We start from the raw sequence: 144,179 nt of genomic DNA on the forward strand, positions 1-144,179 counted from the left end.
CAGCTTCTGTGCTACTCAGTGTCTTTCTCTCACTCTTATCATCCAAGAAGTATCTGTTAATAGATGGTATATTGTAAGTTAAAGAAGTCTTATTACTTTACTTCACTTATCTCCCTTTCACAGCTGGTCTTCATCTTCAAGACCTTGCCCCAGGTGTCCTGGAGGTTTGTGTTTCCCTTCTGCAGCAGTTACACAGCAGCCTGCCAATAGCAGTTCTTAGCAATGGGAGTATTTTGGGACAGCTAGCTCCTATTATGATCATCATGAACTTTTATTGGATTCCTTTATTATCTTGCTGAAAATGCTGGCCTCTATCCTGCTAATTAAACAGCAACTTTTTATTATCATTGACACAATTATCCAATAACACATACCCTAAAGCTCTCCTACTTGGTCAAGGTTAAGAGGAAGCTCTATGATATTAAGGACTGAAAAAAAATGATGTTCTTTTAGAGATGTTTGTTCACATTGGATGAGCTGTTCCAACAGGACAAGTGGAAAACAATGCAGATACAGCTGTTCATTTATTCACACCCACTCTTTCCTTTTCATTCATCTTTTATGGATTTCAGTGGGAGCTGTGCAAGGGGACATGAAGCCAGAACTGTCAGGTGAGGACTCCACTGAGCCTGGCAAAGGCACACATATGTAAGGTACAATTTTCAGCTAACTTGTGGGTATGTGCTGGTGTTTAAGCTACCTGACAAAAATTTTCTCATTATTTTAAAAATAACGTCTAAATACCCCATGAAGGCATACTAAGTCTTCCATGACCTGGCCCCTCCCCACCTCCCATTCTAGCTCACGCTGCTCTAATCAGAGAAGCCTCTTTCTGCCCTAATATTCTCAGTCTTTCTGCTTCATTGCCTTTGCACATGTTCTAATGTTCCATTGGCCCAAAAGCCTCTTCCTCTGGACCCTAAATGGCTCATTGCCTTAAATTTTTTATGTATCTGTTAAAAAGTTACTTTTTCAAAGGGATCTTCTTTTACTACCAGATCTAAAATTGGAACACTCTGTTATTCTCTCTTTCACAAAGGCCTCTCTTCACCAGTCGCTTTGTAGCATAACCCTGTTCATTTTAGTTATAGCACTTAGAATTATCTGAAACTATTTATTGCTTATATTCTTGTTTCTAGAAGACAAACTCTTTAATGGCAGGGGTATTGTTTGCTTGTTTGCTACTCCATCCTCAACAATTGGACTCAATTCTTAATGATGAACAAATATTTGTTAAATGAGTGAGTTAAGTGTTCTGAAAACAGATTGTGAACAATTCATTTCATCATCTTACACAGGAAAATGTGGAAAAATATATCCTAGGATAAACAAACTACAGGCAGCCTTCTTATTTGAGGATTCAAAATACATATTTTCAACTGTGAAAGCAGAAGCAGCTAGAGTAGACTGGAGTGATATGTGGGTGAGGAGAGTCCAATGGAATAAAGTCAAAAGCATTAGAGAAGAGCAAATGTACTTCTGCCGACATTCAGTAGTCAAGTGGCAGTACATCCCAACTCCAAAGAAATTATTTTCCATGGAAAGACTCTTTGCCACACATCATGGACTCAAAGAATCCCAATTTGTTTTACTATGTGATTCCCATAGAGGTTGTCAAGAAATAGTGAAGAAGGGACAAGAGAGTGTTTAGGAAGCCAATTATTAAAAAAAGTTCATGTATTTTTGTAAGAGTTTGAATTTGGTGAATCCAAAAAGGAGATTATGTTTGTGAACTAAACCATTGCTGGGTGTGAGACCCTTTGATTGCATTAGATTCTGTTAAGGGATCTTGATTGGATCATCTGATTAGAAGGCTTTTGATTAGACTACATCAGTGAAGCGTGACTCAGGTTGGGTGTCTGCCCTCTTGCCTGGCCTAATAGTAACAGAGACACAGAGAAAGAAGACATCATTTTGAGCCTGCCATGTGAGAGAGAGAGGACTGCAGGGAAACAGAGAAGCCTTCAGAGAGTGAGAGAGGTCCTAGAGTCTGGGATCAGCAGAAACAGAGGCACAGAAAGATGCCCCTGAGGGCTGGACCCACAGAGTAGCTCAAGGCTGAGGAGAAAAGCCTGCCATAGGTGTGATTGTCCATAGCTGAACTCCAGGAGATGGTGAGTCTTGAGGAAAAGGCAGGGACCTCAGCAGTTATCACCTGCCATCTTGTTTCACCATGTGGCAGGATGCCAGGATCACAAGTAGCTGACTTTGGTGAGAAAGTCATGATTTGGACATTTCATGGCCTCAGAACTGTCAACCTTTATCCTAATAAATTTCCCATTATAAAAGCCAACAGATTTCTGGTACTGTGCATCAGCAGCCCTTTGGTAAATGAAGTCAATTTTCCATTCCAGTCTCTCCAGAGAAATGGCAGAATTGTCTAATGAGCACTTGATCTGTAAAGATGGAAATTGAATAGGAATCTGGGCATCTTAAATTAAGTTTCAAAAGAATCTGATGCATTGAAAAAAGGCAAAAGTATTAAGACTTGTGTCTCCTGGGACAGTGTGTTTAGCTTATAAAATGAGAAACCAAGCCAATTAGCATTTTGTCCATTTACAGGCTTACATGTCATTTCAGTAATAGATGCTCTGAACAATGTCCTTTTGCTTGGAGTACTCAGCCTTTGGATACATATCAAATCAGCTAAATGTGAGTCATGGACTTGATGTCCAGGTATTACTCTGAAGTGCAGTCTCTGGATCTAAAATATATTTAACCTTGGCAGGATGCAAAGCCACTCCACATGCAGAGGCAGGAGGGAGCAGTGAAGGAGCACTCTTCTTAGCCAGGCTGCACCTCCAGCTAGATGCTGGAACAGGCATCCTGTGGGCTCTGGGAACAAAAAGCCAGGTTTTCTAAAAGACTAACTACCATGTTATAAGATTTGGGAACAATATGCTAAAATCTGGGGTGATTTTAGTAAGGAAGTGGGTATCCAGGAGCACAAGCAAATAACAGGAGGCCCCTACAGTACATCTACTAGAGACAACCTCAGGTTTATTTTATCCCCACTGGTTTGCTACTTATTTTGCTCTTGATTTATCACTTTATTTTGTAATATGGCACCCACTGCCCTCCCCACCCTCCTTGCAGTGCTTGTCACAAGGTAAATAACAGTCACACTGGTTCTCTCTCTTTATTTTCACTTTCCTTGGCAAAAAGAGGTACTCTTGCTTTCTTATATTCTGTATTCTGCTTTCCTTCCAACTCAAAAGAACATTTTATGACACCCCACCTTAAAGTGTTAATGACTGACAAAAAATAATTATTCTCAAAGAGTGAAGTAAGAATGGAGAGTGGAGGATATTTTTGAAATTATGCTATTGAGTACAGTAACTGTTGTATTTACTTGTAAAACACTTTGGCCACTATACTCTATGATGGTGGATTCATCAGGTAGAAAAAGAAGAAAGTAGCATTTAGTTGACAGCCTTATGTGTCCCATCTAGCACACTATGCCTCCCAAAGATAACCCACTGCCTTCCTCCCAATATTTTCTTCTAGGATGTACTGTACTTGTTATGAGTGATGTTGAAAGAGCTGACAAGCTAGCAGAGAGGGTGTGACCTAACTAAGAAATTCTGGCTCACTACTCTTTGAACCAATAAAATCTCCCCAGTTCTGCTGAAAACAGTAGGCTTGCTACAGGCTGCTGGGTACTGTGTCAAAGGTTGGGACACATGCAGAAAAATAAATCTAATCTTCAGCCACAGTTGTTCTTTCCTCAATCCTCCCACATCTACCAGGGAAATCAGATCTGGCAGCTCAAGTGCCGGGACCAGTACAACTTGTACTTCCTGCCTTTTCACAAATTAGACTCTCAGAGATGCTGAGAGAGGAATAAAAGAAGGAACAGGGAAAAATGCAAGAGGACAGAATCAAGGAGGACTGGTCTGGAATAAGGGATCAGATAGAATTTGAGTCTCCTTTCCCCCCCTCTTTGTATGTCTGCATAAGCAATTGACTGGTTTTGATACGTTAACACTACTGTATCAATAGCTGAACAGGGCTTGGAGTTGCCTTTAGAGAAACCAGAATTGCTGCAGCCTGCCTCCTGGCTTTTGAAGTGAGGGAATTAACACAGTAAGAGACATGACTGTGCATGTATTATCATATCCTCTCTTCCTAGCAGGGGTTTCAGGAGATTAGAGTTTGTTAACATGTGCCTTTTTTGAACTAAGGTGTATCTTTCAAGTGATACTTTTAATTCTCAGTTTGCTACCCCACTGTTGTGTGAAGAAGGACCAGCAATATGGTATGTTAATTCCTGTTGCAAAACCAGCCCAAGAATTGCGCTGCCTGCACTCGCAGCATGGTGGGGACAAGTAAGCAGCAGGAGCAAGAGTGAAGGTAACTGCCTGATAGACCGACAGAGGTCGGGAGCCAATTCCAGAGGAGGCGAGTGCAGCCCACGTGCCTCGGGGCGCAGTTCACACTGAACCAACTTCAACTGTGGAGAAGCTGCCCTGTCAGTCCCAGAATCAGGCATGGCATTGGCTGAGAACTCGAGGCTTCTCACTTGTCACTCCCCCTCCCCAATAAATGGCAGCATTCTTATTGGAGACCTCACGTCCCAGTCTGACTTGGTCCTTGGAAGAGGTGCTCCTGGAACCCCTGAATTTGGAAGTTGCAGTGGCAGATACTTGGCCCTGCATTTCATCATGTTTTCTCCTCGGAGGACAGGGACCCTGAGTCAGGGCTGTAGCCAGAGTGAGACAAGTGAGGGATTCACCTTGGGTGCAAAATTTAAGGGGCCACCAAAGATTTAGCAATCCAGATACATTATTGCAATATTTACAAGGTATCAAAATTAATGCCCAAACCCCCTACAGTGAGCCAAATATCAACATTTTCCTTAAACACAGGCTCAGTGATACTCTTTTTTCTTTTGCTTCAGACTTCATTGTTGCTGGGCTCAGCGGTGACCTTGATAATGCCATTCTGAGGGCAACACCTTTCTCCCCTCAGGCCCTTCCTCAGCAGGGAAGAAGAGGACATCCACAGGAAGCCAGGGATCAAGTGTTCTCACCAAGCTTGCTGCTGAGAACAGCCTTTTGATTACTTGCGGATTCCCTGCTCCACCTCATCCCTGTGCAATCCTGGCTGGGTTTACCAGGGACCTGCCAATCAGGAGCATCCTCGTCCTACGAGGGCAAAGATTGTCGGGGATTGTTTGAGGAGGTCTCAGCTGTCTCAGGTGACAGACAGTGCCACCTCCTTTGGAGGCCTTTGGGGAGTAACCATGAAAAAGATCCCCATGTCCTCAGGTTGCCACTATTCATGTCATTCTCTGGGACCACCATTTGGATCCCGAGAAAGACTGGTGGGAGCCCAGTGGATAATTTCTTCTCATTGCTCATGAGTTGGGGTTTTGACCCTTAATACCCAGTTTTGCTTCTGCCAGCAATTCTTCTTTCCTGATACAGGATCTGAGACCCTCTCAAGTTAAAGTGTAAATGATTAATAATCTACAGGTCTGCAGCTACCCCTTAAGGTTTTGATGTTCATTAACTGTGATAGTGAAACTTTCGGGCATCTGCCAAGGAGTAAGGATAAAGAGAGTTATCCTTTCCACAGTGTGGAAATGATCAGGTTAACTGATTTGGGGAGATGGGGGGGGCAGTGTCATTTGGGAATCTGGGGCCTCTCCTCAGTGCTCTGAATCAATAAGGAATTATATGGTGGTTGTTGATGATGATGATAACATTATGGGAGTGAAAGTGCTTTTTCAATTATGAATAGCTTTACAATTTCACCTCAGTGGAAACTCAGATTCAGAAATGTTCCTTGCTCGATGTCATGCAGCTACTATCCAAGTGGTAGAATTGATGCTCAAATCCAGGTCAGCTAACTCTTATATTCAGGGCTCTTTTGAAAACACAGGCCTCTTCAAGCTCACTCTACTATGTTCTGAGTTCATGTATCCCTGCATTGGAGCCCCTCAATCCAGAATGCTATTAGCTATGTCTTTAAATGGTAGCCCTTTGAGACCGAAGTGGTTAAACAAATGCACTGCATCACATGAGAAAGCCTTCAGCTTTCTTCAGTATATTGGAAATATGTGCATAGGCACTTTTCCTCTGGCAGTACTGGAGAGTGGGATTTCTGTCAGGAAGATGGCATGTCAGACTCAGGAGAATGGCTCTGATGAAGCTCTGCCCTTGAGGTTCTTTTCTGTGTTCAACTTCTGGGTCAGGTGAGGCTGGCCCATTGGGATAGAAATTCCCACAAAGCTGAAACCATGCTGCATTGTGGCCTGGATAATAGCAAATGCAGTGTGTGGATTCAGCAAGAGAGCCAGCAAAATAGAAAAGTCATATAGACTCTGTGTAGCATACAAAGTGGCTAGCATATTTTGGGAGACATAGCTTGCTCTCCAGCGTCTATCAAACTCTATGCATTTAACGAGCTGGATCATTTTGGTTATACTACAATAATTCGTGAACCCAACTCAGCATGACAAAATATACTTCCTTGGAGAGATTTTTTGCTAGGTTTAGTTTTCTTGTGGTCTAAAGGAAATGCTTCTCTTCCACTATGTCCCATCTGAACAAATTATGTGCTAAACCTAGAATCAGGCACCAAGCCAAGAATTCTTTGTCCTTAGGGTCTTCTTATATTTGTCACAGAATTAAAAATGGGACCAAATATAAGTTTCTGGAAAGTCAAAACAGGATACTTTGAAAGGCAAAAATTGTGGAAAGAACAGAGAGGAAGATTGGCTTAGAAATTACCTAAGGAGGGGTAGAGGAAACAATGACTTGAATCTTGCCTGCTTCATAGTGTCCTTTCATGAATGAGAGAAAGAATGTGGCCTCTTCCACAACAACATAAACAGTTACATCTTCCTCTGAAGGGCAAGCACTGGCAGAGGAGAAAGATTAATATCAAAATACAAAAATGATGGGGTGGGGGGGTGGGGAGTGGGGTATATGGGAACCTCATGTTTTGTATGTTTTTTTTATGTTTCTTAATGTAATGTTCTTTGTGATCTATTAACTTCAATTTAAAAAATATTTAAAAAAAAAAGAATAAAAGGAGCAAACATTAAGATACTGAAGGTTTGAATCCTCCTGCTCTGCAGTAGGTGGAGACACTGTGCTTTTAAGATTTCATGTGTAATTTTTTTCATTTGTTTTTGTGTTGTATCATGCATGTCTCCCTCATGACATAGTTCTTTCTGTAGTTATAGATCTTGCCATCATTCTCTGCATTTAGGTGGTGTTCGTTATTGAATGATATTTTTAATATTTCAAAAGAAAAAATATTTCTAAAGAGCAGAAGGACAGTCTTAGAGCAACATCTTAGAATAATAAATGATAACAGCAAACTATGCTTCTACCAACCTTTTCTTTTTCATATTTATTAGTTGTACTGAGTTCGTCTACTTAAATCCTAATGACAGGGGCAAAAAGGAATGTCTCCTCTTTTCGTTATTTAGAGAAACTAAGTCTTGTCTTTTTTATTATCTAAAGAAAAATGTATCAGGTGTCCAAATCTGACTGATGACTTCAGCTACTGCATTTGGAGTGTGTATGTATCCTATGGACACACACGCACACACACACGAACCGTCACCTTGGCCCATTTTTAGAACTTGGTTTCACCCCATTTCTAATCGCTTGCTGGTGGGCTTCCTGCTTTTTGTTTGTATATTTATTTATCTTTTCAATGCCTGCCTGCCTTTGGAGACAATTCTCAACATTGTCTACTAGGAATAATAGTCACTTCTCTGACTGGGCTTTAACATCTCCTCCAACTGCTCTCCAGCTGCCTGGCTAAAGCAACTTTGCCAGGTTAAAAATTTTTTTATGTATTTATGTATTCATTTCCCCCCCCCCCCCCCCCCCGCCCCACGGCTTGTTTTGCTGTCTGTTCTCTGTGTCCATTTGTTGTGCATTTTTTCTGTGTCTGCTTGTCTCCCTTTGTTGCATCATCTTGCTGCATCAGCTCTCCATGGCATGGGTGCGGGTGGTCAGATCTCCGCCGTGCGGGTGTGGGCGAGCCTGCCTTCACAAGGAGGTCCTGGGACCTGAACTCAGGACCTCCTATATGGTAGACGGGAGCCCAACTGATGGAGCTACAGCTGCTTCCCTGCCAGATTAATTTTGAGACATTTCTTTTCCATTGCTAACTCCCTTTATCCCCACTCTTTATGAACCATGCTTCTTCAAGACTTGGGAGAGTGTGATGGGAAGAGAAAGATGTTGGGTGACATTAACCCTCAGTATAGACTCTGTAAAGCACTTGCTTACATTTGTTTTAGCTTTTGCCTTCTGTATTAAAAATGCTTAGTTCATTGCTTTAAAAAGTTGTAATTTACCCTTGAGCCTATGCCTGCCCCATGAAAGACCTTCTCTGTGAGTATTAAGAGAAAAGAGTAGAAGAATCTCTTAAATTCACTGAAGATCTTTCACTGTTTCCCACCTTTGGATCTTTGTTATAACATTTTACCATTTGGGCAGAAAGGCTTTGCTTGTGTGAAATACAATGATTTTACTCAGAAGGGTTTTCTTGGAAACCTGATTCCTATACTAGCTCTTTCCATTTAATAAACTTAATCAGATTGTAGCCTCAGGATAGGAGCCAAATGAAACTTCTTTCCTCTTTCCTCGCTCGCTCTTCATATTTCTCTCTCCAACTTTGCCCCTTCTTTCTCCCCTTCCTTCTTATATTTCTGCTTAGCAAAGTGTTCATCTGATCCATTTCTTACCTCTTCTTTTTGATGTGATAACAGGTGTCTTCGACTTGCCGACCTGGAGAGGGATTACCAACCTAGACAAAATAGAAAATATTCAGTCACAAACAATAATTTCATGGTTATCTTTCACCAGCCAGGTCACTAGAACTTCCAGCTCATTTTCCTCTCTTTCTAGTTTCCCATGAGGCCATAGAGCATATAATATGTTAGCAAAAGGAGCTTAGATGTGGACCCCCATGAATTACTCCTCCTGAAGACTATTGTGCGCCTGTTAATGTCATTATTGTCATGCTTTCCAGTTATCTCAGCAAAGTTCCTGTCATTAACTCTGATAAGATGGTAGGCATCTAAACTCAACTATATATACTAGCAGCGCAATTAACAGCTGAGAGGCTTCAATTTATTTAAAATTGAGAGTTACTTATAAGGCTATTTGAGATTGCTAAGTGTGAAAGACATAACATAATAGCTTTAAATAAGGTTTCTTTTAAGGTTTAAATAAAAATATAGTGTGATAATTCTCAAAAGAGCCTTTTAAGCAGATATAATCACTGGTGTGCTAGAGTTGGCACATACCAGCTAGCAAGAGTTGATTGTTACACTTTCAGGAATTCTGGAAGGTGGTAGTTAAGCACAGACATTATTAAAATTTGAATTACAGAAACTTACAATGAATTAAATTATATTAAAATCAAAGGTAATATACTCAAAACTCATTACTTCCCAATTACTTTATTACATTTTACTATTATCTATGCTCTTGAGGTTATTTACATTTATTTTTTTCATGCATGGTGGAAATACCGTATGATGGTGTGCTGCGGCACATCCTTTCCTAACTCTGATTTCAGTGAAGTTACGTTGCTAGCTTGAAACTGACCACTGTGGGAGTATTTACAATATAGAATCTGCAAATGTTACAAATCAGGGCTTTCTCCTCAAAGAAAATATTTACCAGAAATTATTCCTATTTTATAGACAAAGAATCAGAGGCTCAGAGAGTGAGGAAACTTGCAAGGTAGGGTGAGCATTTGACTTGCTTAGTCAACTGCCAAGTATTAGTGGAGAACTCCCTTCAGCTATTCTCCAATCTCTCCTTTTTCCATCTTTACCTCTTAAAATGTTATCTCTATTTTTTACCACCTGCCCTCCCGTTCATTCCCCAGCCTATGCTGGGTATTTTGGGATTTTCTGCTCATGAATTTGGCACTCAACCCAGGTGCCACAATGTTTCAAATTATACCACTCCTAGAAATGTACAAATTAACTTCCAATCAAGTGTGACCCTGGCTTTCAGATAAAAAGACCTCAGAACATGCTGAGAAATTTGTGCACATTGAAACTTGTGTGAGTGTAGAATGGGAACGCTGAGAAGACAAACAGAACAAAATGGAATGTGTGCTGGTAAATTTGGGTATGTGCAAGTGTACGTGTGTTGAGGGGATGCTTATAATGACAAACTTCACATCTTCAATCTTGTTCAGAGTGGATCCTGGCTTTGATCTTTTTATTTGGTAACAATAACATTTATGGTCATCTTTCAATGGGGGGCATTTAAATTCTTTGTTGAGAATCCTGTGGAAGATTCCCCAATAACTCTCAAATAAATATCATCATTAGAATCAGTTTTCACAATTACATTCATAATCACCATTACCTTCCTTTTCCTTTGTAGGGTGCCTTATAACTTTCAAAATGCTTGCACATAATTTTACACTTGATATAGATAATGTATGAGAATGTTTGTAAAAAGGTCTTTTACATCCTTATCTTTTAGGTGGATTTGCTAAGGCATCGGGCATGATTTACCCTGCATCACACAGTTAATTTTATTGATGTGAAACTTGGAACTGGTTTTAAATATTAGGTCTTATCCTACCATTTCCTGAGCAATTAGTCAAATACGTGCTAGATGCTTTAATGTAGCTTTCTTATTTAGGTTTCCCAAGATAAGCTTTATTGCTCATATTGTTTAGACAAAGGAGAGGCATACAATAGTTAAATTATTTGCCCCAAATCCTTTGGAGAGTTAATTTTGGAAGCAGTGATAGAGTCCTGCTCTGCCTGACTTTAGGATGGATGCCCTGTACTAATTACTTCAAACTAATAGATCCAAACCTGGAGGACATATCCTTTTTTGAAGTTAACTTCCATTAGGATAAAAATGCACAAAAAGCAATGTCTGCCAGGAAGAACATATAGCATGAGTCTAACACTCTAGTGATATTCTTGGAAATTTACTCACTAGGGAGGGATTTAGGAACTTAGCACCATAAGGAAAATTGGCAGGGGGAAATATCAAATGACCCCAGTTATTTGTCCTCAAGTTCTGCTGTTGTAGACGTTGGAGAGGTTCAATTATTTGCGTATAGAAAGGCCAGGACTCAGGAATTATTTTGAGAAGGAAAAATGATTTATTGACGGCTGGTTGGACTCAGGAGCTTTCTGTTTCAAACCCGAGGCCCCAACAAGATTTTTGAGTTCCTTTTATACAGAGAGGAAAGGTCAAATTGTTCTTTGTTTCAGTGCTCAATAGGCTTGAATTAGCATATATCATCCACATTCTAGGTAAGCTTTTAGCATGGACCTTATACATTCTAGATAAGCTTTTAGCACATTTGGTTTGCATTTTCCCTGAATATTTAAAGTTTATAGAGTTTGCATTGATAAACTGTTTCCTGGGACTGGAGTCATTGCCATGGTCACCAAGGGCAGGATTACAGCCTCTTACCGTCCCACACCCACAAGTCACAGACAGCTTAGGTTATCTACAAAGAGATGAAGAGCCTCCCACCCATAGCCCACATCATTTCCCCCCCTTATGCCAAAGCTTAACTTGCTAAGCTTTGGCATAATTATTGTTGGAGCTATGAGGTGGGTGGCTGTTTGTTTTGAATGATTACTTTACTTATCAATTTTCAGTGTAGCATTCAGGATCCTGTTTTTAGAAGTTTAGAAATTTTCATTCTGGACAGCAGAATCCTGGGGTAGGGCCTGCAGTCATCCTGGGGTCACCAGTGCTCATGCAGATTTCCAGTCAGGCTCCAGATCCATCTATTAATTTTGTTTTACCCTTAAAGAGTTTACACCTTTAATCTTAAAGGGGTACTGAAGGGAGACGATCTCTTTTCTGTAACTGCTTCCTGCTGAGCATGGGCTGTAGTCATTGCCTAGCAAGGTGTAAAACTATTTTATTTTAACTGGAGGAAGATGGATCTGGCTTTCTGTGCAAAGTTGTATGAGTTTTCATATGGTTAATAAGACGTTCATTCTGAAGGAAACAAACTTAATTAAAATTTTGGAATATCCAGTTTTAAAAGAGGACATTGGATTACAGAGGTAGACAAGGTTAGGTGCCTATAAAGATGGCACCCCTTTTTAAAATTGGTGGGAACAGTATATATATATTTCTAAGTTATTTATTTTCAGAGAGAAATTGTGATAGATACTTAGCTTTGTTTTTTTGTTTTTTTTTTTTTTAAGATTTATTTATTTAATTTCCCCCCCTCCCCTGGTTGTCTGTTCTTGGTGTCTATTTGCTGCGTCTTGTTTCTTTGTCCGCTTCTGTTGTCGTCAGTGGCACGGGAAGTGTGGGCGGCGCCATTCCTGGGCAGGCTGCACTTTCTTTTCACGCTGGGCGGCTCTCCTCACGGGCGCACTCCTTGCGCGTGGGGCTCCCCCACGTGGGGAACACCCCTGCGTGGCACGGCACTCCTTGCGCGCATCAGCACTGCGCATGGCCAGCTTCACACGGGTCAAGGAGGCCCGGGGTTTGAACCGCGGACCTCCCATATGGTAGACGGACGCCCTAACCACTGGGCCAAGTCCGTTTCCCACTTAGCTTTGTTTTGAAGACACATTTCAGGCTGTTTAATGATTGGCACTCATGTGCTCTGTTAGATGCTTCTAGTGAACTGGCATCCTTCGAGCAGTTGGTTTCATTCAAGATTAGTGCACCAAGTTGGAAATTTTCTTAGTTTTTAGCTGTGGGAGTGATCAGAACTACAGAATAAAGGTTTCTTACATTTTGGTTTTAATTGTACAATTTCTGATAATTTTGACTGTTCAATAAGGTGGCTCATTATTAGCAAGCAAGCCTCATTTTTGCTACACGGTAGAGTACAGTAGAATAGTATGTTGACTGAGCCTGGCTGAGGCTGCCACCTTATTCTATAGACATGTTTATTAACTGTTTAGAAAATGAATTTACCAGGAATTTAACATGTCTAATATACTTTTGCACTTAATCCAAAATAGAAAAGATAACATTATAATTATTAGGCATATATTTAGTACAGGATAAAAGTACAGCACTTTAATATTAATTAATGTAGTACTTAATGCATAAGGATTCTGAGTTGCAATTAATAGTTTTAAATTTCAGGATCATAATACTTTACATGTTATCTCTCCATGGGAGCAGACCATAATGCCAATTGTGTTTAAGTTTTACTTACAGTATGCTGGTATCATGGCTCCACTTAGCATGTTCTTCACACAGTGAGCAAGTCGCAGCATCGTTGATCATAAAGAGAGTTTCCAGTATTCTACCAGCCTGGTGCATAGTGCTCTCTGGCACTATGGAACAGTGCCAGTCTGGAGGCAATATTCATTGTACATTTGGCTTTACCGAGTCATTATTGGCTGCTGCAGGAGCTTGAAACTGCAACATAGTTTCTATCGACTTTCAGGAGCAGAACCAGAGGCTGATATAGCATTTATTTCTAAATGAGGGGTCCGTGACCAGCCTAGCCAATAACTCATATGGAAAGGCAACCTGTAATGTATTCAAGGCCTGGTTTGAATGCACAAAAGAGTTTGACAATGTTAAAGTTTATTCCTTGTTTTTATATATTTTAAACAATTTAATGCAACACATCATATTAAATAACTGTTTACTTATACAATTTTACCATTAAGATAATAGTAGGTATTTTACTTTAGTAATAGAGGGAAAAAACTATTTTCATTGTTAAAATGAAAACAAAAGATTCCCAATAGACTCAAGATAACTTTTTATTACTGTTTACTTAAATATGCACTTTGCAGTGGCCTTCAGACAGGTTTTATTATCACAAAGTTATTTTTTTTGCCACCAATACCAATCTAAGTTTTTAGTTAACAATGACTTCTAGAACTAGAACTATTTAAACATTTTCAGTTTGGAAGATGTTTTACAAACTCTTTATAATTGACTAGAACCACATTGACTAGTTACTTTACATTTAAATAAACATTAAATTACAATTACTAACCAAAGAAATTTACTTTATTTATTTAAGAGAGCATATCTACATTTTTTCTTTAGCTTAATTTCATTAACATGAACTTACAATTTTCATTACTCTAAAGATTTTGTACATGTTAATTTATTCAATGGGTATTTTATAAACTAAGGGAGATTACACCCAAGCTAAATAAAATTGAAACCATTATAGTTTATGCAAGGAATGTTCTCTTTTTTTTTTCTTTATAGGAAGCTAAAAACTTCTTTTCTTTGTTTAAGTTATGAAAATGAATAATTTTTTTAAAAGCATACTGACTACCAGGTTTTAAAACACATTACACAATTACCTAATTTGTTTTATCATAATCCAGGAAAGATCTCTCCATAGTTTTTATGGACTTTTCTTTACTTACTGAAATTTGTCAACAGAGCCACTAATTAAATTTATTTTATGGCTGACAAAAGGTTTAAACTGGGAAATTACAGGGCAAATTGATTCTTAATTCCCAGTCTAGTAGATCGGTTTAATCTGCCACACCTAGTCCTGCCCTCAAAACTCTTTCAAAGAGGAGGCCCTTTCCCAATAGTTCCTATAGTTAGATTTCTATATGACCTCTCCATCCTGCTTAGTCTAATTTGGGCTCCAGGAATATTATTCACATATATAACTGCATATTTAATTTTTAACAATTAGAATAGAGTTCTTTTAAGAATTTTCATTTGTTAATTTGATATTATCATCCTGATGTATGAAGACATACACTGAGCAAATGGGCAGACACAAACAGAGTTAGACACAGAAACACAACTCATTGATTTACTTATAATTTGCATTATTTTATATACTGTTTAGTTTAATTTGGGTTCCAGAAATATATATACTTATATAACTACGTATTTAACCTCAACAATTTGAGCAAATAGGCAGACATGAATAGTTTGACACAAAAACATAACTTTAGTTACTTAAAACTTCCATTTTTTTTTACAAAATAAGTGTGACTGCAAAACATTTCAAAGACTCCTGAAACTTTTCTTAATTTGCACTATGACTGTGCAGTTTTGCACAAGAATTTTGTTTTTTTACTAATGGCTTGTAACCAAAATGCTCCCAATGCTTTAGCACCATTTTCTTTTGTTTCAGAACTTTTTATTTTACCTTGAATTTGGCAGAATTTTGGATAAGCAACAAGATTAATTTTATGTATATTTACTGAGGCTATTTGAAGCCTCAGGGAGACACTCTGGTTTCTCTCATAAATTGCCACTCTTAGGAACACTGACAGTTAAGGCAGTAGACTTCCCTTTCTTTTCCCCCCAGTCCTTGGAGATAATAAAACTCCAGTAGTCATTTAAACCCAAGGGCTAAGAATTCCACCAGGCAGTAATTTAGTTTACACTTGGATCCATGAGAGAAAGCAGGGTTACTAATACCAGTAGGACAGGAGACAGATGTCCCCAAGTCCGCCTTTCCCTGGACTATAGGGGCAGAAGCTGTTATGAAATAACCATAGGCAAAGGCAAGGGTGAGGCTAGGCTTGAAGTAACCATAAACGAAGGTAAGGTTAGTTTACAATTTACACTTACAATAATAGTTTCAGTCTAAATTCACCCAGTTATTTCAGTTATCTTTCCACTGTTTTATAATATAAATGCATCTATAAATGATCTTAACTCTTAGTTACAGTTTTTATTAATTTTTTAACCTTAAGGTGAATTGGATACCTTTATTAATTAAGCTATAAGAATTTTATTAGTAACAATTCTGTGAAGTCCTGCCTTTTCTTAGTAATGGAACAAATTCTCATCTGCAAGTTATGCATTTAATTTAACAGCAAGAGAGTATTGGCATTTAAAGATTCATTTTAAACTACGTTTTTACCTTTTCACTGTGAATTCTTAGGCACCAGCAACTGACAAAAGCCAAACATAGATTTTAAAGTGGCATTTCATTCCTTTTTTTTCTTTTTCCTCTGTAGTCTCACAACCTGAGGTTCCCAGCCAGACCATTGAAAGGCTATCAAGTGATTAGAGGGCTATTGTTTCAAATGATGGCCTCCTTTCTTCAGACCAGTTTACAGTTTTAAAACATTTCAAAGTATTTCTACAGTCTTACAGAGAGAGAGAGAGATTCAGAAAAGTAAAGAACCTGGGCAGAATGCAAATGTATTCTGGCCTTTGACACCCTAGGGAGGGAACTTTACTGCATTTATTCTGATTCTGCTTTTCATCCCCATTTACCTTCCCCCTTCCAGGCAATCAGTTGCACAACAATCAAATAGGATGTGGTTTATGAATAGAAGGTGTAGACTCACTGGAAAGGGGCAAGCCGCTCCCTGCTTTCCAGCTTTCTGCCAAAATGGGCAGACAGAACCTACTCAAATTCAGCACCCCTCTTGGGGACCCAGCCACCCTAAAAGGGCAGCCCCAACAAGCCCGGGTGTCTGGCGTGTACACAAATAGCTGCTAAGCCCCAGCAAAGGGGTGGACCAGAGACGAGACAGCAGAGCATGCTCAAACATCCAGATCTGCAAACATCCAGACTCTGCAATTTTGCCCCATAATCAATTCACCCCCTTGTCAATGGCAAGGGAGGGTTCCAGCTCAACTATATTCCACCACTTTACATAACCACACAACTCCAACACCAGCATTGAGTTGACACAGACAGAAGCACAAAGGCCACTAATCTGACCCACAAGTTCTTTATATATATATATATATATATTTTTTTTTTTTCCAGCATGGCTGCCCCCACAGCCTTCACAAACCTTAGAGAGAACACTAAACATTAACATCTGATATAAAGACAATTCATTCACAATTCAGCACCATAACAAAAGATTCCAGCTAGACCTTTTTCACTGTTTAACTTTATACCGAGAACAAGCTTCATTAGAAAAGCCAATCCATTTTCCTGTAACCAAGGTTTTTTTTTTTTAATCCAGACCAATTTTCAGGATGTTAGGACTTGAACCTATGAACAGCCCTTCCTATTATAATCAAGCCTCCACTCCTTTGGTGGATATAAGACCAGTAACAGATTCTAACATGCAGTTAGACAAACCCAAAACATCAGGCTTTTTCCTGGTTTTTCTCCTTTTTCCAGACCTAGAGAGAACGGCTTCCCCCCAGTTTTCTGGGGCTACTAGGGTTTTCTCAGGAGGTGATCAGCCTCCCTCCCTAGCAATTAAAGCTAGGGTTCTTCAGACCATGCTTCCCCAGGGAGTCTTACCTTCTTCCATGTTTGGAGTTCTTTTTCATTCCCAGAATCTTTCTCTTCAGAACTTCCATTGCCCTCGATTTTGATCCACATCTTTTCTGGATTAAATTCAATCCAGGGGCACCCAGATTTGGGGTTCACCCGAGTCCTCCCAGCTTCCTTGGGGATTTGGAAGGGGCAGCAAAATGCTACCAACTCTGGCCTTTGTTTGCAATCCCAGGAGAGCCCCCAAAAATGTTGTAGAAGTTGAGAGAGGTTCAATTATTTGCATATAGAAAGGCCAGGACTCAGGAATGATTTTGAGAAGGAAAAATGGTTTATTGATGGCCGGCTGGACTCAGGAGCTTTCTGTTTCAAACCTGAGCCTCCAACAAGATTTTCAAGTTCCTTTTATACAGGGTGGGGAGTCAAATGGTGCTTTTATCAAAGAAAACTACTTTCTTTGTTAATTAAGTCTTTGCCTGTGTACCAGATAGATTTTGAATTAACATATCACCCACATTTCAGGTGAGCTTGAATTAGCATCTTTCCCACATCCAGTCTGGATGCAACTTTGAATACACATTCAGTCTTACATCCTTTCTGAACATTCAAAGCCCATATCACTTAACTGGATTTCTAGAGACTAGTAGGCACATTTGGATACAGAATTAGATGATTTTGAATTTGTGCACAGGCTATATTATATTTCCCATTCAAGGCCAAGTCCATGTTCCCTTAAGTTTCAGCATCACTACCATCAGAGTTTCCCTGGACTGACTGGTATGTATATAGAATTTGCCCTGCTAAATTGCCTCCTGGGACTGGAGTCATTGCCATGGTTACCAAGGGCAGGACTGCAGCCTCTTACTGTCCCACACCCACAAGTAAGGACAGAAAGCTTAGGTTGTCTCCGAAGAGACAAAGAGCCTCCCACCCATAGCCCACATCATCATGAATAGAATTTTTTCTTGATTTTTTTTCTGATTGTTCGTTGTTTGTATATAGAAATGCCATGGATTTTTGGATGTTAATCATATACCCTGTACTTTCCTGAACTCATTTATTAGGTCTAGGATTTTTCACGGTTTTCTTTTAGAAGATTGTTTTACTTTGCTAAGAGCTGCCAAAAGCAATATATTAGATGTAGGTTGGCTTTTAGAATGGGGATAGATTAGAGTAAAAGCTTACAGTTCTGGAGTGTGGAAATGTCCCAGTGTAGGCATCAGGTGATACTCTCCTCCTGGAGACCAGCTGCTGGCAATCCCAGACTCCTCTATCAAATGGGAAGGCACATGGGAGTATCTCCCTTCTCCTCTTTGTCTTGTCACTCTCAGCTTCCTAGTTTCCATGGCTTCCTCTCTCGGTTGCTGTGGGTTTCTCTCTGCTGCTGTGTGATTTACCCTGTTTATAAAGGACTCCAATAAGAGGATTAAAACTCACCTGGATAATGCTCAACTAAAATAACCTAATAAAAAGAAGGTCCCACCTACAATGTATTTACACTCACAAAAACAGATTAGCCATAAGGACATCCTTTTCTGTTATCCAAAAAAGCCTCAAGTTACCACAAGGTTCATGTCATATGCAAAGAAGGAAAGTTTACTTCTGTTACAATTTGGATGCCTTTTATTACCTTTTCTTGCCTAATTGCTCTGTCAAGAACTTCTAGGACAATTTTGGATAACAGTGGAGACAGTGAACATCTTTATCTTGTTCCTGATCTTAGAGGGAAAACTTTATCACCATTAAGTAGAATGTTAACTGTGGACTTCTTATATATGATGTCTATCATGTTGAGGAAATTTACTTCTTTTCCTAGTGTTCTGTTTGTAAACGAATCTATTCCTCTGGGTGTGTGATACTCTTCGATTACATTAAATTCAGCTGAGATATCTTTCATTAGATTACCTGTATTAAAATTAGGCTTTTTGATTTGAGTACATCAGAAGGGGTAACTAGGGTTGAGTCCCCACACCCTTGCTAGGGCTGATATAAATGGACAGTCACTCAAGGAACACACTCGGAGGGAGAACTTTTTATCATTTTTGATTCTGCCATATGACAGGAAGGAGAAGGCTTAAATAGCTAAAGTCCCAGGAAGAGATGGACCATTTGCCTGATAGCTTAGAGCTGATCTTGGGAAGGTTGCTGAGACTGATAAAGGAAGCCCTGAGAGCCAAGCTCTCTGTCAACCTGCAGCTGAGATGAAGAAGAAGCTGGGCGCATGTGGTCTCAAGAGGAAGAGGAAGTCCAGAGGGCAAGGCTGAAGCTTGGCAGAGATTGCCCTCCATTCTGCTTCAACACGTGGCAGCTGACTTTGGTGAGAAAGTACCTCTTATGGTTCCTTGAGTTGGACTTTCATGGCCTTGGCACTTTAAGCTTTTACCTCAAATAAATACCCATTATAAAAGCCAACAGATTTCCGATGCTTTGCATCTGCAGCACTTTGGTAGACTGACACACTGATTTAATCTATTAGTAATCAGTGCACTGATATCTTCAATTCTTTTTTAGTCAATGTAGACTGTGTATTTCTAAGAATTTGCTCATACTTAGGTTATCTAATTTCTTGGTGTACAGTTGTTCATAGTATCCTGTTATAGTTTTTTTTTTATTTCAGCAGGATCTAAAACAATATCCTTCTTTTCATTTCTGATGTTCATTATTTTTATGCTCCCTCTTTTTTCTTTGTCAGTCAAGCTAAACACTTGTCAATTTTAGTGATTTTTTTTCAAAGAATCAACTTTTGGTTTTGTTGATTCTCTCTATTGTTTCTCTAACTCTATACATTTATTTCCACTCTAATCTTTGTTATTTCCTTCCTTCTGCTTGCTTTGGATTTACTTTGATCCTATTTCTTCAGTTCTTCCAGTTTTGAGGTTAGGTCTCTGAATTGAAGCCTTTCTTCTTTTTTAATATGAGGAAGTTAAGCTATAACTTTCCATCCCAGCACTGTTGTCACTACCGCTCATAAATTTTGGCATGTTGCATTTTCATTTTCATTCATCTCAAGATATTTCCTAATTTTCCTTGTATTCCTTCTTTAGTCCATTGGTTTTTAAGAATATGTTGTTTAATTTCAACATATTTGTGAATTTTCCATTTCTCCATCTGTTATTGATTTCTAACTTCTTTCCATGGTGTTTGGAGAAAGTACATTGTATTCTTTCAATATTTTTGAATTTATTGAGACTTGTTTTGTCACCCAATATATCATTTATCCTAGAGAGTTATGCATGTGCACACAAGAAGAATGTGGATTCTGTTTTTGTTGGGTGAAGTGTTCTGCATAGGGCTGTTAGGTCTAATTGGTTTAGAGTATCATTCAAGTCTTGTTTCTTTCTTATTGATCATCTGACTAGATGTTCTATCCATTATTGAAAGTATTGTATTAAAGTCTCCTACTATTAATTTAGAATCATTAATTTCTCCCTTCAAATCCGTAAGTATTAGTTTCATATATTTGGGGGTTCTGCTGTTAGGTGCACAAGTATTTATAATTGTTATATCTTCTCATTGAATTGTCTCCTTTATCAGTATACAATGACTCCCTTAGTCCCTTGTAACTGTTTTTGACTTAAAGTCCATTTTTCTGATATTATAATAGCTTCTAAAATCTCTTTTACTCACTACTTGCAGGATATAATTTTTCCATCCTTTCACTTTCAGCCTGTATGTTTGAATTTAAGGTCAATCTCTTTCAGACAGCAAATAGTTGGGTCATGCTTTTTTATCCATTCTGCCAGTTTCTTCCTTTTGATAGTTTAATCCATTTACATTTAAATTTGCACATTGATAATGCTGGACTTTATTCTACCATTTTGCTATTTAGCCTTTGTATGTCTTATACCTTTTTTTGCCCCTCAAATCTTCCTTTACCACCTACTCATAAATTCATTTGATTTTCTTTTGTTTTGTACCATATTGAGTGACTTCTCTTTTCTGTCAGATTATATTTCTCATCTATTTTCCTTGTAGTTACCATGAGATTAAAATGGAATATTCTCTAAATATATTAACAGTCATATTTGGATTGATACTAATTGAACTTTAATAGTATACTTGCATACATTTCTGATCCTTTTATATCACCACGTCATTTTTCATACTTGTTACCACTTATATCTTTGTACATTGCATTTTCTGAGCCATAGATTTATTATTAATTTTTAGGTATTTGCATTTTAACACATATAAAAGGTAAGAAATGCAGTTATATACCAAAGAACACATTGCAATAATACTGGCATTTATAATCACCCACGTTTACCTTTCTAAAAAGTCTTTATTTCTTTTTGCTCCTTTGAACAACTATACATCCTGGAGAGTTCTTTCCTTTCAGCCTGAAGAACTCCTTGTAGCATTGCTTATGTCAAGTCTAGTTGTGATGAACGTTGTGTGTGTGTGTGTGGGAAATGCCTTAATCTTTCCCTAAGTTTTGAAAGAATGTCTTACCAGATATTCTTTCAGCATTTTAAGTATTTCAACCCACTGCATTCTTGCCTCCATTGTTTCTGATGGAAAATCAGTACGTGATTGTTACTCCCTAGTATATAGCACATTGCTTTTCTCTCTCAATTTTAAGAACCTTCTTCTTGACCTTTGCATTAATTTGTATGATCAATATATGACAGGGTATATTTTTCTTCATGTTTATCCTGTTTGGTGTTCTCTGGGCTTCTTGGATATGCATATTCATGTCTTTTGCTAAGTTTTGGAAGTTCTCTGTCATTACTTCTTTGAATATTACTTCTGTCCCTTTCTCTCTTCTCCTTCTGGCTCACATAATGCATATGTTGGTACAACTTAATGGTGACCTGGAAGAGTCTTAGGCTATTTTTTCTTTCTATAATTCTTTTTTTTTTTTAATTTCTTCTCTTCAGGCTGACTCATTTCATGTTTCTTGTCTTTGAGTTTAGTGATTTTTTCTTCTACCAGCTCCAATCTGCTCTGAAAACCCTCTGGGCATTTTTCATTTCAATTATTGTGGTCTTCAACTCCAGCAGTTATGCTTGGTACCTTTTAAAAATTTCTGTCTCTTTACTAAGATTTTAATATTACTCATTCATTGTTTTACTGATATTTTTTACTTCCTTCTCTGTAGTTTCCTTCATCTCCTTAAGCATTTTTAAGATTGTTTTTAAAAGACTTTTTTTTAGTATGTTCACATTCTGGTTTTCTTCATAGGTATTTTCTGGATTTTTATCTTTTTTTCTTTGCACAGGACATCACTTCTTGTTTCTTTGTTTTTTTTTTTTTTTTGTACTCTTTTGTTGCACACTGTAAATTGCAGTATTTTAAAATTTTAACTCTGGGACTCAGTTCCTGAAATGTATCTTTCTTGAATTTGTAACCATCTGGTGATAAGAGGGAGATTTTATTAAGCTTTAACTCTCCTATGAGAAAGGACTGCCCAAGGCAAATAAAGTCTGCAGGTGTTTCCCTGACTTTCTGGGCCTGTGTCTTTCCTGAGTTTTGCTTGTTAGTTGTTTTGGAGTTCCTCTGTTTATAGGGGTTTGGTGTTCCCGCTTCCCAGGAGACAGACTTCCTTCTCCCACATGTTTGAAAACAGCAACCCTTTGCTGCATATTGTGTGCTCTATAATTTCTTAAACTTCTTTTGTTGTCTCAAACTGATTTTGCCAGGAGGGAAAATTTTTGGAGAAGGAGACACACTAGAGAGAACTCTCCCAAATCAGTCTTTCCCAGCAAAAATAAGGTCAAGGCCACACAAAGGAGGCACAGACCAGCTCCAAAGTGCCCTGGAGAGGGGATCCATGAAGGGCCCATGAACATCTTTTATGCCTCCCCAAAGCTGACCTTTCCTGGCCTGCCCAGCAAATGCCACTCTTTAACCATCCTCCACAACCCCGAGAAAGCATGGCATCTTTAGGTTTCCTCCTCCATGGCCTTTGTCCAGAGTGCATTTAAACCATGGTTGCTGCGGGCTCTGTCTGGGTCAGGTTCAAACAATGTCTGCCTTCAGAACTGGGACCCCCTTGACCCAACGACACTAATAGAAAGCTGTGAAAAGCTGTGCCCACACTCCGTCTTGCAGAAGAGTATTTTTATGTTCCTTTCTGTCACCAGTGAGCTAACTAGGGGCTGGAGCCCAAGGTTAGCTCTGCCTCCTGCCAGAGTGGGAGATGGGTACTAGTAGTTGCTGTGAGGAGGAGGTGATTTACTGTTCTTTACTGTAATTTATCAGCCTCCGCCTTCAGGTCTTTCCTGGATGCTGTGCAGTGTCCATCGGCCTCTGAAGTTTTAATAGTTGTTTCAGGGAGTTCTTGCCTGTTTATTACTTCTTTTGGTCAAAGGACTGAATCCTGAGACTCCCTGCTCTGCCATTGTCCCACAATCCTCTGAGATTACTAAGAAAAAATCAATAAAATTGACAAATAGCTAGCAAGAGTGATGAAGGAAAAAGAGAGTCAGCATACATTACTAATGTTAGGAATGAAAGAAAGGATATCACTACAGACACCACAGACATAAAACAGGAATACTGTAAATGAAGAAGTCAATGTATATAAATTTGACAATTTAGGTGAGATGAAAAGGAATCCTTATAAGACACAAACCACCACAATGCAGTATGAAATAGTTAATTCTAATAGTCTTATAACTGTTAAAGAAATTGAATTCATAATTTAAAGACACCTAAGAATTAAATCTCCAGATCTAGATGATTTCTCTGGGACTTCTAATAAGTGTTGAAAGAGAAAATAACACAAATTCTATACAATATCTTCTTGAAAATTGAAGAGAAGGGAATTGAAAATGCATTTTATAAAGCTAGTATTATTCTAATATGATATGAAAACACAATGAAGATGGTACAAAAAGAACAGAAAAGGAATCACAGACCAATATGTCCCATGTATATAGACAGAACAATATTTAGCAAAATATTAGCAAATAGAATTAAGCAATAAATAAAAAGAATTAAACATGATGAAAAGTGGGGTATATTACAGATATGCAATGCTGGTTCATATTAAAAAGTTAATCAATGTAATCTGCTATTCTAACAGGCTAAAGACAGAAAATTATATGATCTTATCAATCAATGCATAAAAAGCATTTAATAAAATCAAATTAATAGGAAGTTCATTAAACTACCTATCAATTTGAGGGAGATTTGATGTCTTTCTATGTTGAATTTCCCAATCCAAGAACATTCCATGTCTCTCCATTTATTAAGATCAGATAATTGATTTCTTTTGTCAGTGTTTTGTGGTTCATGATAAAAACTTTCAGTAACTTAGAAACAAGGAGAAGTACCTCAAATTGATAAATAATATCTGGAAAAAACCTACAATTAATGTCATACTTATTGGTAAATACTGAATGCTTTTCCCCTAAATTTGGGAACAAAGCAAGAATGTCCATTCTCACCACACTCAAATTTCTAGCCAAAGAATAAGGAAAGTAAAAGAAATTAAACAAGATCAGAAAGGAAAAAAATAAAACTGTCCCTGTTGTGGGTGAGTAGAAAATCCAAAGGAATCTACAAAAGATTTCTAAAACAAATTCATGAGTTTGATTGGGTCACAGAATATGAGAAAAACACGTTATATCTACACACTTGCAATGAACATGTGGACATAAACATTAAAAATGCAATGCCATTTACAACTGCTAGAAATTAAAAAAAAATTAGGTATAAATCTAACAAAAATATACTAGACTTATATGCTGAAAACTAAAAAAAATTGAAGAAAGAAATTAAAAATGATCTTAATGAATGGAGAAACATGTGTGTTCATGGATTGGGAGATTCAACATAGTAAAATGTCACATTCCTATAAAATGATATGAAGGTTTAATGCAATTCATCTCAAAAACTTATAATAGCAAATTTTTGTAGATATAGACAAGATTATTTGAAAAATGTATGTGGAGGCAAAGGAAGATGTTATAACCATTTTGGAAAAGAAAAGTATGAAGAATCAGTCTACCTAATTTCATGATTTATTGTATAGCTACAGTGTTAAGAGTGTGTGGTATTGACAGAGGGATAGACAAGTAGATCAGTTGAACACAATAGAGAAACTAGGAACCGTACCCACACAAAAACGCCAAACTGATTTTGACAAAGCTGCAAAATCAATTCAATGGAAGAAAGTTGCTAGAGCAATTGGACATCCACTGCCAAAAATAAAATCACTCTGACCTAAACCTCAAAATTACAAAATTACATGTAAAAGTTAACTCAAAATGGATCACAGATTCCAATGTAAAATCTGAAACTATAAAACTTAGAGAAAAATAATACTGAAAGGTACTGGCATCTAGGTGTGGGCAAAAATTTCTTAGACTTGACAACAAAAGCACTATCCATAAAAGGAAAATTGATAAATTGGCCTTCATCAAAATATAGAACTTTTGTTCTATGAAAGAGCTTGTTAAGTTTGAAAAGACAAGCTATAGACTGAGAGAAAATGTTTGCAAGTCACGTACCCTGTGATGTGAGATGGCCATAAAAGCCAAGAAATCCCAAGGATTGCAGCAAACTGGCATGAGAATGCTACAAACCCCATGAGGAAGCAGGCCTGCTAGCCTCAAAATTGTTTAAGAAAGACAACCCAGTGTGTATATATCCGAAAAACTAACACAATTGGAGAATACTCTTTCCTGTAATGTATAAGGACATTTACAGCAGATGACTCCCAAAATGTCTAGCAACTATGCGTCTCAACAAATATTAAAAAATGAAGTTCATACAGATCATGTTTTCTAGGAAAGCTAGACATCAGTAATTAAGCATAACCTGATTTAACCCTCCCCTCAAATTTGGAAATTAGGAAAATAATTTCTAAAATTTCATGTATCTAGAGGAAATCATAATGGAAATTATGAAGTATTTAGAGCTGAATGGCTATGAAAATACTTATATAATCTTTTAAAATTTAGGAAGTATAAATTAAAGGGTAATTTATTTATTTTTAAAAAGATTATTTCTTTATTTCTCTCCTCTCCCCACCCCCCACTTTAGTTGTCTGTTCTCTGTGTCTATTTGCCGCGTCTTGTTTCTTTGTCTGCTTCTGTTGTTGTCAGCAGCACGGCAATCTGTGTCTCTTTTTGTTGAGTCATCTTGCTGTGTAAGCTCTCCGTGTGTGTGGCGCCATTCCTGGGCAGGCTGCACTTTCTTTCGTGCTGGGAGGCTCTCCTTATGGGGCGCACTCCTTGTGCGTGGGGCTCCCCTACGCCGGGGCACCCCTGTGTGGCATGGCACTCCTTGCACGCATCAGCACTGCGCATGGGCCAGCTCCACATGTCAAGGAGGCCCGGGGTTTGAACCACGAACCTCCCATGTGGTAGGCGGATGCCCTAACCACTTGGCCAAGTCCGTTTCCCTAAAGGGTAATTTATATTCTTTAATGCACATGTTAGCAGAAGAGAAAGATTTAAAACTTAAATCAACACTCAAAAATAAGTGTAGCATGGCATATCAAAAAATAGCACAAGAAAGAAAAAATGATGAAAACAAAAGTTAATAAAATAAAAAAATAAGATCATTAAAACTAAAAGTTGGTTGTACTAAAAAGTAATCCAGTAATTCCAATTCTGTCAAGAATAAGCAAGAATAAAGAGGTACAATGAGGTACTACTCATTATTATTTGATTTGCTTGCTGTGGTGAATGGTCTAAAATTAAGGTCCAATATTATGTGTTTCCTTGACATCTGGTAAAGTTGGAAAGGCCTCAAATGGCCTAATGGCAAGTTTCCTCTGTCCTTGTGGGTGAGATCCTGTAGTCTCCTTATCACGTGGCCCAGATGCAGTTCCTGCTTATCCTTGAGTGGCACGTCAGTTCCCTGCCAGTCCATGGAATTATTCAAACAAGCCAATCGCATCCTCTGGGAGAACCAGAGCATACCCTACCTTCTTGCTTCTATGAAGCTGGCCTCCCACAATTCCTGGTTGTTCACCCAAGTGCAGCCATGTGTGGGCCTGAGTGGCGTTCAGTGTCTTCCTCCCCTGGGCTGTAAGGCTGTAATGTATGTGACTAATGACCTGTTGTCAATCTCACCTGTCCATCCTTGGATATTGTATGTTCAACCAATGCAGCGGATAGGAGGTGGTTAAAATACCTCTTCAACTGTGTTTATCTGCCTCAACTTCATTGGTTTTGAGCATGATCACATGGATGCTTTGGCAAACAGGGATTTTCCTCTTGCTGGCAGAAGATTTAGTTTGCTCGTATGATTCACTTCTGTTGCTCTTACCTTTACACTCAACCTTGACAAAGCCTTTCCTAGATCATGGGTTCTCCTTTAGTTAGGGTCTGGAATAAGATGATGCATGGGGCCCCGCCAAGTCTAGTAGAGGCCTGTAATGACCAGTTGAGCTGAAGTCAAATCACAGCCCTTATGACAAACTGAGTGAGCAAAAAATAAGCACTTTTTTTGGTAGGCTACTGATATATTGGGGTTGTTTGTGATGATAGGAAAAGCTGACTAACAAACCAATAATCTTATATTAGACTATGTTTCTTCTCATTCTACACGCTGATCTTGGGCAATCTTATCCATGCTATTACCACTAAAACATGGATGATTCCAAATAAATATTTCAAACTCGCACCTTTCTTCTGAGCTTCAGACCCATACTTCTGTCTGCCTTCCCCAGTTCAAAGGCCATTCTATATGAGGAAACTTTTCTAAATCATTTCCCTCTGCATTGGTCCAGACAAAGTTACATGCTGCCACTATATGATTCAGTATCTCTCTTCCATACATCTTTTTATAAGGTTTACTTCATTATAATGCAACTGTTGATTTACATATTTTTTTCACCATTAGCCTAGGATATCTTTAGCATAGGGATCCTATCATCTCCAGCCTGTATCATAGCTTGGACCTCATAGTCATGTTCTTTAAATATTTGTTGAGAGAATGTGTTGATAAAAGTTATGTTGAAACCAAAAATATGTTTTATTACAGATTTGGAAAAATTCCCATTTCCACACATTGGAAAACTACTGTAAGAAAACAAGTATTGCTAAAAATAAAGAAAAGAACTATAATTTTAAGATACAAATGTATTATCTACTTAGATACAAAGAGATCATTTCTAATTGTGAGAGATGAAACCTTAACCATTTGACAATTTCTGAAATTCTATTAATTTCCACTTATTTTTTAAGTCCCCAATTTTACATTAACTACATAGAATGAATCTCCTTAGAACTCTATGTTATTTATGTTCCTGCTATCTTATTTCATTTTCTTCAAAGTCCATCATGGTATGAATCTGTGAAAATGAGACTGGTTTTCAGAGAAGTGAAATTACTCACCCTCAGCCACTCATCTAGCAATAAGTAGAAGCAAGATTTGAACCTACGATTCTTGACATCACATATAACTCTCCCCTGGCCATTTAGTCTACCTTCTGTTTAAGAATTCATGCTCAAGTATTTACCAAGAGGTCATTGCCCCACTTATACACACACAGGAGAGGAAGGAAGACAGACTTTTTTTTGCTGTATAACCAACATTCTGGGAAGATGTCAACTGAGATCCATTGAGCATATCATGGCTCAATGAGCTGCTTGTTGATATGATGCTTCCTAATGTTTTCAGCAATCAGTCTATAGTTTATCATGTTAATATGAATATTGGTTTCAGTGTTTGATGTGACAGAGAAGAGTCACAAAGAGACACAGTGAATTAATTTTCAGCCATTAATAACACGTCCATTTCAGTTTTCTTTCTGGCATCTAACGGACTACATTACAGGCTCATTGACCTGCTACATTTAATTTGAAAAAACAAACCTGCATTTGAATTCATGGAGACTAAAAGCATTATTAGAAAGAATGGAATTCTCTTTTTGCCCTTGGAACTGAAAATTTTTACTATGATTTGAGATGCTGTTCAATGGGAACACACTATGACCATTATTAAAATAGAAATATCTCTGGATTTTGAAGAGATGGGTTGTTTTTATATATGTACATTTTTAGAGCAGTAATCTTCTAAAATACTCAAATATTTAAAATTGGATTTTATAGTCTATTGAATTTTATATTCAGTATGCACAAGTTACTATTGTTTATGAGCTTTGCCAAAGGAAAAACTGAGTAAGTTGAAAAGGGAATCGAGCTGCTTTGTACAGAGATGCAGTGGCTCTGCAGGCGCTATACTTAGCCCTCCTTCTTCTTCAAATTCTTCTCTACCTTGGGCTTACCCATTTCATTTCTTGGAAATAAGAGTCTTTGTCTAACACATTTTAGAAATATGTGTTACTGGTATAGTGACTTCATTGATTTCACAATATTTTTTGAGTACCCACTGTGTATCTGTTACTGTTCTCAGTACCAGACAGGTTCTTGTCTTTGTGGTTTATGTGGAGTTTACATTTGTGTGTGAGCATGTGTGTGAGAGTGACAAGTGCTATAAGGACATGAAACATAGAATATGGGCTAGAGAGCAACTGGGGCATGGGGAAGGGGGTTGTGTTAAGAAACATCATCAAAGGCGGAGCCTAAGTGGGCACATTTGAACTGAGTTCTGAACTGTGAGGCATCAGGTTTGGGAAGAATAAGGAGCAGGCGCTCGAAGAGTAACTGCTCTTGGCATGATCTAGCAGAAGAAGGAAAATCCATGGGGCTGGAGCAGAGGACAAGACGGGGGAAGAGTTCAAAATGAGATCAGACCGTTTGGAGAAATACAGTCATGGTGAGAATTTTGTATTTCATTCTAATCGCGATGGGAAACCATTGAAGAGTTTTAACTCAGTAAGTAATATAATCTGATGAAATGAAGAGTTAAAGTCGAATACGTAAAGATTTAAATTTTGCATTTTACCACTGTTTTATAAGTAAGGGATAGCAGTAATTAAAAAGAGGGTGGTAAAGCAATTTTGGGCATCTTCTCATCCATTTCTCCCTTCCTCCCTAGAGAGTCATGATTTGACTTAGTGTTTTTTTTTTTTTATGGCAAGAGCTAAGCCTGTGTGGAACCCCTCTGGTCTGGTGATTTCCCTGCATATGCCAGTTGAGTCTGATGCCAGGTGGTGATGGAAATAAACACAGCATATTAGTTCAATCCTTGGAGCATTTTCTGTCTTACAGGAGGAAAGAGGATATAGAGTGAATGTGATGAATTGTGGAGTTTTCACCAGCTGGCAGCTGTGACTAGAATGGAAACCCAGGTCTAGACCAAAAAGGTGGCAGTCCTTTGAGCAGGAGTCCCTGGAATAGCAGCTCACGAACCTCCCTGCAGCCTGTGTTTCTTGGCAATAGCATGTGCTCTCAGGCGTGTTGGCAGGGACAATGTGGCCATCTGTCCTAGAGCAACGGGCTTCTGAGGGTGTCCTGTCATTTCAGCTAAAACTGAGAACAGATCAAACAAAAGATGAAATCCTTCCACGTTCCCCACCTCTTAGGCCAAAGAAGAAAGGATATCCGGGTTCTCTGTAGACAGAATACAGGGTACCATCCTTCTGAATTGTAGTTGCTATATTTCCATGGTTATTCCATAACTCGTTAGGCTATCGATAGTCTCTTTGAGGATAATTGCATCTTCATCTTATCTGAAATGTGATATTTCGCCAGTGTTGACAGTACTAGGGAATGAGAAATATTGTTACACTTTCTATATGTATGTGGTATTAAAAGTTTAAATATAAGGGGACAGTTTTCCCTTTTTAATTCCTGTTTATGATTCTGGAAATTCTGGTAATTGCTGCAATACTGCAAAGCCATTCATAAATATTTTAGCCAGCATTCTTCCTTGTAAGAAGGGTAGGAGGCACACATAGTTATCCAACCACTTTCCGCAGATATGGAAGCTGATGCTTAGAGAAGTTCTCTAAAGGAGTTGCACAGAAAGGCATTAGATGAGTTGTTTACAAGAACTCATTTTTGTTCAGTGAAGTATATTTTAATAGCCACCATATATTCAAATTTGCCATGCAAGGCCTTCACCCTTACCTAATGGAGCATATTATATATTCTTCTTATAGGGGCATAGTACATAATTAAGTTTGCTAGAATTTAAAGTGGAAAAAAATGCAATATCAGAGAAGTAAATTAACATTTGGCAGGAACACAGATATAAGAAGGAGGATTGTATGCTAAAAAATCTAGCTATTTTTCTATGTGTTGTGGAACTTTTGACAGATTTTAAGCAGGAAAATAAAACATATTGTGTATTAGAAAGATCAATCTAGCAGCAATATAAAAAATATCTATTGGAAGATGATGATACTGGAAGCAGGAAGAAAAAATTACTTGATGAAATCAATCAAGTCAGAATAAATCCAGGGGCTACTTCCTGGGGCTCAGGAATCTCAGTCAAATTATTTATTCCACCATGGTAGGTTTCTTCTCTATTTCATATACACTTCCAAATTCAAACTATGTTGTTTTTGTAGAATGGGAAATGACCCTTAGAATCAACCAGCATTCTGCAAATGGTACTAGGATAACTGAGTGGCCATGTGGAAAAAATAAGATAAAACAAAATTGATCCTAACTTCACAACTTAAAGAACAAAAATTACAGATGAATAATAGATTTAATGTAAAAACTAGGAAACAAATTTATAGAAAATAACAGAATATATATGTATATATAAAATACATGAATATTTAATATATATAAAATATATGCTTGTGTAAATATTGTATATGTGAAAATTTACATTTGAAAATAAACCCTAAGTCATAAGAAGAAAAATTGATAAACTTTTGATGACAGTATTCTGTATTATCATCATCATCATCATCATCATCTGCATGGCAAAACTCACAGTAAGCAAAAGTCAAGGCAAAGGATAAACCAAGAACACATATTTACGATTTTTAGCATGAAAGTCTACTTTTTCTAACATTGATTTTTTATAAAAGCCCCAATAGCGCAGTAGAAAAAAGAGCGAAAGATATGAAAAGAAATATGAATAGTTCAAATATGTGAAAAGATTCTCAAACTCACTCGTAATATGAGAAATACAAACCCAAAGTAGAATGAGATACCAGTTTTCATCTACCAGTCGGCTAACCACATCTCTGTTAGCAGGAGACTGAATAGATAGGCACTCTCAGACATGTTGAACAGGAGTAAAAGTTGTTATAATTCCTTGTGGTGAGGACAATTTGAAAAAACTTATCAAAGTAACGAATGCAAAACAAAAAAATATCCTTTGATCCATCAATCCAACATTAAATAATTTATCTTAAAAATATACTTTAAGTGTGTGAAAAAATACCTGCAGTTACACAGGGATTTTTTTTGGAAATTATCAAAATATTAGAAATATCCAACATATCCATTAAAAGGCAGTGTTTGGTTATGGAACATTCCACCAATGGAATACTATGCAGCTATATAAAGGAACCAGATGAGCTTTTTATGTTTTCATGTAGAAAGACCTCCACTTTAATTGTGAAAAAATTAAAGTGCAAACTGGTGCATTTGGTATTCTAATATTTGATTAATATAGGTTAAAATGTATAAATGTACACATTCCTATATATATACAAAGAATTAATTCTTTGTATATGTATGACAGATTTCTTGCAGAATATAAAAGAAAGTGATAACATTTGTTGACCTGGGGAGAGAAACTAAAAGTCTGGAGGCTAGGGAGGGTAGAAATAACTTTTACCGTATATTCTTTCTTTTATATTTTTAATATTTTGTATTATGTGAATGTATAGCCTATGCAAAAATAAAATTAAAGAGAAAAATAGGATCAACTACCAGAAGCCAAAGATAAATCCTACAGTTATTGAGTATGGACTGTTCCCATATAGTCTCGTATTTAATCTTCAGCTGTTTGTTATCCTCTTTCAAAAATGGGGAAATTGCATTGTAAAGATAAGTCATTTTTCCAAAATCACATAGCAAGTAAGTGGAACTTAGATTTAGCTTCAGATCACATTAATTTAGTCATGTTTACATTTCAACTGTCAATTATTTGCTTATTTCAATAGTTTCCTTCTCTATGTTTTATATTTATAATAGAGGTTGCTGAAATGTGTTGCTGGCTACTCCTGTCCTGCACGGAGCATTTCCGTGATAGTTTTTTCCTTTTTAGAGTTTTAGGAAGTTTAGGAGTAAGGTTGAGTACAAAGAAACCCTGAGTCACAAGGAAAACAAAGTCTGAGTGCACTGTTAACTTTGCCAAAGTTAGACCTCCGCTTGCTACTCAGCAGTAGGTACAACTGGCAACTCTACCTATGGAAATTTTAAAAATGCAATAATCATTTATCCTTGTTTGAGAGGTCACTTTATTACCAGATGCACAGGGCGGCAAGTGGCAGTGAAGTACATAGAAAAGCCCCAGGAGAGCTGCTTTTGTTTGTGCACCCTGTGGACATTATGTTTATTAAGTTCTATTTTACTTTCAAGGAGCAAATTGTTCCTGGTAATTATGTGTCTCTTCCTTGACAGTTTCTGAGAGATCCTCTGACAGATAGGGAGCCAATTATATTGACAGATCCTGCTCCTTGGATTTCCCAGTGGCATGGTTTATCCTGCCCTCTCCCACCTGCCCAGAGCAGATCATTAAAGCAGGTAGAGAGACATCATCAGAAAACATCCACAGCCAATGAGGTGGAGGGGCCCAGTTTCCTTTCATCATAACCTTCCCTCCAACCGAGCAAGCTCCAAGGAAGCGACTCAAGTGAACCAGGCGGTCTCAGAAGCACTAAGGTGTGGGAACACAGGGAAAGACAGAAAGAATCCGTGCTGAGATCGACTGGGAGACAAGCCTCCAGTTCATGGCTGGGTTGTGTTGCTGTTTGATTTAACAAAAAAAAAACAAAACAAAACAGGGCAGCATTTCCATTCAGGTTAATGAAAGACTTGGGTTTGAATATGAAAATGCGACCTGGCAATAAATAGTCCATACTACTCAGGTATTCTCCCTCATATTTAAAGACACTCCTGCTGTTAAATCGGTTAAACAACTGTGCCAAAATTAAAATAGCTATGTGGGACTATTTTCTTCATTCAGTAGCAAATTTTAAGTTTTGAGTTAATATCTGGTATTAGCCAGGAGCAAAGTGGTGTTTCTACATCTGTTCGTGTGTGTGAATTAATACAGTCTTTCCAGAGAGCTTTAACAATGTTTCAAATATCAGTAAAATGTTCCAGCAATTCCACATCAAGTTATTTAGCTTCAGGAAATAATTGGACAAATATGCAAAGGTAATATGTACAAGGATGCTCATAGCAATATTGTTTATAGAGGTAAAAACCGAGCCTTTTAAATGTAACTAAATATTCAGATATTAAAATTATATTGATACTCTCTATTTGTCAATAGGGGACGATGTCCATGTGTTATATGAGAAAAATAGTTTACAAAACTGTATTTGTAGCATGATCTTAGTTTCTGTATATGTGATTGTGATGGCTAGTTTCATGTGTGTCATCTTGGTTAGGTTATGGTGTCCAGATAGTTGGTCAAGCAAACTGATTGTTGCTGTGAGAGTATTTCATGGATTTAAATCATTAGCTAGTTGATTGCATCTATGGCTGATTACATCTGCAATCAACAAAGGAAGTTGGCTTCTGTGATGAGAGAAGTCACGTATGATCAGTTGAAGGCCTTAAAGCAGAATCCATAATTTCAGAAAACAGAAAGAAGAATTTCTATTTCTACCAGTCAACTTTTCCTGGGGAATTCTTTCAAATCTTCATAGGAGTTCCCGCCTTGTGGGCTGCCCTACACAATTCAGACTTGTCAATCCGCATGGTCATGTGAACCAATTCATACAATAAATCTTAAAATATTTATAACACATACCATGTGGAAGTTTCTCTGGAGAACCCTGACTAATCCAAAGGTATATTTGTGTATATATAATGTAAGAATATACAACAAGATGTGTCCAACAATTCTCTTTGAATGATAGTCCTACTTCCTTTCCTTTTCTTTTATGTTTGTTCATATTTTCTAATTTTTCTACTATAAACATGAATTACTTGTAAAATGAAAAAAAAAAAAAAAAAGAAACTCTGCTAAGGGATCTCGTATCCATGCCATTCTATTTGAATTTTAAATTGAAATGACAATATCCTTTATTATGTTAAACTATATTAAATATATTAAATTATATACTCTGATTAAATAAAACTACTGTATTCATTACATACTAGCTGCAAATTTCTCAGATTACTACACAGCATGAGGAATGCCTGAGGTAAGATCCCACCAGAAACTTAAGATAATTTACATTAATTTTCCCTTGGTAATGTGTTAGTTAGCTCTGCAGCACATTTTACCTTTTATTTACATGAAGACATACTCATCTTTAATTTGTAGTCACACATTTATTTCCACATTAGGAATTAATGATGTTGACAATTATAAATAATGTTAATAGTTAATTTAAATTTTATATTTCTATCAAAAGAAAAATTATAATTGCCATATAATATATAAAGCAGCCAGCAATTTTTTATTCTGTATTCTTAACATTCTTTTCATTGCCCTTCATATAGTATTGTTCACCAAGTAAATAGAGATGAAAATGATTATATATCCAACTATACATGCTCTATTCATTCATTTCCTCCCAGATATTTATAGAGCAATTTACAAGATAGAAGGAAATGAATTTGGGGATAAAGGGTATACAAAGTTCATTACTTTGAAGAAATTATCTTTCTCTAGGTGAGTGATCATTTACATATCATCTTACCCTGTATTATATGGAAGGAATATAAAGTTAGTAGAAATACAGTTCCTTGTGAGTTACAAGGTAGGCGAAATCTCTTCTGATTTCAGGAACCTAATCAGGCTACATGAAAAGGTGTCATTTGGGTGTTTTTGTTTTTGTTTTTTTCCAAATAAGCGTTTTATTTTGAAATAATTTCAAACATGCAGGACAATTGCAAAAATAATATAAAACCCATACTCCAGCATACATCCCACCAGATACCCTGATCCAATTGTTAACACTTTGCCACATTTGTTGTATTGCTCTAACTATCCTTTTATCCATTGTTCATTCATCCATCCATATATACACACAAACATCCACCTAATTATCCATCTATCCATCCATACATCCACCCTCTGTCTGTCTTTCTATTCATCTATTTATTTTCTAAACATTTGGGAATATGTTATATTCATCAAGCTCTTAAACAATTAATACCTCTATGGACTTTTCCAAAGAACAAGGTTATTCACTTATGTAACAACCTTAAGTATTGTTATCACGTTCAGGGAATATAATATTTATAGAAAGCTTCGAATCTATATTTTGGTTTTTTATGTGTCTCAGTAATACCCTTTTGGGAACTTTCACCTCCATTATTAGAACCAGTCCAGGAACAGGCATTACATTTACTTGTTATTGTCCCTTTAGTCTCTCTCATTTTAATTATGGGAACATATATGCAGCATGAACTTTTCCATTAGTTACTCCAAAACATATCATTCACTGGGCTTAATTACATTCACAATGTTGTACTACCCATACCTCCATCCATTAGCAGAAGTTTCCCATCACCCCAAACAGAAACTCTGCATCCATTAGGCATTAATTCCCATTCTCTCTCTCTCTAACCTATAATCTATTTTCTGTCTCATAATTTGCATATTTGTGCTATTTCACCAAAGTGGAATCAACCAATATCTTTTCCTTTGTGTCTGCTATATTTCACTCAGCATGATGTCTTCAAGGTTTATCCATGTATTAGCATGCATCGGAATTTCAGTCCTTTTTAGAGTGAATAATATTACATATATATGTGCCACATTTGTTAAAAGTCATTCATCTTCTGATGGAAATTTGGGCTGCTTCCACCTTTGGCTATTGTGGCATAGCAACAATAATGTTGCTATGAACATGCGGTCATAGATATCTGTCTGAGACACTGCTGTCAATTCTTTTGGGTATAAAGCTAGATGTGGGATTGCCAGGTTATAATGTAGTTCTATTGCTACCATTTTGAGGAACCAACAAACTATTTTGTGTCGTGGCTGCACCAATTTATATTCCTACCAATAATATACTAATGTTCCTACTTCTTCATGTCCTTACCAGCAGTTTCTGTTATTTATGTATTTATTTATTTATAATACTCATTCCAGTGGGTTTGAGATGGTATCTCATTGTGGTTTTGATTTGCATTTCCCTATCTGTTCATGAAATTAACACCTTTCCATGCACTTATTGGTCATTCATATATTTTTAGAAAAATATTATTCAACTCCTTTGCCCATTTTTCAATATAATAAATTTTATTTTTAAAGAAGCTTTAGATTACAGAAAATTTATATCAGAAGTAAAGGGGATTCTCATACGCTCCCCATACCCTCATCTTTCCCTGTTAGTAACACCTTACGATACAGTGGTACATTTGTTACAACTCATGAATAAATATTGAAGCATTGGTACTAACCAAGGTCTAGAGTTTACATTGTGGTTTATACTTAATTCCAATGCCCAAATAATGCCCTATGTCCCACCTATTATACCTCTGGTTCCCCTAAGAACCTCTAGTAAAACCACTATCTTTATATCAATGTTACGTGTTCTCCCATTGCAATATTAATAAGTTTACTTATCAGTATTACACTATTAATAAGTTTAGTTTGTCCATGGTTGCATTCCCCCTTATGTTTGTTTATTCCTCAACCTTGAGGATTTTGAGATGGTGATGCCCACTCTGCCTCAGACTGAGAGGGGGCTTAGAGCTTATGTGGCATATGGAAGGAACTGTTTTGCTTGCAGTTGTAGGTACTTTCTGTTTTTCAGGACGGGGGTTGTCCATCATCATTGTTTTGTTAGTTGCCCTGGGCGCGTCTGATGAACTGGAGAGTAGGTGTTGGGTGCAACTCTTCTGAGATTCAAGGCTCAGCTGGCATAAGAAAAGACTGAATTTTTGGGTTTTATCTGTCATATTTTATTTTTACCACCCTTTGATACTTTTAGTTACTTTTATTGATATAATCTTCATCTAGACTCTCTTCCAGGCCTCTTTCCTGTCTTTTCTTTCCAAGCTATAACATAGCCTTTAGTATTTCCTGAAAAGCAAGTCTCTTGGTTATAAACCCTCTCAGTTTCTGTTTATCTGTGACTATTCTAAACTCACCCTCATTTTTGAAAGACAGTCTTGCCAGATATAAGATTCTTGTGTGGAAGTTTTTTTCTTGCAGTATCTTAACTATATCATACCACTTTCTTGCCTCCATAATTTCTGATGAGAAATCAGCATTTAATCATCTGGGGCATGCTTTATATGTTATGCATTGCTTTTCTCTTTCTGCCCTCAGAATTCTCTGTCTTTGGCATTTGACATTCTAATTAGTATGTGTCTCAGAGTTGGTCTATTTGGATTTACTCAGATGAAATAAATGTTGTGCTCCTTGGAAATGGATATCTATGTCCTTCAATAGGGTTGGGAAATTTTCTACCATTTTTTCTTCAAATATTCTTTCTGCCCCTTTTTTTCTTTTCTTCTCCTTCTGGAACACCCATGACACATATGTTTGCACATCTCTTGCTGTCATTTAGTTCCCTGAAACCCTGTTCATTTTTTTCCATTCTCTTCTTCATCTGTTCTTTTGTTTGTTCACTTTCAGAGGCCATTTCTTCAAGCTCCCCAATCCTTTCTTCTGCCTCCTCAAATCTACTATTATATGATTCCTATGTATGCTTTCAAATTCTTCTTTGTGCTCATCCAATGCCTTCTTGATGTCCTTAATCTCTTTAGCCAGCTCATTGAATTTATTAAGGATATTTGTTTGAACATCTATGATTAGTTGTCTCAACTACTTTATGTCTCCTGGAGGCTTGTCTTGTTCCTTTAACCAGGCCATATCTTCCTGTTTGTTTGTGTGTTGTAATCTTTTGTTGGTGTCTTGGTATCTGGCTTACTAGAGTATTTATTCTGGGTGCAGTTTCTCTTTTTATTTTAGGGCTTTCTTGCCCTTTCTCCCGTGCTATTTGTGTAGAAGGAATGTAGGATGTAGTTGTTGCTGTAAGCTGTGGAGACTCAAGCTGCCTTTTTTGCCACAGGAACCAGTGAAGCTCCTCCCAACTTTCTCCTTTGCCAGTGGTAGGGACAGAGTCACAGTCCTGTGTAATAATCCAAGTTTATTCAGGAATAAACTTAACCAACTATATAAAGCACGTGTATTTAGAAAACTACAACTCATTGTTCAAAGAAATTTTTAAAACGTCTAAATAATTGGAAGACCATTCCATGCTCATAGATTGGAAGACTAAATATCATTAAGATGTCAATTCTACTCATATTGATATACAGATTCAATGCAATAAAATTCCACTAGCATTTTTCTAAATAAAAGGAAAGCGTGATTATTAAACTTATTTGGAAGGGTAAGTGGTCCTGAGTAGCCAGAAAAGCAAAAGCAAAGTTGGAGGACTCTCATTTCCAGACTTTAAATCATTTACCTAGTTACAATGGTAAAATCAGCATGGTACTGGCATAGAGACAGATATTTAGACCAATGGACTGAATTAGTGGTTCAGAAACATACCCTCACATCAATGGTCAAGTCCTTTTTTCCTATATATATATATATATGGTATTTATTATAATAACTTATTCACCTGACCATGGGGATTGGCAAGTCCGAATTCCACAGGATAGGCCACAGTTGCAATGTCTGCTGATTGCAGTTTCTACTGGTGCAGGATTTGCTTAGTTGTAGTGTCTTCTCATTGAGTGTCTGCTGCATCTGCTGGTTGTAGTGTCTGTGGAGTCTGCTGGTAGTGGCATCTGCTGGTTGTGGCATCTGCTTGTTGTAGCATCTGCTCACCTTCTTTAGGAGGCACAAGGAGCATGGGCCCTTCCATGTGGGAGGCAGATGCCTAATTGGTTGAGCCACAGCTGCTACTGAATTCTCCTTCATTTTTTTAAAGTAGAAGCTTCCAGTTCTTATTTTTTTAAAGATATTTTTATTTTTTGTTTCTCTCCCCTTCCCTGCCCCCCCAGTTGTCTGCTCTCTGTGCCCATTCACTGTGTTCTTCTGTGTCCACTTGCATTCTTGTCAGCAGCACCAGGAATCTGTGTCTCTTTTTGTTGCATCATCTTGCCACATCAGCTCTCCGTGTGTGCAGTGCCACTCCTGGGCAGGCTGCACTTTTTTCATGCTGTGTGGCTCTCCTTACGGGGCACAATCCTTGCACGTGGGGCTCCCCTGGGTGGGGGACACCCACTGTGGCATGGCACTCCTTGCGCTTATCAGCACTGTGTGTGGGCCAGCTCCTTACACCGGTCAGGAGGCCCTGCATTTGAACTCTGGACCTCCCATGTGGTAGGCGGATGCTCTATCCATTGAGTCAAATCCACTTCCCTCCCCTTCATTTTTGAAGAACATTTTTTCTGGATACAGAATTCTTGGCTGGCAGTTTTTCTCTTTCAGTACCTTAAATATATTCAGTACCTTAAATATATCATACCACTTTCTTCTCCCCTCCATGGTTTCTGATAAGAGGTTGGCACTTAATTTTATCAAGGTTCCCTTGTACATGATGATTTGCTTTTCTCTTGTTGCTTTCAGAATCTTCTCTTTATCTCTGATATTTGTCATTCTGAATGGTAGGTGTCTTAGGAAAGGTATGTTCAGATTTATTCATTTTAGGGTGTGTTGTACTTCTTTGATATTGACATTTATGTCTTTCATAAGGGTAGGGAAGTTTTCAGTCATTAGTTCCTCAAATATTCTTTCTGCCCCTTTTCTGTTCTCTTCTCCTTCTGGGGACGGATAATGTATGATTTTGCATTTCACATTGTCATTCAATTCCCTGAGACTCTGTTCCTTTTTTCCCATTCTCTTCTGTTTCTCTTTCTTAATTTACTTATGTATTAAATAGGAATAATTATAGGTCTACTCCATAGGGCTGCTGTGAAAATAGAATTGAATAATACCAATAAAATGGTTAGAACCAGTGTGTGTTTCATAGTATATCTACAGTAAATGTTGACGATGTTATTTTTTTCTCCTTTGTGAATAAAAACAAGACTCTTTGTTGGGTTTGGACTTGAATCTGTTGTAGTTTGCAAGTCTGCAAGGAGAAAACCAGACCCAAGGTTCTGAGGTTTTTTCTTTTTTCTTTTGCTTTTGTTTGTGTTTGTTTCTGTGTTTTGATTTGCAAAAGAACCCAACTATTATGTAGACTAGAAAGTAAATTAATACAAGACTAGGAAGCTTAAGTGAAAAAAATTTTTTAATTCTTTTTTTTTTTTTTGAGGTACTGGGGCCAGGGAGTGAACCCTGGAACTTCATATGAGGGAAGCCAGTGCTCAAGTACTGAACCACATTGGCTCCCCTGAGTTGATATACTTCGTTCCTTTACTTGTTGTTTTTTGTTTTGTTTTGTTTTCAGGAGGCACCAGGGACTGAACCTGGGACCACCCATGTAGGAAGTAGGCACTCAACCACTTTAGCCACATCTCCCCAAGAAAATTAAATCTTACAAAGCATGTTTTTTAAATATAAATTTTATATTTTTAAAAAGAAACTTCGACTAAATAAATATTACATGAAATATAGGGATTTCCCATATGCTCTGCTCCCTAGCCCTCCCACATTTTCCCACATCAACAACATCCTTCATTAGTGTGGTAGATTTGACACAATTGATGAACACATTTTGGAGCATTGCCACTAAGCTAAGCATGGATAATAGTTTACATTGCAGTTTATATACTCTCCCACACATTTTTGTAAGTTATTACAAGATATACAATGTCTGTATCTGTCATTGCAACATCATTCAGGACAAATTTCCAAGTCCTGAAAATGCTCTCAAATTACACCTCTTTTTCCCTTTTCCTCCCCTGAACCTCCAGTGGTCACTGCCTCCACATCAATGATAGAAGTTCTTTCATTGCTAGAATCACAATAAGTCTATAGTAGAATAACAGTAAGTCTACTCTAGTCCATTATTCATTCCCCAATCCTGAGGATTCTGGGGTAATTAAGCCCACTCTGCCTCTAGTTGAGAGGGGATGGGACTATCTTGCTTGCTGTTGCAGACTTTCTGTGTTCATTGAGATGGTTGTTGTCAATCATCATCTTCTTGTTAGTTGTTCTGGGTGAATCCAATGAACTTGAAAGTAGGTATTACAAATCTGTTGAGATTCAGGACCCAACTGGTACATGGACAGCCCAAAGATTTAAGTCTCTTGGATATAAAACTGTCAACTCTAGTAGTAACTATAGGTTTATATAGTAGGGCAGAAAAGCTATGTGTAGGGAAACCATAACTGAGTCCAACCCTGTCACACTGGGGAGCATAAATCCAAAGTTGGGCCTACTGGCAGGGCCTGAAACTCCTGAGCTGTCTGCCCTGCCTATGGTGTCTGGATGCCTCTGGAGCCCTCAGGAGCCCTGCTATGTGAGAGAATATTTACTGTGGCGGTCAATGAGTTCCTGCTGAGACAGGCATAAGCGTAACCTCTGGAATGACCCCCCGACTCACTTTGAAGTCTCTTAGCCTTATAAACTCATTTGTCTGTACCCTTTCCCCTTTTGGTCAAGGTCTTTTTGCAGTTACATTACTAGTTGGTCCTTGGTAGTAACCCCTCAGTGCCATCCCGAGGAGTCATTTCCCACGCTGGGGTGAAGATAATGCATTTATATGCTACGTTTGGCTTAGAGAGAGGCCACATTTGAGCAACAAGAAGGCTCTCAGGAGGTAACTCTTAGGCACACTATACTAGTAGGCTAAGTTTCAATTTCAGTAGTAAAGGGTCATAAGTACAATCATCACTAACAAGGGCCTGTCAATGGTCCATCCTCCTTTACTAGTCTCTGCTCCTGTACTCAGGGGATTCTTGTCTTATTAGAGAAAGTGGCAGAGCTTCCCAGGATGGGAATTCGATATTCCTTGGGTTTTTGTGTGAATATCCACCCACTGTGACAATACCCTGTGAACACGTGAACACATCGATATGCCTTATAGGTGTGTCCAGGGGAACCTCCTCCCATGCATCCCCCATCACTGACACCACGCACCAATGATCCTCCCTGCCACATTAGTAACCCTTCTGTGATCCAAAACTTCTTCAAAATTTAAGCCAACCAAAGAACCCAATACAATTAATAAGAAAATGATATAATAATGATCATTTTAAAAATAATGAATAAAATACAAAAAAACATTTGTTTGAAATAATAAAATACTGAAACATAAAATAAACATATTTTTTGACATTGTCTTTCATCACTGTTAGGTCTATTGTCTTATATGTACTGTGACATTTTCTTCCAATTATTGCCCCAGTAACTTATTTTTTTCATTTTGTCTTCAAAGAAACTTTAGATTATAGAAAAGTCCAGTACAGCATATAGGTGATTTCCATATGCCCAACATCCTTCCCCTTTTCCCCTTTCCCCTATTAATAACATTTTACATGTGGATGGTACATTTGTTACAATTGATGTTCAAATATTTAAACATTGCCACTAACCATGGTCAGTGATTTACATTATGGTTTACATTATGGACTGTACACTTTTACAGATTTTGATGAAGTTTAACGTGGTCTGTATCCATTATTGTAAGATCATGTAGAATAATTCTATCACCCCCCAAATTTCCCGTGTTCCATCTAGTTTATTCCTCCCTCCCCCTCCCCTTGGGACCCAGGGTAACCACCAAGTTTAACTCCCTGAAGAAGATTCATAGTTACTTGCCACAACACTGAGGGCTTGATCTACTGGCCTGCCCTTCCCTATTAGGCAATGCCCATGTTCTTGAGAGACTCCTGCCCCTCTATTTGAGATGATAGCAGGACTCCCCAGGATGGGAGTCCAACATATTTCCACTTAGTATGTGTCGCACCCATTGATGCAACATAATATGACCAGATGAATGCTACATTCTCCCTAGAAGCCTGCCCCAGGTGTCTGCACCCACTGATATCACACAATATGACAAGATGAATGCTACACCCTCCCTAGAAGCCTGCCCCCGGTGAGTACTGTCCCATGTGCCCCCCACATCCAATACCTTAAACCATAACCCTTCCCTGCCATATTTGCCAAAAGAACATTCCCAATGTTGTAGTTTCAACCACATACCCACAAATCCACATAGTTCACCTGTTCCCTTCCCCAGCACTTCCCCCAGTTCCTTGGACAGTCCAACCTACCCTCCCCACCCTTCCTCCCTCACAGACCCGCATTGCCCACTCCAATAGCATCACTGCACCACCGATATGCCCATTTACTGCACAAAATGTTTTATACTTTAAGTTAGCAAAACACAATTTCTGATAGCAAACACGATTTACAAATTTAAGTCAGTAAATTATTTTATTTATAAATCTTCTCACTATCAAGAAATTTAGGGAAGGAATCTCATAGTTAAGCTTAGAGAGTTTGTGTAGTTTAATCTTACAAGACTTTCCCCCACATTATTCTTTGTTTGTATGATACTACTGGGGGCATTGAAATAGAAATAGCCCATAAATAATTGCTATTTTCTCTCCTTTAATTTATGTTTAAGAATCCACTTTGAATTCCATAGGCCTTAGTATTGATGTAATTATCTTTCTCTATCTAAAGTCAGGCAAAGATATTAAAGTCTATGATTTCTTATTTGTTTACCCCATTTGTAAAATGCAGATCTAAACTACATGATCATTCAGGAAAGGTCTGGGTTTGAAATTCCACGATGGCAAACGTTAGGCTGGGATTGAAATACTCCTGGGCAGATATGAGCTTGTTGGAGGGTCACACTTCATAAGCTAAAACGATAAGTGCTTTGGTTTCATCTTGTGATGGCATATAAGTTCATGATTCCAAATGGATTTTAAAGATTATTTATTCAATAAATATCAAATAAATACCTACTAAATGCCAGACATTGTTCAAAGCACAAGAAGATTTAATACAAAAGGCACGTGGTCTCATCGAGATAGAGAATACATGAGAAAAATAAATAAACACAATTATTCAGCTACTGAGAAAGTATGAGAAGGGAAGAAAATGAGGTACTGCGGCAATGAGCAGCTGTGGAGACTATGTTATATCAAATGGTCAGGGAAACTCTTACTGAGAAGATGACATTTGAGCTGTACCTCAACCCAGAGACCTCCCTCTAGATATTTTGTCAAAGAACACACTATATTCAACAATCTTTGCTTGTTTGTTTATCTTAAATAATCTTTTTATTTTAGCTTACAGATTTACAGAAAAATTGTAAAGTTAGTGCAGAGTTCCTACATACCCAATACCTAGTTTCCCTGTTAACATCTTACATTAGCAAGGTACATTATCCCAATTAATGAACTGATATTGACATATTATTATTGATGAAAGTCTATATTTTATTTCTTGATTTTTACCAAATATCCTTTTATTGTTCCAGATTCCATCCAGGATATCACATTACTTTTAGTCCTTATGTCCCCTTAGGCTTCTCTTGTCTGTGACAGTGACTCAGACCTTGGCAATTTGAGAATTACTAGTTGGATATTTCATAGAATGGTCCTCAATTTTGAAATTTGTCTAATGATTAGACTGGGATTCTGAGGGTTTTTTTTGGGGAAAAAGACCACTGAGGTAAAATGCCATTCTCCATACATCATGGCAAGGGTATATATTATCAACATGACGTCACTGTAAATATTAACCTTGATGTCCTGGATGAGGCAGTGTTTGTCTGGTTTCTTCCCTGTAAAGTTCTTCTTTCTCTCCTTTTCCTTACTGAGTTTTTGTTTGTTTTTGTTTGTTTGTTCTTTGGAAGGCAGTTTCTATGCTCAGCTCGTATTTAAAGAGAGGGGAGTGATGTTCCACTTTCTTGAAGCCAGAGAATCTATATGAATTATTTGGAATTCTTCTGCATGGGCCTTTGTTTATTCTTCTCTATTTATTTAATCTTTTTTATGTCCATATGGATTCATGGATATTTATTTGTACTTCAGGTTATAATACAATATTACTTTATTTTCTTCTTCAAACTTTTTCAGCTTGGGCCATTGGTAGCCTCTTTAGTTGGCTTCTGTGTTCTTTTGTCATTTTCTCATCACTGTGGTATTTTAAATTTTTTAGTACTTCTTTATTTTCTCACAGGACAAGATGCTTCATCTTGCAAATTTTCTGTTGCAGTCTTAGAATCAGCCGTTTCTCCAAGGAGCCCTGGTTCCTTTTATTGCAAAATGATATTAGAAACCAAGATATGGGTGTGCTCATTGCTAATGAAGTGTTACTGCTTCTTTGGCTTTCGCAGTGGACAAAGCAAGGAAATATATAGGTTTATAACAATCAGGGTATATACACATATCTATAAACATTTCTATGACTTATCAGCAATATCTTTATTAAATGAAACTTGAGTCCATACTGATGTCTCAAACTCCGTACCATTACCACATGGATCAATCTAGTCTCATCCCCTCCCTTATCTGAAACTCCAACAGGGAGAAATATAGATCCCACCATGTGCCACCCAGTCACTTAAATGTTCAATTCCAGTATCCATAGTAGTTCCAGAATTACGAACCTGTACCCCAATGGGAAACAAGTTTACCAACTATATTACCCACATATAGTTTTACATACAGTACTTATCTACAGACTTTAAGACTTATGAGTTTGGTTTTCATGTGACCAGATTTTATTCTTTTTGGTCAGGAAATTCTTTGTTCCTCCCAAATTTCTGATGGAGATTTCTGGTTACAGCTTTCTGCTGCTTACATTGCAAAGAAATTAAGGAGCATTCTTGGTCTTCAAAACTGTTTAATGTGTTTGTGGATGCAAAATAGAGCATAAGAAAGTTATATAAATTAAGTATTCCATATATGAAAGGAATGAGAGAAGAAAACAGAGGCAAATGGAGTCAAGAGTCTAGAAAAGTTGCTTGATAAGAATGGTGGCAGTAGAAGATGACCCTTTAGCAGGCAACTGACTGATGGAGGATTTTGGAGGAAAAAAGAAAGGGGGTGGTTTCCTTCTCTAGCCTGAACATGTAAATATATTCTCCAGTATTTTATTCTAAAACTTTTGCATTTCATAATTAGAGTTTTATTTTACATGCAATTTTTTATGGTATGATAAAGTCTACTTTGTTGTTCACTATCTCAGCAAATTATGTTGAATTGTCTATCCTTTCCCCACAGATCTGTACGGCTGCCTCTCTCATATATCAAGCTTTCTTATGTGTACAGGTCTGGCTCTGAATCCTCTGTTCTTTTCCATAGTGTATTTCAATATCCTTAGGCTGATTCCACATTATCTTAATCATTGTAACTTTATAATAATGTAATGTGTGGTTAGACAAGTTCTTTCAGCTTGGTCTTCCTCACAATGGTCATGTTATAATGTTATGATTATTTGTGGCTCATAACTCATCAAATTCCATTAAAATATTTATTAGGACTTTATTTGGAATGGCCCTGAATTTACAGAATAACTTAAATAATCTTGAAACAGTAAATCTATGAAATGTCACTTTAAAAAATTCATTGTTTCTGGAGTATTCAGTTATTTATTTACTCACCAGTGACTTGGTTTATGATGAGAACATGGGTGTGTGTGTGGTTGAGGTAAGGCAAAGATAAGATCATTGAAGGATGGCAAGCCAGGGAACTGAGATGCCATTGTATTGGAAAGACCACCTATATCCTATTTGAGATCACCAAGAATTATGATAGGGGCAGTGTTGGAGAGAGGAAGAGAATGCCTAACATCTTCAAGGAATGAATCATGGGAAAAAAACAGGACTGTGTAGATGACTTGAAGAAGGAATGAAAGCATAGCTAGTGGTTTGAGATTCAAAGTTATGAGGCTTTTAGGGAGGAGAGAGGGACAATGGTCAAATTCTAATTCATGTGAGGACATACCAGTGGTTAGACACAGGGAATCTTTTTTTTTTTTAACACCCAGATTCCAAGCCAAGAAAGTCCTATGTTGGTGTGTGTGTATATATAAATATACACACATTCACCCTTTAATTAAGAATATAACCCTTCAAACTTTTAGTCCTAGCTTTGTAGAGAGAAGGGTTTCTGGTATCACTTTGCCTTGCCTAGGCTCAAGACATTTTCTCTTGACTCTGATCGGCCACTAAAATCTAAGTTTCTTTATTTCAGGTCGGGCATGGATCCCTCCCTTAGCCCCAGTATAATTATTACGCCTCTGCTAACAGTCTGGTTTTCAATATCTTCTGTTATATAGCCTCTGGGATAGCTTTTTTATTTCCTTGAAAATTCAAATATGAATTAAAAAGATGTCTATCATAAGCTTTCCAGCCTTTTAAGTTGTTTTATGTTATTTAGCTTTTAGGTGTCATGCCTGCCATAGTGCTGAAAATGAAAGTTCTTTGTACTTGCTCTTTCTCCTTAAAAATGGCCAAGCAAAGAAATTTATAGGAAGACCAAAACTTACCCTACAATATTTTAAAATGATTTTGAAACTCTAGCAACACATATAATCATTGCAACATTTTTGAACTTCTGTAAAAATAGCCCATTTTCCAACAACACTTTACACATCAACATATGTTGTTCAAATATTTGATGTGAATCAGCCATTTCATTTCTACTTTGTGAAACTCATATTGCAAATAGTCATATACAGTCGTTTATGCAGGTAGTTATTTTTTCAAACAATAGAACGGTATACTCGTATGTATGGAAGCATTGCTATTTCAGTATTTGAACAACACTCAGATATTTTAATCAAATAAAAGTGATTTCCCTTTTTTCAGTGCCGACATACAAATTGAACACCTCAAAAACTTCTCTGTTGGGGATCACACATTTTGAGTCACACCACTTTAATAGGTTCCCCCAAAGCAGTACCCTGCCTTAGACGTAGCAGCGGTAAGGGTGGGTGGCCCCATTCCCCCTCTACCATCCCACCACTCCCTTTGAAGCACTTTCCTCCAAATTTTTGAGTCCCTCTGCAGATCCTTGGACTGTCAGGCCAACAGCGCCTTTCAGGTAGGGTGTTGTGAATCTAGACTCCTTTGGGGTATGGGTCCTTCACCAACCCTGCACCCAAGCACCTGGGGTCCACCAGAAACCTGAAGGAGCCTGGAGCTTGTGGGAGGGAAGAAATCACACCTGAAGGCTAACTTTCTGGAGGGTGGACTCGTCGGAAGATCATTCTCATTGTCTGGTGCCTAATTTCCTTTGGAGACTTGCATGAGTTTGGGCCATCAGAAAAGTGCTGATGCAGTGATTTGGGTGACTCACATTGTTTATCTATACCGAATCCCAGCAAAAAATATTTTCCCTGGGGTGCCACATACTCTAGGGCAGCTCTGCTCCGAAGATGTGTTTTGAAAACATTCTCTTCTGAAAAAACATTTTCAGAAGAGTGATTCCAGATAATTTTCTAGAGGAGGCATGTTAGCTTTCATGTCTATGTCTTCTGTTTAGGAGGCAAGCTTACAGAACTACTTGCAGAGGAAGTCAGTTGCCAGCTGTTACTAGGAGAATTCTGGTGGGTGAAGCAGAGCTCCCTTAGCTCCCTGACGGCTCACAAGCCTTAAGGAAAGTCCCCAGAGGCCACAAGTAATCAGGTGCTGAGACCTGATGCAGCTGGATGAAAAATGGTGGCAAAATCTGCACCTTTTTGTATTTCTTGTAGACCAAATGCCAAAGTGTGGCAAGAGAGAGGCCATTGTCATTGATTTCTGGCCCATTTAGAAATATTGGAAATCTCCCGAGAAGGAGTTCTAGGGAAATTACAGTTCAATTTTGCTGACCCAAGAGGTTTAGATGAGAATGAAAGTGTGTTGTTGATCTGTGGGAGTTTTCTTTCTTTGGGGGGCAGTGGATCATTGAACCCATCAAAATCTGTCCAAAATGGTGTATTGATGTGAAAATGTCCTGGAAACAAAGACAAGTGAAAAAGAAAATCTTTTCCTTTCAAACTTTTGATTTCCTTTTCTTGGCCTCTTGCTGTCTAAGGCTGAAACGCAAGTAGAAAAACATGGCAATTCACGTAGATACAAATCAATTCTTATCCAGTTTTTCATTTTTATGAGTGGGATCTTTGGTGATATTTATAAAAGAAAACAGTGATAGAAACATCTTTTAATTATCTATTTTCTATTAGGGTAATAGACAAGTGTCTTCAGTGGTCTTATTACAGATCCTCCATCAGGCCTCTGAGGAAATGACAGAGGACAGAACCAGGTGACCTGGGGGCTTACCTGATGCTCTATGAAACAGGAATCTGGAGGAGGATTCGCGTGATTCCCAAAGCCCATCCTCCATTTTTCAAAAGACTTAAATGAAGAGTTGGAATCCAATTATCAGCTTCCTTCCACCAGCTCTGCTAACCCAATTTTGTATTCTGCACAGAGGGTCTTGAAGAGAATGGCAGCAAATCTGAGGAACTGACCAGCTGCCTCAGAGACACTGGGGCTGATTTCTCCTGAAGCAAAGTGCAAAAATCTTGTTGATGCGAAAAGAAATTTGGAGGGTAAACAGCAAAGGGGAAACAGAGTGGAGAAGGGGAGAAAGAGAGCTAGAGGGAAATGTGTTGAGAGTAATCTGCTGATTCCCTCATTGGTATTCAAATGAGCATTTCTTTGGTAAAGTCCGGAGACACAGTGTTATTGCCTCAAATTAATAGAGAGAACATAAAGTGACAAGGGCAATCGCAAAAGATGTAGCCAACAAAGTGAAGACCTGCCCTGCACCCCCTGCAGCTGAGGTTCAGCCAATTAGTGAATTCAATCTCTTCAAGCTATGTGCCCATGAAAACTGTGCCTCATTCTGAGCATTCGAAGCTTTCTCATGTTTGAATTTTAACAGTTATGAAAACAATATATACAGACATGAATAGAGTAACTTAAATAAAGCCTTAATTTAAAAATACAAAGAACAAAATAGTTAGAAATCTTGTATTTAAATTTAAGAAACTAAATTCTAACACAGTTCCTGTGCAAGCCTTCTTTTGAAGCTTCCATTGTGGTAATTGAGGGAGATGCTAACTGTGTTGAAACTGACCATCTTATTTGCACTAGCAGTATTTTGGACATAATATAACGTATGGGTATCCCTGGGGACAATACCTATACAGCATGCCATAGGCAGAAAGGTATTAATAGATATTGAACATAATTTTTACAACTGAAATATCTCTTGCACATAAGGCAGCATGCTACAGTTTTTGCTAAGAATAAGTGATAATTGTTACTTGTATTAAATAATTTGTTTTTTTTTCTACTTTTTTAAGATCAAGTTTGTTTCTATCCCTTCTTTTATGTGACTTCTTTCTTAATCTTAGCTTTAACTGCTTTACCCCTGAGGTTTTGTCTGAGACAGAAATAGGGGTGTTCCTTATAAAAGTTCATCAGAACCAAGGAATAAACATTTCTTACTGAGCATAATTTACTTAGGAAACAGGTGAGTGTACTTTGAGTATGATGCAAAATTACAAACAGCTCTTGATCTTGAAAATTATCCCTTGATTTTTACCCACATTTATAATGCATTGAATATCTTAGGAAATGAATCACCATCACACGATTAAAATAGTCTCTACATTTTAATTCTCAAATCTCCCACGGGAATAAAACCAAGCTCCTATGTATGTAAAAAAGAGTTGCAGAAGGGATTGAGAGTCTTATAGAAAGACTGGGGATACAAATGGTTTCAGAATCCTAAAACACTAACAGTGTTCTATGATATGCGCGCGCGCACACACACACACACACACACACACACACACACACATTGGGATATTGCCCCACTATCAGGATTCTAAGCTTAGATAATATACATCCTCCCCATGATACATTATTCAGAAGGAACGGGCTGAGCATTGAGAGTCTCTCAGGCGCCATGTCAAATCCTATGGAGGTCATACGTGGAGAGAATTGTACCACTGAGGTGAAAACCTAGACTATCATGACTTCATTGTGTTTCACTCATGTCACAATGTAGGCACATAGAAAGTTAGAGTGGAAAGGAGCCATACAGAACACTTGACCCTGCCCTTTGAAGATGAGGACACAGCTGAAGTGACTTACCTAAGGTCATTGTGCTTTGTGGAAGATCCTGGTCTGGAAATCGCTCACTGGAGAACTAAGTCAGAGTGAATTTCACTGCCTCACATATGGGAGAGTATTATCGACCACCTGTGACTTACCTGAATGTGTGTGTGTGTTTGGCAGGTAGAGAGGAAGGGAAAGAGAGAGGGTGGGAGGCCAGAGAGAGAGAGAGAGAGAGAGAGAGAATGAGAGAAAGAGAGAGAGAGAATATCTCAGTAGGGAAGTACATTGTCAGTCATTTAGCTAAGAGAAGGAATAAGAATCTTCAGGGAGATTGTCTGTTTATAATGTGTGCTTATATGATCTGACAGTCTCACTTTCCAAAATTGAATTAATAAATCATTCACAGTACTGGCTGGAATAGTTAATACACTTTTTGTGCCCCAGCAGAGAGGAAAATGGCCCTGCTTTCCTTAGCTTTATGACACATTAAGCCTAAATAGAATTAATGATTGAGCTTTTGACTCATATTTACTGTGGAGCTCTCTACTTGAAGGCTGGATGAGCTACAGAAATACACAAGAGACTTCTTATCTTATTAAAAAACACCTTTTCCTTCACTCAGAGAACTTTTTCTAATTGTTGAGGTAGCATTGCCTTTATGATATAAATGATGTGTGCCTGTGTGTTTCTGTGGTGTGACTGGGTATCCATGAATTGTGAAGTTTTTTGCACATCAAAACTATTAGGAAATGCACAAGTGTTTTATTACTAGTGTTGCATATTAGCATAGTATTAATCTGTCTTATATCTTCTAAACCATATGTCATCTATTGGGGTAGAGAGAAAGAAAGAAAAGGAGGGAGAAAAAGAGGAATGGTGGGGAGAGGGAGAGAGAGAAGGAATAGAGAGTCAATTCTTGCTGGTCTTTAAGGTACTGTATAAAGGAAGGAAGAGGGAATATACATCTTGTGACATAGCTCTTAAATAGTTCCTGATGTTTTCTAGTCACTGGGACATTATGAAGTGGATGATGGCAAGAACAATTAGATATTTGAAAAGATAGAATTAAATAAATTGGACTTTGTGCCCTATTAGTAGAGCAGCTAATTATTGAGACATTAAATGTATTATACCTAATGAATAATTAAATCATAATTTTAATGAAATATCCATTTGGATTTTAAAATTGGAGCAAAACATGTTAATTTCACTGCAACAACATCAGAACATAGCTTTTCTACCTTTGGCAAGTATTCCATTCAAGAAATGCTATTTTTTTGGTCAGAATATATTTTCTTCTGTCTTAAAATTCTAGGACAAGAAAGGTAGATTAAAAGGTATTTCATCCATTCTTCTGGCTTTAGAAAATATCACATCTAAATCATCCTGAACAGATTTTTACAGGCCCTTCATTCATCTACTTGTTTTATGTGTACTTTGATGATATACATTATTTGCAAAGACATAATGGATGGGCACAAATATAATATATACTATGTTTTTACAAATTAGATCAAGACTTTTCCAGTAAAAACAAATGAACCCTTTTGTCTAAAACAAATCTCCATGCCAAATGTGTACTACAGATACAGATACGGGTATTTTATTAAACTGCTGGATTTTTCAGAAGTCTTAAGATTTTATTTTCTTCTTATTTTTTCATAATTATATGCTGAAGAGTGTCACAATAACAACAGCATTGAAAAAGAGAAAGAGGGAGATTATTTTACCATTTATCAACCGATAAATTCTTTTAAGAAGAATACACGTAATTAGAGACACAAAAAAGAAGAGGTGGCTCCTGTCGGAACCAAATTGTCAATCCTTTCCCTAGACATATGGGTGATATCATATTATCTCTCTTTGGTATAAAAACCTGTTCTGTTCCCTTATGAATATTAATTTCCACAATCCTGGCATTCAGAGGAGCAGGGAATATGAAGAATCGTTTAAAGCTCCTGAGATTGGCTACTTGAGTAAATAGTTACATAGCCTTGTGTGAGAGAGAAGCCTGGCTAACCTGGGAAACTATTATAATCCTCTAAACCAGAACCTGGAAGTCCAAAGCAGAGTGTTTATTAAAAGATCTGTCAGTCCAGCAAAAGTAGTACAACCAATAACAATGCACTTCTCAGATATTACCATTTCTAGATGAAAGAAGAAAGAAGAGGTGTAATTTTTGTTGCAAGATAAAAACTCCCAGGCTAGAAAAAAAATGTGTCTTCTTTTTACATCCTAAAATATTTGTTTAATATCCTGAATTAATTTCATGTTTTAGCCACTGGCACATAGGGAATGAACTCAACCTTCAGTTCATCATCCAACCTCTACCCAGTGCTGTAAATGTCTTGCTGAGTTAATTAATCCCTTAGAGATTTCTTTCCACATTAGGTTTTTATCCCTTATTTTTGAGAAGCTCAATTGCTGGTGACTCGCAAAGTTCTCGCAATCCTTAAATTATCACTTGAGAGCAATAATAGTTGGTAAATTAATCAATTTAGTACATGTTAATCATGCTAGAAATATGAGAGGGGAAAAAAGACACAAAATCATGATTTATTCGTTTTTAATTTTTTCCACCACTTGGATCACAAGGCATCAGTTGAGGCCGTTTCTACTGAGGGAGTCTGAAATACTTGGGTTGCACATCTTTGCCAACCACAAAGATGAATGAGAAGGTTGACCTCAGTTTACGTGTTGGGCATGAGGGTGATGGGCCAGTGCAGTGGGATACTGATGAAGAAAAGAACTGAGTGGGAGAAAGAAAAGAGCAAGAATGCTTTTTCTTCTAACGACTGAAGAACCTACTGTGTACATGATTTAACATATTTCCAGAAATGATTTATTTCAATAGAGTAGGTAACAAATTGCGTACAAGACATCTATCTATGCAAAAATAAATAATAGAAATGTGCAAAAGGAAAATAAGGCTGGCAGAGTGCTAATGGTATGTTTCTAATGCTGGAAGAAAAACATATAGGTTAATAATTCCAAGCTATTACTGACTTGGCTAAAGTACATGCTATAAATGATGATCACAATGAACTGAGTCAAAGAGTACTGGGTTGGAGGCAAGAGATCTGGTCGGTTTTTCTGGATCTACCAGGCGAACAGCTGGAGCTCTTTCCAGTAATTTTGCTTGGAAATCAGGTAGCTCTTGGTAACGTAAAATGAGGTAGGGAACTTAAGGAGGAGAACCCGTTTTCTAATGTTGACTTTGCATTGCGTGTCGGGCATGGTGGTGCAGGAGCCCTGGATACAAGTGTGCGCCCAGAGTGCTTGAAGCAATTAACAACTGAAAGTTCCGTTTGAGAATCATGAACCTACACATAGCAACTGAGGCCATGCGAATGACCAGAAGGGGGTCTTGGAGTGACCAAAACTAGTGTGTGTAAAGGGGACAAGAGGAAGCCAAGGAAGAGAACCACAACAGCACACCATGAAGGAATAGTTAGGAGGTAGAACAGGAATCAGGCTAAAGTGGTGTTTTGGAGGCCAAGGAGAGAATTTTAAGAGGAGAGCAGTGTTCAATAATATCAAACGTCAAAGGGAAGTTATAGAAACACAAGATACGGTGCTCAGTGCTTGTATGCATTTTCTCTTTTAATACCTCCCATAACCTGTGAGGCAAGTATTGTTGCTATTGCTATTATCCCTATTTTATAGATGCATAAACCCAAGTGTAGAGAGTTTCAGTGTAATTCCTGTAGACTGGAGTCTCTAATCCATGCCTGACTGTATTTAAAAGCTCTTCTCTTCCTTCTCCTACCTCTGGTGCTATGTGGAGTGATGATGGCTAAACCAGCTCACAGGTTTGGAGAGAATGAGAAATGAGGGAGATATGATTATTTTCAAGGAAATTTTCTGTGAAAGGACAAGTAGAGCTAGGGTTGCAGCTAGAGGAGTTATTTTAAGGTAAGAGAAACTTCTGCATGTTGGTAGGCTGCAAGGAAGGAATCAAGAGAAAAGGAGAGGATGGAGGTACAGACTGAAAAAAAGGGGTCAAAAATAGCCAAAGGAGAAAGCCTCTGGGGAGTCACAATCTGTGAACCCAGGTATACCCCTGGAGAAACAAACTTGAAAGGAGAAAGAGATACTTCTTCCCATTAGACTGGAAAGAAATAAATGTGGTTGGAAGCAGATATAGCAAGATTTAAAATCAGGAAGGGGGTGTTAGTTAGAAGGAACTGAGAAAAATAAATGCTTAAGAGCCTTAGACTTATCTGGAGGAGCTCAAAGAGTAGGTGCTGTGGAACAAGGATGGAGAACAGGAGGTCAGGGCACACCCATCCTGAGGCCCAGTTCTAGCTCTGCCACCTGCCCTGTTCATTCCACAGCCTCTGGCCACCACTTTCAGGCTCAGATTACATGCCACCTCCTCAGAAAAACCTTTCCTGTCCACCTTCTCTGGAGGAGAGCATCATCTTTTTCTTTATCCCAAGACGTAACAATTTGTCAAGCTGTTATTTGTGTCTACCTTTTCCCTCTCTCCCCTACTATAATATGATCTCTATGATCACTGTTGTATTTCCTACTGCAAACATAGTGGCTCTTGGCACATGGTAGGACCTGTATAAATATGCATCAAATTAAAAAAGAAAATGAAGGCCAGTTTAGACTATTCAATTGTTTTGTGGCCTTGGGCAAGATAACTTAATTTCCCGGGCTTCCATTTTATCATTTGTATAATGGAGATCCTTGTCATACCCTACCATAGAGCTCTAATGAACATAAAAAGATATGAATACATAGGGCTTAATATTTTCTGATACACAGTGTCAAAAATGTTGACTATTATTATTTTGGTGGGAGTGCTAAGTTATAGGAATTTTGCTTAAAAAAAAAAAGGAGTTTAAAATTTCAGAGGGAGTTCTTTGAGATGATGATAGAATCCAGGAAGAGATTGAAGTCAAAGGAAAAGTACATATACAATGGAAACAAATCTTGAGAATGTAAAGATCTAGTTCCAAGAAAAGGGATTAGAAGAGAATTCACACCAAGTACATTTCCTTTCAAACAAGTGCTCTCCTCTGAATGGGCCTGCTGAAGTATAAAAGTCCCTGTCAATACCATATCTCATTACATCCTAGCTCGATGAAGCTTAATACCAAGCAATATGCCCCATTAATCAAACTTAAGGTAGTAAAACTAGAATCTGGGAGTTGTAACCTGCGTCACTTCTCCCCAGGTAAATAGGAATGTGTTTTTCTATAAATTGCTTTGAGGTGCCCTGAGATTTCCTTAATCTAATCACAAGAAATCATGGCCAAAACCTTACTTAATGGGGCCATGTTGGCATATCTTTTCTCTTCTTTCATTACATTTTCCCCAGATAATAAGGCTACCCAGGATCTGGACCTAAAAAACAAGAACATGTCACTGCTATCACAGAGAGAGGGCTGAAGGGACATTTGCTACATGTTTGCTTTTCATGGCACAGCAAGCACTAGTAGCTCTCTGCTGGCTGAATGTGCCAAGGGTAGGTCAGTGAAAAATATAGCTGTGACTCAGATTCTGGTAAATTCTGCAGTCTGGATATCTCAGGGACCTGTAAGTATTTGGGAACAGGTCTGTGTGACACTTACCACTAAATCACAAAAAGTGATTTAGAAGGAGACTGAAATCCACCAGGAATTGTTTTGCTAACATTTAAACTAGACTCCATTTAGATCTGGAGATAGTGATAATGCCCTGCATAATGTAATTTTTTTCTGATTTGCACATATTTTGTATGTCGAAGATCTGTGTTCTTCATTCAACCCTGATTAACACAGAAACTTCAAAGCTGCCATCATTCTATCCATCAAGATTAATTATCTTTTATTCATCTTTAGTTATTAACAATGTATAAGCAGAGAGGTCTTGCAGCTTCTTCTAGAAGTTTTGTCCCTTTATTCTTGTTTCCTCAACATGAAAATTTATCAAAGCTGTCCCTCTAATCTATTGTTCTTTGCTGGTGAGTGCTCTGTCAGATGCTTATCTCTGAGGTTGTAAACCCTTCTTTATCGCCTTGCACTGCATGTGGCTACAAGCTCTCCTATCAGCCCTCTCCATTTTGTTTCCACCAGGTCTGAAAGAGCAGATAAAAGGTGGATGGGACTCAGTGAACATTTTCTCAGCAGCCAAGACTAATATAAAATTTCTGCACCCACGTTTCTCTGCTACATACTAATTTTCTATTTGCTGCTCATTTTTGTTCATATGTACCATTTTTAGGTTTATATCAAATATATGCAATTTCGATATTTCCCATTCTTTCTAAAGTTTACTCGCTTACGTTTAAACATTCAACAACCAGAGGTTCTCAAAATTGACTGCACGTGGGAATCATTCAGAGAAGTTTTAAATATTTCCACTGCCCGAAACCCACCCAAAACAATTAAATTAGAATCTTTGGGGATAAGGCACAGACATTAGCATTTTACAAAGCTTCCATGATTATTATAATATTCAGTGAGGTTTGAAAACCCTTTTTAACTCATTGCTACCCAGATGCTGTGAGATTTCTGCCTAACTCTTAGTGTTTGTAAAAGCCCTTTTACTTTCTCTTGTTTCATTCAACTCGCTGATGCCATCTCCAAATGTTGGTGTCTGATTATATGAGTTAATGCGCCCTCACGTCCAGTTCTCCTCAGGACCATGCCACACAGTCCCAATCCTTTAGATAACCTCCCTTTAATGTTATTAAGGAAGACAAATTGTTAGAGAGGCAGGGGAAGCAAAAGAGCAGAGGGGCGTTCATCACTGCCGACCCAAAGATAATGTGGGAAGGTGATTTTCTCTTCACATCATACCTCAAGCCATTGGTTAGCCCAAGTTCTGCATGGTCAAGACAAAACGACCTCTTATCTCTTTGGTTGACCATTGTTCCTTAACCACGCAGTGCCCTGCACAAGCATTGTTGTATTCTTTCCTGTCTACTGCAACTGGAATGCGCTTCAGTAATTAGTGAGGCTGCTTACCTGTAACGACTGTCGTGTGGTGGAAGCAGATGGCTTCAGGATGTGCTCCTTCCCTATGCAATGATATTCACTGAGAGCCTTGCTTGGAATATAAATTAAAGCATCACTCCACAATAAACTATCCATGTTTGGTGGTCAATACAGAACTCTAATTTTCTCAAGTTAATGCCTTTTAATGACAGGTTCCCAATGCCAGCTGTAGACAGTTACATGCAAGATTATAAATCATGGTGATGTCTTCGCCCTGAATTATTAATCTTTGCTCTCCCCTGCATTACATAATTGATAATGACCGTATTGACAGCTCCAAGAGGGCCCCTGAGACAGATTTGTTCAGTGGAAGGGAAAGCATTACCACTGTGGTGTGCAGAAAACAGCACAAGTGACCCGCTGTGGATTCTAATGAGGGGGTTCTATAACCTCCAGTTATATCCTTGGGTTTTCCAGGGTTTTTTTTTTCCCTCCCTGAAAGCTTGGTTTTGATCAGAAAGTGATTGTGTAAATATATTACTTATTATGTGGATGTTTGTTCCCTGTGAGTCTTGAAGTCATTTTTGTTGACTTTTCCTGACAGAAAAATACATTTCCTCTCCTTTAGGGTCCACAGATCCACAGATCCAATATAGCCGCATGAGCGAGATCTGATGTGTATTCTTCCCAGAAGATCAGCATTCTTTATGGATTTACCCTGTTTGGTAGCAAACAGAAGGCAGAACAAAGGGTAAACAAGACCATCTAGGGCAGAGGAGATGCCCAGAGGCCCCTGAATTGAATAAGTTTTAAAAATGCATGTCTCCCTTGGAATATGAATTTTATTCATTTACAAAGGAACTTTTCCCCCTATGAGTTTGGCTGGCTTCCTCTGACAAAGAGGATAAATGCAAATTATTTTCCAGTTTTACTTAGGACAAAAGTCTGGTCTAGAGGGAACAATCTACTTACATATTGCTAGTCTGTGAAATATGTTGACAATACAAGTGGCAACTGGTATTCCATAATTTCACCATAAACACAAACAACTTTCTCACACATCAATTTGATCCTTCCGGTTTCAGCTTTTGCTCTTGCTTTATACACGCGGGGAGCCCCTGTCCACTGCACACATAGGAAGGCACCTGCCTAGGAAAAACATGAAACAGGTCACGCTCACTAAACTAGAAGGGAAGGCCCCTTGGAGTAACCAAATGTATGGCCTACCCCCATAACTCAGAAGTCCTAACGATGGGCAATGTCTTCAAATTGATTTCAAAAGCTATCCCAGAAATTCATGTGCCACTTGGATTGTAGTAGAGAAGTCGGGTGTCTGTGGTATTGAAGGCCAGGACATGAGAACTCTGAGAAGGAAGTTGATTTATTTAGACTGGCCGGACTCGGCGGACTCCTGTCCTAATAAAAACCAAGCCCCAAATAGAATTTTGGGTTCCCTTTTATACAGAAAAGATATAAGGGTTGGGAGTTAAATGATGTTTTTAAGAAAATGACTTTCCTTGTTAGTTAAGTGTTTGTCTGAGTACCAGATAGATTTTGAATTAAAGTACTCCCCACATTTCAGGTGAGCTTGAATTAGCATATCCTCCACATTTCAGGTGAGCTTGAATTAAACCCCCCCACTCCGTCTGGATGCAACTTTGAATACACATTCAGTCTTACATCCTATCTGAACATTCAAACACTGTAGGGCCTGTATTACTTATTTGGATTTCTAGAGACTAGGTATACTTGGATACAGAATTAGATAATTTTGAATTTATGCATAGGCTATATTAGGATCCCTGAAAATCATTCCCTCCTTTAGCCTCCTCCTCTGTCTTTCCTACACATGCCCTCTCAAGAGACCCTGCATCTTCAAGTAGAAGTGATAGGGCCATGGGAGAATTTAGGCCACCAGAGGCTTAAGACTTGGCTTTTATGTGTGTGAAGAGAACCATCTTAGGTCATTGGTCTTGGCCCACATCTGGAAAAGAGCAATAATAATACTTGCCCTGACTTATCAGTTATATGAAAGTGCTTTGAAAAGGTGTGAGGTCAACCCATGGTGTCATTCACCTCGTTGAAGGCTACACCAGCTAAAGAGATGATGACTGATGAGCAGTGGCAGCCTTGGGTTTTCTTAACAATGATCTTGCCCTGAAACTTCAGAGCTCCTATTCATGTATCTCTCTGTTCTCTAATTTGTTTTTAAATGTTTTGTATGTATTGTACACATGATAATTTATTGAGTATTTTTCTGGTCTCAAATTATATATGCTACTCAAAATGGCTCTCTATCATCCTCTGCCTTACTCTTTAATTGTTCCATGAGAGTTGAATTATTTTCTCAGCACGTAACACCTGCCCACACTATCTATGATAGTGTTGTGTGACATTGTTATCCTTGATAGATACCGATAGAGCTAAAAGCTCTGTGTATTGCCTACCTTCATTTCATGTAAGGGTAGAAATAAGGTTCATTATGCACTTTCCTAGTTAAGCCTCAGAGATAGAAACGTGCTAATGTGGTAAGAATTAACCAAATCCCACGTGAGAGTGGTTTGGACAAATCCCATTGGTACAATTAATATCTGGTAAAGAATGCCCATTGTGTAATATGTGGCAAAAGAAAAGTCATGTTCTACTCTGAGTCCTTGGTCTGATATCCATGGAAAGAATGTGTATTGCATTTTTAGACATAATTTCCTATTTCAACTAATCTATATTTGTTCCTCTAAGGTTTTACTTTAATATAAATAATAAGGAACTAATGCTTCTTATTTTAATGAATACATCAATCTTTTAATGTTCATGCATGACACATATTGGAATAGTTAAGCTATGGTGAGATCACTGCTAAATCATTTCCAGTCGTATAATCAACTTATGGAAAGAAGATTGACTTGAGGTTATTCAGGGAAAAATAGCCCTTCATTTTGTAGATGAATTGGAACACTTAGGTTAATAACATAACGGCAAAAACTAATTTGACACCAACTATTAGAAAATGACTTTGGTTCCATATCTTTTACACTCCCATGTTTTAAATCTAGGCAATACTTGATTTTTTTCTAATGTTCTGTTTTCCTTTCTAAGTATATTTTCAGTAATCATATTTCCACAATTAGATGAAGGCAATGGTCTTCCTACTTCTCAAGCATTTTTTTTAAGTATATTTTTTTGAACTTTTCTTCAAAATAAATAGGGTTACCTTTGGCTGGGGCATTGCGGGCTTGATGGGGGCTAGGGATGGGAGGATGGGTAATATTGCCCAAGAAACAAAACTGAATTATTTATATGATACCAGCTTCTAAAACCAAATTGAGGTCTGGGACCCAAGTTGGTGACACTAAATCCTCTTGTTCCTAGGTGCTGCCACCCTTCTTACTCCATAGGCAGAGACAGCTCTTCCCTGGTCTTTAGGGACAACCCTCTGTAGTCAGCATCAGGTGTCCCTTTGCTGCTAGTTTAATCCTGACTTGTGTTCCTTTTCTTCCCTTCTTTCCACCCTCCCTCACTCCCCCTCTCCCTCTGTCCCTCCTTTCCTTCATTCCTTCCTTCCAAAGCTAATGTGAAATTAATGAAAGTGTTAGCAAAATTCAGAAATTATGGACACAAGATTATGAGTGACTATTTTTCTAATTTGCACTAGTACAATTGTTTGGGTGCTTTATTCTAGTCCTCAAAATGATATAAGACATAAAACTAATAAAAGAAATCACATTGTATTCTGAATTCTTACACTAAGATAAGAATTTTACAAGCTTTTACATAGATTTCAAAACCTTGTTTTTAATGGCCACAGGTTATTCATAAAGTGGATGTGTCTTTATTTGCTGTCACACATTACTAGGCATCTAGGTTGCTCTTAGCTTCATTTGTTTAAAAAAGGGCATTAAATTGTAAGAAGTGTCTTCTATACTTAATTTATTCCATGTCTAGGATTGTTGTTTGGATGCATTTCTAGTGTAAATGGAATAAAATAGGTCACAGGGTATGAACATTTTAAGGCTTACAGAGAAAAGCTATACACATACACATACCCATTATTCTTGAAAGAATTGAATTAATTTACTGTGGTGGGCAGCCTTCTAAGATGGCCCCAAGGATCTCTGCCTACAGCTGTAATCCCTTCTCTTTGAGTCTTGAGTTGGGCTTAGTGACTCACTTCTAATGAATAGAATACAACAGAATTGATGAGGTATCACTTCCAAGTTTAGGTTGCAAAAGACTGTGGCTTCCAGCCTGCTTGCTTTCTCTCTTTCCCTCTCACACTGATGAAGCAAGATGCCTTGTTGGAACTTGTGTGGTGAGGAACTGACCAAGGCCTCCAGCCATTAGCCTCTGAGGAACTTAGTCCTACAAGAAAATGATCCTGCCACCAATCCCTAGAGTGAATTGGAAGTGTTCAAGTTGAGCCTTGAGCTGACTGCAGTCCCAGAAGCTACTTTATTGCAGCATTGTGAATGATCCAGAACCAGAAGATCCAAATCAATTGTGCCTGGATTCCTGATCCATAGAAACTATGGATGTAATAAATATTATTTTAAGCCACTAAATTTTGGGGCAATTTATAATGCAGCAGTAGATAACTAATACCATTACATTGCCAGTAGAATTTTAAAAAAGCGTCTGATTCAAAAAAGTGTCTGATGCACTGCTCCCTTACCGGTACTGTTTATTAATAATACAGAATTAGCAAAGTATATTTGTACCCAAATATTTGCAGCTGATAAATTGCTTCCCATTTCCTTCTGTAAATCTGCATTCTCGACTTGGTAATTAAGTTAGTAACAGCCAGGCTCTTATGTGCCACGTTGAGACTCATAAGACTTGATCTAATTGTCTTCATTCTCATAGATAAGTTCCAAGTTCATTTTTACCTCTACTGTCCTCATGATGAACCTGCTTACTTGCTAAGACTTTTCAATTTAATAAGAAAATAATCTGAATAGCTCTAGTTATTTTCAGATTGACATAGATACAATTATTACAGATTCTCTGTTAGGGCTATGGTTAAGGAACAGCCAGAAATGAATTGATTTTATTTCTAGTTTGAATTGCTTAACATATTCTTAATATTCTTTTGTAGTTATTAGCCAAAGTTATTTTCTAGAGATGTGATCTGAAAAGGGACATGTAAACAAGAAAGAATGGAGAATTAATTTAGTTTAGTAAAAGTTGAATTGTCAGGTAACTTAGTATAATTGTTAAATTAAATTCACAGATTTATGCTTCTTTCTCTCCTTTTCTCCCTCTATCTTTCTTTCATTGGATTATTTTCTACTTGAGATTGCCTAAAGCTGCAACAGTATTTACTACAAGATTATCAATATCTCCTAGCATTCTCTTCCTGAAATAATTTATTCGTTTAATAAATGCTTATTTAACCTATGTTATAAACTGGGTACAGTCCTAAGTATTACGGCAAATAATTATATTCTCTAATTTAAGAAACTCTTCTTCAGTGCTTGTATGTTCTAATCATGGGTTTGTTATGTAGTTTATGAGGAATACAAGAGAGATATTGATTATAATAATAAGATATGGAACCTGCCCTCAAGGACCTGGAGGTCTAACAGCAGAGCAAATGTGTTTACACAAACAACTGTTTCCTCCTCTTTTTGATGTCATCACTATATTTTAAATTACCATAAAGCTTTTGTTGATGAACTATAGAAGCACAATTTAATAATCAAATAGTACTACAAGGCTAATTACAAAATAACCACATTTCTCTAACCCACTCCTCCTAATAATGGTGATGTCCTTCAGCAAACTGTTTCTTTCCCGATTCCCCTTACGTGTTCCCCTAGAATGGTCCTATGGCAGTGCTGGTTCCATTGCTCTTCTTTAATTGATTAAAACTGATAGATCTTGCATTATACAGAGATATTACAAACAAAGATTATATTTCTTTTCCGTATTTTCCAACAGAATCCTAAGTACCCTTCTGAATACAAAAATACTGCAGGTTTTGTAACACTTCCTCCATTTTCCTGGAAGCCTCCATCAGAACCCTTTCTTCCTTGCTTTGTATTAGACTGGTGCTTTTGTCCAAGGACTTCTCTTTACTTCTCTCTTTCTTGGCTCTCTTATGAACTTAACCCAGTGCCTTTCTTTTTATTTGTTAACTCTCTTGTTTTGGCTGCACACACCCATCCATTCCAGTAAAGAAGTGGTAGGCTTCCAGAAAAATCATGCAGAAAACACAAAGCTCCAGTATACCCCTCCCCCTCCCCACACAGTTTCCCATTGTATTAACACTTTGCATGAGTGCAATACCTTTGTTACAACTGATGAAAAAAATATTATTATAATTTTATTATTAACTAGAGTCCATAGTTTACATAAGGATTACTGTTTGTGTAATGCAAATTCAATGTTTTTTAAAATGTTTATTCTGGTAACATATATGCCCCCAACAATTTTTCTTTTAAACCACATTCAAATATAAAATTCAGTGTTTGGTATTAATCACTTTCATGAAGCTGTGCTACCATCACCACCATTCATTACCAAAACTTTTCTATCACCCACATAGAAATTCTGTACCAATTAACAATTGACTCCCTGTTCTATACCCCTACCCTGGACCCTGGTAAACAATTTTCTAGTGTCTAAGTCTGAATTTTCTTATTCTCTAACAGTGAGATCATACAATATTTGTTCTTTGTGTCTGTCTTACTTCACATAACATGATGTCCTCAAGTTTCATCCATGTTGTTGCATGTATCAGAACTTTATTCCTTTTTATGGCTGAATAATATTCCACTGTATGTGTATTTCACATTTGTTTACCCATTCATCTGTTGACAGATACTTAGATTTTTCCATCTCTTGGCAATTACAAATAATACTGCATTGAACATTGAGGAAATACCTGTTCAAGTTTCTGCTTTCAATTCTTTTGGGTATGCACCTAGAAGTAGGATTGGCAGATATATGACAATTCTATACTTAACTTTCTGAGGAACTGCCAAAATGTTTTCCATAGTAGCTGCATTGTTTTACATACCCATCAACAATAAACTAGTGTTCCTATTTCTTCACATTCTCTCCAACACTCACTCTATGGTTTCCTTTTTTTCAACAGGAATCATTCTAGTGAGTATGAAATGGTACCTCATTCATGTTTTTTTTTTTAATAACAAATGGGTTTAATTGATACATATTAATAATGCATAAATCCATCCAAAGTGTACATTCAGTGGTATTCAGTATAATCACATAGTTGTGCATTTTTCACTTCAATCACTTTTAGAACATTTTCATTATTCCAGTAATAATAATACTAAAAACAAAAACCAAATAAACATAAAAACAAAACTTATCACCTCTCAGTCTCTCTATGCTTCTACTGATGTACATAGTTGCTATTCCTTTTCCTCCTCTCTAGTTTATTTGTATTTGTATTTTGTAAAAACAGTCATATATTGGGATTTAACATGTGGAGGTTTCACTATGTTATAGAGTCCCATGTTATATTTTTTAGCTTTTTTTCTATAATATACATGTCCTTAGACTTTCCCTTTTGACCACTGTCATACCCATACAATAGCTCTGCTGGTCACAAGCACTACGATGTGCTTTCACCATTTCCATTCATTTCCAAAGGTTAGAAACAACCTTTTAACCAATTCTTCACAGATTAACCCTCAGCTTTCCATTCTCTACACTTATTCTATATAATACATTACTAACTCCATGAGTTTACATAATATATTTTGTTCATAATAGTGCAGCCATATACTATTTGTCCTTTTGTCTCTGACTTGCTTCACTCAACATAATGCAACATAATGTCCTCCAGGTTCATTCCTGTTGTCACATGCTTCCTGACTTCATTTCTTCTTACTGCTGAATAATATTCTATCATGTGCATTCACCATAATTTCTTTATTCATCAGTTGATGGACACACGGGTTGTTTCCAACTTTCGGCTATCGTGAATAATACCTCTAAGAACATTGGTGTGCAGATGTCTCTTCATGTCACTGCTCTGAGTTCTTCTGAGTATATTCCTAGCAATGGTATTGCCAGGTCACTAGGCAAGACTATATTCAGCTTCCTTAGGAACTGCCAAACAGTGTTCAGAGTGGCTATACTATTCTACATTCCTGCCAATAGTGAAGAAGCATTCCTATCTCTTCAACATTTCCAGTTTTCCAACTTTTTAATAGTCACCACTCTAATAGGTGTGAAATGATATCTCATTATAGTTTTTTTTTACAGTTTTAAAAAATTTCTTTGTCTTTATTTTTTTTAATGTTACATTAAAAAAATATGAGGTCCCCATATACCCCCCACCCCCCTCACCTCACTCCTCCCATAACAACAACCTCCTCCAACGTAGTTTCTTTTTATTTCTTTATTTTCTTTTAAATGTTACATTAAAAAAACATAAGGTCAGCATATACCCCCCACCCCACCCACCCCACCCTTCCTGCATCAACAACCTCTTCCATCATCATGGCACATCCACTGCATCTGGTGAATACATTCATTATAGTTTTAATTTGCATTTCCTAATTGCTAGTGATGTTGAACATTTTCTTATGTGTTTCTTGGCTATTTGCATTTCTTCTTTGGACAATTTCTTTTCAAGTCTTTTGCCTATTTTAAAACCAGGCAGTTTGTCTTTCTTATTGTTGAGTTTATGATCTCTTTACATATCATGGAGTTTAAACCCCTATCGGAGGAATGAGTGTGCCTCAAGCAGTTGAGCACCTGCTTCCCTCATGGGATATCCTGGGATTGGTCTCCAGTGCCTCTTAAAAACAAAAAACAAGCAAACAAATGAAAAAGCGAGCTGGAGAGAGTCAATGTGTCCCAGTGGTTGAGCACCAGCTTTCCAAATACGAGGTCCCAGAGTTCAATTCCTAGTCCTATACCTAAAAAAATCCTTTTTGGATATGCAATTGCTGAATATTTTCTCCCATTAACTTGGCTGCCTTTCATCCTTTTAACAGGTCCTTTGAGGTGCAAAAGTGTTTAATTTTGAGGAGGTCCCATTTATCTACTTTTTCTTTTGCTGTTCATGCTTTGGTTATAAGATTTAAGAAACTACCTCCTACTTAAGATTTGAAGATGATTTCCTATATTTTTTTCTAGGAGTTTTATGGTTGTTGCTTTTATATTTAGATCCTTGATCCATTTTGAGTAAATTTTTGCACAAGGTGTGAGATAAGGGTCCCCTTTCTTTCTTTGGTTTTGGCTATCCAGTTCTTCTAGAACCATTTGTTGAATAAATGGTTCTGGACAAACTGAGTGGGCCTTGTCAAAAATTACTTCACTGTAGATTTATTCTGATGGCCATTTTTTTGTCTTGCCTATTGTTTTATTTTTTCACAGCTCTTTTTGACGCTTGGTCAATTTATTCTAAGTCTTTAAAGCTGGTGTATTATGTCCTGAATGTTTATTTTGTAAGCTCACAACTTTTACTATATGCTTATTGCTTATGAATGTCATGTATGAATGCTATACTTCAATAAAAAAATTTTAAACCACCTAGGTTATCAAAATTGGGCCTGGAACTCACTCATGGCACACAGATTTTCTTCCAGGAGTTAGGGTACAGAGAGACCCAAAGCAGTTTATGTCCATGCAATTTTCACACAGGCCAGCAGATTTCACTCATTGGCGCACCTTTTTATGCGGGTGTTTCAATTTCCATTTTCCTGTGTTTTCATCTGGCTAGAGCCAAGATTCAAAGTGGCTCTGTTGGCCAAATTCACCGAAGAAAAGCCCCCTGTCTCCCCATCCCTTTTACCTTGTAACATCTGACAGGGAGGAATATGTCTGTTCACCCTCAGTCAGCGACATTGAGTCAAGGGTTTTATATCTTGGCTTAATATCTTGAGACTGGGAGAAAAGAGCCCTTCCCAGACACTGCAGATTTGGTAAGTCATGGTAGTTGTTTCTGGTTTTTCTTGTCTCTGTCCTTCACCCTCCTGGGAGTTGTGTAGCATTCTTCTGGTCTGCTGACCACCAAAGCATGTCCCTCAGACAGCTTTTGACTCTTTCTCCATTGTTTTTGTGAGTGAGTTGAGCCCTACCTGCCTACTCTGACACTATCTTCCCACAATGCAAAATGCTTTTTAAATTCTTTGTGGTTTTAATTTGTTTTTCCCTAAAGGCTAATGATGTTGAGCATCTTTTCATGTGTTTACTGGGCATTTGTGCATCTTCTTTGGAGAAATGTCTATTCAAATCTTTTGCCAAATTTTAAAAATTCAGTTCTTTGTCTTTCTGATGTTGAACTGTAAGAATTGTTTATATATTCTAGATACTAATTCCTTATCCAATATGTGGTTTCCAAATCCATTCTCCCATTCTGTAGGTTGCCTTTCCACTTTTGTGTTGAAGTCCTCTCATGCACAAATTTTTAAATTTTGATAAAGTCCCATATGTCTGTTTTTCCTTTGTTGCTCCTATTTTTGGTGCAAGTTCCAAGAAACCATTGGTGAACACAGACTTGAAGAGGCTTTCCTAACTTTTCTTTTAAGACTTTTATAGTTTGGGTTCTTATATATTGTTGATTCATTTTGAATTAATTTTTGTTTACAGTGTAAAGTAGGAGACCATCTTCTTTCTTTTGTATATGAATAACCAGTTTTCCCAGCATATCTGTTGAAGATATCAAAACAATACCTTCTTCAAAAATAGAGGATGAGATTTTTTTAAACTTTGCCTATATGAAAATGTTTTATTTTGCCTTGATATTCAATTGGTAATTTGGCAGTATTTACAGTTATAGTTTGAGAATCATTTAGTCTCAGAGGTTTGAAGGAATCCCTCTATTGTCTTCTGGATTTGAGTGCTGTTGCTGAAAAGTTTAATGCCAGTATGATTCTTTTTTTTTTAAAGATTTATTTCTCTCCCTTCCCCCCCCCCAGTTGTCTGCTCTCTGTGTCCATTCGCTGTGTGTTCTTCTGTGACTGCTTCTGTCCTTATCAGTGGCACCAGGAATCTGTGTTTCTTTTTGTTGCATCATCTTGTTGTGTCAGCTCTCCATGTGTGCAGTGCCATTCCTGGGCAGGCTGCACTTTCTTTTGTGCTGGGCAGCTCTCCTTAAGGGGCACACTCCTTGACGGGGGGCTCCCCTACATGGGGCACACCCCTGCGTGGCACGACACTCCTTGTGCTCATCAGCATTGCGCATGAGCCAGCTACACATGGGTCAAGGAGGCCTGGGGTTTGAACTACAGACCTCCCATGTAGTAGATGGACCCCCTATCCATTGGGCCAAGTCCTCTTCCCACTAATATGATTCTTGATTCTTTTTATGGTATCTGTTTTATTTCTTTTTTTTTTTTCTTTTAGCAGCTTTTAGCATCTCTTTTTCCTTGCTTTCTGAAATCACATGCTAATGTGCTTTGATTCATTTATTTGTGCTGGAACTTAGCAGGTCCTTTTGACCTAGAAAATAAAGTTTTCTTTAAAATATATATTCTTCGATCATTGTGCCACAGGTTTATTTCCCTGAAAGGAGACCACGAGATGAAGATTAACATGCTGAAAGTATGACTTTCTTGGATTGCTACTCTAATTTTCATTATGTTTGGGTAGGTCACATGGGCCAGTGAGCTCCATTGTAGGGCCACCAAAGGTCAGAATCCAGAATTTTTTTCCTAGGTGTTTTCTTAATTTTCTAGGGCTTCTACAACAAAATACCACAAACTGTGTGGCTTAAAACAACAGAAATGTATTGTCTGACAGCTCAAGAGTTTAGAAGTCCAAAACAAAGGGTCAGCAGGTGCGTGCTTCTTTCAAAAACTTATAGAGAAGAAACTGTTCCATGATTCTTCTAGCATCTGGTCCTGACCTGCCAGCAATTCATGGTGATCTCTGCCTTCATCATCATATGGCATTCTCCTTTGTCTCTCTCTCTCTCTGTGTCCAATTTCCTCTTCTTATAAGGACACAAGTCATATTGAATTAAAGCCCACCTTAATCCACTTTGGCCTCATCTTAACTAATAACATCTCCAAATATCCTTTTTCCAAATGGGATCACAATCATGAGACTGGGGGTTAGGAACATACCTTTTTTTGGGGCGGGGGACACGCACACACAATTCAACCCATTACCAGTGCTGTAGCATTTTCAGGGAAGATTACTCCATATTTTTGCCTAGTGATAATGGCTTAACAGAATGGAATTAAGATGGCTGGGAACATCATCAGTTGGTATCTTTCCAGAATGGTGTTGCTCCCTGATCCTTCCTCTGTGCCTGGTGTGCTCAAATCTGGAGGCTCTCTAATGAAATATTTCCACATAATGAACCTCCAGTCATTGGTAAACATAAACTTTTTATGAAGACATTCAGGTTTCTGCTCATGCTTCAGACTAGCCTTTGTTGGTATCTAATATCTCAATATACAAATCTTTCTTGCTGCATGATCTGATTTGTTTCTCATTGATATCACTCATCTTCCAATAAGTTGCCAACCTTCCCGTATCTCCTGATAGTTCCTTCCCATTCTCTTTAGGCTTGTGGGTTTGTTTTTACGGTCACTTGAATGGGGTTTGAGGAAGTAGCAGAGAAAATCCCATTGTATTCAATTCTCCATGTTTAACAAGAAATTCTTATTTTTTGTTTGAAATATAAAATCCTGAGAGTTCAGAGAGAAAGAGATTAATTTTGGCTGAAAGACCTGATTGGGTCAAGGAGGCTTTATGTGATAGTGAAGATACTTCCTTTCAGAGTATATAAAAGACTGGGCACATGCCTTTTTTATTATCAATACAGGCTGTCTAATCTGTAACAGTACTGGAAATGTTCTTGAATTTCTTCTGGCAAAATTGATTATTGATTTTTGTACTGTCTGGCAACGGTTATTTTTGCTGTTGATTCTTTCTCATTGAATTAAGAAAATAAAAACAGAGGGAAAGTATATAGTGACTAGGGTTATAGTAGGCTTTCTTTTCATCTCCATTTTCTCTGTATCAAGCAGAATTAAAGTATTGAGGGGGAAAGGTGCTTAACAAATAGTACTTGTTCTTGCCATTGATGCTATCATTAATCTAATAGGACAGCTCAGAGCTCTGTGGCTGTTCCATTTAGTAATGTCAAAATAACCTTGTTAAGGAAAAATGCTTAACTTGACCTTCAAAACCCTGCCCTTTCTTGCTTATTTATTATTTATTATTAAATTTGTCTTCTAAAATAAAGCAAATAAAAATTATCCTTAAAATCCTCTATTGTAATTATTTAACTTGTTCTATTTTTTTTAGGGGGAAAATCTCCAAGGTGGCAACTCCACTGAAAATCAATTGTCAGAAAAATGCAATTACCTTGTCTCTATAATTACACATCATTATGTAAATTAAAAAATTTTGTGGGGGAGGTGATACTTTAATTAACTGGGTGTCTTCTAATTGCTTTTGGTCGTCTTATTAAAAAAAATGGAATCTCATGATTTAATGATTATGAATGTGGCCTACTCATTTATTGTCAGCATTTATAGAAAGCATCAACATCATGACTTTTAGCCTATTGATAGGATTAAAAATACATTCTCAAAACTCAAGAGTGAAGGATGAGGGGACAAAGATGTGACTTGGCTTCCATTCCCAATTTTCTAATGTATTTGCCCCTTCAGAAGTCAGCAATGATCTCCTAATTGCCAAAATTAATGACATTTTTTAAAACTTTTATTCTCCATAGAATCCTAAATTACTGAGAGACCTTTCCTTAAAAATGTGTAGTCCCATTGGATAGATTTGTCCTGGATCCCCTTTAACCAGCTAACCGTACTTATGTATGAGTGTGAGTATATGTGTGTTTTGCTGGTTTCTCTTTCTCCCTTCCCCCTCTAGAAGGAGTGCAGGAACTATGTTTCAATCCATCTTAGTTTAGTGTCCAGTACATAGTGGTTTTCCAGTCAAAATTTGTTAAATTCAACTGAGCTCATCTTTTTAAAAGCAATGATAATGGATAACACATCTATAAGGATGAAAGAAATGGCAGAGAGATTAATTATCACTGTGTTGATGAACCAAAACTATATGTACTGCTCACCTTAATTCTGGCTTGTGTGTCTTTTGTTTGTTAGAGACAATTCAGTTTGACCATCACAGTATTTCCTTGGTGTGCATATTATCTAAAATGGGTCTCAACATCTTTTTCCCCTGCAAAGAAAGTGCCTCTTGGTGTTTTCCTGTTACTGTGTGCTTGTCATTCAGGCTTGACATCTCATTCATCTTTGACTTGTCTCTCTTCAACACTTTCCACATTAATATTGTCCTGTTGGTTTTCCCTTCACATTGTCTCACCTCCAAATCTTTCCACTGTTGTTGTCACCACTGTTATCCATCATCTCTTCCTTCTTTTCTTCCCCTAACATTTATTAAGTATCTATTTTTCTAGGCTTTGTTCAATAAATGATCCAATCAACCAGCTAACCAATCAATCACTCCACCAACAAATACTTACCATGTGCCCCCTCTGAAGGCCAGTCATTGAATGGGGAACTAGTTTAGCCATACTCAAATGATTTATTTCTCCAACTCATCAACCAGCAATAACACCTATTTTTATACAGAGAAATTTAAGCAGCATTTAAAAAGATGTAACAAGATCTTGGGAATGAATGCCCTCTACAATCTGATTTCAGCTTACTGTTTTACCTTGTCTTCTACTCTTCTGCATAAGTCATCCATTACAGATCAATCAAAACCTATTTAGCACACTTTCATCCTTGAGTTTCCCATCTCAACTTCTTTGCCTGGAACAACCTTCTGGCAGCTAATCTAAATATTATGCTGAAGCCCACTTCTTCCACGAAGCCTCATCTGATCACCAAGGACTCAATTATTTCCTTTTTAAAAATTGCTTTACTTTACATATGGGTCAAATGGCTGGCTTCTGTCAATCAATCAGCTTTCAACCTAAATAATTCCTCCTCAGAGAGGCCTCCCCTGACTGACCGAAGTCAAGACTTCTCCACCCTATACCTAGTTGCTCTCCTCTTATCCTCCTTTAATTACAGCACTCACCACTCTCTAACCCTTCTTGTATATATATACCCAACATATTTCCTTCCCACAGAATATAATCTCCATTAAGAAAGGGAACTTAATTTGTCTGTTTTAATCACCACTGTATACCTAGTACAAATTGGAACTTAGCACATAGCTGCAGAATAAATATATAAGATTTTAAAAATGTATCTCTGTAGGTACCATTCTCATCACTTTATGCGTGTTTACTAATTTAATGCTTACAAAAGCCCTATAGTGTATATTATATTATGACCATTTATAGGTATAATGAGTAAGACACAGGACCATAATCAACCAGATACTAAGTAGAGTCTGGCTCCAGTTCACATAAGCTGCCTTTGCTTTTAGTTATCTTTTTATGCAAAAATACCAAATGGGTGGTAAAGTAATGACGTAATATTTTTCAACTTTAGAGTAAGCTGCCTGAAGATAGGAAATTGGTTCTCATAATTCATTGTGTCCACTATAGCACCTAGAATTGTCCTGGTTGAAATGGACAAGATTTAATAGCAAATATGATATCACAAATCAAACTAGCAATGCCCTTCATTGCTGTCCAGACTGGCTATTACTAAATTAAGAAAAGGAAAAAAAAACCCTTCAGACAAAAGAAAGAATGCACAAGAGAAAAATGAAATCATTCACTGCCTTTACTCTTAATGGGTCTTTGCCCATCTCTCCAAACACAGAGCCATCACCCAGAATTAGAACAAAAGAGAAGCATTAATGTTTTACATCTTTTCATAAAACTAGAACCTATTTATTTATCATGAACCTTGACATCCTGGAAAGTGGAGAGTAAATGATGGTTTATGCCAGTGTTATGACATCTTATCCAGGGATTTCATAAAAAATCAGCTTTCTTAAATTATTTAGTTGTTTCCATTTACACCCCAACCAGGAAGAACTGTAACTCTGATGAACGATTTTCCTTACCAGACAAGACACCTCATTTCCTGCCTTGAAGAATTCGGATTAGCACCCACAATGTCCCTAGAGGCAATGAAAATACTGTAAAGCACCAAATCAAGGCTATTCTGAACTGCAATTACAATGTGTTAGGAAAATAGCCTGAACTGATTCACGTAGTTTAACTGATAGTGATATATAAAGTTTTCCTATTTTAAAACATTCAAATCAGTATTTCAAGACCTGTGAACTTGGAGTTTAAGATAAATTAGGCAATTTATCAACTGGAAATGGACCTGTGTACTCCAAACTAAATCAGTGAATTTCAACAGTAATATCTGAAACAATTTTTGTTAATATTATTACAAACCTAAAAATAGCATTTGTTTCTATGAATTACATCTGTCCAATCAGATATCATTTCACATTAATCTGTTATCATCATACCATCCCTGTAGAGTTAACCCAGCTTTAAACTTCTATCGATGCTTTGAATGGGGAAACAAGAAGATTAAACCATGGTTGGTGTGCGATAGGATGTGCTAAAACTGGAGTTGAGCTATAACCCTGCATCCCTCACCAGGGCCTAGTGTTTGTCCTACACTCTTTCTTCTCTGCAGTAGAAGGTCCATTTTCCCTTTGTACTACTTTATTGGGAGCCCAGGCTGTTCCATCAAAACCCCTTAACTAATGCTGCAAACACTTTCTGCCAGAGTATCCACTCTTTGTTTTGAATCCACTCTCAGGAAGCCCATATCATAAGATGTTGTTATGGAGCTGTCATCTCTGTCCTACAGCAAATCTCACTGTAGCAGAGTGGCCTATAGCTGCAGATGCTATTGATGTTTTCCTCGTTCTCTCAATTGATTTCAAGGCTGCCTCCCTATCAAGCTATGTGCTCCTTCAAAAGGTACATAAGCCAGATTGAAGGAAAGGATCATTAAAGTGTCTGACAATCTCACATCATCTTCACACAACCTGCCATTGTCGGATAATTTCTTCCCATGTGGATCTTTTTGAGATCTCCAACTCTCCAGTTATCCTCCTTCTTACCCAATTTGTGAAAGCTTTTAACTGGCATGAGGAAACCACATGAGATATGTTGTGGCCACCAAGGGGATAAAATTCATTTTCAAAATAAAAATGAAACAGCTGAAGTGGGTACTTGCTCTCTTTTACTTCTTAAGATAGGTGATCACCGATAAAAGAATAGATCCTCTTTTAATTTTCAAGCTGAAACAAATACTATCCAATTGGTTGACTTAAACAATGGGAAATTATTGGTTCATGATTTTGAGGCTAGGGGAAGTCCAAAATTGAGGCATCAGCAAGGACATGCTTTTCCCAGAAGACCCTGGTGTTCTGGAGCTGGCTGCCAGTGTTTCTTATTTTTTTTAAGTTACATGGCAATGGACGTGGTAGCATCTTCTTTCTCTTCTAGATTCTGTTTATTTCTAGGCTTTTGACTGCTCCCCATGGCTCCTCTCTGTCTGACATTTACTCTGCTTATAAAGGACACTAGTGATCTAGGTTAAAGCCCAACCTGATCCAGGTGAGCCACTCCTTAACTGAAATAACATCTTGAAGAGATCTTATTTAAAATGGATCCACATTCAGCAGTATGTGGACTAAGACCAAGATCATGTCCAAACTGGGGTACATTCCACCACATTCTACCCTCAGGACCCCCGGAAGACATGTTTTTCCCATCTGCAAAATCCATTTATTCCATTCCAAGGTCCTGAAAGCCTTAAGTCATTTAGCAATAATGCTAAGTACAAAGTCTCATCATCATTGGTTATGGGTGTGGTCCATGCTAAGGCAAACTATGTCAATCTGTGAAACCTAGAAAACAAGCTATATGCTTCCAATACACAATTGTGGGACAGGCATAGGGTAGATATTCCCTTTCCAGAATGGAGAAATTGGAGGGAAAACAAGGTCATGGGTTCCAAACAAGTCTGAAATCCTACAGGGCAAAATCTGTTACACTTCAAGGTTTAAACTCACGTATGGAATGATGTTTTGACTCCAGTTCTGAGGGAGTGGCAGCCCCCCCTTCTGAAGGACTTGCTCTGTGGTCATGCTTCTTCTGAACACTGGAGCACAGGCCCCATCATCTCCAAGAACTGGGGTGGCAGCACTGTCTCTGAACAGTAGGACACAAGACCTGCCCCATCCAAGTTCGGGGTTAATGGCCTGCCCCCTAATTGCAGGGATGGACTGCCCTTTCTACCCTCTTGGGTGGACCTGCTCTTTTAACTGGAGGAGACCTTTTCAGTCCAGACCTTTGCTCCCATGGTTCTGACCTTGAAGTTGTTCTTCCTTCAGTTCATACCTTCTCTGTTTCTTTCAACACAGGCTGGTAGTGGTTCTCCTCATGCAAATTTTGTAAAAGCCTTGTCAAGTGTGCCTGCAGTTCAAGCAGGTCCAAACCATCAAACAAAAGAACTTTCCATAAATCGTTCCTTGATAACTGCATTTCCAATCCTGACTTCCCCTGAAATGACCGACTGGACCATGTTTAGCCATATCCTCTTTAGAAAAGTGCTGCTCAGTTCATCCTGCACACAGTTCATCCCCTGTTCTCTGGGGACTCACTTCCTGAAAGTTCAGGAAGGTCCCTGGTAGATCTACTTCTAGCCCTAATCTTAGAGCACACTATCTGGATATCTACACAGTATCAGCATTTTCTAAATCATCAATTTCCGATTTCTTTGTGCTTAAGATTTCAGTTCTCCTTATCCTTTCTTGTTACTATAAGACACAAGGAGAAACCAGGCTGCACCTACCATTTTTAAATTGGAAATCTTCTCAGCAAAATATTCATGTTCATCGTTTACAATTTCCACTTTCAATCTGACATCAGAACATAATTTTGCCAAGTTCTTTGCCACTTTATAACAAGAATTGCCTGTCTTCCAGTTTCCAATAACACATTCATCATTTCCTTCTCGGAAGTAACTTTAACATCCATATTTCTATCAACAGTCTCTTTAAAGCAATCCAATCTTTTTTAATCACCTCACAATTCTTCCATCCTCTACCCATTACCCAATTTGAAAGCCACTTTCACATTTTCAGATATGTATTTGTAATAGCAGCCCCGTACTTTCCAGGACCAAAACCTGTCTTAGTTTGCTGCAGTTGCAATGACAAATACACAATAGGTGACTTAAACAATAATAATTTATTGTCTTATGGTACCGAAGATAGGAGAAGTTCAAAATTGGTGTGTCAGCAAGAGAATGCTTTCTGAAGACTCTGGCATTCTGGAACTGGCTGCCAGTGATCCTTGGCCCTTGGCTTTTCTGTCACATGACAATGCACATAGCAGCACCTTCTCTTTTCTGGATTCCATTGACTTTCAGCTTCTACTGCTCCTCATAGCTCCACTCTGTCTTTCACTCTGCTTATACAGGACTCCAGGAATCTAAATTAAAGCCCAACTTGATTCAGTTTGCCCTAACTGAAGTAATGTTTTGAAGAGATTTTATTTTCAATGGGTCACACTTATCAGCATGCCAACCAAGAACAATGCCCAAACAGGGGTATACAATTAAGTTCACCACAGATCCCTTTTAAACTTTAAACATATATATATATTTATTTATTTACTTATTTATTTTTATTTATCCCCTTCCCCCGCCACCTGCAGATGGCTTCCTCGTTTGTCTGCTCATTGTCTGTCTTCTATAGGAGGCATCAGAAACAGGACGTGGGACTTCCCAGGTAGGAAGTGATTGCCCAGCCGCTTGAGCTACTTCTGTTCCCTGGTGGTTCCATGGTCTGCTGGTTGTGGCTTCTGCTTGATTGCAGCATCTGCTGATTGTGGCATCTGTGGCGTCTGCTGGTTGCAGCATCTTCTTGGTTGCGGTATATGCTGGTTGTGGTGGTTGTGGTGTCTTGTTAATTGTGGCGTCTGCTCATCTTCTTTAGGAGGCACCAGGAACTAAACCCAGGACCTCCCATGTGGGAGACAGGTGCCCAATTGCTTGAGTTACATCTGCTACCCCCTTTAAACCTTTAAAATTGGTTCAGGCTTTCCATTGTGAATTGGCAGTTCTCCAGATGCTTAACTCTTTACCACTTACCTAACATTCCAGAAGTTCCTCTGGTTCTGTCTCCTACACATAACACTTGCCCAGACTCTGTCTCATAGCAGGTGCCTGTTTATAGTAGTTAAAGAGAAGTCATTGGAATGGACTGGCATTGACAAAAGAAAGTGTGAAAAAACTGAAAAAAAATGTTAGCAGAAAAGGGATGGGCCAAAGAAACCCATGTTCCACTTCCAGAACACTGCTTCTCTGGAATGATAGCTGGGTTCTTGCTAGTATTCTGCAACTCCCCTCTTACCCCACCCAGACAGTTCTTTGGTACCTAATCTTCTGTATCAACCCTGCCTTGTGAGTTTGTGTGACATTCAAGGGGATGGAGAATGACTGCCTGTGTTCTTCCAACGGGATGCAAAGGTTTCCATTGAGATTTCAAACAAACCATGCTTATGACTTGATATTCCCCAGGACACACACAACTCCAAAAGAACTTCACCTCTAAAAGAACTCCTTTTTCCTTTTAGAGTACTGTAAAAATTATGCAGCATGCCAATGAAGAGCTTTGGGACCTGGCTCATTATATCTTGTCACATTTGCCTTGTGCTACTTGGTATCCACACTACTTCTGCAACATGTACTTTAGTTCCTCCTTCTCCTGGACACATTTCCTATCACATCCATGAACCTTGATTCACATTGTCCCCCCTGCCTTAAGTAGCATTCATAATCATCACAAAGAGTTACTCACCCTTTGTTTTTTTACCCCAAATCTCCCATTGCAATTCAAATATACTTAGAGACCTCACACTATATTGAATTTCACAGTTTTCTGCCTGCCTCTGCTTTCCCATCTCATGTTTATCCTCTTAGCATGTTGAAAATAAGTAGATTTTGTGGTCCTTTAATGAAAATGAACAAAATATGAAGGAAGGTAATCATGGAAATTACCTTCTAGGAATAAAGCTGCTGTTCCAAGATCAAAATGGAATCTTGGCCCTTAAAACCAAAGTGACATTTATCATGAAGGTTTCTTTCTCGGGAAACGGACTTTGGTCCAGTGGTTAGGGCGTCCGTCTACCATATGGGAGGTCCGCGGTTCAAACCCCGGGCCTCCTTGACCCGTGTGGAGCTGGCCATGCGCAGTGCTGATGCGCGCAAGGAGTGCCGTGCCACGCAAGGGTGTCCCCCGCGTGGGGGAGCCCCACGCGCAAGGAGTGCGCCTGTGAGGAAAGCCACCCAGCGTGAAAAGAAAGAGCAGCCTGCCCAGGAATGGCGCCGCCCACACTTCCTGTGCCGCTGACGACAACAGAAGCGGACAAAGAAACAAGACGCAGCAAATAGACACCAAGAACAGACCACCAGGGGAGGGGGGGAAATTAAATAAATAAATAAATCTTTAAAAAAAAAAAAAAAAGGTTTCTTTCTAGTGGCCAATGTTCCCCTTTCCCTAAGGCCAAATGTACCACATATATTTCTTGTTCCAGTAAAACTTTCTGTTTTTACCTTGAGCTTTTCCTAGGACAAAGTATCTCCTTTTGGCAAAAACCAATAGCAAAATGCTTTGGAGGAAAATAAACTTTCACAAGTATGGTAGGTGGCTCTAGATGTCAAGACCATGGCTGTTATCGCTGCTTTCTTTGTCTTTACAATGTTGTATAAAGCCTTCCTCTGATGTCTCTGAACAAAGCGGGATGAATAGACACTTGGGTCAGGATGGGTGGGGGTGGGAGGTGGATGTGTGGGGAGAAGTGGTTTCAGAAGGATTCATCTTGCACAGTGTTTAAAAAAATTTTTTAAAGATACTTAGATTACATAAATGTTACATTAAAAATGTAGGAGACTCCCATATGCCCTACTCCCTTTCCCTCCCACACTTTCCCACCTTAACAACATCCTACATTATTGTGGTACATTTGTTACAATTGATGAACACATATTGGAGCATTGCCACTAAGTATGGATTAGAGTTTACATTATAGCTTAAACTTTCTCCCACACAAGTTTGTAAGTTATGACAAGATATATATAAAGGCCTATATCTGTCATTGCAACATCATTCAGGACAATTCCAATGCCCTGAAAATGCCCCCATATTACCCATTTTTCCCTCTTTCTCCCTTCAGAACCTCTAGTGGCCACTTACTCCATATTAATCATAAGTTCTTCCATTGCTAGAATCACAATAAATCTATAGAAGAATAACAGTAAGTCTACTCTAGTCCATCATTCATTCCCTAATCCTGAGGATGCTGGGATGATGGTGCTCACTTTGCCTCTAATTGAGAGGGGATTTAGATCCTATGGGGCAATGGATGGAATCTAACTTGCATACTCTCTCTGTTCCTTGAGGTGGTCATTGTCCAGCATCATCTCCTTGTTAGTTGTCCTGGGTGAGTCCAATGAACTGAAGAGTAGGTGCTGCAACTCTATTGAGATTCAGGACCTGGCTGGGACATGGAAACTCCAAAGATTTAAGTCTCTTGGACATAAACCCATCAACTCTAATACTAACCATTGGTTCAAATAGAAGGGGCAGAAGAACCATATGTAGGAAAAACAAGTCTGAATCCAACTCTGTCACTCTGGGGAGCATAAATTCCAAAGTAGGGCCCAACGGCAGGGCACCAAACTCCTGAGCTGTCAGCCCTGCCTATAATGTCTGGATGTCTTCAGAGCCCTCAGTAGCTCCATTATTTGAAGCAATATTTACTGGGGCAGTCAATGGGATCCTGCTGAGATATGCATAAGTATAATCTTTGAGATGACCTCCTGACTCACTTTGAAGCCTCTTAGCCATATAAACTTTACCCTTTCCCCATTTTGGGCAAGATCTTTTTTCCAGTTGCATTGCTAGTTGGTGCTTGCTAGTAGTCCCTCAGTGCCGGGAAGGCTTATCCCTGGGAGTCATGTCCCATGCTGGGGGGAAGGTAATGCAATTCTATGCTGAGTTTGCCTTAGGGAGAACCTGCACACAGTTTACACATAGGAGGGGAATGAAATCGACAACACCTGTGAGCTGCAGTGATTGGGTGGATGCCTCTGTCTCACAGGTCCCTTCATGGTGATCCTGCTGTTACCCAGGCAGCTCAACAACAGGGAAACACAACCAAAAGAATAATGGTTTGCCACCTTACCGTAGGAATGGAAATGGGGACATCTATGATATTCTGTGGATTGAGGATGTTATGAACCTCAAAATGAGAGCATTACAGTTTCATTAAAAATTGGCTAAAATATCCAGGCTCACGGGGGCCCATTGAAGCTAAAAGAATACGCTCTCATGAAGGGCATAGAGAGATATGGGGATTAAAATAAATCCGTAGATGAGTCAACAGGTAGAAAATACTCTTTCTTATCTTTCTCCCTCTCTTTTTATGTGCTTATGAGATAATAGCACACACACCCATTCAAAGCGAACTATTGGTTTTGACTTCTGCAGCCCGCCCTGCTTCCTTTTACTCTTTGTAGTAGGATTCTTAATGTTATCTGTTTGCTGCTGACCCATCTGAACCTGTCAAATGAGTTCTACAACAATGCATATTAATCTGAGACATGTGCCTCAAAGAAAAAGCTGATAAGTCCATCTTTAAGATGTGATAAGTATAACACATTTCTAATGAACAGGTATTATGTTAAACATCTGCAGTATCACCAGGACCTGAGGATATTTAATTAAAAAGACACACACACAAAAGATGAGAAGGGAAGAGGGACTCCTCCTGTATGTATGATTCTAGTTTCTAAAAGGCAGCCATCTTTTTCAGTACTGCTGCTAATTAAATATTGCATCAAAATTTGTGCACTGATCTTGAAAGGAAAGATGCAGCTAAACTCAGCTCTTTATACTTGACTGCCCTCCACTTTTCTTATAGTTCAAGCATTAAGGCAATTAGAAATACAGCACTAAAGCTAGTTCAGTTCTTTGGAAGATGATGTATTGGGGAGAAATATTTGTTTAGGGAACAAGAGGAGAGAACATAGGAAAAAGCTTCTTATACTTGTGCCATGAGGCTAACTTGGGAAGCTTAAATAATCATTCCAGAACAAAGGGAGCCGCTTTGCAAGAAGTCTTCCACAAGTTGAGCACTCATTTAAAGGGAATTTTCAAAGTCTACTTCTGCCAAGGACAATTATGATGAAAGGTGACAAGTTTTCTTCCCTCTTTATCAACTATAATTTACACTTTGAGGACTATTTTCTTTTCTTTTCTTTCACCTCTACTGCAAATTCATGAAACTTTAGTTGTTTAAGAAGCGCAATGAGTGGGCAAACAGAGAAGGGATGTACCTTGATCAATTTCGGTATTATTGGGTTGCAGAGAGACTCTCAGGGCTTTTATCTCCTTCCTGTTAGCTCTAGCTTAAAATCCCTTTGCCCTTTTCAAAGGTCAGGGTCAGCAGATATTCTTGTAAGGGGCGCATTAGAGCAAAAGAGATAAGCAAGAATGCAGACATCAAGCAGCTTCTGAAAAAGAGTTGATCAGAAAGCAAGGGAAAGTCACTGCCCTGGAATCTTTCCTCAGGGTAGAAGTTCAGGGCAAAGGTACAGGGATGCAGAAGATGGACAGGACAACAAACAGGTGATTTTGGTATTGGGTTTCCTCATTTATCTGAGCATTGAAATGGGAGGGTATTGTCAAGGGAGAAGGGATATGAGGAAAAGAAATGTAGAATTCCTTTCAGGACAGGCTGGGACAAACGACCCCTTCTCTTTTCCTATTCACAGTAGCTCTTTCTTGTTCTTAGGGGCTCTGAATCCTCTTTACAAACATACTAAAACTGTGCATTGAAAAAATAGTTGCTAGCACCCCAAGTTCATTCTAGAAACAAGAAAATATTAAAATGGTGCAGAAGGTCCTAGAGCTATCAGCCTATGGCATTCACCTCTATCAAGACGTCCCTTCAATCTCAAACCTATAAAATCACACCCTTTTTATTCTTCTGGTTTTTTTACCTGGAATCAAGGTACAAAGCTAACAGGCAAATAATATCTTAATTTTCATAGAATAGTCATTCTTTCCATATGTAGTGTTAAGAAATTGAAAGAGGACATTTGTTTTGTTGTTAGCTTGTTTTCTTTTTCTTTTTTTTCTATTTAGAGAAGTTACAATTACAAAAAAATCATGCTGAAAGTACATGGTTCCTATATAACTCCCTCACATGCACAGTTCTCCCTATTATTATTATTTTGCATTAGTTTGATATCTTTGTTAGAAATAATAAAATAATATTATAATTATGCTAATAACTATAACCCATAGCTTATATTAGGGCTCATTCTGTTTTTTGCACAGTTTTATGGAGCTTTTTAAAATTTAAAAAAAATCTAAAAATTTTTTTATTCTGTTAACATATTGCTATACAACCTAGAATTTCCCATTTTAATGACTTTCAAATATACAATTCAATTGTGCTAATCACATTCACAAGATTGTGATACCATCATTACCATTACCCATTATCAAAACTTTTCTATCATCCAAACAGAAACTGGACCAATTAAGCATTAGTTCCCCGTATTAGCCAGGGTCCTCTAGGGAAACAGAACTGACAGGATATATCTGTAAATAGTTTGAGATTTTATAAAATTGCCTCCTGTAACCATGAAGATGCACAAATCCAAATTGTGTAGGGCAGGCTGCAAGACAGAGGCTCCCATGAACAAGACAGAGGCTCCCATGAAGGTCCTTGATGAGTTCCCAGAGATGCTAACTATCCAAAGTACATATGGAAATTCTCTCTCCAAATGCTGAAATCACCTGCTCTTTCAGGACCTTCGTCTGATTGGATGAAATATCATTCATTGCTGACAGCAATTTCCTCAGTTGATTTTAGTTGCAACCAGCCATCTATGCAATCAACTCAGTGATGATTAAAGTCCATGAAATGCCCTTGTATTACAATTAGCTTAGTGTTTGCTTGACCAAATAACTGGCCACTGTTACCCAACCAAGCTGACACATTAGCCTAACCATCACACTTTCCATTCCCCATTATCTGAGAGCCTTATTCATGCATTTCAATATTTCCTATGCATTATACGGGCTATTCAAAATCTGTTACTTTTCTTACATGACGGGATTTTATTTTTACCTTAGTCTTAACCCTCACAGTACAGGCCTGACATATTTTAGAGTAGAAAATAACTTACTGACTTTTTCATATACTTGTTCTTTAGCTTTTAAACTATTCCTTTGGATAAATGGGAGTATGAAGTAACTGTATGGGAAACTTCTGATTAGAAGAAAGACTATTAGGAGATTTTGGTTTAGATTGTTTTCCCTCAAAGTACTTTTAAACTTTTATTTTCCATGAAGATGCTGGTTCTGCATGTTTGTATATACTTTATCTTCTTACTAAAAGCTGCATTTACTTCCAAGAATTTATAGCCTATAATCTTGTAGACCATTTCTTAGTCTACAGCAGATTTTTTAAAAATTTACATTAATTCTAACTCTCTTTAAAAGTAAGTTGTATATTTTTGATCCTTCCATGTGACAGAAAGGAGAGGCTCAAACAGCTGAGGTCCCAGGGGAGAGATGAATGATTTACCCAATAGCTTGCAGCTGAAATCAGAAAGAAAGCAGAGTAGTTGAGCCTGAGAGAAGTGGCTCAGTAAGAGGAAAGCACCATGCCTGGTTGCCCTCTGCTAAGCTCCAAGAGATGCCCCACCTGGATGAGAATGCAGAGACCAGGCAGAGATCACTGCCGTCTTGCTTCAACATGTTGTAGCTGACTTTGATTCCTAAGAGTAAAGCAATTAGGCCACCAAATTAGCTATTGATGCTGGGTATCGCCATTTTGATTCTGCATATGTATATGAAAAAGAAGAGAACGTTGTTCAGGCCATCTGAAGCAAGATTGCAGATGGCACTGTGAAGAGAGAAGATATATTCTATACTTCAAAGCTTTCAGTCATTTTCTTTAGACCAGAATTGGTCCAACCAGCCTTGGAAAGATCACTGAAGAAACTTCAGCTGGACTATATGGACCTCTATATTATTCTTTACCCAACAGATTTGAAGCTTGGGGAGGATCTCTGTCCAACAGATGAACATGGAAATTGCATTTTTAACACAGTGGATCTCTGTGCCATGTGGGAGGCTCTGGAGAAGTGTAAGGATACACTGTGTTGCACACAATTGGTGTGTCCAACGTTAACTGCAAGCAGCTGGAGATGATCCTAAACAAGCCAGGGTTCAAGTACTAGCCCATCGCAACCAGGTGGAATGTCAACCTTATCTCAACCAGAGAAAACTGTTGGACTACTGCAAGGCAAAAGATATTATACTTGTTGCAGATAGTGCTCTGGCATCCCAATGAAATAAAAGATGGGTGGACCCGAACCTCGCCTTTTCTCTTGGATGACCCAGTTCTTTGTGATATGGCAAAAAATCACAAATGAACCCCAGCCCTGATTGCCCATTGCTATCAGCTACAGGGTGGAGTCATGTCCCTGGCCAAAAGTTACAATGAGAAGCAGATCAAAGGGAACATGCAATTTGAATTCCAACTGACATCAGAGGACATGAAGGTCTTAAATGGAGTCAACTGAAGTCCTCACTATATTCATTCCCAATTTGCCATGGGCCACCATAATTATCCATTTACTAATTATCCATTCGCATGCAGAATGACACTGGAAACATCTCATATGCTGATGATCAGAAGCATCACCTTTGGTTAAATTGATGTAACTTATCAACTCACATGCACCTAGACTCACATCTATAAGAAAGGCATTAATTTTTTGTGACTTTGCTAAAACAATAAGATCTAATTTTACACAGTGGTCCTTATCTCCTCCAGTCTCTGTCTTTCTTGTATTCATTAGAGCTAAAACTATGATTTACCTAGAGATTGCTGGAAGAGTGAGGGTGAAACAGGAATGTTATTGACATTCTGGGTTGAACCTGAGGTTTTCACCCTCTTAGAAGAGCACTAGTTAGCAGTTATGTATCTGGAAGTGTTTTCCTTAGCACTTTGAGAACCATGAAAATGCACAGTTTATACTTAGGAAGGTGAGGCAGGCACATAGAGAAATGATGCCAATGCTATAGGGCAGAGCTCCTGGAAATCTGAGAAAGAGAGGTCACTCTGGCCAGTGGCCAGTGAGGAAGGCAAGTAAACATTCTGAAAAGTTGGACTCAGATAGTTGCAATGGGCAGGAGTAGAACACATTCCCTGATAGGTAAATGCAATGAAATGCTCTCTTAACAATGATATCAGCCTAAACTAGTTCAAATATTTGGGTCTGCACAAATCATTGCCCTAGGTTCTAAGTCCTTGCAAATGGCATTGTTTAACTGCCTTTGATTATCTGAAAAATGTTTTAGACCACAAGCCATTATAGGAAAAAATATTTTCAATTTCAAATAGGGAATAAGATGGACAATACAAATGACATATAAGTATGCAGTATAATTTCTGACAAAATTTTACAACTAATTACCAAGTAAATATTTTTTGAAGACAGGAGAAACATTATAGTCTATAGTCATTATAGAGTAGGCCCCAGCTAATACTTTACCCCACAATAGCCATGTGAAAATGAACTCCTCTTTTTTAGTCCTATCCTGGATGGACAATGGATGTGCAGTCACCGTAGCATGTTTTAAAGTTTCATCCAGGCTTTGATGAGGATGGAGAAACATGAGTTTGAGTTAAAACAATCAGTTGGGTTAAGTATTGAATATTTATGATCAAAGTGATTAATTGGCCAACATCGGCCTATCAGATGATTTTTACTAAAGGCCCACAGTCTTTCTCTTCCATCCCATTGATCAGTGCCTTGAATAAAGGCTGAAAGAATATGCTCATCAATTTTACAGATGACACTAAACCTGAAGATATGGGAGATAAATTGAAAGAGAAAAACCAGAATAATGACAGGATTAAAAATTTGGTATAGAGATTATCTGAAGTGAGAGGGATGATTTGCCCGAAGAAGACTACTAGAGGAGGTATATTGAAATATATTAATGGATTTCCTGTTAAAGACTTATTAGACCAGTGTTGCACTCAAACTTTGGAATATATGCCAACTATCTAGAAGTTCTTATTAAATATACAGTTTCCTAGGTCTCACCTCTGCAGAGGTGAGATACTTTTGGGATAGAGCCCCCAGTTCTGTGTTTTGACAGGCACACCCTAAGATTCTGATACTCATGGTAGATGAGCCACTCTCTGAGAAATATAGGATCATATATGTTCTTTTCAATCTCATACTTAAAACTAAGACCAAGGAATGGAAACTATAGGGAAAGAGATTTGGGATAACCATTAAGGAGATCTAGTAGACAGAGCTTCCTAAATAAATAAATAGCCCTGGAGGAAGTGATTCTTGGGAGGAGATTCAAGCACTAGTTCAAGGTACCACAGGGGATATGATATGTAAGCTTTGACCTATACAACTTCTTCTAACCCTGAGTTTATCTGGTGAAAAAATATCATTAAGTAATAACAAAATATTGCTGAAATATTCATTAGTTAGCTGACCAACTCTGTCTAGTCACTTAACTGGCCTTCCAGACTATCCATTTTGCTCTCACCTCTTGACCTATAGAAAATCTGAAAGAAGAATGAGAGTGAGAGCTGGAAAAATAAGAAGGAGAAAGATGAATCAGGGAAATAAAATAGGGAAGGGAAAGAAGAAAGAACAGTAAGGAATCCCAACTCATTACTCAAGAAACATGTATATGAGACTCAGCACCACAAAATGACATGTGACCCTGGAAAATTCACTACCCCTCTGTGGACCTTAAATTGCAAATACATATATTGAGTAAAATAGTGATCTGATTCACAATTATTTATTATATTATTTTTAAAAAGTAAATCAATAATAAAAGAAGGCTATGAAATGTCATCACCTAGAGATTACACGAACACCCTTCTGAGTTTAGTAACCTGACCTCCATTTCAATAAAACAAACACATGTCACTTAATCCAGGTACCTCCTGCATACATGTAGGGAAATGCTTTGCCTCTCTGTCTCAATTTCCTATATGTAAAATCATGATAATTGTAGTTTCTATTTAATGGTATTGTGAATTAATATACACGGCACATACTCAACATTCAATAAATGTTAGTTGTTATTTTTTAAAAAATAAGTTGTATCTGTTTCATTTGCATGTGTTGGTTGGTCAAAACAGAAATACACGATATTATTTCACATTCTTTTATGAAGAGTGTAAAAGTCCTCAGGGTGATAAATAGAATGTAGTGAAGTTCAATGACAACAGTTGAGGAATCTGGAAATCTTAACAGCTGTAGAATGAAACTCAGAGATACTTGGATGAAAGGCAGCTATTGATGGATAGTAATTTGATGACAAATTCATATTAGCACATTAATTTTAAGAATCAGATTGCTTCTTTGTAAAAAGACTGGAAACAAAGTAGATTTCATATATGAAGTCTGTATATATTTTGTCCTATTAGTGTTTTGTTCTCTCATGTTGAATAGCTTATTTTTTTAGTTACTGCTTCTCCTTTTCATAGTTATAATGATTTCATTTTTATCCCAGGTAAATAAATGAGTCTCAAAGGACTCTTCTCCCTTTGTCTCTCTTTCTTTTATTAATATTTCTCTTGGTGGGGAATTATCCTTAGAGATTGCCTTCTCATTCCCAGTGGAAAAAAATGTGTAGCAACCCAGATTTAAAAAATAGAAAGCAATATGCAAAACAAACCAACCCCAAGTGAACACACAACAAAGCCAAAAATGTATTCTTTATTTTCTAGTTTTCTAAGCTCTAGCACCTTAATTTCTGAAAGATTTGAGGGCTCCATTAATGATAAATAGTCTTTTGGAAGAATGTTTATAGTAGTCTTAATCCAACCTTTTGGTACATTTTCTTCCATCTACTTCTTTTATTAGAGGAAAATTTGTTAGACATTTATTCTCTGGTAAACACTGGTACACATCTAGTTGACAGAGAAAGTCTGTAGTTGGAGTTTGCAGTTTCTGGTTTTGCATTTTAAATAACTGTTCCCATAAACAGTTATTTATATTTGCTATATATCCTCTCTTATTAACTAAATCATGTGAGCCATAGGGTTTTAGTCAATTTAATCTAGATCCCTTAATTACCATTTTAGTTCTTCAGCAGTGTTGAAGTCTACTTGTTTCCACATCACTTAAACTTCTAGATGATAAAGTCTATTTGTAAGCATTGAAATCCAGGAAGGAATGATGTTATGTAAATGTACAGAATCATTATTTTATCCCAAATCAAGAACTATCCCAGATCAATGCTATGATATGTTGTTGAATTTATTGCCCCACTCCTAATGACACACACATTATATTGTCAATTTCAAGTTACTGGGCAACTTGTTCCAAAATGCTTCCATTCATCATATTGACTGTGATGTTAATCAAATTGACTATCCTTAACAAAAAAGCCCTGCTTCATTTGAGTTATATTGCTTTTCTGCCTATGGGGAACATTTAAACAATTAACAAAAGCAGATCCAATGCTAATAAAGAAAACAAATGAAGATTTATTCATAATCATCAAAAGAGTCGTAATAAGTTAATTAAGGTATATGGTACTTTTGGAAGGAAGTGATAAGATGGGAAAAAATCCTTTGTGAAAAGGTGAAGGGAGGGGCAAAAGAAGCTTGTTAAAGCATTCTTTAGCTTTTGTAATTTTCATTGATTTAATCTCAAAGAACAATAGACAGGAATTCATTGAAGATAGAAGCTAGCACTTGGGGAAGAGGGAAAAAAGGGATCAATCAGAATCTGAAACTTGTCAAATATTTGAAAGATATAGAGGCAACCAGAAGGGAGAACAACAGTTGGAGGTGGTCCAAGGGAATAAAAGAAATACTTAATGGGATAAAACTAAGGAGTAAAAGAAAATTCAAATTGATAATCAAGTAATGTTTTCTGGCAGCCCATAGATTATTCACTCCTAAGCAATGTTAGACTTCCCATGGAGATGTTTTCCTTTAAAGTTTTATTCTTAGCCATTAAGAGAGAAACAAAGCTCCCTAAACTATGATGTGAATGAAATACCAATGTTTGTAAAAAAAAATTGTTGGCTCAGCTAAGTGTAGCAAGGCTTTGGGGGTAACCATTCTAATGGAATAATAGCATCCAAATCTAGAACAGACTTTGAGGCCTATGTACCTGCATGGTAAATCAGGTACTAGGAGCATTTTAGAGTAATTTGAGAAGTCACAAGCACCCTTTAAAATTATCTAAGTGTTAATTCAGTCCTTCAAATTCATATATAATTGAGAAGGCTTTGTGTCCAACATTGGTACCAGAAGTAGTGATGTGTCATGGACTCATCCCCCTTCAGTGGGAATGCTTAATACATCCCAGTTGGAGATGTGCAACGTAAGAGTGTATCATTAAGAACTAAAGCATGTAGGACAGACAGAAATCAATGAAGGCTGAATTTGTCAGAGAAGACTTACACAGTAACATGTTTAGCCTGTTTTATATAAAGCCTCTAAATATGAAGATACAGGCTCTAGACTATGGCATTGGTTAATGCATATACAGATGAAGACATCTTGTAAAATTTATTTAAATAATAAAATAAAGTATGGGCAGATCTCATGTCCAAACAGGAAATCTGCCTAGTAAATGTAAGTGACTAGTTGGATGATGCCCCATCAGCTCTATCAGCTTGGATAGCCTTTAAAACCCACAGAGATGACAGGTTCAGCCTAGAAGTAATGTTCTACAGGCTTCTGTGGTAGGTTGAGTTATGTACCCCAGAGAAAATCATGTTCATAATCTTAATCCTTTCCTATGGGTAAGAATCTATTGTAAATAAGACCTTTTTATGAGTTACATTTAGCTAAGGTGTTGATGTGGGCTATGGATGGGAGGCTCTTTGTCTCTTCAGAGATAACCTTAACCTAAGCTGTCTGTCCTGACTTGTGGGTGTGGAATGGTAAGAGACTGAAGTCCTGCCCTTGGTAACCATGGCAACGACTCCAGTCCCAGGAAACAGTTTAACAATGCAAAGTCTATAAACTTTAAATATTCAGGGAAAATGCAAACCAAATGTGCTAAAAGCTTTTCTAGAATGTATGAAGTCCATGCTAAAAGCTTACCTAGGATGTGGAAGATATATGCTAATTCAAGCCTATTGAGAACTAAAACAAAAGGACCATTTGGCCTTTCCTCTGTGTAAAAGGGACTCAAAAATCTTGTTCGGGGCTCGGGTTTGAAACAGAAAGCTCCTGAGTCTGGCCAGCCATGAATAAATCATTTTCCCTTCTCAAAATCCTTCCTGAGTCCTGGCCTTTCTATACCCAAATAATTGAACCTCTCTCAAATTCTACAATGGTGTGGCCAACTGAATCAGGATGGGTCTCAATCCTGTTGCTGGAGGTATTCTAAAAGAGAAAGCCATGTGGAGGAGGGGTAGAGTTGGAGGCTGGAAGTCAGCTGGAACTGGGAAGAGAAAAGAGAGAAAGTTTTCATGTAATGGGAAAGCCAAGCAACCCCAAGGATGGCCAGGCCGCCAGAACACTACCCACCCAGGAAGAAACAGACCTTCCAGCCTCCAGATCTGTGGGACGGTGAAGTCCTATCGTTAGGCCATTCCATCGTGTGTATTTATTACAGCAGCTAGGACACCAAGACAACTTCATCAGTTTGTTTTGATAAGGGGATTAATAATAGGTAGTAGAAAGAGCACTGGAAAAAGTATAAGGGATCCTGAGTCTCCTGAATTGCATTCTTTCGTTTATGAGCTGTGTGGTCTTAGGCAAGATACCCTGCCATCTCATACAAATGCTTCTAGTATAAAATGGAGATAATAATGTCTACTCTTCCTTACACAGAGTTGTGATAATTAATTGAAATGATGTTCATTACATAACAATAATTAAATAACTCAGTTATTGAATCCCAAGTTATTTATACTATTCTAAGTATTATAATTGAGTGATCTTTGATTTTTACAATTCACTTAAGAGATAAAAAGAAAGATACTATCCTCTTTATTTCAGAGATGAGAAAACAGCTGCTCAGAATAATGAAAGAACCTATGCAAATTAGCATGACTAGTACAGTAAGGGGCAGGACAAAGCTTTAAGCCAGTTCTTCATCCTAAAGCCTATACTTTTTCCTTTGTATCCTTTGTATCATGCTGCTCTTGGAAAACAACTTAGAATCAATCAAGTGCTCCAAGTATAAGATATTCTTCAAACATAACGCTTCTTTGCAGAATTATTTTGTAAAGGGTCTCTATTGCAGCATTGGGTATTTCTATTTGAGTTTTGCAAGAAACACTAGAAGGTCTACTGAAGTCTATTCATTTCTCAAGACCTAATTCAAATGCCATTTGGTTAAAGAAAACTTCTACTAAACTTCCAGCTGGTACCTGTTATTTCTTGCACCAGTGTGACTTTTGGCCTTTCTAATATAGTCTTTGTAATTTCTTATGCATATGTTTTTCTTTAGACCTGTGCTGTTTAGTACAGTAGCTACATATGGCATGTAGCTATTTAAATGTAAATTAACTAAAATTAAAGAAAATTTAAAATGTATTTCCTCAGTCATAACAGTCACATTTCAAGAGTTCAATGGTCACACGTTGCCATAGAATGACACAGAACACTTCCGTTATCACAGAAAGTTCTATTGGACAGTAATACTTTAGACCAGGGTATAAAAACTATGGCTTGCTGAAGAAATCTAATCCACTGCCTGTTTGTGTAAATTAAGATTTTTTGGAATACAGCCATATCCATTTGTTTACATGTTGTCTTTTCATGATTTTGTACTACAACAGAAGAGTCGAGTGGTTCTATCAGAGTGTGAGAGGCCCACAAAGTCTAAAATATTTACTTTCTAGTTCTTTACAGAAAATGCTTGGTTACCCCTAAAGTAGATTACCAGCTACTTAAGACTTGAAGGCCCCAGTGTTCTCTCTCCTTCCTTCCTTCCCTCCCTCCCTCCTTCCCTCCCTTTCTCCCTGCTTCCCTCTCTTTCTTTCTTTCTTTCTTTCTTTCTTTCTTTCTTTCTTTCTTTCTTTCTTTCTTTCTTTCTTTCTTTCTTTCTTTCTTTCTTTCTTTCTTTCTTTCTTTCTTTCTTTCTTTCTCTTTCTTTCTTTCTTTCTTTCTTTCTTTCTTTCTTTCTTTCTTTCTTTCTTTCTTTCTTTCTTTCTTTCTCTCTTTCTCTCTCTCTTTCTCTTTCTCTCTTTCTCTCTCTCTTTCTCTCTTTCTTTCTTTTTATATTAGATTCATAGTAAGCACCAATAAGTGTTTGCTGAATTGAGAAGACATCAAATTAAGAAACTAACCTGAGATTGTATATTTAATAAGTAATGGAATTGGGATTCAAAGCCAGTTCCAACTTATATAAAATCATGTGTTCATTTTATACCATCATGCTGCCTCCTGATCTTCTGGAGTCATTAGACAAATGTCCAGTTAAAGTAGGAGGGTGACTATGAGCCAGGGATATCAGTGAGATCCCATCTGGTTACACATTGGTTTTCAAAGATGGCTTTAACTAGACTTCTGGGAAGATGGCACAGAGTAGGTAGTCAGGACTCAACTCTCTCACAAAAGCAATGGAGGAAGAGCAAAAAGATGTCTGAGAGAGCTGCTTTAGAGATCTGCAGACAAGGAGAGTGTTGCACATTCTCCAGGAGGTTGCAGGACAGAAAGATGAAGAAGTCAAAACAAAATCTGTTAGTTGTGGGAGCAGATGTGGCCTAAGAGGTTGGGTGCCCATCTCCCATATGGGAGGTCCTGGGTTCAGATCCCAGTGCCTCCTAAAGAAGACAAACAACAAGCAGACAATGAGCAAAACAAAACAAAACAAAATCAGTGATAGTTGCTAACTCCTGTGTCTGGGAATGGCACACATCCCCCACCCTCAAGGCAAATAGCCTGGAATGAACCCATTTCTCATTGTAGCCAACTAAATGGGGAAACAGATATCTTTATCCCTGTGAATAGTGAGTGTGTGGCAGGGACCAAGAGTAGTTTCTCTTTGTAAATTTGGCCAGCAGAGGCTGCCTTGAATCTCAGCTCTGGCCAGGCCATAATAAAAGGCAAGTGGAAGTTGAAAGAGACACCTCTGAGGAAATGGCCAATGGCCACCATATGCTGTCTGGCTTGGAAACTGCAAGGAAAAAATCTCCTGTTAGGAATTTCTCATCCCAGTCCCCTAGTATCAGATATGTTCCCCATTAGTGATTCCCTGGACCTATTTTGATAAATTAAGGCAGGCAGTTTTAAAGTCTTAGAATAAGTTGAGGCAAAAAGTTGAAGAAGAGCCATGAAACAAAACCACTAGGCAAGAGAGAAATTGACCATCAGAGTATGTTCACCAACATATGCAGATGCCTAGATATCAGCAAATCAGCAAAACATTACAAACCATACTAAAAAACAGAAAGAGATAGCCTAGCCAAAGGAACAAACCAAAAATCTCGATGAGATACAGGATTTAAGACAATTAATCAATGATAATCCCACAAATGTCCTTTTTAAGGAGTTCAAGGAAAATATGACTAAAGTGTATTAATCATAAAGGATTAATAAAGGATATTAATAAGACACTTGGTGAACACAAAGAAAATTTTGAAAGCCTGCTAAGAAAAGTAACAGTGCTTATAGGAATGAAAGAAACAATGGATGGGATTAAAAATACATTGGAGGCATATAAGAACAGATTTAAATTGATGTAAGATAGAATTAGTAACTTGGAGAATCAAGCCTCTGAACTTGAAAAGACAGGAGAACAGACAGAAAAAAAGGGGGTGGGGTGGGAAATGGAACAGGTCCTCAGATAATTGAATGACAATGCAAAATGCACAAACATATGCATTATCAGCATCCCAGAAAGAGATGAGAACAGAAAAAGAGTAGAAAGAATATTTGAGGAAATAATGACTGAAAAGTTCCCAACCCTTATGAAAGATAGATCAATATCTAAGAAGGACAATGCACACCAAACAGACTAAATCTGAATAGACCTACTCTGAGACAAATATTCTTGAAAATGACAAATACCAGAGATAAAGACCGGATTCTGGAAGCAGCAAGAGAAAAGCAATGCATGACATATAAGGGATCCTCAATAATATTAAGTGCCAATCTCTCATCAGAAACCATGAATATGAGAAGAAAGTGGTATAATGTATTTAAGGTACTGAATGAGAAAAACTACCAGCCAAGAATTCTTTATCTGGCAGACTGCCCTTCAAAAGTAAGGGTGAATTTAAATTTCCACAAACAAACAAAAACTGAAAGAGTGTGTTACCAGATGACTAGAATTACAAGAGATAATAAAGGAAGTACTGCAGTCTGAAAGGAAAAAACAAGGTGAGAGACTTGTAAAAGAGTATAGAAATGAAGCTTATTAGTAAGGCTAAATTAAAAGTAAAAGAGAGACAATAGTAAGATATGGCATGAATAGATGAAGAAAGTAATGTCTTTACAGTAATAGCAATGAATGCTAATGGATTGAATTCACCAAGTGAAAGACATAGACTGAAAGAATGGATAAAAAATATGAGCCATCTATATGCTGTCTGTAAGAGACTCCATTCAGATGTAAGGGCACAATCAGGTTGAAAGTGGAAGACTGGAAAAGATTTCCCACACAAATAGTAACCAAACATGATCTGGAGTAGCAATACTAATATTGGACAAAATAGACTTTAAATGCAAAACTGGTACAAGAGATTGAAGAAGGCAATTATATATTAATAAAAGGGCCAATTCACCATGAAGAAATATATATGATAAATATTTATGCACCTAAATTGGGTGCCTCAAGATACTTGAGACACATACTGGCAAAACTGAAGGAAGAAATAACATCTCTACAATAATAGTTGAACACTTCAACACACCACTCTCAGCATTGGATAGAACCTCTGAACAGAGGATAAATATGGAAACGGAGAGCTTGGATAATACAATAAATTAATTAGACCTAGCAGACATTTATAGAGGCCCCAAGACATTTATAGAGCACTCCAAAACAGAAGGATATTCTTCATTTCAAGTGATCATGGATCCTTCTCCAGAACAGACCATATAATGGGTCACAAGACAAGTCTCAATAAATTTAAAAAGATGGAAATTATTTACAGAAGTTTCCCTGATCATAATGGAATGAAGCTGGAAATCAATAATGGATGGAAAAAGGGAAAATTCACTAATATATGGAGATTAAATATTAATAACACACTCTTAAATAATCAGTGGGTCAAAGAAAAAATTGCAAGAAAAATCAGTAAAAATCTTGAGAAAATTGAAAATGAAAATGCAGCATATGAAAACCTATGGAATTCATCAAAGGCAGTACTAATAGGGAAATTTATAGCCTTCAATGCTTACATTAAAAAAGAAAAATGAGCTAAAATTGAAGGCCTAAGTACACATCTGGGGGAACTAGAAAAAGAACAGCAAAGTAACCCCAACTTAAGCCAAAGGAAATAAATAGTAAAGATCAGAGCATAAATAAATGAAATAGCAAACATAAAACAATAGAGAGAATCAACAAAACCAAAATTTGGTTCTTTGAGAAGATCAACAAAATTGACCAAGAAAAAAAGAGAAGATAAAAATAAATAAAATGAGGGAGAGACATTAACACTGATCCTGAAGAAATAAGAAAGATCTTGAAAAACAGTACACCAAGAAACTAGACAGCATAGGTGAAATGGACACATTCCTAGAAACAACTTAAACACTGGCCCTAGAAGAAATAGAAGGCCTCAACAAACCAATCACAAGTAAAGAGATTGAAACAGTCATCAAAACCTCCCAAAAGTGAAAAGCTTTGCAGTTGAATTCTACCAATCATTCAAAGACAGTCTAATACCAGTCTTGATCAAGCTCTTCCAAAAACTTGAACAGGAAGGAATACTACAAAATTCATTCTATGAGGCCACACATCACCCTAATACCAACAGAAGATAAAGATACTACAAATAAAGAAAATTGCAGACCAATTTCTCTAATGAATAATGCAAAAATCCTCAACAAAATACTTGCAAACCAAATCCAAAAGCACATTAGAAAAATTATACACCATGATCAAATGGATTTTATTCCATGTATGCAAGGGATATTCAACACAAGAAAATCAATTAGTGTAATAAACCACATTGATAAATTGAAGAAGAAAAAGTTTCTTTTTGCAGAAATGGAAAAGTCAATTATCAAATTTACTTAGAAGATTAAGGGGCTCCAAATAGCCAAAGTGTCTTAAAAAAGAAATGTGACCTCACTCCTGATTTAAAGCATATTAGTTAGCTACAGTGGTTAAAAAGAGCATGGTACTGGCATAAAGATAGACATGTGGGTCAATGTAATAGAATTAAGAGTTCAGATATATATCCTTAAATTTATGATCAAGTTATTTTGACAAGGCTTTCAAGCCCACTCAACTAGGCCAGAACCGTCTATTCAACAAATGGTGCTGAGAGAACTGGATAGCCATATCCAAGAGAAAGAAAGACGACCCCCATCTCACACCTTAAACAAAAATTAACTCAAAATGAATCAAAGACCTAATTATAAAAATTGAAACATAAAATTCCTAGAAGAAAATGTTGGGAAACATCTTCAAGATCTTGTGATAGGTGATAGTTTCTTAAACCTTACACCCAAAGCATGGGCAGCAAAAGAAAATATAGATAAATGGGACCTCTTCAAAATGAAACACTTCTGTCCTTCAAAAGAATTTGCCAAGAAAGCAAAAAGGCAGCTAACTTAATGGGAGAAAATGTTTGGAAACCGCATTTCCGATAAAGGTTTGATAGCTATGTTATATAAAGAGATCAAACAACTTAAGATAAAAAGACAAGCAATTATGTGGACGGATCCAGCCATTCTGGAGGACAGTTTGGCGGTTTCTCAAAAAACTGGGTATAGATTTGCCATATGACCCAGCAACTCCACTGCTGGGTATATACCCAGTAGAACTGAAAACAAGGACACAAACCGATATATGCACACCAATGTTCATAGCAGCATTGTTCACTATTGCCAAAAGTGGGAATCAACCAAAATGCCCATCAACAGATGAATGGATAAATAAAATGTGGTATATACATACAATGGAATACTACTCGGCTTTAAGAATGAATACACTGCAAACACATGTGATAACATGGATGAATCTTGAGAACTTTATGTTGAGTGAAGCAACCCAGGCATTGAAGGACAAATACTACATGACCTCAATGATATGAAATAAGTAAACCAAGCTGCCTCAGAGAGCTTGAGACTGGATGATAGGCTTAAAGGAAATTGGGGGGTAGAGGAAGGATGTAAGTGGACACCTACATGGGTGAAATCTGTGATAAGCTGGAGGTAAGTATTGGTACAAGGAAGGGATAAAATGGGGGCATAGAGTTACCTTTGGGTGGGGCTTTGTGGACTTGAGGGGGGCTAGGGATGAAAGGATGGGTAATATTGCCCAAGAAATTGGGGGAAGTGTGGGGGAACGTATGAGCATAGGAGATTGTCAAGTATTTGGTTGAGAGTATAATGCTGAGAAAACTTTTTTCAAAAATATAATAAGGAAGGTTACCTGTTTAAGATGCTTAAAGAGGATAATCTGACACAGGACAGGCTCCTAGGAAGTGTGTGAGTGCTCATTTTGCCATCGTGGGTTATATCATTGGATAGAGACCAATATAATGAGAATGAAGGTATATCCACATCCTGGGGAGGACTGATATTCTCAGACAGAGGGAATTGTATCTCTTGAGAGAAATGGTGGTTCCCAATGCAGTAGGGCAGTTGAGCATGTCAAGCCCTCAACACTGTTGCAAGTATCTCTGAACATGGTCCTTTAAGCAATGAAGAGTGACTGTCACTGTGGGCCCTAAGGGGAGGGGGAAAGAGGTATTGAATAGATGGAACCAATGTAACTGTGTGGGCAATAGAAGTGTTTCACAAGATTACTCAAAGATGGATATAAGACATGTTAAATTACACCAAAAATATATAGGGGCTGAGAGGCTAAAATGTAAATCATAATGTAAAACATAAGATAACTAAAAATTTAGAAACTTGTATAGTCTAAAATATAAACCACAATGTAAGCCCAAATGTTACCTTGTTTGAAAGCTATTGTCTCAATATCTGTACATCAGTTTCAGTAAATACAGTATGAATATGTAAAAAGATTATTCCTGTGGAAGGGAAAAGGGTTTATGTTGGATATGTGGGAGTACTGTATATTGTATATATGAATTACTGTGATCTAAAACTTTTGTGAAGATAAGCTTAATAATTAGGAAAAAATATATAAGAAAAAGAAAGGATGTAGACACTAAGGAAAAGACAGAAGAAGTTGCCTTGCCAATTTGCATACAGGGCAACACTTATTGCAGTGATGGAAGGCAGAACATCAAAAACAAAGCTTTTGCATTTTTAAATTTTTTGATACCCCAATTTATTTTTACCTTAATTTTTCTAAATTAATATGCATTCTATATCTAACTCTGAACTCATCACTATATTCCATTTTACTATTAATGGAACCTGGCAATATATTGGGCTTCATTTTTGAAGAAGTTTTGGATCACAGAGAGGTTCAACAATGGCAAGGGAGGAATACTGGTGTGGGATGTTATTGACAGGGGACACATGGTTGGCAGGGAGTTCTCCAGGGCATATATCCAGGATACATAAAAATGTTTGGATATTTTCATAGTGGTTACATTTAAAAACAACAACTGAGGGAGTGCTGAGTTCCTAGCCAGGGGAGCTCTATCACAGTCCTTAAAGGAACAGCAACAAAACCCCAAGTGCAATGGCAAAAACCAAAAAAGAGGGAAGGTCCAACAATGAACCTTTGATACTAATGACTATGCTTATAAGCCTGTGCACCTGAAATAAGAACAAGGCCTAGAGCTGCAGGGTGCCTAAGAGTTACCTCCTGAGAGCCTTCGTGTTGCTCAAATGTGACCAGTCTCAAAGCCAAACTCAGCATGTAAATGTGTTGCCTTCCTCCCAGCATGGGACATGACTCCTGGGGATGAGCCTCCCTGGCACCAAGGGATTACTACCAAGTACCAGCTGATGATGTATCTAGAAAATGACCTTGAATAAAACGCTCAACTTGGACCAGCAGAATATCTCAGCCTACATATAATACCAGGAGTTAAAAATGCTTTTTGACCTGAATAAAAGGGGGAAATGGAAAGGACAAATGAAATTATATGGCTATGAGTCTCCAAAAAGAGCTGGAAGGTTATCAGAGGGATTGCCCTTATGCACACCTCAGCAGAGTCCTAGAGATAGATAAAAGTAGATACAACCCCAGGTATGGCTCTTCTGAGGGCTACAGAGACCCACAGGTTCTATGGTCATGGCAGATGGAGTTCAGTGCCATGCCAGTTGGCCTTACATTGGAGTTTGTGTTTCTGTGTAATGGAGCTGGACTCAGATGTGATCTTTGCCCACAAACCTCTCCTGTTACTTTTACCAGAACTGTAGTTCGTGCTAGGGTTTAAAGTATACCCAGGGGCCCTGAATCTCTGGACTGACCATGTGATAGTCAGGCCCTGAGCCTCAACACACTTGCAATTCCTACACTCTGGTTTATTGGACTTACCCCACTCAGTTAACATGGAGGTGAAGAAGGTCAACCACCACATCAGGGAGCCAAAAGTGCCTACAACTGAAAGCAGGAGTATTGCATCCAACATCCATGTTGAATCTAAGCCCCCTCTTGATATAGATGTGGAGTGGACACAACCATTCTAAGGTGGAGGAATAGAGTATGGATTAGAGTGGACTTACTGATATTCTATTTATGAACTATTGTGATTAGTAATCAAAAAAAATGTGTCATTGGTGTGGAGAAAGAGGTCATGGTGGCTGCTGGGGGTAGGGAGTAGGAGGAAGAGATATGATGTGGGGGCATTTTCAAGGGTTGGAGTTGTCCTGAGTGGTGCTGCAGGGCCAGTTTCCAGACATTGTATGTCCTCCCATAGCCCACTGGGTGATCTGTGGGAGAGTATGGACTATGATGTGGACCATTGACCATGAGGTGCAGTGGTGTTCAGAGATGTATTCACCAAATGCAATGAATGTCTCATGAAGATGGAGGAGGTTGTTGTTATGGGGGGAGGAGTGGGGTGAGGGGGATGGGGGCTATATGGGGACCTCATATTTTTTGAATGTAACATTAAAAACATAAATAATTAAGACAAAAAATAACAATAAGGAAATTTAAAAAAGGCAAGCAACTCGATTAAAAAAGGGAAAAGTCTTCCCTTGAATAAGTCTTCCCAAAGAAGAAACACAAATGGCCAAAAAGCACATGAAAAAATGTTCAACATCACGAGCTATTAGATAATGCAGATCAAAACTACAGTGACATACCACGTCACACCTTATTGAATGTCCATATTAAAAAAAACAAAACAGAAAAGTACAAGAGTTAGAGAGGTTGTGGAGTAATAGGAACAAAAATGACTTCTACCTTTGGGATCCTCACATAAAACCAATCACAGTGAATACTGAGAGGGAAACAAACTCATTTGGACTCCATTTCCCTCTCTCACCTTATTTCTCCCTTTTCTCCACTTTTCTTTTTTTGCTCCAGCTACTCCAATCTCCCTTCCTCATGGACCTGACAGGCAGACTTCTAACCCAACACCTAGTGGGTGCTGTATTCTCTGCCTGGCAGCACTACTATGTAGTGTTGTGTCAGTCATGCATTACAACATGAACTGTGGTGGCCATGCTACCTGTAACTCTTCTCCCATGTATCCAATGTCTACCACCTCAGCCTACGTCAAGACTGTGTCCACTGTTGTTTTCTCATGAGGCAGCCCCTGGCACCCCGAATACTCTTTATTCAATGTTATTTTTCTTAATATTTAGATTCAAACATAGCATAATATTTTACTTATTTAGTTTATCATTTAATTTCTGTTTTCCCCACCCCTACTAGAAAGTAAACTGTATGAGGACAGTTCTTTTCTTTTTTTCTGCTTGGTTCATTGATATTTCCCCAGTGCTTACGACATTAGTGGCTGGCACTTTTTATGAGCTCAATACATATTTGTTGAATAAATGAATGCCCAAGAAGTTGTATTAGTATTTGCTGGGGATTGAATCATGTCTGCCACAAAGGAAATGTTCCAATCTTAACCTCCAGTCCTGTAGGTGTGAACTCATTTGGAAATAGGTTCTTTGAAAATGTCATTATTGGTTAAGATGAGACCAAACTGAACAAGGGTAGGTTCTAATCTATATAACCAGAGGGCTTATAAGCAGAAGAAATTTATACACAAGCAGTTGGTAGAAGCCAGAAGTCAATGGAACTCAAAAGAGAGGAGCCATCACCAGCTGATAAAGGTTTGCAGAAATCCTACAGACTCTGGGAGAAAGGAAGCCCTGCCAATAACTTGTTGTTCGACCTCTAGACTCGAAAACCTTGAGACAGTAAATTCCTACTGTTTAAGCTAACCAGTTTGTGGTATTTGACATAGAAGCCCTGGAAAATTAAGACAGTGTGCCAGGGGGATGAAAAGAGAGTTGGCAAGAAAATTCTCCAATTTCTTCCTCTGAATTTCTGTGCTGGCAGGCAGTCAGGGTCAATGGCAGTCATATCTGAAGAGGTCAGGAGTAAAGTTAAACAATAAAATAACAATATCAATGGCAAGCAACTTTGCCCATGTCTTTGGTGAGTTCTCTTTTCTTCTCTAATCATAAAGGGGCTCAGCTCTGTGCTGTTTTGAAATCTAATCTACTTTAAGGCTCCTGATATCGGAACTCAGGGATTAATGGTAGTGACTGAATGCAGAGAATAAGGAAAATTGTATTTGTGAGTCAGTGTGTGTGTGAGAGAGAGAGAGAGAAAGGAAATGAGGTTGAGAATGTTGGTAATTGTTGGAAATGGCAGGAGATGTTGGACTTGATGGAATACTAATAAGAACTATAACATATTTATTGGGCACAGATAAATATGTGACAGGAAGCATAAAGTGTGCATAATTGAGAGGGCTTGCTAACAAACATGCTTTTAGCAACCGAATTGTCCAGTGCAGTTAACAAGCAGTGTTCTCTCTATTGGTGCTAATTTACCCTGAGGAGTTTCTTGGAAACTGAAAGAGTTTGTATGTTCCTTTCTGTATAGGTTTTTTCCCCCATCAGAAACACTTAGAGGTTGCCCATAAATTAAATAGAAAGGCAGTAAGAAGTAGAAGGAGGGACTTTTATTTTTCATCCCTTTGGCTTCTCCCGACATTTTTATCCTATAAATGTATTGAAGGATCAGTTCTATTCCTTTGAATTATTTTTCTTAACTGAAGGAAACAATATCATGCTTGTATTTCAAACAATTGATTAATTTTGCATAATCTGGACAGTTAAGAAAACCAGATTCAGTGCTGAGGAGAATAAAAAGAGTTTAGTCCAAAGTGTCCTTGATGCACAATTTAGTATTGATGCCAATTTTTTAACTGCCCTGGAGTAGAACTGAAGAGCCTTTTAATAAAGATAATAAATCTATGAAATTTGGGGTATGAATTTGCTGAAATTATACAATTAATTTAGGATTTTTAATGAAAATATTAGAGAGAGTAGAGAAAAACAGAAAAGAATGAGAACTGAACTTCCCAGCAACATAAACTAATAATTTAATTCATACAACTTAATGAATATTTTCTGGATACCAAGGAAATACTATCTACTAATGTATATGGATTAACTGGGTCTGGATTAGCAGAGAAAGAAACGTTACAAAGTGGAGAAATTTATTTAACATAAAGCAATCTAGCTTTCAAAAACAGAATAACAAAAATAAGGGAAAACATAATACCTTATACTCATTTAGCATTGTAAACTTTCCAAATGCATTCATGTATCTTTTTATTTTATCCTTTTGATAATTTTTATGTGCTGCATTGCATAAAGGGGATTTGACAGATTAAAAAATAAGCAACAACAATAAAAAATAACACCCAGGTATGTTGGATCTTTCTTCTCTGTTCTCTCCTTTGCTTTCAATGCTCCAGTACAATTTTGGTAATAATTTACCACAATGATGTTGACCATTTCATTGCAGATGCACATATCCTACTAGAAGGACATTTCTTTTTATTTTGATTTGTTTCACATTGCCAGATTTAAAGGATGCAGAAAGCATCCTGACACCCAGGACAAATCATCCCAGGTCATTTTTTTTTTTTAATTTAAGAGATTCGCATATGCCCTGCTCCCCACATTACCTACCTTTGCCCCCATTAACAACATCCTTCATTACTGTGATACATTCATTGTAATTGATGAACACATTTTGGAGTATTGCCACTAAGCATGGATTATAGTTTACATTGTAGTTTACACTCTGTCCCACATAATTTTGTAGGTTATAGTAAGATATATAATGGCCTGTATCTGTCGTTGAAATGTCATTCAGGACAATTCCCAAATCCCGAAAATGTCCCCGCATTACCCGTTTTCCCTCTCCCTGACCTCAGAACCTCCAGTGGCCACTGTGTCCTCATCAATGATATATCAGGTCTATTATTAAATGTGGAAAAATAAAATGCAATTGAGTTGTATTTTCCACAAAATGATCTTATTGCATGAGCGTCATTTTCAAAGTTCAAAATGAAAGATAATGGAGCTCTCATCATCTTGTCTAAGTGGTACAGGCATCACTGTAGTGAGATTTGAGAGACGTGACCCTTTACTTGTCCTGCAGTACTGTCTATGGAGCCGGCTGTATGATCCCTCTGAGGTGAGAAGAGAAATCATGCCTAATGGAGAAGATTTGCAAATTATACATTACCAGCTGGAGAGGTAAAATTATGTGACTTTCTGAGAAAAGACAACATCATTAGAGCAAGTGTATATATAAACAATCAAAATGATTGTTTAGATTCCTTTTTAACGAACTTATCAAAAGATAATCACAGCTAAATAAATCTATATTATCGTTTTGGTTTTAAAAGCCCTCTTTTGGAATTGTTCTCCGAGTACTGAGCACATTTTTCTTTTAATTATTTCAACCTTATACTAGAAAACCTTGACCTTCTGAGCGACGGAGTTGATTTTCAAAAATAGCCAAAACTAATTTCACCAAGTGTAAATAATGGGATAGGCAACCATGCTAGCTAATATTCTTTTTTAATCAAAAGTAGATTGTGAATATTTAGTATGGAAATGGATTGTTTTTAGTAATACAAATACTGCCTATAAAGGCAATTCCAAAACTTTGAATTACAGTTGGGTTAAAGGAATATTTATGAACTGCAGCAGAGATCTACTCTTCCATCTTTGGAAGCCCTTTGTTGCTAAGAGGGAAGATTATAAATTGAAGAAAAGTCAGTGTTGCAGGGTTCACCTCGTTACATTGCTTCAGGGAGTTACCTTCAGGAGCTTACACACTAGGGAATTTCAGGAGCATAAGGCTTATACAACAGACATGGAAATTCTTACTTCATTTTTTTCTAGTACTTTTAGTCATTTTTGAAATGAGATTCTTCCCAGTAAGTGTCTTCCTTTTTAAACATTTAAATCAGGTATAAATAAAAACTTAAATTTTATTATTTGTCAATGCGGACCTCTCCTTTGCAGGTTTGTTTCTGTTAGCAAACAACTTCATTATTACTCTGTGTTAATTTTCTTCCTCTAGGTCAGGAAAAGAGGGGTTTGTCTTGATAGATAATAACTACTGGTTTTAATATTAATTTATGGGAGAAAAAAACTTAATTAAAAAATGATGCCTACCTATGCAGGTTTGTTTGGATGTTAATACAAGATCATTTGTCATAAATTTGGTTCTGGGCATGGTCTTCAGACTAGCAGGATTTTTATTGAGTGGGATAACTCGGTTGTATGTGTGTGTGTGGTGTGTGTAAGGATGGAGAGTGAGAGATAAAGAGAGAGGAGACAGAGAGGGAGAGACAGAGAGACCAGAAAAATTTTAACCTCTCATTTTGGAGGATACTCAAAATCCAATTGACCTTTTTGAAAACATCTAATTGTCATGCACCCAGGGACTTTCCGGGCTTGAACTGGCAGTCAAATATCACAAGAAAGGTTATTCTTGTTATTTCAAAATCTGTTTGAACCAAGATGTATTGAGTGTCCTTGGGGAGATTCCAATTAAACTCATCATGTTCTTCTGTTTAATTAATTAATTACTTAATGTTTGTCAAGTGTTTTGAAAATGCTAAGTGAAATGTATGTGTTAATTAATTTTATTTATAAAAAGTAAATAAAACATAAATGGTTTTTGTGTCCTTACAGGTAGTCACTTCTGCTGGTAAACTTTCATTAACCAAAGATTAGCTGTACTTTTCTAGTTATATAAAGTGCACTACAAAGAAAACATTGTTTAAATTCAGAGAAAACTACTGAGAAGAACTGCATAGTATTTTTCTCTATCATTTTATGCAGTCTATATTCTCTGATTTTACCAGTTGTAACTTCCCTCTGCAGACTAAAGTAGAAATGAAATGCAAATGTCGAGGGGTGTTTTATAGTGTTCACTGCATCATTTAAGTAAACTTTAGAATTCTAAGATAACCTTGAATTTCTGCACTAATTTAAAAGGAAGCTATAAGATAGGAATAGAAGATTCTTTATTATATAGAACTAAAGGAAAAAATGGGTGGAGACTTGCAAAACACATGCATAAAAGTGTAGAAAATGAAGGGTACCTGTGACAGCTAAGTAGTTTTTAGGTTGTCCTCAAACCATGTCTTGCATTCATCAGGAACAATACACATGAGAAAACAACACCAGAAGAACAGCTCAGTACCAATTTTTGAGTTTGAAACATCTAATCTTTGTTATTGAATGTAGTGTAGTGGCAAATCATATTTTAAATATAAAATTGCAGAAGGTTTTGCATCCTTTAAATCTTTCCTTGTCATTTTATGTTTCTGGTGTTAAATTTTTGCTGTGTTAATATCATATTCACTTGGTAATATTTACAGCACCTAAATCAATGTTGAGGACACACAGAATACTGAAGGATCAACTCTACTTATTCCAAATTTACTTTAATATTTTGACTGCCAGACCAGAGTTGGAGAAGTAACTGCAGTAGAATGATAATGAGAAGTTTAACAGTTTTATGATGGTTGGAGCTGACTTTATGAAAGTTGATAAATTTCATCTTGTAGGTTTCAATTTCTCATTCCCTACCAAGAGATGGGGAGAATACATTGATACTGCATTTCAAATTGGCTAGATCAGAAGGAACAGCAGCTAAAATCCATTACAACCCAATTACATCCATCAGCTGAAGCTGTGTGCATTCACTCGTGAACATCAGCATTTAATCCATAAAGAGGAACTAATGAGAAATTTGAAAATGGAATCCACGCATCAGTAAATTTGGAGAGATTTTCTGGGATTAATGATCTGCCAGAGCATCTTCAACATGCTGGAAAGCTATTCTCTCTGGAATTGTTTACTGACCAAGAGGAAAAAAGAGGGTTTCCTTTTGTCTACTCATCAACTATTGAAAGACTTTACACATCTTAGTTCTTGGAAATGGGATGTCGTGTGCTTTTGAAGTAAGGTATGTGGTGTTGATCACTGTGTCTTTGAATGGGAAAAATAAAATATTAGATGGAAATTCCCACCTCGAGACTACTAGCAAGTGACCTAAACAAATTCTTCCACCTCTGTAGATACTTGGAAACCAGTGTTCCTTTAATTTGAGTCCTGGGAGCATGCTTGAAATCTAAAAAGTTTTTTTTTTTTTAGTGATTGTACAGATAGAAATAAATATTTGACCCTTTGAATTGCAAATACTTAAAGAGGAACAAGGCAGCTTGTAGATGGTCTGGTATACATTTGATCCCAGCTGCACTGTTTTATATGTACAATTGCTGACTGTAATAAACGTACAGTATGTGAAAACTAAGCACTGGATGAAGCTTGAGAATATTTTGGAATTTCTCTTTTTCTGGTGAAAGTGGTTTCTATCAGCATATGATTTAGAGATTTTACTATACTGAGATCCCGGCAGGGTAGTCATTCAGGTGAAAGAAAGGTGTATGTGAACTGTGGAGGATCTGATCCCAAATAATGTTCTAAGGGGGATATTATGTAAATTGTTAGACATAGAAGATGGAGTAAATGAGTAGATTCCATTTTCAATCATATAGGACAGTATGATTTGTTTCCTTCTTTTTCTGGAACTCTTTGAGTCTGCTCATCCAAGCAGCTATGAATCATACAGCACGTCATGATACTGATAGCTTTAATGGAGGCTAAAATGGTACACAATTCCAGAGTTCTTACTTTTTCTACATATGCAAATTTTACATGAGGACTTTAGTTGCTTTTCAATGAATAGCAAAGGGTATACTAAGTGTTTGGATTTTGTAGTTTTGGCAAAGGGAAGCCACTGGAGGATCTTCAGTGGAGGAATAACATATCCATATTTTAGAAAGTTTCAGTGGAGACTGCATTGGGCTATGGTAGTGAATGAGAAAGAGTGCAGAAACCACAATGTATTTGCTGTATTTGAAGTGAGAGCATATTGGCAGAGGAGAAAGTATTGAGAGCAGAGTCATGCTGAAGGATATACCAGGAATAGAAGTGAGAGAACTGAAATACCAGGATTTTGTCTAGGGCAACTGGATGAATGGTGGTGCCATTCACTGGGAGTAGAAACAGCAGAGGAGGAGAAAATTAATTGCTCTTCCTGTCCTTCCTCTTGATCTTTTTGAGAATCTTTTTGGAACACTATCCACTGAGAAGACGGACCTGAGATAAACACACACCTAGCAACTGACTGAATCTCTGGATCAGCTGATCAGAACTTAAACCTGACCAAGTCTGTCTTACAGTGAAAAATGAAGTGAATATAAAAGCTTTTAAATAAGAAATTAAATGGCAAGTTTCTTTGTGCATATCAAAATATGCCCTCAGGCACTTACTATTTTTTATTAGAGAAGTTGCATGCTTACAGAAAAATAATACAGGGTTCCTATGAACAACTTTCATTAATGTGAGCACATTTGCTATAATTGATGAGAGAATATTATTATTCCATGGTTTACATTAGGGATCACTGTGTTGTACAGTCCTATGTTTTTTTTCTTCTTCTTCTTTTTTGTTTTTTTAATACAACCTAAAATGTCCCCTTCTGGCTATATTTGAATATATAATTCAGTGCCATTAATTACATTCACGATGTTGCGCTAACACCAACACTATCCATTACCAAAACTTTCCCATCATCCAAATTGCATCTATGTACAGTGTAGGCATTAAATCTCCATTTCCTACCTCCACCCTGGACCCTGGAGACATATATTCTAGTTTCTGACTCTATGAACTTGCTTACTCTAATTATTTTATAACACTGAGATCATATGATATTTGTCCTTTTGTGTCTGGCTTGTTTCACTCAAAATTACATCTTCAAGTTTTATCCGTGTTGTGACATGTATCAGAAGTTTATTCCTTTTTATGGTTGAATGATATTCCATTGCATGCATATCACACATTTTGTTTATCCACTCATTAGTTGATGGGTGCTTGGGTTATTTCCATTTTTTGGCAATTGTGATTATGCCACGTGTACATATTATCTATTGGAGTCCCTGCTTTCAATTCTTTTGGGTACACCTAAGAGTGGGATTGATGGGTATTTAGTTTCCTGGCTGCTAAAACAAATACCACCCAATGTGTTGGCTTAAACAATGGGAACGTTTTGGCTCATAGTTCTGAGGCTAGGAGAACTCCAAAATCAAGGCATTAGCAACGCAATGCTTTCACCCAAAAGACTGTGGCATTCTGGGGCTGTCTGCCAGTGATCCTTGCTCTGTGGCTTCTGTGTTCCACAGCAATGCACATGGCAGCCTCTCCTGATTCTCTTTCAAGTCTCCTTTGCCTCCAGCTTCTGGCTCCTCCTATGACTTTCTCCCTGTCTTTTGCTCTATCTCTCTGTAGTCATTCTGTTTATGAAGGAATCCAGTTATAGTATTAAGACCCATCCTAATTCATTTGGGTCACACTTTGATTGAACTAACTTTACCAAAAGGTCCTATTTACAATGGATTCATACCCACAGGAATTAATTAAGTTTAAGGATGTATTTTTCTGTGGCACATAACTTCAAGCCTCCACACCAGGTCATAGAGTAAATACTTAACTTCCACAGTAGTGGCACCATTTTACTTCCCTCTCTAAAATTTGTAATTTTCTATTTTTAAAAATAGTAGCCATTCTAGTGAGTATGAAATGATTTCTCATTGTGGTTTTGATTTGCCTTTCTCTAATGACTACTGGTGGTCACCCACTTTTTATGTGCTTTTTTTGAGTTGTGGTAGGGGCCCACTTTATTTTATTTTTATGTTTTTTTTTCACATGGACATCCAGTTTCCCTAGCACCATTTGTTGAAGAGACAATTCTTTCCCAATAGGTTGGACTTGACATGCTGTTTTGATTTCTGTGGCTTTGTAATAAGTTTAAGATTGGAAAGTATGAGTACTCCAACTACCTTGTACTTTTTCAAGATGGCTTTAGCTATTTCTGGCCCCTTGCCCTTCCATATAAATTTGATGATTGGCTTTTTCATGTCTGTAAAGAAGGTTGTTGAAATTTTTATTGTGATTATGTTGAATCTGTAAATTGCTTTGGGTAGAATTGACATCTTAACAATATTTAGTATTCTAATCCACAAACATAAAATGTCATTCCATTTATTTAGGTGTTCTTTGATTTCTTTTAGCAATGTTTTCTAGTTTCCTGTATGCAAGTCATTTACATCCTTGGTTAGATTTATTCCTAAATATTTGATTCTTCTAGTTGCTACTGTAAGTGGATTTCCTCTTCAGATAGTTTATGTTTTATACTCTGCATTTTGCTGAATTTGTTTATTAGTTCTAATAGATTTGTATAGATATTTCAGTATTTTATGCATCTGGGATCATATCATCTACAAATAGGGAAAGTTAAACTTCTTTCCAATTTTGATACCTTTAATTTCTTTCTTTTGTGCAATGGCTCTGGCAAGAGCTTACAGTAAAATGCTGATTAACATTGTTGATGGTGGGCATCCTTATCTTATTCCTCATCTTAGAAGGAAAACTTTCAGTCTTTCACCATTGATTAAGATGTTAGCTGTGAGTTTTTCATAAATGTCCCTTAAAATGTTGAGGAAGTTTCTTTCTATTCTTAGTTCTCTAGAGGTTTTCACAAAGAAGGAGTGCTGGATTTTGTCAAATGCCTTTTCTGCATTAATTGAGATGATCATTTCTTCTTCATTCTGTTTGCAGATATTTGAATTGTTTCCAATATTTTACTATTATAAGTAAGGCTGTTATGGGCATTTATATACATGTGTCTTTGTTTTTTTATACATATATATTTCAAAATAATAAATTAATTTTAAGAGACAATTGAGAGGGGAACAGACATCTTCCTCCCTACAGCATATTCAGATATCTAGACATCAGCAAAAAATTACAAGCCATACTAGGAAGCAGGAAGAGATTGTCCAGCTAAAGGAATAAGCAAATATCCTGAAGAGATACAGGATTTAAGACAATTAGTCAGTGATAATCACAAAACTCTCATAAATTATAAATCACTTCAGAGAATTTAAAGAAAATATGACTAAATAAATAAAGGATATCAAGAAGACACTGGGAGAGCATAAAGAGCAATTTGAAAGCCTGCAAAGAAAAGTAACAGACCTTATGGGAATGAAAGACATGATGGATGAGACTAAAAATACACTAGGGATACATAAGAGCAGATTTGAATGGCTTGAAGACAGAATTAGTGATTTCAAAGACAAAACATCTAAATTGTAAAAGGAGAAGAAAATGGAAAAAATGGAACAGGGTCACAGGGAATTGAATGACAATGCAAAAGTCACAACCATTCATGTTATTGGTGATCCAAAAAGAGAAGAGAGTAGAAAAGGGGCAGAAAGAATACTTGAGGAAACAATGGCTGAAAACTTCCCAACCCTTATGGAAGACATAAATATCAACATCCAAGAAAGACAATGCCTTCCAAACAGAATAAATCTGAATAGACCTACCCCAAGACACCTACTGTTCAGAATGACAAATATCAGGCATAAAGAGAGGATTCTGAAAGCAGCAAGTGAAAAGCAAAGCATCATATACAATGAAAACTTGATAAAATTAAGTCCTGACCTCTCATCCAAAACCATGTAGGCAAGAAGAAAGTGGTATGTTGTATTTAAGGTACTGAAAGAGAAAAACTGCCACCATAGAATTCTGTATCCAATAAAACTTTCCCTCAAAAATGAAGGTGAGTTCAAAGTCTTTACAACAAAAAACTGATAGAATATGTTACCAAAAGACCAACTCTTTGGAGAAGAGTTGAGAAATGAAGAAAATTAGGAAGGGTAAACTAAAGAATAAGAAGATATGTAATTGATATGACAACAGAGAGCCAAAGGACAAAATAGATGAAGTAAGTAATGCCTTTAGGTAATAACTTTGAATGTTAATGGATTGAACTCCCCAATCAAAAGACATAGACAGATAGAATGGATAGAAAAATATGAACCATCTATATTTTGTCTTCAAGAGACCCACCTTGGATGTAAGGACACAACCAGGTTAAAAGTGAAAGGTTGGGAAAAGATATTCCATTTTAGGAGCAACCAAAATAGATACTATTATTGGACAAAGTAGATTTCAAATGCAGAACAGCTAGGAAGGATAGAAAAGGTCATTATATATGAACAAAAGAGGCAATTCACCAAGAAGAAATAACTATACTAAATATGTATGCACCTAAAATAAGTGCCCCAAGATACATGAAGCACACACTGGAAAAATTAAATGGAAAATGAATGTCTCTACAATAATAGTTGGAGACTTCAATACATGACTTTCAGTATTGGATAGGCCATCTGAACAGAAGATAAATAAAGAAAGAGAATGTGAATAATATGATACATGAACTACATCTAACAGACATCTACAGAGCATTGCACCACAAAACAGCAGGATATACTTTCTTTTCAGGTGCTCATGGATGCTTCTCCAAGATAGACCATATGTTGACTCATAAGACAAATGACAATAAATTTAAAAAGATAGAAATTATACAAAACATTTTCTGTGATCATAGAAGAATAAATCTGGAAATCAATAACAGATGGAAAAAAGGGAAAATTCATAAAAATATGGAGATTAAACAATACACTCTTAAATGATCAGTGCATCAAAGAAGCAGTTGGAAGAGAATTCAACAAATATCTTGAGATGAATGAAAATGAGAACACAGCATATCAAAACCTATGGATGTTGCAAAGGTAGTACTGAAAGGGAAAATTATAGCCTCAATGATTACATTAACAAAGAAAGCTAAAATTAAAGATCTAACTGCAAGAAAAAGAACAGCAAACTAATCCCAAACCAAGAAAAAGGAAAGAAATAGTAAAGATCAGAGCAGAAATAAATGAAATTGAGAATAAAAAAACAATGAAGAGAATTAACAAAGCCAAAAGTTTGTTCTTTGATAAGAGCAACAAAAAAGACAATCCTTTAGCTAGACTGAAAAAGAAAAAAAAAAAAACACAAAAATAAAATCAAGATATGAGAAGGGGTTCATTACCACTGACCCTGCATTAATAAAAGAAATCATAAGAGGATACTATGAACAACTGTATACCAAAAAACTAGAAAATGTAGAGGAGATGACAAATTCCTAGAAACTCACAAGCCATCTACACTAACCCTAGAGGAAATAGAAGACCTCAACAAACCAATCACAAGTGGAGAGATCGAAACAGTCATCAAAATCCTCCCAAAGTTGAAAAGCCCAGGACCAGATAATTCATAGGTGAACTTTACCAATCATTCAAAGATGATCTAATACCAATCCAAAAAATTGAGCAGGAGAATCTACCAAACTCATTCTATGAAGCTAACATCAGCCTAATACCAAAACCAGATAATATACTACAAAAATGAAATTTACAGACCAATATCTCTAAAGCATATAGGTGCAAAAATCCTCAACAAAATACTTGCAAACAGAATCTAAAAGCAATTAAAAGAACTATGCACCACAATCAAGTGCATTTTATCCTAGGTATACAAGCATGATTTAACACAAGAAATCAATTAGTGTAACAAACCAAATTGATCACTTGAAGAAGAAAAATCACATGATCCTCTCGATTGATGCAGAGAAGGCATTTGACAAAATGCAGTGCCCTTTCCTGACAAAAACACTCCAAAAGATAAGAATAGAAGGAAGCTTTCTCAATGGTAAAGTTGCATATATGAAAAACCTACAGCTAGCATTGTACTCAATGGTGAAAGACTGAAAGCTTTCTTGCTGCATCAGGACAAGACAAAGATGCCCACTGTCACCACTGTTATTCAGTATTGTGCTAGAGGTTCTAGCTAGAGCAATTAGATAGATAAAGAAATAAAAGGCACTCAAAAAGGAAAGGAAGAAGTAAAACTTTCACTGTTCACTGATATCATCCTATATCTAGAATCTCCTGAAAAATCCACAAAAAAAGCTATTAGAACTAATAGACAAGTTCAGCAAAATGACAAGATGCAAGATTAATATGCAAAAATCAATATGCATTTCTATACACTACTGATATGCAAGCTGAGGAGGAAATCAGAAAAAAAAATCCACTTATAATAGCAACTAAAACAATTGAATATTTCAGAATAAACTTAACCCAGGATATAAAGGATATGTATTCAGAAAAGTACAAAACATTGCTAAAGAAACTGAAGAAGACTTAAATAAATGGAAAAACATTCCGTGTTCATGGATTAGAAGACTATATGTCATTAAGATGGCACTTCTACCCAAAACAATTTACAGGTTCAACACAATCCAAATAAAAATCCCAACGGTGTCTTTGCAGAAATGGAAAAATTAATGATCAAATTTACTTGGAAGGGTAACAGGCCCTGAAGAGCCAAAAAGATCTTAAAAATGAAGAAAAAAGTTGGAGGACTCTCACTTCCTGACTTTAAAGCATATTACCTAGCTATAGTGGTTAAAAACAATAATGAACATGGTACTGGCATAAAGGCAGACACATTGACAATTGGAACCAAATCAAGAGCTCATAAATAGACCCTCATATCTACAGTCAAGTGCTTTTTGACAGTGTGGTCAAATACTCCCAGCTTTCCCGGAAGAGTGTATTCAACAAATGGTGCTGGGAGCACTGGATAGCATATTCAAAAGAAAGAAAGAAGTCCACCTCTAACACATTATACAAAAATCAACTGAAAATGTATCAAGGACCTAAAAATAAAAGCAGCAGCCATAAAACTCCTAGAAGAAAATGTAGGAAAACATCTTCAAGATCTTGCAATAGGTGAAAGTTTCATAAACTTTACACTCAAAGCATGAGCAACAAAAGAAAAAATAGATAAATGGGCCCTCTTCAAAATTTAACACTTTTGCACCTCAAGGACTTTGTCAAAAGGGTGAAAAGGCAGCCAACCCAATAGGAGAAAATATTTGGGCATCATTTGTCCGATAAGGGTTTAATAACCATGATATACAAAGAGATCATGCAACTTAAAAAGACAACCTGATTTAAAAAATGGACAAAAGGCTTGAAAAGACAATATAGGTCACCAGAAAATAGAAGAAGGGTAGGAATTTGAAACCTGGGTGCTAATGTGCAGAACTGATAAAAAAAGTTGTTTGTAATGTTGGGAAATGAATAGAAATGGTGAAAGCATATCATGGTGTTTGTAACTAGCAGTGCTATTGTGTGGATACTACAGTGGTTGAAATGGAAAATATAAGGTTATGTATATTACTAGAAGGAAAGCTAAAAACTGTAACATGGAACTGTATAAGATAGTAAAACCTCACGTAAACATGAATATGGGGTTATTGCATATATAAGATGGTTTTTACAAAATGTAAATACAAATATACTACAGAGAAGGAAAAAGAATAACTGTTATATGGCAGATGAGGCAGAGAGAGATTGAGAGGTGATTTTTGTTTTTTTTTTGTTTGTTCTTGTTATATTATTGGAATCAGGAAAGTGCTCTGAGAATGACTGAGATGATGAATGTGCAAACACTCTTTGGATTTATGCTTTATTAATATGTAACAATAAATTGATTTGTTTTAAAAAAGCAAAAAATACATATACTTACAATTAAATTTAACACTGGTAAATTTTTTTTTTTAAAGTCAATCTTTTTTTTTTTTAATTTTTTTTAAAAGATTTATTTTTATTTATTTAATTCCCCTCCCCTCCCCCGGTTGTCTGTCTTCTGTGTCTTTTTGCTGTGTCTTGTTGTCTTGTTTCTTTGTCCGCTTCTGTTGTCGTCAGCGGCACAGGAAGTGTGGGCGGCGCCATTCCTCGGCAGGCTGCTCCCTCCTTCGCTCTGGGCGGCTCTCCTTATGGGTGCACTCCTTGCGCGTGGGGCTCCCCTACGCGGGGGACACCCCTGTGTGGCATGGCACTCCTTGCGCGCATCAGCACTGCGTATGGGCCAGCTCCACACGGGTCAAGGAGGCCCAGGGCTTGAACCGCGGGCCTCCCATGTGGTAGACGGACGCCCTAACCACTGGGCCAGAGTCCATTTCCCAACACTGGTAAATTATGCATGCAAATTTAGCTAGAAAAAGAAGAACAAAATGAATCTAAGGAAAACAACAGGGATTAATAGAGATAAAAGTTGAAACTAAATAAATTGAAAGTGGAAATAAAAATGATGAATACATTTAAAAATAAACTCTTTAAAATATCAGTAAAGTAGGCAAACTTTGTTAATTTTAACCAATTTTAAATTATAAATAATACAAGGCATGAGAAAATAAACAATTATATATAGGCAGGAGATTTAAACATAACTATGTTTAAAATTTGAATACCTTAATAAAAATAATTTTCTACTGAAACAAATTACCAAACACTAATTAACAATGGTTAAAAATGTTCATAGCACACAGGGAAAATGACAAAACACTTAACTGCCCTTACAAAGGGAATCAGGCTCAATGTTTTATGGTTGAGGCTTACCGCATCTCTAAAGAGATCGTTTTTTGGCTATATAATATTTTTCAGTTGATAGAATGGAACAGAATTTTTCTCTGAACATTATATGTATATAATGTAACACTGATATAAAAATTGAACAAAGCATATAAAAGGAATCTCATGGGCACAGATGAAAATTATAAATAGACTATTAGCAAATTAATTTCAGGAATGTGTTATCTGACTAATACATTATGCCCCAAAGGTTTATACTGAGAATGCAAAAGTATTTCAGATTATAAACTATGTGCATTAATGTAATTAGTACATTAACAAATTGGAGGAGAAAAGTGCATAAAGATCTCAATGTGCATAAATAAACCATTTGATTCATTACAATTCTTGCTACTGATTCAGAAAAAAATGAACTCTTAGTACAATAGTTATAGAAATAAACTTTAAAAAGATTTCTTAAAAATGTATCAAAAACCTTCAGAAAATTCCGTAAAAAATGGTGAAACATTCATGTACAAGGTTGAATAATAGCCACCCAAAATATCCGTATTCTAATCTCAGGAGCCTATGAAATTGTTACCTTTTCTGGTAAAGGGACTTTGCAGATGTCATTAAGTTGAAGATATTCAGATGGGAAGATTATTCTGGGTGGTCTGGTTGAGCCAGTATACTAATAAGGATCCAAATAAGAGCAATACAGAAATCAGAGAGAGGAGAAAGTACAAATTTGGAGTGAGGCAAGGTAGGCTGGCAGCCTCTAGAAGCTGGAAGAGGAAATGAACAGATTCTTCCCTGGAGTCTCCAGAAGAAATGAGTCATGCTGACACCTTGATTTTAGCCCTGAAAAATTCTTTTAGGAATTCTGACCTCCAGAATTTCAAGAAAATAAATTTGTGTGGTTTTAAGTCACCAAGTTGGTGGTAATTATTCACAGTGGCAACAAGAAAAATCAATATAATAAGAATCCACAGTAGGTCAGAAATAAGAAAAGGACCCCACACATTATGTTAATATTGGTATTTGCTAGTGATCCTAGACTGTGTGTAAAAGAAAGGAAAGATACACAGACACACAAACACTTATACATGACACAGAATGATTGCCCACCACCAAAAATTAAGAGAATTCAGTGAAAAACTATCACAACTAATAAGAGTCCAGGAAAGTAGCCGGGTTAAAAAAAAAAATCAATAGCTTTCTTTATATAAAAGCAATGACCAATTTGAAATATAATAGAAAAATGGGTCCCATTTAGAATAGCCATAAAGCTCATTAAATACTTATGATTAGGTTTGACAAGAAACTTATAAAAGCTATTAAAAAATACCAAACCTTAGAAGTTTACCGAAGGGCATAAAACAAGCTTTGAAAAAAGGGGAAAGTTACACCATGTTCCTGTCTATGATCAGTTCAATATTTAAGAGAGGTGAACTCAATCCAAATTATTCTATATATTATATTAAAAATAATATGAAAATTAACATCTAAATGAGTTTAAGCCTAAATAATTATTTTAAATTTATGAAAGAAAAGATTCATAAAAATCTAAGATAATATTTGAAAGGAAGACCAGCGAGACTAGTCCTATCAAATATCAAACATACCACAGAATTACAGCATTTTAAACACTGTGATTAATGCAGGAAACAATATGAAGTTTTTGGGTAAAGAATATAAAGTTTAAAATGATTCATGTTATATGGGCTTGGAATTTATTTTTTTAAAATCACATATAAAAGAAGAGGTAAAAGATAAATAAAATGATATGTAGATAGTTGGTTTATCTATTTGGAAACTTTCATTTGACTCTGTTTGTAATTTCATTAAAAAATATAACCTATTGCAGAAGGATTAAAGCAGTAAACAGAGAACAAGTCCCTAAAAATTTTAGAAGAAAATAAGGGAAAACATTAAAATCTTGGAATTGCAATGACTTCCTAATTATAATACAAACCTAGAAGTAACAAAAGAGATAATCTCTGTATTTGACTATAAGTGAATTGCACATTTGCCCCATATATGAAAAAATAAAGATTAGTAATTAAATACATAAAACTCCTATAAGTCAATAAGGAAAGACAAAATAAACATTTCAACAGACAGTGAGCAAAGGATTTCAAGAAGCAGTTTACATGCACAGAAATATACTCATACAAGCTAGTAGTATTCAGATTAGATACTACTGGTGAAAAAACTAAATGAATGATAAATAATCAAGGACTAGCAAGGTGTTTTAATTATCTCTCATTGCATAACAAATTACCCCTAAATTTAACAGCTTTTTATATTTATTTACATTTATTACCTCATAGTTTCTTTGGGTCAGGAATCTGAGAATGGCTTGGCTGGGTAGACCTGGCTTGAGGATTCTCATGAGGTTGCATTCAAAGTGTTGGCTGGGGCTGCAGTCATCTCAAGACTCCATGGGAACTGAAGAATATTTCTAACTCATTCATGTGGTTCTGGTCAGGCTTTAGGTCCTTGTGAGCTGTTAGGCTGGGGGACTCCTTTCCATGCTACATGGGCCTCTCCAGAGAGATACTTAAAATATGGCATCTTGCTTCCCTGAGCATAAGGATGAGAGAATGAGAGAGAGGAAGAAAGGGGCTCAGGAGAGGGAGACAAGATGGAAGCCGGAGTATTTATAACCTAAATTTGGAAGTGCCATACCATCACTGCTACCATATTCTATTAGACATTCTCTAATGGGACAGCTACAAGCCCCCAAGTACAGAGGCAGTGCCTAGTGAAGGAGGATGGACTATCATGACGGACCTTTGATCGATGAATGTACTTATGAAACTTTTCTTTTGAAATTGAAACTTATCCTAGTATTATAAGTTGCCTAAGAGTTACCTCCTGAAAACTCCTTGTTGCTCAAATGTGGCCTCTCTTTATGCCAAATTCCACATATAAATACACTATCTTCCTCCCCACTCCCTGGCATGGGACATGACTCCTGGAGATGAGCCTCCTTGGCACCAAGGGATTATTACCATGCACTGGGAAATGCTCCTGGGAAAAAAACTTTGACCAAAAGGGAGAAAGGGACAAATTAGTTTTTATGGCTAAGAGATTTCAAAGTAAGTCAGGAGGTCATTCCAGAGGCTATGCTTATGCACATCTCAGCTGGATCCCATTGACTACCACAGTAACTATTGCCTCAGATAGCTGGGCTCCTGAGGGCTCTAGAGTCATCCAGACACTGTAGGCAGGGCAGAAAGTTCAGGAGTTTGGTGCCCTGCCCGTGGGCCCTACTTTGGAATTTATGCTCCCCAGTGTGTCAGAGTTGGACTCATTTGTGATTTCCCTACACATGGCTCTTCCTCCCCTTCTATTTGAACCTGTAATTAGTATTATACTTGATAGGTATATGTCCAAGAGACTTAAATCTTTGGGCTGTCCAGGTACCAGTTGGATCCTGAATCTCAACAGAGTTGTAACACCTACTCTCCAAGTCCAGTTCATTAGACTCACCCAGGACAACTAACAAGGAGATGATTATTGATAATGACCACCGCAAGAAACAGAGAGAGTCTGCAACTGCAAGCAAGACAGTCCAATCCATATGCCCCATGGATTTAAGTCCCCTCTCAATTAGAGGCGGAGTGGGCATCACCATCCCCAAATCCTCAAGATTGGGGAATGAACAATAAACTAAAGTAGACTTAGTATTACTCTACTATAGACTTATTGTTATTCTAGCAACAGAAGAACTTTTAACATTGATGTGGAGATAGTGGCCACTGGAGGTTCTAAGGAGAGGGAGAGGGAAAAACATGTGTAATATGGAGGCATTTTTGGGACATTGGAATTATCCTGAATGACATTGCAATGGTGGATACAGGCTATTATATATGTTGTCAAAACTTACAAAATTGTGTGGAACGCAGTGAAAACTGTAATGTAAACTATAATCACACTTAGTGGCAATGCTCCAATGTGTGTTTACCAATTGTAACAAATGTATTACACTAATGAAGTACATTGTTAATGTGGAAAAATGTGGGAGGAGTTGGGAGTGGGGCACATGGGACTCCCCTATAGTTGGAATCCCCTATAGTTTTTATGTAACATTTATGTAATCTAAAATTTTGTTTTTTTTTTTTTAATTTTAAAAAGTATTAAAAATAAAAGTGAATGAAAAAGTGCAGCCCACTCTCGAGGGAAGGGCTTTCCACAGGGCATGGATACCAAGAGCAGATTACTGAGAGCATCTCAGAGACTTTCATATTCTTAGTTGGAAAATAGGGTAGTAGAGTTAATTTTGGAGAGTAGTTTGGTGTTATCAAACTTATCAAAGCCAAACTTTGATAAGTTTGTTATCAAATGGCACAAATTCTGAAACAAAAATCTTGAAATCCCACTTTAGCAATCTACTCTATTAACATATTTGCACATGTTCAAAATAAATACATGTGAATGTTTATTGCAAAACTGTATTAGTGAAAACTGAAAGCAGCCTAAATTCAACATTACAATTAAACAAATTATGGTCTAGAGTGTCTATGGAATTTAGAGCAATAGTTTAAAAGAATGAGGCAGCATTACATATTTGACATGGAAAGTCCCTAAAACATGTTGTTAAGTGACACAAAAACAAGTTACAGAACAATGTCTTGGCTCTAACAGAATCATTAAGTAAAAAAAATAAAAATAAAACTTAAATAAATTTAAAGATAAAAGTGAGTTTTTATAAATAGATATTTCGAAAGGGGAGTATTTCCCTTTATAAACACATGGAGTTTTCAAAATTCTTTTGAAGAGGAAATGCATACTTTAATAATATCTTAAATGAAATAATACTTATAGGAGTAAGCAATATAGCACTTATAGTTCAATTGGACCCCAAGAAATTTGCATGTTCAAGTTCAGATACGCATTGCTCAAACCAGATACTTTTATTTTCTGACTAGTTACCAGTTACATCTACAGTATTGGAAAAAAATGTTCCAGACAGTTGTAGGTAATATTTGGTCAAATCGTATTTTTACAGATATCTTTGTAGGGCCATGAAGAGGTGAAGTGTTGAATATGGAAGGATAGCTCAATGGGTTTTCCTTCTAATTAAAAAAAAGAAAGAAAGTATGCAGGCAAATTTAGGTTTTAATATGGCCGCTCTTTCTCTCCTGTCTACTGTGTTTACTATTTGGGTTTCTGTTTTACATAATATAAATATACTAAGATAAATAATTTTATTCCAATATAAATAATATTGTACAAATTGTAGTGTATATCATTTGATAAAATCTCACCCAGTGAGGAATCCCTGTAACTTCCAATCAGAATAGCATGAATACAACCAGCATCCAAGAAATTCCCTCAAGCCCTCTTCCAGTCACGACTTACCTCCTCACCCCACAGGAAGACACTATCCTGATTTCCAACAAAACGCATTTGAAATGCATACAGATGTAATGCTACAAAATACATTATTTTATATGGTATTGAGCAATATATTATATTTGCTCAGTATTATGTTTGCAAGATTCACTCATGTTGTCATGTAGCAACAATTTACTTATCCTGGCTTCTAATATGGATAGAAATTTGTTTTGTATCTAATTTCAGGGCATTTGCAAATTATGATGCTCTGATCATATGGATTTAATCTTTTGAGACTCACAGGTATACATTTCTGGTGAGTATATACTTAACGTAAATATGAGGCTGGTGCAAAAGCAATTGCGGTTTTGCATTGTTGAAATTTGCCGTTTGATATTGGCATACATTCTTAAATAAATGTGGTTATGTTATACATTATTTTAATGTGCACTTCTTGCTTTATGATTTTTTGCTAATGACTCATTACTTGCTGTTTATTTTATATTTATTTTAGACCACGGAAATATTAGACAAAAAGCAAATTCGAGTGATTTTCTTATTTGAATTCAAAATGGGTCGTAAAGCAGCAGAGACAACTTGCAACACCAACAATACATTTGGCCCAGGAACTGCTAATGAACGTACAGTGCAGTGGTGGTTCAAGAAGTTTTGCCAAGTAGACAAGAGCTTTGAAGTTGAGGAGTGTAGTGGCCAGCCATCGGAGGTTGACAACAATAAACTGAGAGCAATTATCAAAGTTGATCCTCATAAACTACAGGACAAGTTGCCAAAGAATTCAAAGACAACCATTCTATGGTTGTTCAGCATTTGAAGCAAATTAGAAAGGTGAAAAAGGTCAATAAGTGGGTGCCTCATGAGCTGATTGAAAATCATCGTTTTGAAGTGTTGTCTTCTCTTATTCTATGCAACAACAACAAACCATTTCTCAATCAGATTGTGATGTGCAATGAAAAGTGGATTTTATATGATGACTGGTGATGACCAGTTCAGTGGTTGGACCTAGAAGAAGCTCCAAAGCACTTCCCAAAGCCAAACTTGCACCAAAAATGGTCCTAGTCACTCTTTGGTGGTCTGCTTCCCATCTGATTCACTACAGCTTTCTGAATCCTGGCGAAACCATTACATCTGAGAAGTGTGCTCAGCAAATCGATGAGATGCAATGCAAACTGCAATGCCTGCAGGTGGCGTTGGTCAACAGAAAGGGCCCAATTCTTCTCCACAATGAAGCCCAATCACACATTGCACAATAATGCTTCAAAAATTGAACAAATTGGGCTACGAAGTTTTGCCTCAGCTCTCACATTCACCTGACCTCTCACCAACTGACTACCACTTTTTAAAGCATCTCAACAACTTTTTGCAGGGAACTCCTTCTACAACTAGCAGGATGCAGAAAATGCTTTCTAAGAGCTCATCAAATCCTGAAGCATCGGTTTTACACTACAGGAATACACAAACTTACTTCTCATTGGCAAAATATGTTGATTGTAATGGTTCTTCCTATTTTGATTAATAAAGATGTGCTTGAGCCTAGTTATAATGATTTAAAATTCACTGTTGAAAACTGCAATTCCTTTTGCACCAACCTACAGGTTATGTTGTACTTCAGTGGAAACTTTCAGTTTCTAAAATGATTCATGAATGTAGTACTCTCATCAGACTGAGGGTTCCATCTGAACACTATTTGCAGTTTGGGTACACATTTACTTATTTTTTATTTTAAACATTGCTTCGGGATGCTTAGTGGAATATCATTTGGTTTTAATTTATATTTCCTTGTTTGTAAATGAGGTTGAGCATCTTTTATTTATTGGCCTTTATGATATCCTCTTTTTTGAAGGGCTTTATCAAGTCCTTTGCCATTTTCTCTACTTTGTTATATATCTTTCTTTTATTGCTTTGAATGAGTTCTTTGTATATTCTGATTATGACTCCTTTTTTTGCGTATAATGTATTACAAATGTCTTCTCCCCCATGTGACTTGCCCTTTTACTCTCTTAATGATATAGCTTGTGAAACAAGATTTCTTGATTTTAATTAGTTCAATGTATCCTTCTTTTTCTTTGTGATTAATACTTTGCATCTTGTTTAAGAAAGCTTTGCCTACCCCAAAGACGTTAAGATATCTTTTTTGTTAACTTCTAAGAAATTTATTGTTTCACCTTTCACGGTCAGATTTGTAATTCGGCTGGGATTGATTTTGTGTATGGAGTAGGGAGCTAATTTTCCGAGTGGATAACAAATTAACCCAGCACCATTTGCTGAAAATACGGTCCTTTCCTCACTGCTTCATAGTGCTCCCTTTATTGTGTCAGATGACCAGATATGTGCCATTGTTTTTCTGGACTCTTTTTTTTCTCTTTATTTTAAAAAAGTTTTTGATTCTAGAAAAGTTACATTGAAAAATATAGGGATTCCTATATTGCCCATCCCTTTTCCCCTCTCACACATTCCCTTATTAACAACATCCTTCATTAGTGTGGTACATTTCTTACAATTGATGGACCCATATTGAAGCATGCGACTAACCATGGTCTATAGTTTACATTATGGTTTCCACTTTTCACAATTTTATAGGTTTTGACAAAATGTCTAATGGCCTATATCTGTCACTGCACTGCCATGCAGAACAATTCCAATGTTCCCCAAATGCCTCATGTTACCCCTATTCTTCCCTCTCCCTCCCTTTTTGTGAACTCTTGATTGTCTTCCAATGCTCTATTTGTCCATCCTTGTACTAATGTTGCACAGTCTTAATCATTAAATTTATAACATTCTTAATATAAGCTTCAGTAAGTCCTCCAACTTTTTTCTTTAAATTATCTTTTTTCTTCTTGGTTTCATGCATGCCCATATGAATTTTAAAATCTACTTGTCAGTTATCCCCCCAAAAATATTTTTTATTGATTCCTGCAAAAATACATTTGTTAATTATGTTGTCCAAATATTTTTTTATTCCTATCGATTCTTTTTCAGCTCGGTCTATCAATTACTGAGAGAGAGGTTTTAAAATATGTCATTATGATCATATGTTGTCTATTTCTATTTTCACTTCTACCAGTTTTTGCTTTTTGTATTTTGAGGCTATGTAGGTAGCAGCGTATAAATTTAACATGTTTATGTTTTCCTTTTATCATTATAGACTATCCTTCTTTAACTCTTGGAATGCTTCTTGCCCTAAAGTTCTCTTTGATATTTATCAGCTTTCTTTTTGCTAGCGTTTGTCTCCTTTTCCCATCTTTTGTTCCTCCATTATTTTTCCAGCTTTTAACTTTCAATCATTTTATATTCTTAAACTTAGGTTGTTTGAGTTGCCTTTGCTTGTTTTTTATCCCAGTCTCACAATCATTGCCTTTTAATTGATACGTTTTTCAATTATATTTATTTGATAATGATATATTTGAACTTATGTACATTTTATTACTTTTTCACTATTTATACCATCAGTTGATTATTTTAAAATTATTTCATAAAAATGGATACCTGCTGTGAATGCTCTAGTCTCATATCTTGAAAAAATAAATTATAATATAAAAGATTTGAGAAAAGAAGATGAATACTTTAAAGAACTGTCATTGTTCTCAACTTTGGGAGCCAGACTGGTATTCTTAATGAAGTTTGTTATTTCCAGAATGCAATGAGATATGAGAGTTCAGGATTGTTAGGAGGCCAAGGATAGAATGTAAATATTTACTATTTTCAGGGACAATCCTATACTGAAATAGATGTTCTGCTTGCATGTCCTTGCACTTTTTATATAAATGTTGAATAAGGAGGAAATATGACCACTCATTAAAACAGGTTTATTTTTGTTTCCCAAACTATCTTTGAACATGCTGCATGGGGCTGCTTTATCCCTACCTATACGTAGCCTCTGGAAGAATACAGAGCAGGCCTCCAGGAGTTTTCTGGTCATTTTTGGTTGAAACGTTATGGTCACAAATTCACCAACAACTTTAATTGGTAACTTAGTTTTTTCCAGTCCCAAAGAAAACTAAAACCTTGAACTTGATCTCATATTCCATCTTCCTCCCTTTTTAATTGGGCTCTGATCTGGGTTTGCCCATAGCCCAGAGTGTGTCTATGTGTTTTTCACTTCCTTTTCTTCAGACAATGTTTCCCCTTCTTCTTCAACCTCCTTACTGTGGTTTATAACCCCTTTAGGGTCAGAGGCAGGGAATGGATGAGAGGTAAGTAGATAGGAAATTTCTGCCTTGATTTTATTATGGTTGGGGTGTTTGATAACCTGGGCCTGCATTTAAAGCTGACACTCTCAGCAATACTTTCCCAGGTTCTTCATAGACTCCTAGGAGACTCAGTTAACTTACTATCCATACCATGTGTGTTGGAAAGAGCAGGCAGTACTTACAGGAACGTTCCATCACAAAACGCTTCTCATGAATTCCTGACAGCTACAACAACTTTCATACATTTGACTTTTGATAGTTTTTTGATGGATTTGGAGAATCTACTTTGAGATTATTGCCTGTTTTGATATCAGTCATCCTTTAAATCGTGGATCCTCAGTTGAAGGTTCCCAATAATATATTTTTTTCATCCATTTATTCTTTCATTGATGTATTCATTCATTTATGCATATACACATTCAATAAATCTTGATTACTTATTGTGCCAGTCATTACTTTAAAAAGTTTTTTTTAAAAATTAGAGCAGTTGTTGGTTTACAGAAAAATCATGCAGAAAATTCAGTTACAATATACTCACTCCCTCAGTCCCCACCCCACAGCCGGCATGGTCACACACACAGTTTCTTCTGTTGTTAACATTTTGCAATAGCCACGCACTGTTTCGACTCTGACTAGAGTGAAAGCAGGTGAAAAAACCAAACTTCCTTTCTCTTTCTAGAAAGGGGAGACTACATTCTAAATAAGCTATATGGCATGGTAGAAGGGGGTAAGTCAATGCAGAAAAATAAAACCAGGAAGAGTAATAAGAGGTGGAATAAGAGTAGAGAGACAGTTTAAACAGGGTGCTTAGGGATGGCCTCACTGTGCAGGTATGACCTGAGAGAAGACCTCTGTGCAAAGAATCTTCCAGATAATGTAAGAGCATATGTACAGGCCATGGGGTGGGAGCAGCCTTGGCCTGTTGGAGGAACATGGAAAAGCCAATGGCTGAACTCGCGTGATGACTGCACAGAATAGTAGAAATGAAAGCACACTGTATTTGGGAGCTAGAATGCAGAAAGGGTTAGTCACTGTAATTTTTTCTTTCTTTCTTTCTTTTTCCTGAATGACAAAGGAAAACACTGGAAGGATTAGAAGCATGACACTTAACTCAAATTTCTAAAATTATAATCTGGCTTTGTATGAAATACAAATATAATCTGGCTTTGTATGAAAATAGGATGTAGGGAAGTTGAGTGCAGAGGCAGGGAGACTAATTAGAAGCATACCACAATACTCTAATTAAGAAATTATGGTGGATAGAATCCAGGAAATAGCAGAGGAGGTGGCAAAGAAAAAAAAAGGTCAGATTTGGGGTATATTTTGAAAGTAGTTTGCAGGAGACTTTGTTGACAGATTGGATATGGAGTGTGAGAAAAAATGGAGGTACAGATAATGCCAATGTTTGGGGCTGAGCAATGGAAGAATTAATTGGAATTAATAGATATGAGAGGGAAAGCTTGTTAGCGGGCATGGGAAGGAGGTAATGAACAAGGTCAGGAGCTCATTTTCATTTCTGGACATGTTTAAGTTAATTTACTTAATAGATATCATACTGGATGTGTCGAGTAGGTGGTCACATACAGGAAGCTGGAATTCAGGAGTTTAGCAGAGTGGTACAGAATTAAAATATTAATTAGGAGTCTTCAGAGTATGCATAACAGAATTGGATCACCAAGGGTGAGAGTGTAAATAGAGGAGAGAAGTTTAGGGACTGAGCCATGATCACGCAAAAATTAAGGCTAGAGGAGGAACCAGCAAACTAGTGTAGGAGTGACCAGGGAGGTAGGTGGAAAGAGAGAAGTGTAGTCTGGGAAGCCGACAGGAAACTGTTCAAGCAAGAGAGAATGATCACTTGGGTCAAATGTTCCAATAGGTTTAGCAAGAGCAGAACTGACCTTCGATCATAGAACTTAACAACGTGGGAGTCACTGATGAGCTGGACAAGAGCACTTTCAGTGAAGTGGAGGAAGCTTGATTGGATTCAATAATTGAGCAAATGCAGAAAATTAGAAACTGCAGCTCTAAACCACTCCAGAAAAAGGTTGCTGCAAATTGGAGCAGAGGAATTGGGTAGCAGATGGAAAAGGAATTGGTGTCAAGTGGCTTTTTAGAAGGCATGTTGTTTATATGCTGATGACAGTGGTCTAATAAAGAGGGAAATACTGGTGATGCAGGCCAGAAAGAGGCGACTTTTGATGGAGCCACACCTTTACGTAGAAGAGATAGGATGTAATCTAGTGCATAAAAGAAGTGGCCCTAAGATAAAGTCACTGGAGAAGAAGAGGTCGAGAAACTGTGAGGTCCAGATATAGGACATATTATCTCCACGGGCTTTGAAATTCCCCTGATTAAAGATAGGAGTGATCAATGATATGAAATAACCAAGCTGCCCTAGATAGCAAGAGACTGAACAATAGGCTTACAGGAAATCGGAGGGTGGAGGAAGGATGTGAGCTGATGTCTGCAGGGGTGGAATTTAAGACGAGATGGTGGTAAGTATGAACACAAAGAAGAGATAAAAGGGGGGCAAGGGGTTGCCTTTGGTTGGGGCTTTGCGGGTTTGAGGGTGGCTGGGGAGGGACGGATGGGTAACATTGCTCAAAAGTGGGGGGAGGGAGGGGTAGCATACGAACACAGGAGAGGGTCAGGTGTTGGTGGAGAGTAAAATGCCGAGAAAATCATATCAAAATATAATAAAGAGGGTTACCTGTTTAGAATGCTCGGAGGGGAGGGTCTGATGCAGGACGGGCTCCTGGGGAATGTCTAAATGCTCATTCTGCCAGAGTGGGTGACACCATGGGGTAGAAACCCAAGTAGTGAGAGTGGGGGTGGACCCACATCCTGGGGAGGACTAATGCCATCAAATAGAGGGAACTGTATCCCTCGAGAGAAAGGGTGGCTCCCAGGGCATTGGGGCAGTTGAGCAAGTTAGGCCCTGAACACTATTCCATCTATCTCTGGAAGTGGCTCCTCAGGAAACGGAGGTTGGCTGTCACTGTGGGCACCAAGGTGGAAGGGAAAATGGACATTAAATGTGTGGAACCAAGGTAAATGGGGGGTAAGAGAGGAGTTTCTTGAGAGTACACAAGGATGGATATAAAACATGTAATATTACACCATAACATATAGGAGATGACAGACTGATAATGTAAACCATAATGTAAAACATAGGATAACTAAGAATGTAAAAAACTGTGTATCCTAAAGTATGCACCATAATGTAAGCACAGATGTCACCTTGTTAGAAAGCTAGTGCCTCAGACTCTGTACATCACGTTAAGTAAATATGATGTGAATAGGGTGTAAGAGTATCGCTGTGGAAGGGAAAAGGTTTTGTGGTGGATGTATGGGAGTGCTGTATATTATATATATGCATTGCTGTGGTCTAGGGCTCCTGTGAAGAGAAGCTGAATAATTAGGGGAAAAAAAAAAAAAAGATAGGATGTAGAATTTTTTCCAAGTCAACACGTGTTCTTTATCTAACCTTTAAACCCATCGTTATATGCCATTCCCTAGTAAGGGACCCTGACATTATATTGGGCTTCAAATTTCGGGGAGTTCTGGATCACAGAGTGTTTCAACAATGGCAATGGAGGGATACTGGTATGGGATGGCAATGACAGGTGATATATGGCTGACAGGGAGCTGTACAGAACATATGTCCAGGGTGCATGGTAATGTTTGGATATACTCATAGTGGCAACAATTAAAAACCATAGCAGGGGGGGTACAGGGTTCCTGGCTAGTGGTGCTCTGTCGTGGTCCCTAGGGGAGCAGCGACAGTCTCCCAGGTGCAGCGGCGGGGACCGGGAGGGAGTGAGGGTTCAACAGTGAGCCCCTGATGCTAATGACTATGCTTGTGAGCTGATAAGCCTAAAATAAGAACAAGGCCTAGAGCAACATTGTGCCTGGGAATTTCCTCCTGTCAGCCTTCATGTTACTCAAATGTGGCCAGTCTCGAAGCCAAACTCAGCATGTAAATGCAATGCCTTCCCCCCAGCGTGGGACATGACACCCGGGGATGAGCCTCCCTGGCACCGAGGGACCACTATCAACTACCAACTGATGATGCAACTGGAAAATGACCTTATACGGAAGGTTCAATGCGGATCAGCAGAATATCCCTGTCTACATAAAATAACATGACTTTAAAATGCTGTTTGACCTAAAGTAAGGGGGAAATGGAAAGGAGAAATGAGTTTATATGGCTACGAGTTTCTAAAAAAGAGTCTGGAGGCTGGCAGAAGGATTGCCCTTATGCACAACTGAGCAGAGTCAGAGAGACAGATAAAGCAGATACAACCCCCAGATACTGGTTCCTTTGAGGGCTAAAGAGACCCATGGGAATTATGGTCATGGCCGATGGGGTTAACTACCAGGTCAGATGGCCCCTCTTTGGAAATGGTGTTTATGTGTGATGAATCTGGACTCAGATGGGATCTCCCTTCATAAGACTTTCATGCTAATGTGCTGGAGGTGCAGTTAATGTTGGGGTTTAAGATATATTTAGGGGATTTGAATCTCTGGACTGACAATGCGATAGCCAGGTCCTGAGCCTCAACAGACTCCAGCACCTACAATCTGATTTATTGGACTTACCACGCTCAGCTAAGATGGAGTTGAAGAAGGACAACCACCAAACCATGGAGCCTAGAGTGATTACAACTGAAAGTGGGAGGATTGCATCCAGCATCCATGTGGAATCTGAGCCTCCTCTTGACATAGAGGTGCAATGGACACAACCAATCCAATATCCACATAGAAGAGGTGGCATTGGATTGGGAAAAGTGGACATGGTGGACGATGGGTATGGGGAAAGGCAGGAAGAGATGAGAGGTGGAGGCGTCTTTGGGACATGGAGCTGCCCTGGATGGTGCTTCAGAGGCAATCACTGGACATTGTAAATCCTCACAGGGCCCACTGGATGGAATGGGGGAGAGTATGGGCCATGATGTGGACCATTGACTATGAGGTGCAGAGGTGCCCAAAGATGTACTTACCAAATCCAATGGATGTGTCATGATGATGGGAACGAGTGTTGCTGGGGGGGGGGGGGGGGGGAGGTGGGGGGGGGTGAGGTTGAATGGGACCTCACATATATATTTTTAATGTAATATTATTACAAAGTCAATAAAAAAAAAAGATAGGAGTGATGTTGGCAAGTGTCACACTGAGCCAAGATTAAAGCAATTAAGTGGGTAATGCAGGGGTTCTAGATGGCTGGAACAAGGAAGCATGAGTAGTGTTGGGAATAACAAAGGATTGGAACCCGGGTCAGAAAGCTTAGGCAACCAGTTCTTATGAGAGAATCAGGCTTCTGTTAGAGCAAGAAGATGAAAGGAAGAGTCAGAGAAGAATTAGAGAAAACTTTTCCTGTTGGGCAACCCTGAGGGTTCTAGAGTGCACTGTGGAAGGGTTTCAGGGTGGGGAGGGATTGGAGGTGGGGACAAAAAACAGCATGTGCTGAATCCAGAGGATTAGTAAAGAGGATATAAGGAAGAGCTTCTGTTCTTTATTGTTCTTTATGGCATAAACTGCAATAAAGAACAGAATGGGATTAATTTTAGTAATTCGAGCCAGGTGGAGGCGCTGCAGCTAAGTGTTGGGGGCAGGGTGGGTGAGTGGGTTGGTGGGTGGCCCCTTCTCTCTCCTCCTTAGAGGAGACTTAGAGGCCCAGTAGTGTCACTGTCTCTCTCAGGACACACTCATGGCTCCTGATGATTTCGGAGGGTAGGAGGTATTTAGGTATTTCATTTCTAATTCTCTTTTTCTCTTTCAGAATATGTTCCAGATTTTTCCCAACATTTTACTGACTTAGTTAGCCATTGAACATGTATATGCTAGAGACAGCATGTATCATTTTGACTTGTGTTCAGTTTCATTATTTTGATTGTTTGATCAGTTTATTGATTATGGCCATGTGAACTTTATTCTGTGACTGCATTAATTTAGGTAGAATGATAAGATTGACATTTTAACATATGATGCAGACTTAACCCATATTTAGGATGCTGTGGAACATGAGGAAAGGATAGTTTTTATCTATCATGTGAGTTTTCCGGTTATAATCAAATGATTAAAGAAAATGGATGAATTTAACCAAAGATTAAGCTCCTAAGGAAGGATGCAATATGGTCTAGAGTTGCTATGAGTTCCAGAAAGTCTTCTGACAATATTTCTTTGTGTCTTAATCCATCAGAGTCCAGTGATTTTCAAGGTTTGTTATTAGAGATAGTTCATATTCTACAGCATTGACTTAGACGTGAGACTGAGAGGACTCAGCCTTCTCTTGGCACGTTCTGTTAGAATTTCCTTTCAGCATTTGCTTTCAGACTTCAGACAGATGTCCAAATGGACAGATCTGACAGGTGACTCCTCAGAAAGTCCTCTTCTCTGTGCTTCTCTTATAGTAGAAGTGACAGCCTGAGATGAGATAGAACAAGCTGGCAAAACAAGAAATAAATAAAATCCACAACATGTCACTAATGGATTGTGTCAGGGTCAAGAAGAGAGTTGGAGGAATTAGTTCAAGAGGATGGATGAGGGATGCATAAGAGCAATGGACTTTGTTTCACCATCTCTTCAGGGTAAAATTCAATAAACTCAGGAATCAGAGAATCATTCTTGGGCACATTAGCAATTCTCAATAATTGAAGAATCGAGACAGGTAGCAAGCCATTGAAAAGAAAGGTGTTGGACATCTCAGGTCAAAGAGAAGCGTGTGTCATAGAGGAGGGTGTAGCTAATCATAATCAGCTTTGATTATGATACAGGAATAAAGGCTGATTTTTATCTCTCCTTTTATCCCTTCTACAGCTTGTTCAGATCACACACACATTCACCTTTCTTGTTCTTTATTTCCTTGAGATCAACCACTGTCAACAGCAGTATGATCTGATTTATATGTGCTACAACTGCCAGCTTCTTATTAATTTATTCAAGAAGTATTCATGGAGTATCTTTTATGCCCCAGGGACTATTCAAGCCACTGATAATTTAGCAGCAAACAGGATGGTTTAAGTCCCGGATCCTATAGATGTCTCCATTCTAATGTATGTATGTGTAAGGGGAGAAAAAACAACGAATATGCAAGTAAATAATATGCAAACTTGACATACTATAAGAAGGAAATCTAAATTTTAATATTACTATTCATGAATCATACAGAATCATGCATCTGTACTTGAAATATAGGTGATGACAGAGCTAGGAGGAATCCTAAAGACATGTGCTATAAATTATTACTCTCATTTTATTAGAAGGAAATATGAGACAGAGATGGTGATCATAAATTGTATAAAGTCAGCCTGAAGTAGGGAATTTAGCAATTACTATTAAGCCAAATCAATATTTAATTTCAATTTAGGGGGTAGTTTATTCCTCACCAACACTCTAAAACTTGGACAAACCCTCCAATTACCCAACTGCTTAAACTATGTGAAAACTCTAATCATGTGTATCAAAATTGTTTCATTTTTGCCTAATTAGGCTAAGCCTTTGAGTGTTTCGGGTATGGAACTCCTGCCTCTACATTTTTAAAGATTTCACTCTTTTTGTTCAACTTTTTAATTGTGTATTAGTTGGACATAGATCTAGTCTAAATTCTCTGATAACATTGCTATTTTTCACAAACAAGAAAGTGACAGAAATCTGAGAGTTCTTCAGATTAGAAATTAGGTTTGGGGTACACTGATCTCTATTAATTATCTACCTTGATATGGAGAGAATTCCAAAACTGTTTTAGGATCAGACCATTGAGTCTGAAATAAGAGTCCAATGCTTTTTCTACTTTCTGACAAGCTAAGGGGCATTAGCACAGAAACCTCTAACCTATTCACATGCGAGCTTGTAGTAGTCAGTGGACAGTAGATATTTGAAATCACTTCTCTTCCAGCTAGATAATTCTGTCCTCATCCTCTAATCCTCTCCAGAGGCAAGCTGTCCTACTATCCCTTCCTACAAGCTTTATTCTTAAATTTCAGTTATTTAAAATTATTTATTCAATTATTTGCCAGAATTTTTTTTTTTCATTCCTTAGAGATTTATCCTTTCTCTGTTCAAGGGGTCAAAGCAAAATCCTTAGGACTGTAGCCCATTTTCTATTGTCCTGACCATTCACTCATTCCTGGGGCTGCAAACTTTCAAATCAAGTCTTTTAATATATCTATAATTTTTTATTAGAAAAGTTGTAGGTTTACAGAAAAATCATGCAGAAAATAGAGTGCCCATATGCTCCCCCAAAATTAACACTTGAATCTGGTACCTTAGTTACAATTGAGAAAAGAATATTATAATTGTACTATGAACTGTAGTCTATAGTTTACATTATAGTGCATTATTTTTACCCTTATACTAGCCTATTATTAACACCTTGCATTAGTGTGGTACCTTTCATATAATTCATGAAAGAATGTTTTCATAGTTGTACTATTAATTATAGTCTATCATTTACATTAGGGTTCACTGTGTTGTACAGTCCTATGTTTTTTCTTTCAATTTTTATTCTAATAACTTACATATGACCTAAATTTCCCCCCTTTAACCACTTTCATATATATAATTCAGTGTTGTTAAATACATTTCACAATGCTGTGCTACCATCACCACCATCCATTTCCAAATCTTTACAATCCACCTATAGAAATTCTGTATAATCTAAGCATTAACTCCCCACCCCCTACCCTGAACCCAGCCCCTGGTTAACTATAATCTGGATGTTGACTCTATAAGTTTGCTTATTATAATTATTTCATATCCATGAGACCATACACTGTCCTTTTGTGTCTAGTTTATTTCACTCAACCTGACTTCTTCAGGTTAATCCATGTTGCTGCAAGAACAAGAACTTCACTCCTTTTCAATGGTGAATAATATTCCATTCTATGTCTATACCACTACACCACATTTTGTTTATCCATTCATCTTGGTATGCTTCCATCTCTTGGCAATTATGAATAATGCGTTTATGAACATCATTTTGAAAATATCTGTTTGAGTCCCTACCTTCAATTCTAGTAGTGGGATTACCAGGTCATATGGTAGTGCTATATTTAGCTTTCTGAGGATCTGTGAAACTCTTTTTTACAGTGGCTGCACCATTTCACATTTCCACTGACAATGATTCAGAGTTCCTGTTTTTCCACATCCTCTCCAACACTTGTAATTTTCTGTTTTGTTGTTGTTGTTGTTTAATAGTAGCCCTTGTCAGTGGGTAGGAAATGGTATCTGATTGTGGTTTCAATTTGCAATTCCCTAATAACTGATGATGTTGAACATCTTTTCATGTGCTTTTTAGCCATTTGTAGATCTTCTTTGAAGAAATGTCTATTCAATTCTGCTCAGTTTTAATTGGGCTATTTGTCTTTCTATTGTTGAATGATAGGATTTTTTCTTTATATAGTCTGATCATTAAACCCTTATTAGTTATATGGTTTCCAAATCTTTTCTCTCATTGAGCAGTTTCTGTTTTCATTTTCATAATAAAGTCCTCTGATATGCAAAACTTTTTAATTTTGATGAGGTCCCATTTATCTATCTTTTTCTTTGTTGCTTGTGCTTTGGTTATAAAATCTAAGAAACCATTGCCTAATCGAAGATCCTGAAGACACTGCGCTGGATTTTCTTCTAGGAATTTTATAGTCCTGGTTCTTATATTTAGGTCTTTGATCCATTTTGAGTTAATCTTTATATATAGTGAAATAGGGGTCTTCCTTCATTCTTTTCCATGTGGATATCCAACCTTCACAGTACCATTGTTTGATGAAATTGTTCTTTCCAAACTGAGTGGATGTGGTAGTCTTGTCAAAAATCAATTGGTGCCCCTTCTGTTTGAACCTGTAGTTGGTATTAAAGTAGATAGGTAGATAAGTATGTTTAAGAGGCTTAAATCTTTGGGCTCTCCATGTACCACTTGTATCCTGAATCTCAGTAGAGTTGCAACACCTACTCTCCAGTTTATTAGACTCTCCCAGGACAACTAATAAGGTAATGATGATAGACAATGACCACCTCAAGGAACAGAGAAAATATGCAACTGGAAGCAAGATAGTCCCATCTATGTGCCCCATGGAATCTAAGTCCCCTCTCAATTAGAGGTGAAATGGGCATCACCATCCCAGCATCCTCAGGATTGGGGAATGAGTGATAGTCTAGAGTAGACTGACTGTTATTCTGCTATAGACTTACTGTTATTCTAGCAATGGAAGAACTTTTATCATTGATGTGGATTCAGGGGTCACTGGAGGTTCTGAGGGGAGGGAAGGAGAAAAACAGGTATAATTTCGGGGCATTTTTAGGACTGAATGACATTGCAATTATAGATATAGGCCATTATACATCTTGTCATAACATACATAAATATGTATGAGAGAGTGTAAATTACAATATAAAATATAATTCACGCTTAGTGGTAATGTCCAAAATGTGTTCGTCAATTGTAACAAATGTACCACACTAATGAAGGATGTTGTTAATGTGGGAAAATGTGGTAGGGGTAGGGAGCAGGGCATATGGGAATCCCCTATATTTTTAATGTAACAATTATGCAATCTAAGTATCTTTTTAAAAAAATTAAAAAGTATATATATATATTTTTAAAAAATTAATCGGTCATAGTTGTGAGGATCTATTTCTGAATCCTCAATTCTATTCATTTGTCTATATATTTATCTTTGTGCCAGACCATGTTGTTTTGACCATTCTAGCTTTGTAATATATTTTAAGGTCAGGAAGTATGAGTCCTCCAACTTCTTCTTTTTCAAGATGGTTTTAGCTACTTGCGCCCCTTACCCTTCCATATAAATCTGATGATCAATTTTTCCATTTCTACAAAGTAGACTGTTAGAATTTTCATTGGCATTCCACTGGACCTGTAAATCATTCTGGGTAAAATTGACATCTTAACCATATTTGGTTTTTTAATTCATGAGCATGGAATGCCCTTCAATTTATTTACATCTTCTTTGATTTCTTTTAGCAAAGTTTTGTAGTTTTTTTTGCATAAGTCCTTTATATCCTTGGTTAAATTTATTCGTAGATATTTGATTCTTTTGGTTGCTATTGTAAATGCATTTTTTCTTGATTTCCTTCTCAGATTGCTCATTACTAGTGTATAGAAACACTAAAGATTTTTGCTTGTTTATCTTGTATCCCACCACCTTGCTAAATTAGTTTACCAGCTCTGGTAACTTTGTTGTAGTTTTTTAGGACTTTCTATATCTAGGATCATTTCATCTGGAAATGGCAAAAGTTTTACTTCCTTTCCAATCTGGATGCCTTTTATTTATATTTCTTGCCTAACTGCTCTGGCTAGAATTTCTGGTACAATGTTGAATAACAGTGGTGACTGAGCATCCTTGACTTGTTCCAGATCTTAGAAAGCTTTCAGTCTTTCACCATTAAGTATAATGTTAGTTGTGGATTTTTTATATATACTTTTTAACATGTTGAGAAAGTTTTCTTCTATTCCTGTTTTTCTCAGTGTTGTACAAAGAACACCTGCTTAATTTTGTTAAGTCTTTTCTCCATCCGTTAAGAAAATAATTTTTTCCCTTAGTTTTTAAAATGTGGTATATCACATTAATTTTCTTATGTTGATAAATCCCATTTGATCATGGTGTGTATGTCTTTTAATGTTCTGTTGGATCCAATTTGTCCTGGATATGTGGGTTAAGATTGCCCTTTTGCAATTGTCTTACCTTTAGAAGAAAGCTTCTTTTCTTCTCTTCCTTCTCTGGGAATCTTGATCTGTTCTGTTTTTGTGCAAAATTTCTCCTCAGATCCTATATTTGTTTAAATTATCTTTCTTTCTCAGTGTGCCCTTTTCATTATACTTTCCAGTTCAGCCCCCTGCCCCCACACTTGTGTGTGTGTTTGTGTGTGTGTGTGTGATGTTTTTCTGCCTCTTATTTCTTCCCTGTTAGAGTAGCCCGCCCCGGGGAGCCACATGGGGTCAGTTTAGGGGTCCAGGGAGCACATCTCCCAGGGAGCACAAGAGTGTGTGCACATCTTGCCAACAGATCTGCTGTGGTTTCTTTCTTCCCTGGGGGCACTTTAGTATGCCGCACTCCCCAGCTGCTTGTGTTCCGACCTGGGTCTATGCGGAGTTGGGTCCCTGTGCCTGGATATGCCTGGGGGTGCTAACTCGCTCCTGTGAGTGGCTCTAAAGTCTGCCTCTGCAGCTGCAGGGCCCTGGCCGTGCTGCCACCATGTGACCCTTTTCTGCCTGCCCAGGACTGAGTGAGGGGAAGGGTTCCAGACCCGCAACACAATCTCCTACTTAATTTTGGTGCTTTTTCTTTGATTCACTGTCTGTGGAGTCGTTCTCCAGTCTGTATTGTCCTCCAGGGTTCCAATTAGGTGGGATTTGTCCCTTTATGAGTTGATTCTCGCAAATCAATTCCTTTATTTTAAATGGCTGAAAGCTCTGCCACACTAGCCAACCGTTCTGTGCAGTATCACAAGTGCATGTTCAGAGGTGCTGGTATTAAGCGAGGAGAGGGTTTTGTTCAAGAATCTTGTGCTAGATATGTATAGACACAGACTAGATTTTCAGAACAATTTTTAACACTTTTAGAATTGTTTTTCTTCCATGGTTTTAGAGTTTCTCAGCTGTTATAACTCTGTTTTAGATATCTAAAGCAAAGATACAGAGGGAAAACACCACAACACATAAATACAACTAGAAGAAAAGAGACACACACACGTCTGTGCATAATTTCAGAAGATCATTTTCTCTAACTTTTTATATATTCTTTTAAAAATAAACAATGAGAAAAGCTGGACCAAGTGTTATAGATGTGGATATCTCTTAACTTCCTAAAAGAAAAAAACAATTTCAGATGAAATCCCCAATCTCCTTTGTTTTCTTAAGGAAATATGCCATTTGCCAAAGTCCAATAAAGACCTATTCTTACAGGCTTATTCACCAGTTTGTTCCACAATTATGTAAGATTGCATATAGGGGATACATAAAATCAAAACGAAAAACAGAATTTTGAAGGTGAAAGACAAAACAAAACAAAACAAAACAAGTAAGCAAACTTAGAATGAAGCTCATGTAGAAATGCTCACCCAAATGCTCTTCACTTGGATTGATACAAGTTTGACTCCATACTTTCTTACAATCATACAAGAAGCCTGCTCTTATAATACTATTTATAATGGGTAGCTAAAACCACATTCACAAGACAATAACAATATTAATTAAATAGGAATCATTATTTTCTGAGAATCATCATAATACATAATGTAACCAAAAGCTCCCTCTTCGCATCTTTAGAAAAGGTGCAGATATAGACCAGCCAGCTATTTATTTTAAAAGCCTACAAGATGTCACTCTGCAGCTCTGTAGAGGCCAAGAATTGGGAGTCCAAGATTGACAGAATTCCAACGTTAGTGGACATTAGAATCAGTTGAGGAGCACATTAATGTGAAGATTCCCAGTCCCCACCTACCCAGGAGGTTCTTATTCAACAGATCTAGAATGGAACCCTCAAATATGGATTTAACAATCCTTCCAAGTGACTGATGAGGGGCATATCTTAAGATCATTTAAGTGACAGTTTCCATTTCTTTTGATATATGACAGATAACACCTCCATGACTGATACACTGTTAAAGATTTATGTCAGATAGGTTTCCAAAATCCCCAGACTTTCTCTCATACTTAAGAATGCAAATTAGCCAGAATGATGTTGTAGGAATAAATCTACATCTGTTCTAAATCATTTGTTTTTCACAAACCTTTTACAAATTTCACTATTTTAACACTCAGTATTAATAAATAGCTCCTAATATAGCCCACAATTGACAATAACATACCACAAGGCCATCAATATAGAAATGACCTAGAGAGAAATGTGCAGACTGCATATCTTTCACACAATACTTGACAAATATAATTTCTTTCAGTTTTTAAAAAATAGGTATTAGGCGAAATCAAGATTACACTACCAGAACCTCCTTGTTGCTCAGATGTGGCTTCTCTCTAAGCCAAACTCAGCATATAAGCTCACTGCTTTCCCTCCCTGAGGTGGGATGTGACTCCTGGGGATAAGCCTCCCTGGCACGAAAGGATTACTACCAAGCACCAAGTAGCAATGCATTTAGGAAAATAACTTGACCAAAAGGGGGAAATATTAAATACAAATGAGTTTTTATAGCTAAGAAATTTCAGAGTGAGTCAGGAGTCATTCTAGAGGTTGTGTATTTATGGACATCTCAGGAGGATCCCACTGACTGCCAGAGTAAACAATGCCTCAAGCAGAAGTGCTCCTGGGGGCTCTAGAGACATTTGGACAGTATAGGCAGGGCAGACAACCCAAGGAAATCGGCACTCTGTTGGTGGGCCTTACCTTGGAATATATGATAACCTATCTCCTCAATGTATCAGATCTAGACTCATTTTTAATTTTCCTACACATGGTTCTTCTGCCCATTTTATTTGAACCTATAATTATCACTGTACCCATTAAATATATGTCCCAGAGACATGTCTTTGGTCTGTTCATATGCCAGTTGAATCCTAAATCTCAGCAGAGTTGCAGCCAACTCTTACTCTCCAGTTCATTGGACTTGCCCAGGACAACTGACAAAAGGATGATGATGGATAACATCCATTCCAAAAAAACAGGGAGTGTCTACAACATCAAACAAGACAGTACCATCCATCTACCACATGGGATCTAAGGCTCCTCTCAACTGGAAGCAGAGTGGGCATCACCATTCCCAAGGAATGAAGAAACATAAGGGGGGAATGCAGTTATGGACACAAGTATACTTATTACTATTCTAGCAATGAAAGAACTTGTAAAACTGATATAAAGACAGTGATCATCAGAGGTTCTGAGGGAAGGAAGAGGGAAGAATAGATGTACCTGGATATTTTGACACATTAGAATTGTTCTGCATGATACTGTCATAAAGAGTACAGGCCATTATACATTTTGTCAAAACCTATAAAATTGTGCATGCAAAGTGTAAACTATAATGTAAACTATAGATCATGGTTAGCAGCAATGCTTCAAAATTTTTTCATCAACTGTAACAAATGTACCACATTAATGAAAGATGTTGTTAATGGGAAGAAGTGTGAGAAGGGGTGGAGGTGAGGTATATGGGAATTCCCGATATTGTTGGTGTTACTTTTATGTAAACTTAAAACAAACAAACAACAACAAAAAAAAAACCCACAAGGACTTCAAAAATTACACCAAAATATTTCAGAAAAAAGATTACACGGTCTGGAAGATACCTAGAATGTAGCTGTTCTACATTGTTAAGTAAAGCTAAACAACATGTTTTAAGAGCAGCCCACCTGGAAGTAAGATTTTTATGTTGTGAAATTAGAAGGTGGTTATTGGAAGAGAGGACGTTTCTACTTCTACTTGCCAAGTTCAATGTTCTTAGAATCTGTTTTCAATCCTCATACATAAATAGGTTTAACCAAAGTTATATCTCAACTAAAAAAAGAACAATATCTATAAATCACCCAAAGATCACTTAGGTGTGAGAAGTGTTGTTTGCTCTTGCTTCTTACAAGGCAAATTATATTAACAATGGTACCTGAATGATTTGTCTTCCTCTAGAGCATTGGTTCTCCAAGAGTGGCTCCCAGTCCAGAAGCATCAACATCAGGGTCAGCATTAGTTGGGGGGCTTGTTATAAATGCAAATTCTCAAGCCTCACCCCTGTTCTGCTGAATCAGAAACTCTGAGGGTAGAGTCAAGCAGTCTGTGTTTTAACAATTCCCATCCCACCCTCTATTCTGATGATTCTGATGGATACTAAAGTTTAGGAATCACTTTACTTACCATACTAAAATTCTGGGGGGTACTGAGAATATCTACATAAAACAATAACTTCAGTTTTGAGAAATTAACTTGTCATTTTTCTTTCTGATAACAGACCTTGGGTTTATATGTGTGAATATATACACATTAGCTCTAATTTTACTGAACATATGTATTTGATTTATACCAAACTGTGCTCATTCTTATTTTGCTTGTTCTTTATTACAGTTTGTAAAACGGTGGCTGACCTAATTGGGGGGAGGGGTGTCAATTCAACACTTAAAATAACAGAATTTAACACTATTAATTAGAAGAATGCTTTGTCTATTTCCTTACAGATTGCCATATCCTGTGTTGGCCTGATTCTGAGATTTGTGTTCCTGAAGGTCCTTGGATGCCTTCAAGTCAAAAGGACATGGATTTATTTATTTTTCTCTCTTTATTTTTTTTAAGTGTTACATTAAAAAAATATGAGGTCCCCATATATCCCCCACCTCCCTCACCCCACTCCTCCCATATCAACAACCTCTTTTTGTCATTGTGGGACATTCATTGCATTTGGTGAATATATTTTGGAGCACTGCTGTACCACATGGATAATGGTTTACATTGTAGTTTACACTCGCCCCCAATCCACTGAGTGGGCCATGGCAGGACATGCAATGTCCAGCATCTGTCCCTGTAGTACCACCCAGGATAACTCCAAGTCCTGAAAATGCCCCCATATCATATCTCTTGTTCCCTCTCCCTACCCTCAGCAGCTACCATGGCCACTTTCTCCATATCAATGCTACAATTTTTTCCATTACTAATCCCAATAGTTCCATAGTGGAATACCAGTAAGTCCACTCTCATCCACATTTTATTCCTTCATCCTGTGAACCCTGGGATAGCGATGTCCACTCCACCTGTAAATCGAGAGGAGGCTTAGGTCCTACATGGTTGATGGGTGTGA

The 144,179-nt window shown here is 37.4% G+C and overlaps 1 pseudogene; it reads left to right on the plus strand.

The window, feature by feature from the left end:
- The first annotated feature begins 29,786 nt into the window (after positions 1–29,786).
- LOC101434244 (aldo-keto reductase family 1 member C4-like) lies at positions 29,787–86,501 on the plus strand (annotated as a pseudogene).
- Positions 86,502–144,179: the final 57,678 nt, after the last annotated feature.

The sequence above is a fragment of the Dasypus novemcinctus genome, chromosome 29 (assembly GCF_030445035.2).
Source record: "Dasypus novemcinctus isolate mDasNov1 chromosome 29, mDasNov1.1.hap2, whole genome shotgun sequence".
Classification (NCBI taxonomy): Eukaryota; Metazoa; Chordata; class Mammalia; order Cingulata; family Dasypodidae; genus Dasypus; species Dasypus novemcinctus.